This window comes from Astatotilapia calliptera, chromosome 20 (genome assembly GCF_900246225.1).
Source record: "Astatotilapia calliptera chromosome 20, fAstCal1.2, whole genome shotgun sequence".
NCBI lineage: Eukaryota > Metazoa > Chordata > Actinopteri > Cichliformes > Cichlidae > Astatotilapia > Astatotilapia calliptera.
The window spans coordinates 1,219,382-1,363,560 of NC_039321.1; the positions used below are offsets into that span (position 1 = coordinate 1,219,382).

The 144,179-nt window shown below is 42.2% G+C and overlaps 6 protein-coding genes and 1 long non-coding RNA gene across 7 annotated transcripts; 5 read left to right on the forward strand and 2 right to left on the reverse strand.

Annotated features, from left to right (window-relative positions):
• Nucleotides 1-1,894: 1,894 nt before the first annotated feature.
• LOC113013717 (lactose-binding lectin l-2-like) lies at nucleotides 1,895-17,585 on the forward strand. The gene is made up of 10 exons (XM_026154858.1): nucleotides 1,895-1,901; nucleotides 2,502-2,595; nucleotides 8,031-8,125; nucleotides 8,221-8,265; nucleotides 8,361-8,499; nucleotides 8,579-8,676; nucleotides 16,052-16,137; nucleotides 16,262-16,396; nucleotides 16,838-16,949; nucleotides 17,132-17,585. Exons 1-10 carry the CDS (start codon nucleotides 1,895-1,897, stop codon nucleotides 17,197-17,199), a joined length of 879 nt encoding a protein of 292 aa, XP_026010643.1. The 3' UTR covers nucleotides 17,200-17,585.
• Nucleotides 17,586-25,126: 7,541 nt separating this feature from the next.
• Nucleotides 25,127-35,045, reverse strand: LOC113013718 (uncharacterized). Its single transcript, XM_026154859.1, has 18 exons — nucleotides 34,960-35,045; nucleotides 34,407-34,439; nucleotides 34,269-34,328; nucleotides 31,776-31,911; nucleotides 31,385-31,494; nucleotides 30,549-30,593; nucleotides 30,141-30,273; nucleotides 29,928-30,031; nucleotides 29,123-29,216; nucleotides 28,775-28,863; nucleotides 28,500-28,532; nucleotides 26,842-27,021; nucleotides 26,311-26,446; nucleotides 26,118-26,227; nucleotides 25,984-26,028; nucleotides 25,766-25,898; nucleotides 25,582-25,685; nucleotides 25,127-25,395 (listed from the first exon to the last, which is right to left on the reverse strand). Exons 1-18 carry the CDS (start codon nucleotides 34,988-34,990, stop codon nucleotides 25,376-25,378), a joined length of 1,596 nt encoding a protein of 531 aa, XP_026010644.1. The 5' UTR covers nucleotides 34,991-35,045; the 3' UTR covers nucleotides 25,127-25,375.
• Nucleotides 35,046-52,305: 17,260 nt separating this feature from the next.
• On the reverse strand, nucleotides 52,306-74,924 carry LOC113013719 (L-rhamnose-binding lectin SML-like). The gene is made up of 12 exons (XM_026154860.1): nucleotides 74,582-74,924; nucleotides 74,086-74,118; nucleotides 65,253-65,354; nucleotides 64,719-64,812; nucleotides 64,487-64,581; nucleotides 64,347-64,391; nucleotides 64,119-64,257; nucleotides 63,929-64,026; nucleotides 53,379-53,464; nucleotides 53,120-53,254; nucleotides 52,718-52,829; nucleotides 52,306-52,545 (listed from the first exon to the last, which is right to left on the reverse strand). Exons 1-12 carry the CDS (start codon nucleotides 74,613-74,615, stop codon nucleotides 52,481-52,483), a joined length of 1,038 nt encoding a protein of 345 aa, XP_026010645.1. The 5' UTR covers nucleotides 74,616-74,924; the 3' UTR covers nucleotides 52,306-52,480.
• On the forward strand, nucleotides 67,207-73,296 carry LOC113013835 (uncharacterized). Its single transcript, XR_003270858.1, has 2 exons — nucleotides 67,207-67,866; nucleotides 70,963-73,296. It is a non-coding gene; the product is annotated as an uncharacterized LOC113013835 (long non-coding RNA).
• Nucleotides 74,925-93,253: 18,329 nt separating the features above from the next.
• LOC113013813 (L-rhamnose-binding lectin SML-like) lies at nucleotides 93,254-109,449 on the forward strand. The gene is made up of 14 exons (XM_026154994.1): nucleotides 93,254-93,461; nucleotides 93,879-94,023; nucleotides 98,389-98,550; nucleotides 99,014-99,046; nucleotides 100,309-100,410; nucleotides 100,850-100,943; nucleotides 101,108-101,202; nucleotides 101,298-101,342; nucleotides 101,432-101,567; nucleotides 101,660-101,757; nucleotides 108,031-108,116; nucleotides 108,507-108,641; nucleotides 108,932-109,043; nucleotides 109,219-109,449. Exons 3-14 carry the CDS (start codon nucleotides 98,517-98,519, stop codon nucleotides 109,281-109,283), a joined length of 1,035 nt encoding a protein of 344 aa, XP_026010779.1. The 5' UTR covers nucleotides 93,254-93,461; nucleotides 93,879-94,023; nucleotides 98,389-98,516; the 3' UTR covers nucleotides 109,284-109,449.
• An 8,124-nt stretch (nucleotides 109,450-117,573) lies between these two features.
• On the forward strand, nucleotides 117,574-118,819 carry LOC113013721 (L-rhamnose-binding lectin SML-like; the record flags this gene model as incomplete). The annotated part of the gene is made up of 5 exons (XM_026154862.1): nucleotides 117,574-117,613; nucleotides 118,168-118,261; nucleotides 118,426-118,520; nucleotides 118,616-118,660; nucleotides 118,749-118,819. Coding segments are annotated over exons 2-5 (297 nt in total), but the record flags the coding sequence as incomplete, so codon positions are not given.
• An 11,340-nt stretch (nucleotides 118,820-130,159) lies between these two features.
• Nucleotides 130,160-143,276, forward strand: LOC113013811 (rhamnose-binding lectin-like). Its single transcript, XM_026154991.1, has 12 exons — nucleotides 130,160-130,232; nucleotides 130,696-130,728; nucleotides 135,330-135,431; nucleotides 137,591-137,681; nucleotides 137,787-137,890; nucleotides 137,980-138,024; nucleotides 138,115-138,253; nucleotides 138,343-138,446; nucleotides 142,118-142,203; nucleotides 142,328-142,462; nucleotides 142,753-142,864; nucleotides 143,037-143,276. The coding sequence occupies exons 1-12, from the start codon at nucleotides 130,199-130,201 to the stop codon at nucleotides 143,099-143,101; spliced, it is 1,050 nt and encodes a 349-aa protein (XP_026010776.1). The 5' UTR covers nucleotides 130,160-130,198; the 3' UTR covers nucleotides 143,102-143,276.
• Nucleotides 143,277-144,179: the final 903 nt, after the last annotated feature.

Below are 144,179 nucleotides of genomic sequence, written 5' to 3' on the forward strand. Positions count from 1 at the left end.
ATTGAGCAGACAGATGGGTCTCCAATTATCACAAAAGTAAGTCTTTGGTTGGTTTTGGAATAAGTGTTATGAGACCTTGAGTAAGAGCAGGATGGAGGGTGTTATTCTTGATACTCTCTATGAAAGCAAGCAGTAAAAACGGAGGCAGGAGATTTGAGCAGCTGTGCTCCCGCCGACAGTGATCACGATCTCTGTCTGGCACAACAGCTGGAGCTCAGGGGGCAAAACAATCGCATGAGTGCTGCTGTTTGACTGAGGAAGAGTAAAGTAGTCGTGGTCAATCACATGACCACTTACAGACAAAGCAACAAGGTGACATATACCAGTTTATAAACTGATAGGCCAGTAAAACCAGAGTGATGATAAACAAGATATACGCGTGTTCTTCCTCAATAGTTTCGTCACGTCTGTCTAAGGATAGCAGCGACGCTCTCTGCTTATGAGCAAAAACAACAACACAGCTCCTAAAACAGTGGAAGTTTCAGGAGTTTTGAGATGTGAGAGATTTGTGACGTTCAGCGTGTTTGGAGTGTGTAGTTAATGTGTTGTGTAGTTAGTGTGTAGTGTTGTGGATAGTGTTGTGTTGTGTGTCAGAACAATGAGGCGACTGCTGTCTCCAGGTAGAAACAGGAGTGACACACCTGCTGCTGTCAGACCTGCAGGTATCAGGCTGTGATGTTTCCTTTATAGTGGACACAAATATTTGCAGTGGCACAAATAATTTGTGGCATCTTATTGAAGAACAGCTGATGGTTGTGTAAACAGTTTGAAATGGTTATTTAAAAGATCAAGGTCAAAGGTAAATGGCTGCAAATAACTTGTTTGCAAAACTTGTGCATAGGATTTTAAAATTGACAATTTATATTTACATTTAAGGTTATGACATATGATTCAATAAACATGTTTGTGGTTGTTACAGTAAAAATATAACATTATCTACTCTGATTTTATGTTTTTTGTCTGATTTTAGATCAGTTGTGTTACTACAGTAGTCAAAATGAAAGCATGACTGCAGATTCAGACACGTGAGGCTGTGCTGATGAGACCAAACAAGACAAAGTAAATCGTTTTTAAAGGTGAAATGTGGAGGAAACATCAGAAGTAGTTAAAAATGGCCGATTACACCCTGGACCCCAGAGGGTTAAAATGTTTTTTAAAGTAACGCAATAGTTACTTTTCAAGTAATTAATTACTTTTTGAATCTTGTAACTCAGTTACTAACTCAGTTACTTTTTTGAAGAAGTAACTAGTAACTATAATTAATTACTTTTTCAAAGTAACTTGGCCAACACTGCTTATTACCCACCAGTCCACATTGTTGGCTGCTGTTTTTTTTGTTTTTTACTTACTTCCGACAGAAAGCCTCATTTCTGCTGTTCGATACTGAACAAATTGAAACTTTTTACATTTTGCAAAACTGCAAAACGCTGAGCTTTGTCTCTAATCAAACCTCTGTAACTTTGCTCTGCTTCACTTCGTTTTTGACAATATTTTTAAGGTCATCTGCTATAAAAACACAGACCAGGAAAATCACCTTCATGTTTTTCTGTTTTATCCTCAGTTACTTTGACACAAAGGCGTCTGCTGTGCTGCTCACACCTTTGATTAAGTCTGGCAAGTGTCAGCTTTCTTTTTATAGATATAAAAATATAGATATGTACTGATAAGTGATCAAAGTTATAATATTTCTGACTGTCTGAGGCAAAATTTCCCCGATTCAAATCGAAACGAATCGTGGATCGAATCGATTCTAGAAATCAGTGACGATACCCGGCCCTAGTTCGTACATCACCTTCTTCGGAGCTGGTGATTTAAAAGGTGTAACAGGGAGAGGCGTGAGCTCATCCATTTCCTCTACAGCTAATGTGAGTGTCACCGCAGTAACTGCGTAGTTATGGCGGGTATCCATTAGCATGTACACCACCAACCTGTTCATGTGTCTAACTGTTTTCCCCAAACTCTGGTAATTGGTGATTCTGTTCTCAGACATGTGAAGCTAGAGACACCGGCAAGCATAGTCAAGTGTCTTCCAGGGGCCAGAGCAGGCGACACTGAGGGAAATTTAAAACTGCTGGCTAAGGGTAAACGTAAATACAGTAAAATCATAATTCACGTCGGCAGTAATGACACCCAGTTACAGGTCACTAAATCAAACTCGTTAAATCAACCTCAAGGTTTTAATCAGACAGTGATGATGTGATTACAGTTCTCAGGTTGAATTCAACAAACGTAACAAAAGTTTTGGATTAACTGTTTATAAATATGTGTCATTTTTGTACAGAATTACTCATTTTAGAAGTAAAAAACTGCACTTTAACTTTTTTGTTTGATGTCACATTTACTGTGGTGGTGTACAGAGGTAAAACTACAACAACTGTCATCGTCTAATTTTAATGGATCTGACTGCAGCATCTGAGTCTGAAATTGAATCCTTATACCTGGATTATTGCAATTATTGTGTTGAATTGTACCTTTTCTTTCATACTGTGTGTGTATAACAGTGCGTGGAATGATCATTGTGCAGTCAGCTGGGTACAGATGTGGAGATAAAGCAATCTGCCCTCAGAGTGACACTCTGGACAACGTCAGGAACAGGTGAGCACTGTTGGAGAACAAACAAACAAAAACCTGTCAACATCTTTAATTAAACTATCAGGAATTAAATGATTACCTGAAAGTAATTTGTTTCAGAATCAGAAATACTTTATTAATTCCAAAGGAAATTATGGGTTACAGCATACAGCATGCTGGTTGGTGCATGCACACTCATATCTGTCTGATATGAGTGTGCATGCACCAACTGATCTGATTTGTCTCATCCTGACACCTCCCATACGAACGCAAAAGGTAACCTTCCATGTCCTTATGATATGTGCCGGATTGTGGCTTCCAATGGAATGACGCTCCCGGCGGTAACACACGTTCCAGCCGTGTATTCCAGCCCTAACCATAACCACACTTTTAATCGTATTGAATAGTATTTTTTCAAAGCGATTAATGATGAGAAATTAAAGAAATGTACATTTGTAGATTGATTCCAAACGGTTTCCGAATGCATAACATACAGACTGGTTGGGTGGCTTACGCTTTGGGATGAGAACGTGTTGGAAATGATCAGCTGAAAACCAGCTGTTTCCCCTACGGTGGCCCTGAGGGGCAAAACAGACTGCACCTTAAGAAAACATGAGCAGCAGAAAAACACAACGGAAATAGAAAACAAAAACTGGATTGTTTCTGGGGGATATAATGACTTGAAGAACTAGATCCGGATGTGACAAGCTAATACTAAACAGCTGATAGCAAGCATCTATGTGATTAAAATACACATTGAATCGATTTCCCTCACAACAGTAATGAACCCTGTCTGTGAAGGTTCTCAGTCATCCAGGTCATCGTAGTCTAAGGAGCTTGGAAAGAAAAGCGTCTGGACTTCTTTAAGTTGCTTTTCAAGCAACTTAAAAAAGTCCACATAGGTGTGCCGTGAGAGATCGTCAGGTGTGCCGTGGGAAATTATTTTATCTTCATTCATTGGTCCAAAAAAATACAATTTAATAATTATAATAATAAAAGTAATAAAATCATTGTTGAGCATCTCTTTCTCTTTCATGTCAGTGGGTAGCGCAATATCACCTTGTTAAGTTAAGACATTAGCGTTAGTGATGCGCGCGGTACGTGGCAGCTGCAAGTCGTACAACAAAGATGGATAAATATTTGAAAAGAAAAACTGCGGCCTCCGAACTGGGCCCTGGACAAAATTCTAATCCAGAAGAGCCCTTTACGAGTGGTGGTCAAAAGAAATCAAAAACGGTGAGCTTTACTTTCACTGCACCGACTCTGTTATGTTTGGTGTGTGGAGAAAAATTCTCAAACAGTGCCATGGTCCCAAGCAAGCTTAAACGCCATCTCCACACAAACGTCCCTCACTTCAAAACAAGAACACAGACTATTTTGTTCGCCTGCGTGAACACGCTGAGAAACAGGTAACGTTAATGAGAAAAAACACAAAGGTGTCTAAAAGAGCTCTCAAAGCTAACTACTTAGTGGCTGAACTTATAGCCAAATCCAACAAAACCACACACTGTAGCAGAGACATTAATACTACCTGCCTGCAAAGCCGTTGTGAATAAGATGCTGGGCCCTGGCACGGTTAAAGAAACAGCCAAAGTCCTGCTCTGGTTTTGGAGAAGATTGCTTCAGTGGGAAGTTTGCATAGCAACTCGATGAGTCTACGGACATTAGATGACATTCCCCACTCTTGGCCAATGTGCGTTTTGTGGATGGAGACTCCATCAGAGAAAACTTTCTATTTTGCAAGGCACTGCCAGAAAAAAACAACAAGAGAAGAAATTTTTCGGGTTACATCCGAATATCTTGAACAAGGAGGACTTAAGTGGGAAAACTGCACAAGTGTCTGCAGTGACGGAGCAGCAGCCATGGTCGGGCGCACCAAAGGTTTCGTTAGCAGAGTGAAAGCGATACACCCCGATGATATTCTTACTCACTGTTTTCTGCACCATGAGGTGCTCGTTGCCAAGACTTTACCAGCAGACCTAGCTCCTGTGTTGGATGATGTCGTGCGCATGGTGAACTTTGTCAAGTCAAGACCTCTGAAAAGGCGCATATTTGCATCTCTGTGCGAGGAAATGGGAGCGGAGCATACAGCCTTATTGCTTCACACAGAGGTCCAATGGTCTGTGTATGAGCTGCGAGAAGAGCTAAAAGTGTTTTTGAGTGAGGGGAGGTACAATGATGCAAAGCTGTTTGCAAGTGATGAGTGGTGTCTAAGGCTGGCTTACATGGCAGATATATTTCTGCATTTGAATGAACTGAACACACGAATACAAGGCTGAGATGAAAACCTGCTCACAAGCACAGATAAAATAAATGGATTCCGTTCAAAGGTGCATCTCTGGCAACAACATCTGGAAAATGCCAACCTTGACACGTTCCCACTTGCTCAGAAATGGCAAGGCGACATCAAAGCTGCCACACTGTGTGAAATAATAGGTAAACATTTGAAAACGCTTGAGGAGAAGTTGTAAATTTATTTCCCCTCAGTCTCCACTGAATGCCTTGACTGGGTAAGGGACAGGACATTGGAAAGGATATGACTTTGCAGGAGCAGGAGGAACTAACTGAACTGAGACAAGACTGTGGTTTAAAGCTGAGCTTTGCTGATCTATCGTTCCCCACTCTGGCAAACAGAGCCATTTTGACATTGCTCCCATTTTCAAAAACATATCTATGTGAGCAAAGCTTTTTGAGCATGGCTGCTATAAAAACTAGAAACAGAGAGAGATTAAGAGCTATTGAGGAAGAGCTTCGTGTATGCCTTTATTCAATTCCTGCCAGAATATCATCTTTGTGTTCATCTAGACAGGCCCAGGTTTCACACTGAGTGAGTATAAACAAACTGAGAGACTAACTTGCCATTATATGTACTGTATTAGGCTACAATGTGTCATTTTGGAGCAAGTTTGGTTGGTGGTGTGCCACAGGATATTTTTAATCTATAAAATGTGCCGCGACTCAAAAAAGGTTGAAAAACACTGATCTAGCCCTCAATGCGCCGCCCAGTTTGCCTAGCAACAATGACATTATGCACTGGAAACATTTTAAACCGCATAGTTTGACAGAAATGAAGGCAAAAGTCTTGCTTTTATTTTATTTTTACTTTTGCTGTGTGGAGAGGCTAGAGATTAGCTAGTAACCAGTGAGCTAATATACTTCATGAGACCAATAACTACCAAAGTTTGGTAATATAATGTAAATATAATATGTCCAACATTACATTTATTGTATTAATAAATTAAATGTATTTAATTAGAAAATTACAACAGTGAAATGTAACTCTGTTTCAAATACTGAACTTCAGCAAACATTCAAGGTGCAACTATTTCATATCACTTTATATCTATTTTATCTCAAAGACGAATATGTGTGACACTGTATATAAGGATGCGTTATCTATGAAAGAGATATTGTTCTTTTAATATACAGTGGAACCTCAACTTACGAAATTAATTCGTTCCTGAGGGTCTTTCGTAAGTCGAAGCACCCATCGCGCGTTTTGAGTGAGGCGATGCTGAACGATAGGCTATAGGCTAATTGCTAACTAGAACAACAATATGTCATTCAAGGGGAACAGCGAAGCGCAATTAGGGTTTGTCACATTTGTCACAAGGCATTGTGGGCATTGTAGGCTCAGCCAATCAGAGCCAGCGGATTTCGTTACATGGGCATTTTGCAATATTTCCGTTCAGTGCCTTCGTAACTTAAATTTTTCGTTAAATGGGGTATTCGTAAGTCGGGGTTCCACTGTATTTGCACCACTACATTTGTCCGAAAGCTTACTTAAATGGGTAAAAAAAGAAAAATCACAAAATTTCATCAGTAGCATGTATCTATATAGTATATACATAGTACATACATGCATAGTATATGCATGTATAGAAATGCATATACTATTATATATTGTACATATATTTATTAGTTTCAGATGTAGCCATTCTTGTATTTTGCTTGTTTACATTATTGTATTTTGCACAACTCTGTTGCTTGTGAAGCTCGCACACAAGAATTTCACTCACATGTGCTGTACCAATGTACCTGCACATGTGATGTGACAATAAAAGTGATTTGATTTGATTTGATTTGGTAAAATAAGCACATTGATATATGAAATATTCCTTTATTGGGTGAGAAAATCAGACCATGTCATAACAGCTTTAAGTCACACAGAATAGATATCAGAGCCTTAAACAGGCTGACGTCTGCTAAATGGGTCAAACTGGGCAGAAAGTCTACAAACACATAACATCCTTATAGAATATGATGTAACACTATAGATCAACTTACTTTTTCTACATAATCCATCATACAAAATGTAATCAAATGGAAAAGTCTCTTTTTAAAACTTGTTTTATTAGTTTTAATCTTTTAACTTTATGCATCAAGCAAAAACTTAATTATATGCAACATTCTCTGACTGGAAGAAATTAGTTTAACATTTAAACCTATTTTCTGCACATTCCAGCTCATAAAATAAAATATTTTTTGTGTTTACACTCAGTCTTTCAAATAGATGCAAGTAAAACACAGCAGAAAATAAATAAAGTCAAAGACTCAGCGGTCCTGTTGCTCTATTTTCACCTGTAAAGCAGGAGTGGGGCAGGCGGAGGTTTACCCTGGTGCAGGTGTGCCACGGTCAGTGGAAGAATCCGCGAGTTTCTCTGTGAGTTTCCCATTACGTCGTAGCTACTCGGTGCTTGCTTGGAAGTTTAGGGGTGTTTTCGCTGTAAAAAGAAGTTTTCTTCCCACGCACAGCGGACACTAATGTTTTTGTCACTTTTTATGGAATCAAACTCAAAGTAAGGTCAGTACTTCCACGCTTTAAACGCTGCACGCTCATACTCTCTCTGCACTCGATATGTGATCCATTGTTGATCTGCACACAGCTGTTGTCGCGAACGTAGCACTCGCTTACGTCACTGTCATGAGACATTCTCGCAAAAAAATCACGGTTTTAGTAACGCAGTAACGCAGCGTTCCTACGGGAAGTAACGGTAATCTAATTACCGTTTTGGCAATAGTAATCCCTTACTTTACTCGTTACCTGAAAAAAGTAATCAGATTAACGCGTTACAAGTAACGCGTTACTGCCCATCTCTGCTCATCTCTGCTCACGACCACAGTGAGCTTCTCCAAGATGTGATCCAATTTACACTCAGAGGTCTTATTCTGAGTGTTCACGGCAGCCGCAAGCTTCTCCAAGATCTTATCTGTGCTGCAGTCAGTGAGCCCACGTAACTATCACGTAACTATCACGTAACTATCACGTAACTATCACGTAACTATCACGTAACTTTGCCGACAGTCAGCCAAATTTAACGTTTTCATGAACTTTTTTCTTTTTTTCCCTTCTGTGGTGTTTTGTGTGCTTTTGCTGCGTTTTTCTGTTTGCTGGTGTTTTCTTAAGTTGCAGTCCGTTTGACCCCTCAGGGCCACCATATGTTTCTGTCTCCCTGCAGCTGTGATGGAAAAACCAAGTGTGACATAAAGTCAAACATTACTTATGATCCTGGAGTCTGCAAATACCTGGAGACCACCTACACCTGCTTCACACGTAACGACTCTGTTAAACCTGTGATTAGAAATGACTGATGAACCCAATCTGTACATGAATGATTACAGTTTCTATGGGATCTGTGTCTGTTTCAGGCCACAGTGTAACATGTGAAGGATCTCAGTCAAACCTTCAGTGTGGTGAGAACACAGCTTCTATGTCTTTGTACGTTTGAGCATTCATGTAAAAAAAATATCACCATGGTTACAGTTTGACTCTATGAACTCTTCGTCAGGTGAAAGACAGGTTATAGTCGTCTCCTGGGCGAATTATGGTCGCCGTGACAAAACCACGTGCCCTGATGGACGTTCTGATTCTGAGCTCCAAAATGTTAAATGCTCCTGGTCCGCAAGCATGGAATATTTTACTAAAATGTACGGACGCTGACTCTCTTCCTTCAGCCCTCCATCTTCTCTCAGCTTCTGCTGACTCACCTTTTACCTGCATTCACAGGTGTAACTGGCAGAACAGCTGTACTGTTGAAGCACCAAGCTTAGTAGACCCATGTCATGGCACCTACGAGTACCTGGAGGTGTTTTTCACTTGTCAGGGTAAGTTACTCAAACAATAAACCTATAAAAATAATCTTTTAGGGTCTGTACATTCATATTTGTTTGAATGAAAATTATAATTGTTCCTCATTTTTGAAAGATTAACCTTTATGTGCTGAAAAGACTGAAATCACGCCAAAACATTGTCAGTTTTTTGCAGACCCTAAAAGATTGAAATCATTTTATATATTTATGAAAATTATCTCAAGAATATGTCAGCAACATCCCTTAGTTATGCTGGCAGCATCCAAGATGGCACCAGTGTGCACGGCGAGACGTCTCTTTGGGTTGTGTCTGCTGGTTGTTACCTTTCTTTTTCTATGTTGCCCTGATGGTTCTGCTTTACTTGTCTATGATCGCCAAACTCTTCTAAACCGTCGGCCACTAAAACACTGAATGCTTGATTTGGAAAGTGAGCCACAAAGTCTTCCTCCACTTTTGACGGACATACCTGACTGCCTACATCACTCACCATTTGCCCTGCCTCGCAGGAAGCGCTCTAGAAGACAGGGAAAGCGAGGTGGCATCCTTTTACGCTTCAAGGCTTACCTGAAATCACATGGAGTAAAGAAACCTCGTACTCTTACAGGTGTGCTACCATCTTTTCAAGCCCTCTGGGACCAGTCCAGTTACAGATTCAGCTGCCATCGCTGGATCCGGCCTGTCGGACTTCCTGCTCCCTCTGACCTGCCAGCGAAGCCTTTACCTGTCTGGCGATGGGTGTGGACCTACAGAGGTGGCATGAATCTCAGTAACCTTCGTCCGCTGGGAAGTGCTCCTGTTAGGAACGATCACTCTTCGGATGGGCACCAGGTCACTGTGGACTTTCATCCTAAATCCCTCAATTGTTCATTTTTCAGCTCTCCTCGGGCCAATGTTGCTCCACTAAGGACTAAACGCACCAAATCTACACGTCAACCTTGGCTTAATGATGCCACCTGTGCTCTCAGATGCGAATGTCGAGGTGCAGAGAGAAACTGGATAAAAAACAAGCTCCAGGTGTCTTTGCGCATCCTGCGTGACTGCTTAACAAACTAGAAAATGCATTTTCTAAAGAAACTGCAATGTGAATGCTGATAGCTGAATGTTTTGAGCTGAAATGACATAATTGTTGAATGTTAAGTTAAAAATGTTGAATGAGCTGAAATAGGCTGAAGGCTAAAGTGTAAAACTGTTTAAATCTAAAGTTCACACAGAAAAAGTTTCAAAGTTGGAAAGTAGCTGAACATCCTTAAAATGTACAAAAGCTGAGTAATGACTAAAGAAAATTTAGAATCACAAAACATCTGAATGAATATTAAAAGTTTATATTCTTTTAATCATCAAAATCGCTGAAATGTGGGAGAATCCACGACAGAAAGGTAAATGCTTTAAGTTTTAATCATCCAGTCAAAAAAGATGATTCTAAAAGTCATCAACTAACTCCAAACGCCCAGATCTGAACCACCTGTCTGCTGAAGAGAAATCCACCAATCGAACGGAAGCCTGAATTTCATGGGCCAATCAAAACGCTTTTAAATCTGCCTTGATGTACGTGTTAAAAAACTGCTTCTAAATCCAAGACCCTAACTCCTATCAAAATCATGTTCAAACCTTGAGGATCCGAAGGACTTGTTCTACACAACAGTGTGTTCTTTATGTTCTAGACCGTCCCATTTCACAGCCGTTTACTTCCGGCCTACCCGACCTTCTGAGGACCCGGCCCACATAGACCGCTAAGGCTGGGTCTTCAGGAGGATGCAGCCCATGAATTTGGACACGACCACGGACATTTGTATCACAGACATTAAGGACACTGGGATTTCAGATCACTTCCCGGTTTTGTTTAATACTGTAGTGAGCAATGTGGAATTGAACAGTGATGGTCCTGTGCGGCAAACATGCACGATTAACTCCCAGTCAATTGCTCACTTCACTGATGCTTTCCTTGACTCTCCCCTCTCTGATGCTAACTGTAATGGGGTTTTATCAGCGGATGAGCTTGCTAAACTATTTTATACTACATGCGCTGACATTCTTAACTCTGTTGCACCTCTGAGGATTAAACGTGCCAAATCCTCACGCCAACCCTGGCTAAATGATGCTACTCGTGCCCTTAGGCGTGAATATTGTTGCGCTGAGAGAAAATGGAGGAAAGACAAACTCCACGTCTCTCTGGATATCCTCCATAATTCTTTATCTAAGTATCAAAAGTCTGTTAAAGTATTCTTAAAGTATTTCTCTGAAAAAATCTCAGCTCTAAGGGCTTCTCATCCATCTCATTCATCGTCAGTTTTAGACCCAGTTCCAGCCTCTGAATGCTTGACTGTCTTTCAACAGTTTGAGCCAGTGTCTTATTCTGCTTTAAAAGATATAATTGATCATCTCAAAATCTCTGGTTCCCCGCACGATATTCTTCCTTCTCGTTTCTTTAAGGAAGCTTTACATGTCATTGGTCCTTGTATCTTACTTCTGCTGAATGCATCATTGTCATCAGGTTGTGTACCGTCTGTCTTTAAGCATGCTGTTGTGCAACCTACTATGAAAAAGTGTCTGTGAAGGTTCTCAGTCATCCAGGTCATCGTAGTCAAAGGAGTTTGCAAAGAAAAGCGTCTGGACTTCTTTAAGTTACTTGAAGACGTTTCACCTCTCATCCGAGAAGCTTCTTCAGTTCTAAGGTCAAATGGTGGAGAGTCCCAGATATAAACCTAGTGGGAGTGACCCCCCACAGAGGGACAAAAGGACCCCTGATGATCCTCTAATCGCCTGAGCCAAGGTGGGAAACTGGGACCCACACCCAGTTTCACACCTTGGCTCAGGCGATTAGAGGATTCAAGCAACTTAAAGAAGTCCAGACGCTTTTCTCTGCAAGCTCCTTTGACTACTATGAAAAAGAAAAATCTTTACCCTAATGGTCTCAGTAACTACAGGCTGATCTCCAAACTCCCTTTATTTCCAAAATATTGGAAAAGCTAGTTCTAAAACAACTTCAGGCCTTTTTAGATGCAAATGGTATTAACAGAAAGTTTCAGTCTGGTTTGAAACCTCGCCACAGCACAGAGACAGCCTTAGAGTTTTTAATGATCTTCTTTTAACCGTTGACTCTGGCTATTCCGTGGTTTCCGCTGCTTTGACACAGTTAACCACAACATTCTTCTATCAAGAGTGGAACATGTTGTTGGTCTCAAAGGTACGGTTTTATCCTGGTTTAAATCCTACCTCTCAGAGAGGTCGTTCTCTGTTGCTATGGGGCAACACTCCTCGGCCTCTGCCCCTATTTACTGTGGTGTGCCTCAAGGGTCCATGCTCGGTCCTGCTCTTTTCTTTGTACATGTTGCCGTTTGGATTAATTTTTAAAAAATATAGCATCTCCTTTCACTGTTATGCTGATGATATCCAGATTTATTCACCTTTGACATCTGATGTGTCTGCTTCTTTGCAAACTCTGTTAAACTGTCTGCATGAAGTTAAAATTTGGTTACCACATAATTTTCTTACACTGAATGAGAATAAGACTGAAATCATAGTTTTTGATAGTCATACTCCGCCAGACCAGTTAGCTGATGCCTTAGGCCAGGGGTGTCAAACTCAAATACACAGTGGGCCAAAATTCAAAACTGGAACAAAGTCGCGGGCTAACATTAATATTTATTGAAAAAAAAAACTTCCTCCAGATATAAGAATGAATCTTTTCTTATGGACTCAAGTTTTGCTGGAAAACTGAATATGGAACAAGCAAAGCTTAATACTAAACAATATATATATTAGCTGTATAATACCAGTAGGCCAGCTCTAATAGTAATTTGGTATGGCTTCGCGGGCCAAATGTAATTAGGCTGAGGGCCAAATTTGGCCCGCGGGCCAGAGTTTGACACCTATGCCTTAGGCCCTCTCGCCAGCCTCTCGCTCACTGTAAGGAACCTTGGAATGTAAATAAATTTTAATTTGATTTGCGCCTCTCTTCTGCTGCTTTAAATAAACAGAAAAGTGACCCCAAAACAAATGCTTCCCAAGAGAAAACTACAAGTCATATTGACAAAATTCTTTCACTGCGAGCGCCAGCAATGTCCAGTCTACCGAATTCTCACTTTTCATGGCTGTGGAGTTTATTAAATAGACATGTGACAGTGTAAAGACAGCCTGTACTTCTGAAACTCTGAAACTTAAACTGGAACTGAAGAAAAAGTATAATAGATATTGAAAAGATAAATACAAGTTGAATAGTTCAGTGTCTTGGCTTCGTTTTAAAGTTTGGTCACTCTAGGTCAGTGGTTCCCAATCTTTTCTTGCTAGGCCCCCCTTTGTTTTACATGAACCCCCCCGCACAAAAAAATTCTCCAACCACACACACATATTTTGTTATCAAACTCCATTGCGGTTTAATTCACACCTCAAACATTTAGTAAACAATTAAACAAATAAAAGTAAACTGCAATAAATTACAGGTAGTAATTTTACGCTGCGTCCACACCTACACGCAGCTGTTTCTATGCGTTTGGGCCTTTCGTCCACACATAAATAACATTATTGTTTACATGAGGTTCATTTCTACAATGGCTGATAGCAGAAACGGCCCTAACCAATCTGGCGCCCTAGGCAAGATTTTAGGTGGCGCCTCCCTACATCAGCAGTGTAGTGTAATGTTGTAACAAATAATATTTCTATTAAATAAGCTTTACTTTGCATTTTAATTAACGTGGGATTATTTTTTGTATTTAGAAATAATAGTACCAACTTTTTTTCATTTTTTTTCTTCAACATTTGTGGCACTGGCGTGGCGCCCCCTGATGGACGGCGCCCTTAGCATTTGCCTATACGGCCTATGCCACGGGCCAGCCCTGGCTGATAGAGACGAAATACTGTTAATCTGACTATCTTCAGGTTTTACATGCTTACATACACACACGCAGTAACTGTCCCTTCATTTACAAAGGCAGAGGTGTCACAGTGTGATTATTTTACATGTAGCTGTTTTTTTCCTGTGTAATAATATTCAACATTGCTATCAATTTATTTTTTTCAAAAAATGCCTCTCTGTGCATAACGGTGTTCAAAAACATAAACAGCTGTGGGATCCTGTTTGTCTGTGATTTGAACCGAGGGAACAAATCGTGGCAGGATCAGCCTGATGTTATTTGTATCCTGCTGTAACTTTACTGTATAAAGAGCAAACATCTCCAACATGTCAGGAGCAGTTAGTCATTACAACAAGTGTTTGAACTAAAGATCAAGAATGTGGGATCCTGTTTGTCCGTGATTTGAAGAGCCCAGCGCTGCTCCCGACGCAGGGAAAACCAGTTCTGCAGCGGAGACCTACCTCAGCACCTGTGCAGGTGAAGCCAAAGGGAAGATTTGCTTCACCATATTTTCTAGTCTTTGGCTTGGAAGGAAGTTGGTTTGGAAACATATTCAGCGATGCTTCATCTCCTGCTTTGCATTTGTGCGGGAGCCCCGTCAAAAACCTGTCCACGATGCTAGCAGTGTCCAAGCGTTCTTTTATTGTTTTTCTTTTCATACTGCGCCCCCTTCAACATTTTTAACTTAACAGCTTCATTTCAACTCAAAACATTCAACTATCAGCATCCAAGCTGCAGTTTCTTCAGAAAATGCATTTTCTAGTTTTAATTCTGTTATTAACCCCTGTGCCACTGTTACTATGCAGGCTTCCTTTCCACTTTGTGAAAACTGAATCGCTTCATTAAAAAATCTCAACCTTATGAACTCTGCATTCACAGGCAGTGTTAGAGTTCAGTATGAGTACAATCAGGCCTGTTTTATGTTTTTATATTTAATTCATTGTCTTCTTATTTATCTTTATTTGTTTCTCTACAGTTTTTTCTTGTTTTTAACTGATTGTGAAGCACTTTGGTCAACTCTGTTGTTCTTAAATGTGCCATACAAATAAATTTTGAATTTGAATTTTTTTTTCATAAGCTTATCAAGTAAGCTAATGAAAATGACATCGTAAATAAAAAATGTCTCTGTTTTATTCGCTGATGTTTCCTGAACATCGACAGAATGTGGAGAACAGAACATCTGTTGTGTTTACCAACTGAAGATAAGGCAGAGATACCGCTTTATACCACAAGATGGTGCAGTAAATCAGTGTAACAGTTCTTTAATAACAATCTGAAGTTGAGAGATGAACACATTTTGCAATAAAAGTACATTAAAAGGGAGAGTTTATAAAGTCCTCTGACCAAATTAAAGACACATACAAGTAAAAATCAAACAGACAGAATTAGGGCTGGTCGATATAACGATATATATCGGATGAAGATGTAAAAATGTCGATCGTTTCATTTTACGCTATCGTTTGTTTCCTGGTTACGGTTTACGGCAATATTTGTTCATGGTTTGATGGTCACTGTAGTGGCTATATTCATTTCTTAAAGTTCTCTCTTTCTCTTATATTTAATATAACCACACTACGGACGGACAAGCGCCTGTTTTTATGCGTTGTCGTTAGCAACAACGACGGTAACAGCATCGCGTGTCCGCTTGTTCCACATAAACCTTTCACAATAAAGCTCAAGATCCTGTTGAGACTTTTCAAAATAAACTGAATCACGTGAAAGATGCACATTATTTATGGATGAGAATTAAAAAAGAGTTGTGTAAAAATATGTTTTATATTTTAGATTCTTGGTAACAGCCACCCTTTGCTTTGATTTCTGCTTTGCACACTCTTGGCCTTGTCTCCATGAGCTCCATGAGGTCGTCTCCTGAAATGGTTTTCCAACAGTCTTGAAGGAGTTCCCAGAGATGCTGAGCGCTTGTTGGTCCTTTGCCTTCACTCTGCAGTGTGCAAAGCAAAAATGTGCTTGTATTTGCTAATTAAATGTGAAAACACTGAAGCATTCCTACAAAGTCCTATATTTGAGCGCACACTAATAAAATTCCTTCTGTGACCATCACTGCAAACAGCCAGCTGATCTACACAGCAACAGGGATCCTTGAATATCAGATGAACACAAGAACAGAAGCCTCAGTGGAGACGAAAACTAGAGGCAGAAAGGAGGGAAGTTACCCAACTATCAGAACTGCAGAGAAGTGTGATGGGACGCCTAACAAGTACAACAAGCTGTACAAACCTGAGGCCTTAGAAAGACCCAGGCAGTGTCGTACTGATGTAGTTAGTCAGTTACATAATTAACCAGCCGTTAATATGAAAGTCATTGTTCAAGCTCAGCTTCTTCTAACATGAGATGATCGACTGCTTTGCTTTGGCGTGTACTCAACTGACAGTTTATTAGGAACACATGAAAAATAATGAAACAGATGTCTGTTATGAAATTCTTCATCTTCTGTTCTGAAGTTTATGGGGAGAAATTACTTTCTTTTGAGGAACCATTAATCTGTTCACCGACCTTTTAACTTTGCAATCATTTTGAAGATGCTTCCTGCCCATCTGGTTGGACTTGGTTTGGAGGTCGCTGTTTCATCGTTAACAGCAGCATGAAGACCTGGACTGATGCTGAGGTACATCAGGAAATAACAGCAGCTGTCGCTGCATCACTGATGATATAAAGACTTTCTGTCTTTGACTGATTTTAAATGCATTCTCACACTTTTCATCTTCTGTGCACCTCATCTTCCTCCTCAGAGTTCCTGTCAGACACTCGGTGGAAATCTGGCCTCATTCCACAGCACAGCTGAGTACACCTTCATCAGAGAGCTCACTCGCACAGCAGCAGGGTCGTATTCAACAGCTTGGGTTGGAGGCAACGACAGAGAGACTGTAAGTGTTTCACAGATAAAGAGGATGAGCTGCAGCTGTTTCTGATATTTCATATGTTTCTCTTCATATTCATCAGTTTGATTCAAATTTTATAATTTTGTCAAATCCAGGTCTGTGTTTTGTATATAAGACTTAGTCGTGTTCTTCTTTGTGTTAACTGAGATTTGTCTTTGAGCTACTAGTGAGTATCTGCTGGCAGCAGACATGAAGTGTAGAGGTCTCTTGTCTGCACTCTCAGCATAAATGCACCAAAGTACATCAGAACAAAGTGAACCTCTAATTTTATTTCTGTGAGGGTTCTCAGTCATCCCGGTCATCGTAGTCTAAGGAGCTTGGAAAGAAAAGTGTTTGGACTTCTTTAAGTTGCTTTCTTTCAAGCATTTAAGCAACTTAAATGCTTTTCTTTCCAAACTCCCTAGACCTCAAACTTTATTCTTTCAGGAAACTATGTGGATGTGGAGTGATGGTTCCCAGTTTGACTTCCCAAACTGGGCCAAAGGAGAGCCAAATGATTATAAAGGAAGAGAAGATTGTATGACGATAAACAATGGAGGTACAAACTGAATCTGGGTTCATTTTTGAAATCCATTTTTATTTTAATTCAAATTAAAATCATGTAATCTTAGGTCTTTAACAGAACTGTTTTTTTCTTTTACATTAGAAAAGAAGAAAACATTTACTGCACAGACCTCTGATTTTATTTCTATTCTTCTTTATTTTGAACCGTTTTTACAGGACAGGATTATGTCAACGATGCATGGTGTAACACCAACACACCTTTTGTTTGTGTCAGAGATCCGTAACTGCTTCTTCGTGTGCTGACAGATCTGAATTGATGATGTCACTTCCATCACTGCTGGTGGATGTATTGACAAATATGGTTTCATATAACATGTCAAAGAGATTGACATCCCCCAGCTTATCTCCATCCAAGAGTGAAATAACGGACAACTATCCAGCCTTTTCATGGTTAAAGTAACACAGAGTGCTATAACAATATATCTCTATGCGATTCTGCTAATAGTTCATTATATATAAACTTCTAATCAAATATGAGTATAATCAATATAATATATGAGAAATGAAACTTCCGTAATGCTTGAACTTTGCCCTGGTTTGTGCTGCAGGGGCTGATCTAGAGAAATTTACTTAAGAAGGCAAAATCAAAGCCATTTCTTTTCACATATCCATCTGCATTCTGTAATATCTATTAAATATGTTTAAAATACATAAAATGGAGTAAGTATGAATTTGTTTTATATAAGCATACTCTTTAAATTTCTTATTTAACCCTATCTAACCCTATTTATCCCACATAATTAAATATTACAGTCAAATAAAACATTTTTCATGTGCTGTACAGCCTGTAAAATGAATAATTATGTGCCTTAAGTATAAAATCTAGGAAGCTACATACTAGCAACGTACAGTCTGCATTGTCATGAACACATTTTTCACCAAAAATTTAAACCTTACTTTTCATGATTTATTGGTAGAACTGGCTGTTTTTCACTACTTTGACTCCACCTGTATATGGTAAAATGGTAAATGGCCTGTATTAGTATGTATAGTGCTTTACTTAGTCCCTATGGACCCCAAACTGCTTTACACTACATTCACCCATTCACACACTCATTCACACACTGGTGATGGCAGCTACATTGTAGCCACAGCCACCCTGGGGCGCACTGACAGAGGCGAGGCTGCCGGACACTGGCTCCACCGGGCCCTCTGACCACCACCAGTAGGCAACGGGTGGTGGTCAGAGGTCAGCTCCATACATTGCGCCAAAAAACACAACAACACACTTTCTCGACACTGGGTGTGAGTGGAGCCCTCTGGTGGTCCACCACAATATGTCAGTGTACAGGAACATTCAGACGGATTACTGTAATTCAAGACTGTGGAAACAAATGTTTGCATGTTTGTTTGTTTTTTCAAGTACAAGTGGATTATTTTCAACTCCACAAGGACACATGTACAGCCTGACTACCAGCTAGTGCTTCCACGGTAATATCAGGAAATGATCAGACAGCAGAGGGTTTTCAGGAAACACTGTTAAATGTTCAGGTTCGATGCCATATGTTAAAACAAGATCTAGAGTGTGATTAAAGTGGTGGGTGGGTTCTTTTACATTTTGAGAGAAGCCAATTGAGTCTAATAACAGATTAAATGCCATGTTGAGGCTGTCATTTTTAGCATCTACATGGATGTTAAAATCACCCACAATAATTATTTTATCTGAGCTCAGAACTAAATTAGATAAAAAGTCTGAGAAATCAGACAGAAACTCTGTGTAAGGCCCAGGTGGACGATAGATGATAACAAGTAAGACTGGTTTCTGAGTTTCACAGCTGGGGTGGACGAGGCTAAGCATCAGGCTTTCAAATGAATTAAAAGTCTGTCTGGGTCTTTGGTTGATTAATAGGCTGGTGTGAAAAATTGCTGCCACACCTCCCCCTCGGCCTGTGCTTCGAGGTTTCTGGTAGTTAGAATGACTCGGGGGTGTTGATTCATTTAAACTAACATAATCATCCTGCTGCAACCAGGTTTCTGTAAGGCAGAGTAAATCAATTTGTTGATCAATTATTAAGTCATGTACTAACAGAGACTTGGAGGAGAGAGACCTAATATTTAATAATCCACATTTCACTGTTTTACTCTTTGGTTCAGATGTGGATACTGTATTGTTCTTTCTTTGTAATTGTTTATGTTTAAGTTGTTTGTTGCTGGTTTTTAGTTTGTTTTTTGTCTGTTTGGGAGCTGACACAGTCTCTATGGAGATGGGTTTTTGGGGGGGTAGCAGGAGAAGAGAAGCTGCAGAGAGGCGTGTAAGACTGCAACTCTGCTTCCTGGTCCCAACTCTGGATAGTCATATTTTGGGGGGTTTAATAAATTTGTCCATATTTCTAGAAATGAGAGCTGCTCCATCCAAAGTGGGATGGATGCCGTCTCTCCTAACAACACCAGGTTTCCTCCAGAAGGTTTGCCAATTATCTATGAAGCCCACATCGTTTCTGGGACACCACTCAGACAGCCAGCAATTTAAGGAGAACATGCAGCTAAACATGTCACTCCTGGTCTGATTTAATTTCAGTCTGGATTTAAAACCAGATTGAAACCTTTCAGAGATCTCGTTAAGATCAAGTTGGGCCTGCAACTGTAAATAGGCAGCTTTCTCCAGAACTTTGGAACGAAAGGGAAGCTTTGAGATTTCTTGTAATTGGACAGAACAGTTGGGTCCAGATTGTGTTTTTTAAGAAGAGGCTGAACTATAGCTTGTTTAAAACATGATGGGACACAGCCTGTAGCAAGCAAGTGTTAATTAATCTCAGGATAAAAAGCCCGACAGTATTAAAAGTATTTTTAAGCAGACTTGGGGGAAGACAGCCTGATGGGCAGTCTTGGACAGCATCACTGACAGCTGGGGAAGCTTGTGAGCTGAAATGTTAATAATTAGTTAAAAATACATGCTGTGGAAGAGTTCGGGTCTTAGGAGGTTAAATCACATTTTAGTAACTAAATATTATGATAAGCTAATAAAAGATGATGCTCAAGATCTTTTTTCATAAATGTGATTTCAATCTTTTAGGATCTGCAAAAAAACTCATTTCAACTTTGTGTCTGAGGATTTCAGTGTTTTCAGCAGAGACAGGTTAAACTTTCAAAAATGATGAACGATTATCATTTCTATTTACTTCAAAAATTAATCTGAATGTACACACCCTAAAATATTATTTTTATAACTTTATTGTTTGAGTTACTTACCCTGACAAGTGTAAAACACCTCCAGGTACTTGTAGGTGCCACCACAGGGGTCTCCAAACACTGTGTTTGATGCTCCAACAGTACAGTTGTTCTGCCAGTTACACCTGTGAATGCAGGTCAAAGGTGAGTCAGCAGAGGACTGAAGTACGCCGTGTCATCTGAGAGAAGATGGAAAGAGAGTCAGCATCTCTACCTGTTAGTTACATATTCTGTACTATTGGGACTCGAACAGAGAACATTTTTGACGTGATCAGGATTTCCATCAGGGCACGTTGTGTTGTCACGGCGACCATAATTCGCCCAGGAGACGACTATAACCTGTCCTTCACCTGAGGAAGAGTTCATGAACTGTAACCATGTTTGTAGTTCTATCAAATGAATCCACTAAAGTTACAATAAATGAGAAAAATAAATCTGACCACACTGAAGGTTCGCCTGAGATCCTTCACATGTTACACTGTGGACTGACAAAGAAACGCATCACATTAGAAACTGTAATGATTCATGTACAGATGTGACTGATTGTTAGCTGATAATCACAGATGTAACAGACTTGCAGGGACGCAGTTGAAGGTGATGTCCAGGTAGGTGCAGACGCCGGGATCAGAAGCACTGATGATGTTCATATTTATGTCACACACTTTTCTTCCATCACAGCTGCAGGGACACAGAAAGCAGCTCGTTTTCAGCTTTATTAAAGTGTTTCAGAGCTGCTGCTGTTTTTATTCAAACAGTCATTTGTTATTGAAGATCTTAAACTACCTGTTCTTCAATTCAATTCAATTCAATTCAATTTTATTTATGTAGCGCCAGAGCACAATAAAAGTCGCCTCAAGGCGCTTCATAGATACAGAGAAAACCCAACAATCACATGACCCCTTATGAGCAGCACTTTGGCAACAGTGGGAAGGAAAAACTCCCTTTTAACAGGAAGAAACCTCCGGCAGAACCAGGCTCAGGGAGGGGCGGAGCCATCTGCTGTGATTGGTTGGGGTGACAGAAGGAAGACAGGATAAAGACATGCTGTGGAAGAGAGACAGAGATTAATAACAGATATGATTCAATGCAGAGAGGTCTGTTAACACATAGTGAGTGAGAAAGGTGACTGGAAAGGAAAAACTCAATGCATCATGGGAATCCCCGGCAGCCTACGTCTATTGCAGCATAACTAAGGGAGGATTCAGGGTCACCTGGTCCAGCCCTAACTATATGCTTTAGCAAAAAGGAAAGTTTGAATCCAAACTGGAAGCTGGTTCCACAGAAGAGGGGCCTGAAAACTGAAGGCTCTGCCTCCCATTCTACTTTTAGAATAGAACAGAATAAACCCTTATTATGCCATGGATGAGAAATTTCGGTGTTACAGAGCTCTTACAGCAAAGGAAAATAAAATATAAAAGGAAGACACAGGGTGGTCCTATAAACATAAGCAACCAAAGTTCGTATATACCAGAGATGGCACGATACCACTTTTTAATGTCCGATTCCGATATCATAAATTTGGATATCTACGATACCGATATGAATCCAATATAGCGTATTTTGTAATCAATAAAACTGTTTTTTATAAATATCTTGCTGCATTTTGTATAAGTTCACACTTAAGTTTAAAAAAACAAGAGACTGAAGCTATTCTGTTGTACCTGTATGCAAAAAATACACTGCACCCAAAACATCTTATAGTTCAGCAACACTGATCAATCTAATAAATTTAAACCTACACCATCCTCCCTATTCTGGTATTTTAAAGAGTACTTACCTACCTAACTAATAAGGTTGCCAACTCCCAGCAAAAATATTAGGGAACCACCCCCACCCGTAATCGATGTAATCAACTTTAATTTAATGCAAGTGTAAAACAAATGAACAGAAATCAATTATTTTTCTACAATATTTAAATAGATTCAACATCTTTCTTCAACAGAATTGCAGACTGCACAGATGGTACTATAGCTTACTAGGGTATATATTAGACTTATTAGTTACTATATACAGTAATGGATTTCTATACATTTCATCAGGTGACCACTTTTGTTGTAAGATTCAGATAATTATTTATTCAACGTTTTTAAATGACATAACAAAGAAAAGTATTTCTTTGTGCCCCCCTCTCCCTGTTAATGCCCTACCTGGCCCCCTGGCATAACTTTGCTAGACCCGCCCCTGCACAGTTACCAGCTGTCAGCTACTTAGAAAAGGATCCTGGTGTTATTTATCTCTCAGAAACAGTTCATAACTTCAACTCATTCATGTCACCTAAAAGGTAAACCTGTTTCTCCATCACAGCTCTGATGATCCAGTAAGGACATCTCCTGGTTTCATTTTCATGTTTCCCTCTCACCACATATCCAAACCAACATCATGACCAGCAGCTTTACAGCTGTGGCTCCAGCAAACATCAGCTGATACTAGAAATTAATATTAAATACATTCTAACAACAGCTGATCAAGCTTAAACGTGCTGCTGTTGTTTAGCGCGACATCTGCTGGTTTCCTCTTTCTAGCGCAAAGTGGGCGATAAACAAACAAGAAATATGGACTTGTGGCAGAAAAGCCGATCAGCTGATCACTGATCAGTTTCATGTTTGAAGTAATGCTGGGCTCACACTGTGCAATTTTTGGCCCATTTTGAGCCGATTTTTGAGTCGTGCGACCGTTTTGGCGATCGGCCCAATTTTGGCCTTCATCGTGCGTCGTGCATCGTGTAGTATACGTGGGGTAACGAGAAGCGATTAACACCTCACGACCAGCTCCCGATCATCAATCGCTTGGTCGTGAGGGTGTCACCGCAGTTTGTCACACTGCGCACGCGCAAACACAAATGTCAGTGAAAAAGATGGAGCAGCACAGCAGTGCAGCGTGTGATCTGGACACAAGCGATGGAGGCACAACTTGTAGAACTTTGGCTCATCCGAGCCCTTTCGATGTGGCCTCACAAAATTATCACGACCACAACAACCGTGAAAACAGTTGGATCGACACTGCTGCTCAATCACAGCTGCCTGATCATGTTTTTCATTAGCAATTTAGCAAAGTTGATGGTGGTGGTGTGTGTGTGTGAGTGAAAGACAGAGAGGGAGAGCGACAGATTTTCTGTTATAACCTTAATTTTATGGACGCACAGTGTGAGCTCTCAGGTCGCATCAGAGCATCGGGTGGTATAGTGTGAGACCCTGCATCGTGACCTATGAACTTCTAACCCCTGCGAGTCAATTGTACAGTTTGAGCAGGAGCTGAATAACGTGACTGAAAAAAATCGCACAGTGTCTGCCCAGCATAATAAGAGGAGAGGGAGGGGGAGAGAATGAGAGAAGTAGATGCAACTGTGCAGCAAAGACAGAATAACTCCAGCTTTGTGTCTATTTTTTAACTCTAGCTGAAGTCCGGGACAAATCGCTTCCTTTTCACCTCAGTATGGAGTTCCAATGGCCAGTCCAGCTGTGGCTCAATATATCAGTTGTTAAGCTTAACGTGGAAATACTCTGCAAACATTCAGGGATGAACTTACACACTTGCTTTACTTCTCTGGGATAGTTTTCGCCGAGATGAAATGTCGCGGTTTGGAAGCATGTAGCGAGGCTCCAAATGCTCCGACAGACGCCGACAGGTCTCGCAGACAACAGCCGCTCTATCACGTGACACACACTGCGCCGAGCTGGGTTACGCCAAGTAGCGTTTTGAGAGGTGATTTTGTGATACTTCGGATTACATTTTTTATTTCTCTCCGATATCCGATCCAGTAATTTAGGTCAGTATCGGACCGATGCCGATACGTAACATCGGATTGGTCCATCTCTAGCTTCTAATAACATGATCAGACCGACTCTGTGGAAGAGTTAAAGATCTACGACATCAGTATGTGAAGTAAGTGTGACCTACACACACTTTCAGCAGCGAGCTTCCAGTACAAGTCTACGCTCAGAGGCCTGCTGTTACTGTAGGTTAGTACTTGCAGTTACTGCTCTTGCAGTACTGTACACTATACTATAACATTGCATAAATCTGGAGTGCATATGCTGTAAATACACTACTGGACATTGTGGACGTCCACAGTCACACTTCATGCATAATGCACTTTTTATATGTACGGACGTGTGCAGGTATATGTGTGTGTATATGTATAACAATGTATATTTAGTGTGTACGTGTGTGTGTACATGTCTGTACTTATAGATACTTGCAGATATTTGTTACTTACTTACTAATAGTGATGGTAGAATAGTTACATTTACGTCTTGCATATTTCCAAAACCCTCTGTCATAGTCACATGTGTGCTACTGTTGTAAAAGTGTATTACTTATTTGGTATTTGTTTGTATTTTTCTTCTGCTATCTGTTCCTGAGCTGAGGTAACGCACAGATTTCCCCGCCGTAGGATCAATACAGTCTTATCTTAATCTTACTTCATAAGTCTGTCTTTCTGAAAGACGCTGTGCAAAGTCCTACTGTTCTGTTGTAATGTGTTGTGGGGTCTTTCCCTCACAAAGCGCCTTGAGGCCATTGTTGTGTTTGCTGCTGTATAAATACAATTGAACTGAACAGAACTTCAAATTTCATGCAATGGGTGTTTTGGCAGCTGTGGCTACAACTGCAGCTGCCTCCACCAGTGTGTGAATGTGAGAGTGAATGAATAGTGGAATTGTACAGCGCTTTGAGGGCCCCGAAAAGCGCTGTACAAATGCAATCCATTATCATTATTATTATTTGTACTATCAAACTATGAGTACTGTTAGAGAAGTACCACAAGTCAATGACCTTGGTGTCCTTAATGATAAAAAGCTCCTCTTCACATCCGACCGTTTCAACAGAGTCACATCAGAAATTAGTCAGATCCCTGTCACATTTAACTCACACCATCCAGTTGATACGTTTCATTATTTTAATATTGAAGGCAAATTTAAGAGTGAAGCAGGCGTAAGAATACAAGGGAAAAAGAAGAAAACATTTAAGACAATCAGTGTTAAATCAGTTTTACATTTAGAATCATTTATTTTCTGAAACGTCTTAAAGGCCAAGTGTATATGGACACCACAGACCACAACTTAACAGGTCTGGAAAGAATCTGATATAAAATCAGTATCTTCGTATTTTTGACCAGACGTTGCACAGGATGTTGAATGATCTTTTTCTTTTTGATTCATAATTGATTCATCGCACATTTTCTTCAGAGAACATAGACGCTGATGCTATTTGGATGTCAGCGATTTCCTCCATTCAGTGATCTGGAAAACCAACTGAAAGAAAATTTATGTCAGAGAGTTTCATTACTGAACCCCAACGTCTTAGGAAACAGGATCAGTGCTGAACCACCTAAAAGCACAGTGTGTAAGGGCAGATTCACATTTCTCTCTAACTGTTACATGAGCTAAATTTTTTGTTGTTATAAATGCTCTAATTAAAGAGAAGTCTGAGGCACTTACAGTGACAGCTATAAGCCATCTCCAGGTACTTGTAGGTGCCAAAACACGGGTCTCCAAACACAGAGCTGCTCACTTTGACAGTACAGTTGCTTTTCCCGTTACAGCTGCAGATTCAGGTAAAGGTGAGTTGAAATATGTTGTGTGAGAAGACAAAAGGCTGAAGGAAGAGAGTCTGCATCTTTACCTGTCAGCTAAATTGCTTATGGGCTTTGAGCATTGGACATTTTGGAGCTGAGAGGCTGGAAGATTCAAAGAGCATGTGGTCGAGTCACGGCGCCCGTAATCAGCTCCGTGGATGAGTAAAACCTGTCCTTCACCTGAAGAAGAGCAAACGTTAACCTCATTTGTATTTTTACCGCATGAATCCAAAGACTCACAAAGAAGGAGGAACTGTGCTCTCACCGCACTGAAGGTTTGCCAGCGAATCGTCACAAGTTACACTGTGGACTGACAGAGAAATAAAGCACATTAGAGACATGCACATTCACAAATTTGAATACACTGAATATTAGTTTCTAATCACAGTTGTAATGTACTTGCTGGGAAGCAGGTGTATGTGGTGTCCAAGTATTTGTAAATGCCGGAGCACGGATCAGAAGTACGGAAGGAGTTTGTACTTATTTCACACACCTTCTTGCCATCACACCTGCAGGGAGACAAAGAGGAGCTCTCGTCTTTTCAGGTGAGTTAAAGTGATCGATTCATCCATGATTCCTCAGACTTGTTTACCTGCTCTTGACGTCTTTCAGAGTGTCTATCTGGAAACACTGTGTATTTGCAAGCTGATCTGCAGGAATGCCATCACTGCAGATTTCTGCATCTGTCCGCCCGTACATAGCTGCCTGCACGATGATCACTCCATTATCTGTTACACAGAGAACGATGACGTTCAAACGGAGGGAATCACAAGGAATGCATAAGGTGTGCAGCACAAGAGAAACAAACTGAGGCTTTTTATGTTTTCAATAATCAGAAAATGTCCTCCTGTAGTTCTGTGGTGTTACAGGAAGTCTGAAAGGTCACATCAGTCACAAGCATAAACTGTAGTTTCACTGAATAAAGCACAAAAAGAACCTAAACCTTAACAGGTTTTTTTGCTCCTCGGGTGAGACTGAGCTCAGTTTCTCATAAACACAGAGTCAGACTTCTATTTACAACCTGAGGAGTCGCCCCCTGCAGGACATTAGAAAGAATGCACATTACATCAGAACTTCACTTTTGAGTGAGAGCTAGGAGCTATAAAAAACATTTTTATGTTACCACAGCTCAGGCGTTGCACATTGTCAAGGCTGTCACAGGTGATCACCCTCGCTGTGGACATGAAGGTCGGCGGGAATGGGCCCATAGGTCCACTCTGGCCCAGAGGTCCACCTGGGGCCATAGGTCCACCTGGGCCCATAGGTCCACCTGGGCCCATAGGTCCACCTGGGGCCAAAAAGCCTGAAATGAAAAATGTAAAAAGTCCATAATTAGTGAGTCTTGGATAAATTTATTATGCTACAGCAGGGTCATCATAAACAAACATGAATGGATTTGAAATATAGAAAACACAGGACAAGTGGGAAATAATCCCAGTCGACTTAATGTCACCTTCATTATATGTATTTGTATTTTGTAACACTCCTCTGAACCGGCTGAGGAAGGATTTCCTCCACATCAGTCGCTGATGGTCTGTCACCCAGCAATTTTGTGTTATTTTGTGTTGTAGCTATGCCCGTGCTTTCGTCTCCCCTCTCTGTTCCCACGTGTCTGTCCTTGCGTTCTGTCTCTCCCCAGTCTGGCATGTGTCTCATGTCTGTGTGCACACGTTGTCAAGTCTGTGTTGTCATGTCTACGTTCCATTATGCTTCCTGTTTTACTTTGAAGGGTTCGATGTTTCCATGTTCAGTTTTACTTCCCCTGTGGCGTCATGTTCATTTGTGTCAGCTGTGTCTCTCCAGGTGTTTCCACTTCCTTCATTGCCCTTCGGTCGTCTTCGGTTCAGTGTCGGATCATCTGTTTACCTTGTGTCACGTCGCATCATAGAGTTTTTCTTCAACTGCTCAGGTTCATGTTTGGTTTATTTCATGGGTGCGTTTTGCATGTCCCCGTTCAGCGTTATGTTCTGGTTTTGTATCGTTGTTGTCATAGTTTAGTTTTTCCCAGCTTAGGTTAGTCCCACCCTTGTTTCACTTTGCTTTGTTTTTCTGTCGTGTCTGCTTTTGGGTCCACACCGCAAACACACCGGTCTCTCTGCCGCGACAGGTCTGACTGGTTTTCAGTCACTGAAGCCTCCTGCTGGGTGACTCATGCACAATAATGAAGTGATGCTATTCAGATAATGTAAGAATGTTGAACAGTGTCGTTCCTGGGGTCCGATATGTAACCTGACTGGCTGAGCATGATGGAAGCGAATCAGCCGTAAGTTCTGGTAGGGACAACGAAGGCCAGTCCCCATAATTCCAATGATCTAAAAGTGTTCCCACCACTAGTTTAACATCAGTTTCACAGGACACTGTTCTCTGTTACTGAACTGCTTTCAGTCAGTGCTTCAATGAGTCAGAGTTTACCTGAGGGATTTTTCCTTAGTGGTGGTGGGACTGAAAACTTATCGGAGGCTCTTGTAGTGAGTGGTGTAGTAAAATCAAATAGCACTATAGTGTACAGGCATGAAGCAAAACTGCTATGCAAATCTAGGCTATCTCTTTGAGTATGAAGGCGTGTTAGAGCCAGAAAAATATTGTTTATTCTGAGAGAAAAGAAGAAACTGGATAGGCTGACGTAAGGAAGGCGATGGTTACAGGCTCGTGCAGTAAAGAGGACGGATGTCGTATCACAGACACAATCAGAGCCGATCGTGTTTCACTAACTCATCTACGTGCTAGAGTAAGAGGTTAAAAGGACGTTAGCATAAAACGTATCAAACATTCAGTGATTACCTGAAGTCATGAGTACACACGTTGCTGCGAGCACTGAAACATAAAAAGAGAAACCTGGGTGTTAGCCGGCGTGCGACCTACAGCTGATTTACTCGTTTGTCTTCTGTGTTACTGTAAGTTAACAGTGTTCCACATGGACTTTAACACATGAAATGAAAATGAATAACAAACAGAGAAAAACTGGATACACAACTTACTGGTAAAAGACAACAAAGTCATGTAAATGACACATTAAAGGAGCAACTTTTAGTGTGCAAAGCCTTTCCTGTACTCACACAGTGTGCTGCTGAGTCCGGAGCACTGCATGCTGTTAGAGCAGAGCTGATGGTGGAGCACAGGAACCTGGTCTATTTGTACTGTTTCTCTAAGAATCTATCTGCACACCAGGCAAGCAGCCAATCAGAAACCTTCCCTCATGATGTGCAACAAACTGAAACAGACAATAGAATTTGACCTTAGATAAAGCCCGCAGGGCACACACACACAGACACACACCGAGAGAAACATATCTGATGGAAAGGTGTGTATCCTCGAGAGAAACCAGAAGATAAAAACAGACATGCAACTTGACCTGCTTGGAAGGTTTTGGATGTATGCTCAGCTTGATGTGGGGAATGTGTCACCTTGGTGGCTCCATGCAGGCACCAACCACGCTGCAGCTGCAGCTCAGTGCTGGAGGTGCAGAGCATAGTCCAGCCTCTGAGTGGTGAAGCTCTGCTGGAGGTGGGAGATGAAGACCTCACAGACCGAAGCCTCTGTCAGGTCCTCACGCCACATTTAGGTGTGCCAGCTCTGCCTATCATCATCCTCTCTTCACCCTAATGCCGACTGTAGGATAACGTTTTTAGTTTAAAATGATCATTTATCATATGTGAATGTTGCTGTTTTGCACAGTCCAGACAAGATTTGTCTTTGATGCCATGATCTGAAGGAACATCCTTTATTCAGTGATAATAAAACAGATGTTTGACACCAGGACGGAGCTTTAATGTCGCGGTCACATCAGCCAAAGCCAGACACTGGCAGGCAGGTTTATTTCCATTTCACATTACAAATACAGAGACCAATGTTGTTTTTTATAAATAAAAAAGCAAAAACATATAATTATTTGATAGATGTTTATTTTTGTAATTTTTAAAACAGTCAGATAATCTCCATCTAATCCTGGACAGGAAAAAAACAATCACAGGTGTTTGAAACTGACTCAGCTTCACTGATTTACTGCATCATAGGAAAAGTCATCAAAAGCACTGAAGCTACTGAGAGACCCATGAAATGGTTTTGCTGATCAACTCCCAATAAATTGTCATAAAACTGCATTTTAATCCGTTCATGTTAGATCTGCAAAAGAACAGACAACATCTCCACGTCAGATCATGTCAGTCTTTGTAGTGTGAGAACATCAACGTGATCATTTAGGCTGCTTACACTGGCAGATGTAAGCCACCTCGAGGTATTTGTATGTGCCAACACAGGGGTCTCCAAACACCGAGTTACTCGCTCTGATGGTGCAGCTGCTCTTCCCGTCGCAGCTGGAGATGCAGAGCAATGTGAGTGAGCGCAGGCATTGATGTGCACTGAGAAATATGAAAGTAATACCTGCAGCCACAGTTTAAAGCAGTAACAGGAGGAAAACGGTACCTCTCAGCGACTTTGCTGGTGGGACGGGAGCAGTAAACATTTTGGACCTCAGAGGCCAGAATTCTGTAGGAGCATGTGGTCTGATCGTGGCGTCCATAGTGAGCCCCGTACACGAGGATAGCCTGCCCTTCATCTGACGAGAGAAGACGAGCAGAAAACAACCCAGCAACGTTTTTTCAGTTTAATCAAATTTCAATTTGATTCAAGTCATATAAATCATTTAACACGGGTCGAATTCATGAACATAACAAAATAACACATTGACAGTAACAGATGGATTGACTTAATAAACACTAATAAGAAATTAAAATGTAAATAAAATAAAAACAAAAAGAACTGCAATAAAAGTAGAAAATCTTCACCTGAAAATGATCAGAGCTGAGACACAACAGAGATAATGACTCTTACCACAGTGCAGGTGTGCAAACGAGTGCTCGCATGTGACCAGGTGACCTGTGGAAGCAGGTCAGATTAGATATGAAAGCATTGAAGAACATTGGCTCTCAGCGACATGTTGAAGCTGCTGTTTGGCAGCCTCAATGTAAATGAAGCTGGAAGTTTAGAGATTCCTTGCTTTCCACCGTCCCTTCTTAACCCTCAGGGGGAAAATATCTTGGTGTCATGTTTGTACCTCTCTTCAGTCTGACTCACAGATCAAAGCAGTTGTTACCCACTTTTCTTCAGAAAGATGAACTCTTTCTTTCTGTTAATAACCTAAATGTTTGCTGCATGAATGAAAGGATCCTGAACGTCTGTGTGCACAGAAGTGTAATCATATTTGTGAAGTACCGGATCAGAAATATTGTTGCTCACATATACCCGCCTACATGAACTTCATGTTCTCTAGCAGATGTTCCACATGCTCTGTCTCCTGCTGCTCACTTGGGTTTGTTAATCAGGGTCTTCTCATGATTCATCTGATTGGTGCGTTCTCACTCACTGGCTCCCTCCTCAGATGACATCATCTACCTCAGGAACAGTGTTCACATCCCAGCTCAAAATGTTTTCATGAGCTTTCACATAATGTCATCAAAGCAGATTTTATGTTTTACTAAATTATAATGAAAAAGTCATTATTATCAACGTATTACTTGGTTTTGATGATTTGTTGAACATCTGCTGTGTTTAAATGTGTTGACTGACTTGACTTAGCGTTAGCATGCTCACATAAATCAGTCACAAACTCTCTGACCTTCTTTCTGAGCTCTGCTTCCTTCATAGTTTCATGGTCATGTGATACTGACTTGCAGGTAAGCAGGTGTAGCTGGTCTCCAGATATTTGTAGGTGTCGACACAAGGGTCAGGACTTTCGACGTCAGTCACGCTCAGTTCACACACTTTCTTCCCATCACACCTGAAGGAAACACATACATAAAAAAGCAGTGCTGGATGTTGGTTATTGTTTAACTGTGCTGCTTTTTCCAAAACATATTTACACATATTTCTTTACTTTCTTTGCTCATGTAGCGGCTGTAATTGAAAGATGAACAGCAAAGGCTCGGTTAGCCCATAGAGAATAATTATAGCTAGCTAATTATAGCTAGCTATAATTAGCTCAACCTCATGGACGCTCACATGTAGCTGACTGTAAGCTGCCACATTCACAACAGAAGTTTAGGATCCTTTCTCTTGTACCTCCTCCTGAGGACGTCCACGGTTCCCTGCTGAGAGCACTCAGTGTTGTTAAGCTGTTGTTGAGGTCTGCCCTCACTGCAGATCTCTCTGTCTGCACGTCCGTACAGAGCTGCTACCACACTGATCACTCCATTTTCTGTCACATCGAGTGGATCAGAAACGAGAGCATTTCATTTAAAAGCAGCATAAAAATCAGAGTTCACTGCGATTTTTATTCCTGCATCGTTGTCTCAAGGCGCTTTATTTTGTAAGTTAAAGACCCTACAGTAACACATCACTGCAAGCAGCTGAGAGGTTAGAACTTGAATAACAATAATAACAATAATAATCGTAGGTATTTTATTTTGCACTACATTTTCATTAACTGTAAAAGGTTTACTAAAATAATTACTACACTGTTATTTCATTTATGAGATACATCTAAGTATATTTATTGACTGAGTTGATGATGTAGTTTATACATGATCATATATAAACGAATGAATAAATTAAATTAAAGGAAAATTACAAAACTGTTTCTAACAAATACAGTGACGAACATTAAACCTTTCATGCATGAATTATGACTACCTCAATCCGGAGTTTCTTTCTTAAGTATTTTTATTCGTCTTTGGGCAGTAAAAGATGAATAAAAACACTTATACTCATAATTCATGGATGACAGGATTAAATAACAATAATTACAATGAAACATGTCATACATCTATAGTGACATTACACGACCTTTGGGTGGCAGGGTGTGGAGTGACACCAATGTAGTGGTTTATGTGCAAGTATACCATCAACACTGACACAAATACAAGAAAACAACCTATGAATAGCTGTAGTGACCACTGTGCATGAAAGAGTTCAAATACACTGTCAGTTACAGTCACTGTAATCCACTGTAACAGCAGTATGGCGAGGAAGGAGCGGCTAGCAGGTCGAGCGAGCGCGTGGTGTGGGGGTTAAAAACCCGAAGCCAGTCGGTTAAATCCAATAACAGACCTTTATTCACTGTCAGCAACATTACACCTTCTGAGCCAGGTCTCCACGGCTGTACTCGTCCATGCATACATGCGCACAGGTTGGTAACGCCGGCGCCAGGCCGTCACAACGGTAAGGTTTTCCTTTTCGAATGGAACACGAGCTAACAACACACACCCACTAGGAGACTCCCACAGCTATTACAATAGTAGGGCAACCCCCCCTAGTGGTGCTATAACCCAAAAGGTTTGTTACACCCAGAGGTGGGTCCCGGGCTTGGACCGGCAAAAGTGACCCGAAATTGGCACTCTGATGGATTTACTTTGTGTGTGTGTGTGTTTGGACGCATAGGTAGGTAGGAACGTCTCCTGCCCTTATAGCAGCCGGGGGAGGACTATCCTCCGCCTGTGAGCACTTTGGCACGGGTGAGGTGCCCACGGCAGCACTGCTGCTTGTTGAGAGTGATATGCGTTTTCATTTCATAAATAAGTCTCCAATAATACCAGAAAAAGGTGCCAGATTTGTCGCTAGTCGCTTTTTAGAAAAAAGTCGCTAAGGGGGTCAGTTTCAAACTGGTCATGTGACTGCATGGCCATATCTGATTGGTAAAAAAGTCACTGGAAACTCCACTGGTGGCATGTTATCTAATGTGTTAAACTAATTATTTTTTTTAAAGTAACGAGTCTAATTTTGCAAATGTAGCGGAGTAAAAGTACAGTTTTTCTTCACAAATGTACTCAAGTAAAAGTAAAAAGGTACTTTAAAAGTACATTTTTTTCATTAAATGTAACGGAGTAAATGTAACTCGTTACTACCCACCTCTGGTTACACCACACACAGATTAGCTGCTCTGTCCTGCCTACTGAGAAACAGTGTTGCCAACTCCTCAGTAAGAAAAATCACTATTGGCTGTCCTAAAAGTAGTGAGAAGTTGCTACTTTTAGAAGTTGTTTTAGATAAAAAGTAGTTAAGGGCGTCGGACAGCTTGCTAAATATAGCAACAAAGTCGCTAAATTGGCAACACTGCTGAGAAACCTGACACCGGATCATTTGCATACTTAAAGTGATTGGATGTTTAGCTGGGGGGAGGGTGAGTGTGTGAGCCTGCACACAAAGAGAACACAGAGGGAAAGCAAACAAGACTTAAACCCTATCATCTCATTTGTACATTTTCCAGCAGATCTTTTCAGCTACTGCAGTAAATCTTGTCCAAAATCAGTTTGTGGAGAATCTGTTTTTTTTTCTCAACTTCCAAAAGTTTGACTTAAGGGGGCAGGAAGTTTGTTTAAGGGGGCATTGCCCCCTCTTGCCCCAGTGTAGAACAGGCCCAATTTATGTATTTGTTTAAAAAATGTCTCCAATTTAGGACGATGAACCTTCAGATGAAAAAATGTAAAAATCAAACCAAAATATTTTTTCTCAATTCATGAATTCCAAGAGTTTCATTGGCTGAGTGAAATGTACAAGCCGATTTTTCACATCCCCGCCGAGTCGCTTTGGTTGTGCAGATGTAAACATGCATCGTACCACAGCTCAGCCTCTGGACACCGCCCATGTGACAGCTGACGGCTTTCTCCATGGAAGCATCTGAAGAACAGATATGAAAATGTGACATGAGGTGAGCTGTGTAATGATAAACTGGATCTTGCACTAGATGCTGTTTACCTGCTCCGCTGAGCAAACAGGTCGCTGCCAGCACTGAAAACAAACATCAGTGTTTTATTCATTGAGCAAGAGAAAAGATTTAAACGAAAATGATTTGATCATCTTTTTGAAAAAGCAGAACTTCTCAAACATGCGTGGTGTATATTAATATTAAGGCTTTGATGTTTTACCTATTTTCCTGCGTCTGTAACTGAAATAAAATTATTTTCACAATAATGTTGCTTCACCCTCACATTGTTATCTACTACCAGCTTTGAACATACTTTTCTGTGAGGTATCTAAGTCACACCTTTAGCAGCGAGTGTCACATGTGTCATAAAATCACAGCCTCATCCAAGTGTCTGTCGCCTTTCATGTTAACCACAAAATGTGCTCAGCATTTACATTCAGCTCAGAGATCGCTGCTTACAGCCTCGCAGAGCTGTCAACAAGTGATACATCTGGACTCATCCAACAGAAAACCCACATACATATAAAATAATATTCAGACGGAAACAAACATTTTAGAATTCAGTCATTAAACATAAATATAGAAAATCATTCGTGTACTCACACAGTGTGCAGCTGAGCCTTACACAGAGCATGGTGCCAGTGCTGGTGAGTACTGGTACTGTTGGTACCTGACTCAAACACACCTCTATTTATTCAGTTTGATAAGGAACTTTATTTTAAACAGTAGTTTGACCCTGTTGGATCCTACCCAGACGCATTAACTGGAAACTCAATTTAAAGCAAGAATCTTTGATTAGTGGGTGCAAAAGATGATAAAACAGAACAACGTCCAGTGTGTGCTCCAAGGCTCTCCAAAGGAAGGAGACCAGAATTCATCATACACTTAAAAGTTGTTTTCAAAGAATGTCGGTGTTCATGTGAGTGAGCTTTAAACGTGCTTGTAGACGGACTTTAGGACTTTGAGGACGCGCAGGAACAGACGCTATGCCAGTAAATGTTTACTTGGCAAACCGTCACATGCGGCCGCCCGTCCCTGAGCCTGGTTCTGCCAGAGATTTGTTTTTATTTCCAAACGTCTTAGGGCAGGGCTGTCAAACTCAAATACACAGTGGGCCAAAATTCAAAACTGGATCAAAGTCGCGGGCTAACATTAATATTCATTGAAAAAACATCTTCCTCCAAATATAACAAGGAATCTTTTCTTATGGACTCAAACAAGTTTTGCTGAAATCAAATAATTAATTAAATAACACATCAGTGGAATTCATTTCTTAAATAAAAAATGTATTTGCAGCCTTCTGAATTAAATTTGATCATTTATCAAATTTCCATCATATTCTCCCACCTGTCCAGAAAGCTCCTGTTTTCTGCCCTTCTTTTTTCCATTTTGGGATCGGTAGCATGGCAGTATTTGCATGGTTGCTATGACTATGGTCAACAGAGGAGAGGGTGCTAATGGTCCTGTCATGACTGACGTGCCAAAACACCAACAGAGCATTCTGGGAATTGTAGTATTAGCAGTACATGCACTGTATGATACTGGCAGGCCAGCTCTAATAGTAATTTTGTATGGCATTGCGGGCCAAATGTAGTTAGGCTGCGAGCCAAATTTGGCCCGTGGGCCAGAGTTTGACACCTATGTCTTAGGGGGTTAGTGTTGTGAAGTTTAGGATGTGATTAGGTTAGGGGTGGAGTTGGGGGTTAGGGTTTGGTGTGTTGTGTGATGATCAGATCATGCTGGTCTACATCCCTTACATTGTTGCAGGAGAAACCTCCTGCTACACAGCATGCCAACAGCAGTCCAGGCTCCACACGGACAGAACAGGTTTATATAGACCGGTCCTGCATATATTTACGCTCTCTGTGCCTGCATTCACTTCAGCAAATGTAAAAATGTTGCAGCTTTTTAGTTTAGAAACATTTTCTTTCATGTGCAGGTTTCCTTCAAACGCCTTCCTGCAGGCAGTATGTGTGTTACGTTTCATGTTCATTTGCTTTCCTCGCTATCCTCAGGCGGCACCACATTTTTGCTCTGTCTTTCTTTCTTTGATCGGTGACCTGTTGTTGGAGGCAGGCAATCTTTTACGTATTCTTGTCCTGTTACTGTCATGTTTCGGCTGTGTGCAGGCAGGAAGAGGACCCAAAGTGCAGAACTCACAACACACGGGAATAACTCAAAATGCAGCTTCATTGCTGACACACGGAAATGATACAGAACTAAAGTAAACTGGAAAATATAAACTAACCTTAACAAAGAAACACACAGCATGAGGGACGATGCGACATGGAGCAGAGGGAGACTCTGACATAAATACACAGCAGGTAATGAGGAAGTTGAAGCACACAAGGAACACAGCTGAGGACAATTACACTTGACAGCACGGGGAGGACACACAACTGCAGGAAGTGCAGTGAGACAGCCTGGAGAGAGAGAGGGAGAACATGAAGGGAAGAGGAAATCATGGAACACAAGGAGTGGGAGCAAAGCACAGTAACTCACATCACTATATAGACAGCCACACAGTGGGAGACACAGAAGGCAACAACACTGTACAGAACAACCTAGGAAACCTGGAGTCCTCAACATAATGCAAAATATGACAGAAAACACAGGGAACTTAAACGACCCAGGACCATGACAGTTACCCTTTGTAGGCTTCAATGATAAAACAATATTGGTCATTGTAAAAGTACAATTTCAAAAAACAAAAAACAAAAGATCAGTAAATAAAATGAGGCCACTTGGCTTCAGTTCTCTGACAGAAACAAAGCAGGATAGTCGGCAAACTGTGAACAAGATGTGTGCAACACCACAAAGTGTTGTGTTCTTTTTTTGATCATTTTATTTTAGATTATCAAAATATAAAACAAAAACAAACCCCCTCAATAAACAAAAACAAACAGGCTCAGATGCATTACAGGAAAAACAATTCATTCAAATAAACATTGTCACGGCCCAGCGGCACGAGGGAACAGAGATGGACACAGGTGCAGAAACCAACCCGGAAGCGAGACGATAAGGGAACAAAGGATTTATTTCCGCCCACAGGCAAACACAAGCAAAAAAACAAAACGACGCCACCGCACTAGTGGCGCGTAGGATAATCTAAGATAACGGAGGGTGACCTAGACACCTCTAGGAGACGGCTGAACAGCAGAGGCAGCGGGGAGGTGGAAACAGGACTAGGTAGGGGCCGGGGCACTGGCATAAGAGGAGATCACGGTCAGTGGGATCCAGCAGACAATCAACGATCCTCCACAGTTGAATTGAGTTGCCTTACTTGGTTTCAGGTGGAGGGGACAGGTGGGGCGGAAGGCCCGGAAGCGGTCGAGACGTGGGGAGGCAGGCAAGTGAGTGGTGGGCCGGCAGGCCACGTCGTATCAGCAGCAAGCGGCCCAGGTCCAGGAAGGCGGGAGTGAGGGAGACAAGACCTCCACTCCAGGTGCTACCTCTGAGGACAAGAAGAACAAGTAAGTAAATCCACGGATTCTGGACAGAGTTATGATGCTCCACTTGACTAACATGGAGATAGCAGATACTCAGGCGATGAATGGTTGAGAGCGCAGGTCTGATATACTGCCGGAATAATTGCTCACAGGTGGTCAGCCAGGGAGGAGCAACCGAACTCCGCCTAAGGAGGAGGGGCCGCTGTTGGAGACCTGCAGGTACCCACCCAGACCCTGACAAACATGCACTTCACAAAACACCACAGGGTAGAAAACCAAATGCTGGAGTCGATGAGAGTTTACAAATCTGGCCTTCGCAAATTGTTCCAAGAAGAGGTTCCACACATTCAGAGGAGAATCCTTTGAGTCTTTTCTGAACTTTTCCATTTGTATTATGGACATCATATCTGTTACCCTTAACTGAAAGGAAGGAGGAGTGGGCGACTTCCATCCCCTCAGGATTAGCCTGTTGGCGGCAATCAAACCTAATTCTAACGGCCACTGCACTGTAACCGGGAGTAGCTCTGATGTCTGAGAACATCCAAAAATTACAAGTTCAGGTTCACGCTGTAGGGGCTTCATTTATCCCTCAGAAGACCAGTCAAATATCTTAGACCAACGTCTGTTAATGAGGGACAAGACCAAAAGGCATGGAACAACGTAGCTTTGTCAGGGATCGCTGTGTGGCAAGCAGGAGGAGGACCCAAACGCAAAACTCACAGACACGGGGATGAACTTAAAGAACACAGCTTTAATGCTGGCACGGCAGAATACAGGAAATACAGAACTAACTGGGGAAAAGTAAACTAACATTCGCAGGAAGGCACAGGGAGATCCACACAACATGAGGGACGACGTCACACTGAACAGAGGGAGACGCAGACAGAAATACACAGAGGGTTAACGAGGGAAGTGGGAACACACGGGGAACACAGGTGACACTGATAATCATAACGAGACAGGGCGGGGTGAACTGAACATGACATGTACGGGCGTGAGAGTCACAAGGTAAACAGGAAGTGCACAGAGGTTCAGACAGGAGGAGAGAGAGCACGGGGAAAACACAGACATAACGGGCTGGGGAAACATGAAACAACCACAAAGGGAGACGAGGGCTCATAAATACATAGAGGGCACACAGGGGGAAGAGAGAGCACGGGGAGAACTTAGACATAATGGGCAGGGGAAGCATGGGATAAAACATAAGGAGAGACGAGGGCTCACAGATACACAGAGGGGCACACAGGGGGTAAAAGCCATGAAGGGAAAACACTTAGGGAACAACACAACAGGGCAACTCAGAAAACATGGCCTAAGCAAGGAACAAAATACAAACGTACAAGGAAACTAAGAACACTGTGCCAACATGGCCCAGGACCATGACAAGCTTCTGCCAATCTGCACCTGTCACACATTGGGAAGATAAAGGATAAATCTTGTGCAGTCTGACCTTAGAATAGTGTAACCGGTGGAGGGTTTTAAATTGAATTAACTGCTGTTTATAGAGCAAGAATGGATTTTAGACAGACACTTACTCCACATACATTCAGGCACCTTCCTCCCCAACTCTTTCTCCCAAGCCTGCCTAATCCCAGCAGTATACACCACCATAGAATCACCAAGAAAGTGTACAGTTTTTACATGGAATCAGATTGGCTCTTGAGTATTTCATAGAGGCCATGCTCCGACAGAAGAGTTGCAAGTCTTTAAACTGTGATTGGATGCAATGCCTGACCTGCAGATATCGATAAAAATGTGGATGCGCACTCCAAAAACTAAAACTGACATTTACTTAAAATGTTTGAGGCAACACTTTTACACTTAAAAATATTGAGTAGATTGGAAACCAGTCAAATCTGTTCAATATACTTAATCAATTGAATAACTAAAGCTTAAACATATTAAGCTGAAATAAATAACTGTAGTTTTACACAAACGTGAAAAAATTGAGTAAGTAACACTGACATGCTTGGTCATGTAACTGAAATATAGACGGTCAGGTAATCCAAAATGTTGTTCCATTTACTTAATATTGTAAACGGAACGCAATCAAAATTGTACTTAACATTATAAATGGCCTGTATTTTATGCTTACAACTTTTATGCTCGTTTTGAGCGAGGGAACCCCACAACCACAACCAAAGCAGACATGACGCCAGACCACCAACCTATGACTCTCTCCCCCACCGATGTAGGAGCGGTGCTGAGCAGGATCAATGTCCACAAGGCTGCAGGCCCTGATGGCATCCCCGGGCGTGTTCTCAGAGCGTGTTCTGGGGAGCTTGCAGGAGTGCTCACAGACATATTCAATCTGTCCTTGGCCCACGCTGTGGTACCGGCCTGCTTCAAATCCACCTCCATCGTCCCGATACCCAAAAACTCCAACCCATCTTGCCTCAATGATTACCGCCCAGTAGCACTCACCCCCATCATCACTAAGTGCTTAGAGCAGCTGGTCCTAGCACACTTCAAATCCTGTCTCCCCCCCACCCTGGACCCCCACCAATTCGCATACCGCCGGAACAGGAGCACAGAGGATGCAGTCTCCATCGCAATGCACTCTGTCCTCTCACACCTGGACAACAACAACACCTACGCCAGAATGCTGTTTATAGACTTCAGTTCAGCATTCAATACAATCCACCCCTCACAACTCATCAGGAAACTGACAGACCTGGGCATCAGTTCCCTCATCTGCAAATGGTTACTGGACTTCCTGACCAACCGCCCCCAACATGTCCGGCTGGATAACCGCTGCTCATCTACCATCACAATGAACACCGGTGTACCACAAGGCTGTGTGATGAGCCCTTTCCTCTACTCCCTCTTCACCCACGACTGCAGACCTGCTGATGGTTCCAACACCATCATTAAGTTTGCAGATGACACCACGGTGATTGGCCTCATCAGTGACAACGATGAGGCCGCCTACAGGGAGGAGGTGGATCGTCTGGCTGAGTGGTGCGACAGAAACAACCTGCTGCTTAACACCGAGAAGACCAAGGAGCTCATCGTGGACTACAGGAGGAATGCTGACCCACATCCACCCATCCACATTAAGGGGACGGCTGTGGAGCGTGTGAGCAGCTTCAAGTTCCTGGGAGTCCACATCTCCGAGGATCTCACCTGGACGACCAACTGCTTTTAAACCATCACAAGATTGGTTCAGATCTCTGGATTCATATATTTCCAAATTCCTTTGGAAAGATAAACCCCCGCGTATTAGCTTAAAAACGCTACAAAGAACCAAGGATAGAGGAGGATTAGATCTGCCTAATTTTCACCAATACTTCTTAGCCAACAGGCTTCAGTTCATCTCAGAATGGTTAAAACATACCTTCTTAGTTGAGCCCTGGCTAGATGTTGAACAGGCACTATGCAAGGATCTAGAGATTTCAGACCTACCATTTATTAGCTCAAACATCAAAAGACATGAATGCTTTAAAAGTATCAACATCAGCTCCTCTCTGACAGCATGGTGGGAGTTTCTAAAAATAACGGAGTCTTCATTAATCCCATGCAAACGTACACCTATCTGGAATAACCCTGACATATTACAAAACAATAATATGATTAATTTCCCAGAATGGAGTTGTAAAGGAATTAAATACTTAGAACATATATTAGAGGGAACAGAATTTATTCCATTTGACAGACTAGTTGAACAATATGGGATCAACAAGACAAGGTTTTTAGAATATCAACAAATTAAATCCATAGTAAAAAAGAAATTTAACCTCAGTCAAGTTGAATTACAAACACCACTAAGTGCGGCACATTTTCTTACTCTTAAATCCCCCAAATTATTATCTAAAATATACAGAACACTTTCTAAATTAGATGAATCAATATCCCTTCCTACTGCAAAGTGGGAAGCAGATTTATCAGTCAACCTAGACCAAAACTTCTGGTCTCAGATTTGCTTAAAAACTTTTAAATTAATTAAAAATCCAAGTCTGCAATTAATACAATACAAAATACTACATAGAGTGCACTATACAGGTCATCGGATGTTCAAGATGGGCTTTACATCTTCCAACAACTGCTCACACTGTCAAGGCAATACACCAGACAATTACATCCACGCTCTTTGGTTCTGTCCACCAGTGCAAAAGTTTTGGCGCGAGATATGTGAAGACTTATCAAAGTGTCTGAAATGTAACATTCCAACTTCCCCCTTAGTGTGTTTGTTGGGCAGCTTAGATAATATCACTACAGAAAAGAATATCGCCCATATGGTTTTCACTGCTCTATGCATAGCCAAGAAAACAGTCCTCATGAACTGGAAAAATAAAAATAATCTTAATTCTAACCAATATAGAAATTATCTATTAGATTACATTAGTCTTGATACAGCCTCTGCCACCACATTAGATCAATTGCTCTGGGCCCCTTTTATCAGCTCCATCACCTAGTGGGGGTGGGGGGTCATAGTTTGGTCCCGCCTTCACTGTTGTGATTGGTGTGGGGGTAGGGACAGGCTTAGGGCGTCGGGGGGTTCCCCGGAGGCATCTTCCTTGGGGGGCTCAACCCGGGGTAGCGGTCATGTCCGGTTAGGGGCTCTGTTGGCTCTCAGGTGACTGTTTCCTCGCGGCTGCGTGCAGCGGGGCTAGGGGAGGGTCTGTGCTGACGGACGTGGGTTACTGACCTGGTAGCCTGGCTGCCCCTGGGTGGGTCCGGGATGGGCGTGAGGTTCTGGGGGCGCTCCGTCTCTGGGCTGGGACCCGGACCGGGCCTCGGGGGCTTGGGTCCTGGTTGGTGTGTTGCCGGGGTTGTGGGCGGGTGGGTGCATGGGGGCCCAGCCCTGGAGCAGGGTGCCGCCGGTGCGTCGAGCCACCTGGGGGGCTCTTCAACTGGTGGGGGAGATTGTCACATCTTGCAGGAGCTTTCCTCTCCTCAGGAACTCTCTGCAGGAGGGGGAGATACAGGAGAGGTGGAGGAAGATCTCAGCCTGGGCGTTTACCGTCTTATGTAGTCTGGAAGATGAGTGGATGGTGGGGTGGGTGCAGTTTTCTCTGTGGTGGGGTTGGGTGGACTGTCCAGGGCTCTGTGGAGCCGGAGGGCGCTACTGCACTGGGCCCCGGTCTGATGGGCCTGGGCCCCCCTTCCCTGGTGGGTCGCGGAGGGTGGGAGTGCCTACTGGGGTCAGCGGGGGAGCTGGCCCCAGGGAGGGGTTACCTGCCCCTCCCTTCCTTCCCTCCCCATCTCCAGGTGCCTCCCTCTTCCCGCTCCTCCACAACCACCCACACATGCAGGGCCTTGGAGTGGGGGTATGTCACCAGGGTGCAGAGGAGGCTACCCCCCCCCCCCCCCCCGTCCCCTTCTGGCTGCCTCTGCCTCAATTTTATCCCACAACTTAGACATTCACATTATTCACACTCTCATTACACATACATATAGGATCTTGGGGGTGGGCACGATACACGGAGTCCAAAGTACCATCAGGGTGTACACCCCACCCCTGACGTCGTTGCCCACCTCTCAATTTTAAATACACTTAGTCATTGAGGGCTAGCAGGAGGGACCATGCGCTTACCTGCTGCTCCTTGGCAGGTAGCTCCATGCCCTCCTGGGTTTTAATTACACCTTAGAACACATATGCATCAACACTACAATGAGCGGGTGGAGGGAGGTTTGGAGTCTTCTCTCACCCCCATTCTCTGCGGCCTGCTGGAGCGGGAGGGCTAGTAGGAGGAGTTGGCCGTCCGACTGCGGTCTGGGGTGTGGGGCCTCCCTGCTGCTGCGGAGTCGGGGTGGTCTGCCTCTCCCCACCGCAGGGAAAAGGGTAACACCACCTGGGTCTGGGTGCAATTCCCCCCTCCAGGGGCAAGGGTACCTAGACCCGGTTTGTAGAGTACGCTTGGGGAGTGTGATTGTGTGTACAGCGTCTCTTTATGTCTGTCTCCACGTTGGTTGAGTGTGGAGTGAGTGCATATGAGAGCATGAGGGTGGGAATGGATGTTTGTGTCTGTGGGTGCCTGTATGTCTGTGTCTATATGTCAGGTTGGGTATCAGACGCCACCTCTCTGGGGACACCTCAGGCCCTCCAAGGTTTGGAGGCCTATCTCCACCCACCACCACTTCCCCTGCCGGTGGCGGACTCCCTCAGGTGTCGGTGTGTTGGTGGTTCTTTGTGTCTGGGGGTGGGCGTCCGGGTACACACCGGCTCACTCCTTGGCGGCCGCTTGTCGGGGCCTGGGGCCTGGGGCTCGCTCGGGCCCCTTTGGAGGTGGGGTGCCCCGGCCTCTCGGCCTGGGGCTCGGTCACTCAGGCACAGCTGGGGCGAGCTGGGCGAGCCCTCATCTGGGACTCTCCTCAGCTCTTACTGGAACAGTGGCGCGGCTGCCCCTCTGTTGGTCTTCCGTAGTCTCTTGTGTTCTGGGGGCTTTGGATGTCTGGAGTTTTGATCTCCTCCATACCCGCTTCACACCCTGGAGGACGGGGCTGTGGCCCCCCCACACTCCCTAGCAGATCATTACATGGAGAAACCTTTGGAATGCAAGCATGCTGATCCACACAGGTATGCACACATGGGTATTCACAGACGCGGACTAAAGCTTTCTTGGCTGCTGCCTCAAAGCACACTGTGCGCTGTCTGTCTTGCGTGCTGCACAATATCGTTTATTATTTAGTAAATACTGATATCTATGACTAGCTAGTTTATTGTGATGGTGCTTTGTTTTCTCTATTATTATGTTGCTCTTTGTTGTTTGCTGTCTCCTCTGTTTGTTTTTTGTTTTTTGTTTTTTTTTTTTCCATACAGGTGACCCAGGAGTTCTTTTTTTTTTTTTTCTCTCTCTTCCCCCCCCCTCTCACCGTCTCTTCTCCCCTTTGGTTTTCTTTCTTTCTCTCCCCCTCTTTCTCTCATTCATTCCCCCTGTCCTATTTATAAAAAAAAAAAAAAAAAAAATGACAAAGGATGAACTGAAGCTCTGCCATCACGTAATGTCGCATACTGCTGTTTCTGATGTCATTTAAAAAAAAAAAAAAAAAAAAAAAAAAAAAAAAAGGACGACCAACTGCTCCAAGCTGGTCAAGAAGGCTCACCAGCGCCTCTTCTTCTTGAGGACTCTGAGGAAGAACCACCTGTCCTCAGACATCCTGGTGAACTTCTATCGCTGCACCATCGAGAGCATCCTGACCAACTGTATAACAGTCTGGTACGGGAACTGCTCTGCCTCGGACCGGAAGGCGTTGCAGAGGGTTGTGAAAACTGCCCAGCGCATCGCCGGAGCACCACTTCCTGCCATAAAAGACATCTACAGGAAGCGGTGTCTGAAAAGGGCTGGGAAAATCATCAAAGACCCCAGTCACCCATCACATGGACTCTTCACCCTCCTGCCCTCTGGGAGGCGCCACAGGAGCCTTCGGACTAAGACCACCAGGTACCGGAACAGCTTCTTCCCCACAGCTGTCAGACTCCTGAACTCTGCCTCCTGACATCTGACCCACGTTAAACTCATGGACTGAACATACACACACCCACAATGGACAACTGTACCCTCAAACACAATAATAACATGGACTGAACCACCACTCACAACCACTAGCACTTTATATAGCCTCTGTAGAAACTATCTACACCCTCACTTATCTTAACTGCACTACTGTATAGCTCTGTGTAAATAATCATTCTGTACATTCGATAATCTTTAATCCTACAACTGTTTACAACTTGCATAGTTCACATTTCTGTATAGCTGTATATCTCAGATTCTGTAAAGTTATTTATTTCATATTCTGTATAGTTTTTCATATTTATATCCTGTTCATAGCTTGTACTCACTACAGCCTGTACATACTTATAGTTATAGAATATTCACAACATACTTCATACCGTGTACATTATAACATACCATAATAGACCCATTTCTGTAATATACTCACATATCTATATTATTGCTAATATATATTGTAATATATCTATATCACTAAAGCACTTCTGGATGGATGCAAACTGCATTTCGTTGCCCTGTACCTGTGCATGTGCAATGACAATAAAGTTGAATTCTATTCTATTCTATTTATATAGCACTTTACTCGTCCCTAAGGACCCCAAAGCGCTTTACATATCCAGTCATCCACCCATTCACACACTGGTGATGCTACATTGTAGCCACAGCCACCCTGGGGCACACTGACAGAGGCGAGGCTGCCGGACACTGGCGCCACCTCTGACCACCACCAGTAGGCAACCGAGACTGTCGGTGCCGGGGCTCGAACCGGCAACCTTCCGATTACAATACAAACTGCCAACTCTTGAGCCACTGGTAGTCTAAGTCTAAAAAAACAAACAAACTAGTATGTAGTTGTTGCGTATTTCATAATACATGTATGAAAAATGACCACATGTTAAACATTTTTCCAAATGAAAATGTAATTTTTATAAACATGGCAATAACTCAAAATAAACGAGCACTAAAAAGACAAGAGGGGAGCAAACCAGGAACCGCGACTAGAAAATGGCTGGAAACACAGAGGGTGTAAGACAACAACAGACAGAGGAAAACACAGGGCTTAAATACACCAGGGAGTAACAAGGCATTAGCATGATTAGCATGATGGAAGTATAAAGTTAACAGCAAGGCTGAGAAATATAAGAAGCAGTAAAACAGCATTTACCTGAAGTGATGAGTGAACAGGTTGCTGCCAGCACTGAAAGAGACAGAAAGAAAGCTCAGTGTCAGACTGTGTGTTTGATATCAAGTTGAATTCACCTCAAAACATGAAACAGAAATGAAAAGCAAACAGGAGAAAGCTGCTGCTTTCATTCACACCTGGATTCTTTGAAAACTCTAAACAGCAGATTTCAATGACACATTTATTCTCTTCATCTTTCCAACTTTTGTCAATAAACTTATTTGTGTTGACAGTTTGACTTCAACTCTTCAACCCCCCAGGGTGTGGGTGTGCATGACCAACATGACATTGATTATAAAACTCTGAGCATATATGAGAAGATATTTCTAAGCATAAATGACAATCCACTATATAAACCTGACATCAAGCTTCTTTCATCTGTGACAGCCAAAATAAAGCCCATCTTATCAAAGCAGCTTTTTGAGACTGTAATCCTGCCTTTGTTACATCTAGGCTGGATTACTGTAACGCACTTTACTGTGGGGTTAGTGATGCATCCATTAGATGTCTGCAGGTGGTGCAAACTGCTGCAGCGCGTCTTTTAACTGGGACAAAATAATCACATTACACCATTGGCTATGATGTTCACATCCTGGACAGGGAGGAACGCTGGTTTGAGGGCGGAGTCAAGGAGGCCATTTACGTGAAAAGGGAAAGACCATCTCTGAATGGAGGAGGGGCCTAAGGGTACATCTGTCACCATCTTACATGCTGTGATTGCAGCCATTCCTCAGCTCTCTGTGAATGGGACTTGTCATGATTCGAGTTTTGAGGAGAAGACAAACGACTGCATGGTCTCAGTAGATGTCAGAATAGTAATCTTTATTTACACACTCTGCGCAGAAGTGTGGGAAGAAAACTTGCAACAGATTCTCCAAAGAGTGGACAGCTCCCCATCCTTATATAACCCATGATGACATCACACAGTTAGACCTTACTGGAAATGATAACAGTCTCCCCATAGTCCAAAGTTCTCCTTATACAAACATCAGATGATACTTTAGAGAAAAACAAGTGTGTGACCTGTTGTGCATTTTGTGAAACTGTGAGTCCAACTAGAGGATAATGTTAATAAGTGTGTATGTGAGGGAACGTGCGTGTGTTACATAAGTCTGTATATATGTGCACGTTAGCAGAGGTGTGGACTCGAGTCACATGACTTGGACTCGAGTCAGACTCGAGTCATTAATTTTATGACTTTAGACTTGACTTGAAAAAATGTTCTAAGACTTGTGACTTGACTTGGACTTTTACACCAATGACTTGGGACTTGAATTGGACTTGAACCGGTTTACTTGAAAAGACTTGATATTTTACCCCAAATATAAAATTTAACATGCATATTATATGGAGATTGAAAATGTGACGTCATTCACGGGTAGAACCGCAAAGGATTCTGGGAACTCGTGGCAAGCGGTACTAGCGCACGCAGGCTTTCAATTAAAATCAGTCACACAGCGATAAAAAGAAACACAAAAATGTCAAGAAGCTGTTGTATTATTAACTGCAATAGCCGGTCGCATGACAGCCACGGGAAGCCGACGGGTAAAGAGATCGGTTGTTATCGGATTACGTCGTTGAAGAGAAACTGTTCGAGCCATGTTTCCGAAGTAACAAAGACGCGACTGGATTGCAGCCATTCAAAGATCAAATATAACGTCCCAGAACCCTCCAGCTCACAGGTTAGTCTGCTCCAAGCATTTACACGAAGGTCAGTCTGCTGTTGTAGTTAATGCGTCATTTTTCTTAACATAATTAGTGATATAGGTTACAAGCAAGTCTGGCGCTGAACAGAAATTCTCGCGCTATGCTCCTTTATTTATTGTGCATAAATAGTGAATTGTCCTGACAGAATATTGTGTTTCGCTTCTGTTATTATGGTACATTGACAAAAACATATACTTTTATTCACAGGATAAAACAGGTTTTTTGTATCACTAATTGCCCAGTACGATTACAGCATACAGTATTGTTGTCACTGCTACATTTCTGTGATGCTACCAGAAATTATTTCCACTACTAATTAATTACCGTTGAGCTCAAAGGTCCTATTAATAAACGGTTAATGAATGTGTATTTATGACGACGATTTGTGAGACTGGTAAACTTATGATACGTACGATGGTCTTTACTTTCTACACGGTGCATTTCAAGGTCCTGCACCCATCCGTCGGTAAACTGTACCTGGGCTTGTTGCAGTGACTGGAAGTTACTAAACTTCATGAGTGTATGCACTCACTCCAAGAACCGTATGATTATAAATATGCTACGATGAGATAGCTGACTTCATCTAACTAGCAAATGTTTTCCAGGCTACGTTGGTGATACAGTTTTTTTAATGTGTATGATATTTTTGTCATGCGATTTTAAAGCTGGTCCTACAACCGCATCCAAGAATAACATGCAGCTTATCTCAGAACTGTCGGTGAAAATTATTCTTGGAGCTAGGTTTAATTGAGCTGCATTTTAAAGAGGTGCAATTTCACAATTTGTGTATATTTTCTAAGTTCACTATTTTGTCATGTGTTGAGAAAAACACAGATTTTAAAATTACATGGTCTAATATTTACATTTAGCATAACTGCAACATTATTTTTTCGTTTGTTTTTTTTAAAGACTCGAAAGGACTTGAAATTCAAAGTTTCAGACTTGTGACTTGACTCGGACTTTTACACCAGTGACTTGAGACTCGACTCTGACTTGCCTGACATTACTTGAGACTTGACTTGAGACTTGAGGATAAAGACTTGAGACTTACTTGAGACTTGCAAAACAATGACTTGGTCCCACCTCTGCACGTTAGTGAGGCCTGACTACGTGCAAAACTGACAGTAACAGTCCAGCTCGAGTGGAGTGGTGATGTTGCAACAGTTTAAGCAGAGAGAAAGTAAGCTGGTGGAAAATTACCTTGTAGCCGATTTACTAAGAAACTAAGAAACTGATAAACTGATGCAGACTAATGAAGTAATAATGAACTTACAACAGTGCATGTAAATGATATCAGTGAGATTAAAATAACATCCATTATCCTAACAACTCCTTTGAAACAATGTAAGACATTCAACATAATACAGGTCAATCCAACAGATCTAATGATTTTCACACTCTTCTAAGTCAGAGGTCTAATGCAAACTAAAACTACATACCGTATTATAATGCAACTACTTTGATCTCATATATAAGGTAACATATGATAACAAATTAATCTCCACAGACTCATGGTTATTGATCAGTGGTCATGAGAATTTGCATAATTAAGATTAAGGAACTGACCCCCCAGCCCATTGTTCCTCAGTGGGCTGGTTTCAGTCAGTAGATGCAGACGTGAGCGTGCATGTAAGACAGGCCTCTTCTCTTTCTGAGTTTAAAACTCTTCTTAAGACACATTTATTTGCTCTTGTAAGGGGCTGACTCAATAGGACTTTTTAACATGTTGTATTATTTTATTTAATCATTTCATTTGTTGTTGTTGTTTGTATATGTGCAGCACTTTGTGATCTCTGGTTTTGTGTTAAAGTGCTTTATAAGTAAAGCTGGTAAAGTTGCAAAAAAAGATAAATATATAATTTTACACAAATACGATTAAGCTTATTCTTTTCTTCAGATTTAAACATAACTGCGTTATCAGCATCAGTTGATGAGATCCCAGCATCAGAAGTACTGATTGTCACGGTCCTGGGTCTTATGACCCAGTGTTTTGAGTTTTAGTTCATTTTGATGTTTATAGTATGTTTAAGCTCTTTAGGTCTCCTATGTTCATTTGCTTATTAGTTACCCCTTGTGTTTCCAACCCATGTTAAGTCTCCCCTGCTCTTCATGTGTTTCATGTCTGCGTCTCATTATGTTTCCTATTTTATTTTGAAGAGATCTCGTGTTTTTATATTATGGTTTATGTTTTGAGTCCTTTGTTGTACTGTTTCTTGTTTCCCTAGGTCTGAGTTATGGTTATCATAGGTTTAGCTCTTTGGCTTTGTAATATGGCTTCCCTGTGTTCCATGTTATGTCTACTGTGACGTTTTTGTACCATGTTTCAGGTTCCTATGTTCTGTCTCCCCAGTTGCTGTTAAGTTTACATGTCTAGAGTTCAGTCAGTGTGTTTCCTGTTTTACTTTGAAGGTCCGTGTCTCATGTCAGTGTTTCTAGTTTTGCTTCCCTTGTCTCGTCCAGCCTGATTACTCCCAGCTGTGCTCTCCTTCTGTGTCTCGTTCCCTCGTTATCCCTTTGTGTATTTGAGCTCTGTGTTTCTCTGTTGTCGTGTCCAAATTCATGGGCTGCATTCTCCTGAGGCCGCATTTGTAGACCGATTACGTCACAGCGACGCGCTGAAGGCTGTCCAAATTCGTAGACCCCTCCGAATGCAGCCGACAAATGCGTGCTCCTTTTTCCGAATTTGAAGGATGGGTCGGGTGTGTCCTTCGTGGCCCACCATATCCCAGAATTCATAGCGCGGCCAAGCCAAGCTCCAGTTTCCGGCTAATGGCGGCCGCTACTAAGTTTTAAAAATTACTCTTATTAATCTTTCTGGGTCACGAAATAAACTTTTAACATATTTTCAGGCGAGAAAGTAGCTGTGTAAACATCAAATATCTGCTCGGTTTATCAAGATATCGCATCTTTGCTAAAGTGCTTTGACGTTTTCGGAGACGTCTGCTACCCACCAGCTCGATAGCTAGCCGGGAGCTCGAGGGTTACTGATGCGGCCGAGAATGGCACAACTCCCGGCACATCATTTTCAGATCACCGCGGACTTTCGCTGCTCGGGTTAAACGTTGTCAGCCGGTGATCAGCTGTGATCAGCTGATCACGGGGCCGGGGTTAAAAGAGAGACGCCACCCACCTGTTCGCCGCTCAGACATCATTCTCTTCGTGTCAGGAGCTCCGAAACTCTGCCGACGTCAGTCTCCGCCTGATTCAGCAACCGTGAGTGATTATCCCTTCAGTCCTTTTTCTCTTCCCGGCTCCGCTCGCTCTCTGTCGGTAACGACCGTTCCGAAGCCACGCTTCGTGCACTGATCGTTACTAGAATAACTGCGTGCCTGCTCCAAACCCACCGCTAGCCTTCGCCGCGCTTGGGTCTAGCCAGCACGCCACACGGGCACGCCGAATTACTGTGTGTAACCCGCCCGGCCGTGACAAACGTAATATATAAGTCACTTAGACAACCTAAAAATGTTATTGTTGGGCTTTTTTCAGTGTTTTGTTTGTTCGTGAGTAAATCGGTTTGGCTGAGATTAAAGTTATTAGATTAGATAAAATAAAACTTTATTAATCCCCCGGGTGGGTTCCTCCTTGGTTTTTACACAGCTGACTAAACGTCAAACAGAAAACTGATTAAACAGAAGTGTGAGATGGCCGAGAGTTTACTCCAGTGTCCTGTTATATTTTAGACAGCAAGGAGCAGACGGCTGAGTTTATTAAACTCCACCGAGACAGCGGTGACGCTAATCAGAAGGCTAGACCGTCCAATTTCACGGCCGTTTACTTCCGGCCTACCCGATCTTCTGAGGACCCGGGCCACGTAGACCGCGAACGCCGGGTCCTCAGGAGAATGCAGCCCATGAATTTGGACACGACCCATGTCAGTGTTGTAGTCTCCCTCATGGCTGTGTTTCCTTGCGTTTCAGTTTAGTTTTCCACGCCATTCTGCAATAAAGCAGCTTTTTGAGTTTCATTTCGTTGTTGTGAGTTTTGCGTTTCGGTCTTTCTCCTGCCTGTACACAGCCGAAACATGACACTGATGGTGTATTTATGTCACACCTATTTTTCCATCACAGCTGCAGGGAGACAGAAAGCATTTTGAGGTTTATTAAAATGATCAGATGATGATTTGAAGCATGAATGACTCACTTTCAGGTCAACATTTCAGTTCCTTTAAATTTTATTGAATTTATTTTCTTGTTTATTGTGATATGAAATCATATTTATCAACAGAATCCAGCAGTGATGTCATCGAGGCTTGACATCCTGCTGGAAGTGACATCAGCAGTGAGGCTGTGACATCATCATGTCAGACGTGTCAGGACACGAAGGAGCAGTTATGGACCTCTGACACAAACAAACCCTCTCTGTGAGTTACATCTTTGGTCGTTGACATAATCTCCTGTAAAGAATCAAAACAAAGAAATAAAATCAGAGGTCTGTGCTGTAAATGTTTTCTTCTTCTCTAATGTAAAAAGAACAAACACAGTTCTTATAAAGACCTACGATCACATGACTTCAGTCAATATAAAAACCAAACACATTTCATCAACAGGCCCACTTTCAGTTTGTACCATTAAAGTTTATCTCCATACAATCTTCTCCTCCTCCAGAGTTGTCAGGTTGTCCATTACCCCAGTTTGTGAAGTCAAACTGGGAACCATCACTCCACTTCCACACAGTTTCCTGGAAGAATAAAGTTCAGTTTGTTCTGATGTACTTTGATGCATCTATGCTGAGAGTGCAGACATGAGACCTCTTACACCACTCGAACACAACGAAGGTTCATTTTGTTTGTGCAGGTAAAAAATGAAAAGAAAAGTCAAGTCAACAGCAACATCTGTCTCCAGGAACAAAGTCCTGATTAATCAGTCTGTCACATGTTGACCTTTGAATCAAACTGATGAATATGAAGAGAAACATATGAAATATCAGAAACAGCTGCAGCTCATCCTCTTTATCTGTGAAACACTTACAGTCTCTCTGTCGTTGCCTCCAACCCAAGCTCGTGTATACGACCCTGCTGCTGTGCGAGTGAGCTCTCTGATGAAGGTGTACTCAGCTGTGCTGTGGAATGAGGCCAGATTTCCACCGAGTGTCTGACAGGAACTCTGAGGAGGAAGATGAGGTGCACAGAAGATGAAAAGTGTGAGAATGCATTTAAAATCAGTCAAAGACAGAAAGTCTTTATGTCATCAGTGATGCAGCGACAGCTGCTGTTATTTCCTGATGTACCTCAGCATCAGTCCAGTTCTTCATGCTGCTTTTAAAGATGAAACAGCGACCTCCAAACCAAGTCCAACCAGCAGGGCAGGAAGGAGCTGCAAAATAATTGTAAAGGTAGAAGGTCGATAATCAGATTAATAATTCCTCAAAAGACAAAGAAAATACCTAGCCGTGTTCCACTACTGAGTCTATTTGAATTTAAGCTGATGAGGTTCATTTGACATTATTCCTTCTGCGATACCTGGTTACAGACTCAGCACTCTATGCCTTCATAGCCACCTTGGATGACTTCCACTACATCACTTTGAATGCTATACTTCCAACTTTCACACAGTATGTCGTCTGTTTTACCAGCTGAGAGAGAACTTGTTATGAGGCAACAGGCAGATACGTTGTGAGCCCCACAGGACACTGAGTGTATCAGTGATTACATAACCATCTGCTCAGACTCCATTATCTCAGCTCGGACTATACATTGTTATTCGGATAACAAGCCGTGGGTGAAAGAACATCACAGCTCTCCTCAACGATAAAAAGAGGGCCACAGAGAGGAGGTGGAAAGGGTTTCGTTTTTATTGAAGGGCACGATCAGAGAGGCTATGGACAGTTGCAGGAGAAAGCTGGAGTGGGAACTCCAGCAGAACAACATGAGAAAGCTCTGGAGTGGCATGAAGATATGTCTTTGTAGGTTCTCAGTCACCCAGGTCACGGTAGTCTAAGGAGCTTGAAAAGTCCTGAAAAGCGTCACTGGACTCACGCCATTCAAAAGCAGAGCTGAGGGCCAACAGGTTGAATTTGTTCTTCTACAGATTTGACACTGCAGCTAACGCTCACCCCCCGACTGACTTAACTGTAGTCAGCCTACAGTCCAAAGCCACACCACTCTCTCTCCCTCTTTCTCCTCATTGCACCTGAGCCACTTTAAACCCATAACCACTTTGAATTGTTGAGTTGAATCTATAATCTTAAATGCTTTTGAATGCTTGTTATAATCTTAAGTGTGTATGTGCTGATTCTGTTGAATTTGAGTACACCCTGTACAGAGTCAGAGTGACAGGAAACTGCAGGCTTGCAGAGCGTTTGCAGAAGTGAAACCGAAAGCAGAATCTAAGTGCAGGTTATTCTGAGGAGCTGGTTAGACGAGGCTATGTGAATAACTAGGGTATTCAAATTGTCTTTTATACTTTTATGTTCTTTTACTAAGCTTTTAGTAGAGGTTCTTGATTAATACATTTATTCAACATAGTACATGTAGTTTCAGTTAGGTTATTATTATTATATTAGGTTATCGTGTTCCAGACGAGACAGAGATAATGTTCTTTTAAACCGTGTTAAAAGTTATTGTGGTTTTGATTTGACGTATGTCTGTGTCTGTCTGTGACGTATGAAGGGGCGTCATTAATTCAAACCCTGATGCTATAAAAATCTGTGTATGCTTTGATTAAGTCGGAGATCAATCCCTGTCTGTGTACAGACTGGTCTTCCCACGCGTGTATTCATTAAAATCAATTGTTTGACCAAAATCTTCTGGACCTGGTGGTTTGTACTCTCCTTCCTCAATATTTGAACCTTAACAGTACACATTAAATAAACTAGACTGGGTACTCTACAGTAAGGCCAGAGATATCTGTATTTTCTGCGTCTTTTAGCGTGTTTTGGACAGTGCTCAGGATTTTCTATCAGTCTGTTGTGGCCAGTCCTGTCCTCTATGCTCTTGCATGCTGGGACAACAGGTTGAGGTTCACAGATGCTAACAGACTAAATAAACTGATCTGCAAGGCCAGTAATGTTGTGGGGATGGAGCCGGACTCCCTTAAGGTGGTGTCTGAGACGTGGATGTTGTCCAAGAGAAGGACGATGTTGGACGACACCTCCCACCCACTCCACGACATGCTGGCCAGTTAAAGAGCCAGCACGGAAGCCCACACGTAGAATAGGTGAGAACAATACCAGGAACTCAGGGAAACCGACTGGATGATGAGGATGATTAGAAACCGGTAAGAACACAGCTGAACTAACTAATGAGAAACTGTGAAGTAGAAATGAACAAAGTACACACAGACAAAAGGCTAACACAATAAAACAGGAAACCAACATGAAAACTAAACACTGACAGAAGACCAAACTGAAAACGCTGGGTCAGCGGCCCAGGAACCCTGACAGTGGCGCTGTAACATAGTAACTGGATGGCTCTGTTTTTTAATCAGCTTATAACAACACATTATAAATAAACTGTGACAACATTCCTCATAACACACCTGGTTATGAGGAATCCATAATCCAGTTATTTGAGCAGAACTTATTGAGATACGCCTGCACCAATCCATCGATGTGCGTCATTAAATGTAGAACATCCTGATGGTGTTACTTTACAGGGCGCACACAGCTGAAAACGTTAAACTGTGACTGTCACCAGTTAACATGGGCGTGTTTCTTAAATCAGCAGCAGGTGTTCAACAGCTGACGGAGTGAACATGTCACGTCCCCGTGTCTACCCAGCCGGCCCCGCAAGGCTACATGTGTATTGTTTCTCTCTCACTCTCTCCTCACCGCTCTGCCTGGGCGGAGCTCACTGTGGGCTCCCACCCTTGGCCCACACACCTGTTCGCAATTAAGCTGCCATTATCTTCCCACCATTTAAGGCCGGGACGCTGTGCTTCTGGTCGCTGGACGGTTGTGCGAGACACGTTAGTGATTCTCTCAGCTCCGTGAATTTGTGCTTGTTTTTCAGACTGTGAGTAATTTTCCTCTCCTGTGTGACAGTTGTGTGACTTCCAAAACCATGAAGTATGGTGAACAGCGTACACTGTACTCTATAGCACCCAGGAGTATTAGCTTATTATGTACACGTTGGTCAGTTGTCTTGTGGCAACTGACGAATTGAAACAAATGAGCGTGCTGTGCGTAACAATACGACAAACATTACCTGTCCTCTTATTAACTGCACAAGTAGTGCTGGTCCAAGGAATCAAAGCACCCCAAAGATGTCTTACTTTTTTTGACAATATTTGCTGTTTGTGTGACACACTACTAAAAATAGAAAAACCATACAGTACTTGGTTGAGATGTAATATTCTAAAGACAAACGTATGCAGTGGGGCAAAAAAGTATTTAGTCAGCCACCGATTGTGCAAGTTCCCCCACTTAAAATGATGACAGAGGTCAGTAATTTGCACCAGAGGTACACTTCAACTGTGAGAGACAGAATGTGAACAAAAAAATCCATGAATCCACATGATAGGATTTGTAAAGAATTTATTGGTAAATCAGGGTGGAAAATAAGTATTTGGTCACCTCAAACAAGGAAAATCTCTGGCTCTCACAGACCTGTAACGTCTTCTGTAAGAAGCTTTTCTGTCCCCCACTCGTTACCTGTATGAATGGCACCTGTTTGAACTCATCATCTGTATAAAAGACACCTGTCCACAGCCTCAAACAGTCAGACTCCAAACTCCGCCATGGCCAAGACCAAAGAGCTTTCGAAGGACACCAGGAAAAGTATTGTAGACCTGCACCAGACTGGGAAGAGTGAATCTACAATAGGCAAGCAGCTTGGTGTGAAAAAATCAACTGTGGGAGCAATCATCAGAAAATGGAAGACATACAAGACCACTGATAATCTCCCTCGATCTGGAGCTCCACGCAAGATCTCATCCCGTGGGGTCAAAATGATCATGAGAACGGTGAGCAAAGATCCCAGAACCACACGGGGGGACCTGGTGAATGACCTGCAGAGAGCTGGGACCAAAGTAACAAAGGTCACCATCAGTAACACACTACAACGGCAGGGAATCAAATCCCGCAGTGCCAGACGTGTTGCGCTGCTGAAGCCAGTGCATGTCCAGGCCCGTCTGAAGTTTGCCAGAGAGCACATGGATGATACAGCAGAGGATTGGGAGAATGTCATGTGGTCAGATGAAACCAAAGTAGAACTTTTTGGTATAAACTCAACTCGTCGTGTTTGGAGGAAGAAGAATACTGAGTTGCATCCCAAGAACACCATACCTACTGTGAAGCATGGGGGTGGAAACATCATGCTATGGGGCTGTTTTTCTGCCAAGGGGACAGGACGACTGATCCGTGTTAAGGACAGAATGCATGGGGCCATGTATCGTGAGATTTGGAGCCAAAACCTCCTTCCATCAGTGAGAACTTTGAAGAGGAAACGAGGCTGGGTCTTCCAACATGACAATGATCCAAAACACACCGCCCGGGCAACAAAGGAGTGGCTCCGTAAGAAGCATTTGAAAGTCCTGGAGTGGCCTAGCCAGTCTCCAGACCTCAACCCCATAGAAAATCTGTGGCGGGAGTTGAAAGTCCGTGTTGCTCGGCGACAGCCCCAAAACATCACTGCTCTCGAGAAGATCTGCATGGAGGAATGGGCCAAAATACCAGCTACTGTGTGTGCAAACCTGGTAAAGACCTATAGTAAACGTTTGACCTCTGTTATTGCCAACAAAGGTTATGTTACAAAGTATTGAGTTGTATTTTTGTTATTGACCAAATACTTATTTTCCACCCTGATTTACCAATAAATTCTTTACAAATCCTACCATGTGGATTCATGGATTTTTTTTCACATTCTGTCTCTCACAGTTGAAGTGTACCTCTGGTGCAAATTACTGACCTCTGTCATCATTTTAGGTGGGAGAACTTGCACAATCGGTGGCTGACTAAATACTTTTTTGCCCCACTGTAGATACCCCCCCCCAAAAGAAATGGTTTGTTCCAGCTTGCCTCTCCCCTGCTCTGCTCTAGCGCCCTTTCTGCCAGAGAGATGGTGGCTGAGACGCAGCAGAGCGGAGGTGTGAGCGCCTGGCTTAACCTTCAGTTACTCTTTATATAGTTAGATAGGAGTCAGACCATGTTTCAGTAAAGCATTACACCAGGTAACCTGCAGTGTTGAAAACGTGTTTTCCGACGATGTTTGCTACCCTACAATCAGAGCTGGACTGGCCATCCGGTATGCCCGATGGTGATTGTTCGTTTTTATGGGCCGATGGGGTTTTTTTTCTTTTTTTTTGTTGTTGTAACAGTATAAACAATGAAAGCTGGTGGATTGGCAGATTTGTAAAAATAACTCAGTTGTTTGGTGGTGGCTGTGGCAGAGCTTCCACCAGGTGGATGAGGGAAAGGTGAGGCAGGAGGAGCAGCGACCCGAGGAGGCCGCCGGTCCGAGTGTCAGGTGAACTGAACTTCAGGTAAGAAGTTATGACCTGCAGTCTATCTGGGTCAGATATAAACCAAGTTTAGGTGGAGTTTATTTTAGCTGTGCTGACTTTTTACAGTCAGTTACAATAACTTGTACTAGCTAGCATGACAGGGTTTCTATACAGCTGGGTGGGTGCTATGATGTTACTGATAGTGAACTTTATTTTGTTCATAAGGTTAGTTAGTAGAGTTGCCAATCGTCTCGCATTCAGAGGAAATATTACATGTTTCGTATTGAGGTGAAAAGGAACAGTTTGTCCCGGACTTCAGCTCGAAGGGAAAAAGACACAAAGCTGGAGTTATTCTGTTACACTGCACAGCTTCTCCTCTCATTCTCTCCTCTCCTGTTGCTACTTCAGTCATGAAACTGATCAATGATCAGCTGATCGGCTTTTCTCTCTTGTTTGTTTATCGCCCACTTTGCGCCAGAAAGAGGAAACCAGCGGATGTCGCGCTAAACAACAGCAGCACGTTTAAGCTTGATCAGCTGTTGTTAGAGTTTATTTAATATTAATTTCTAGTATCAGCTGATGTTTGCTGGAGCCACAGCTGTAAAGCTGCTGGTCATGATGTCGGTTTGTATATGTGGTGAGAGGGAAACATGAAGATGAAACCAGGAGATGTCCTTACTGGATCATCAGAGCTGAACAGGTGATGGAGAAACAGGTTTACCTTTTAGGTCACATGAATGAGTTGAAGTTATGAACTGTTTATGAGAGACAAATAACACCAGGATCCTTTTTTAGGTAGCTGACAGCTGGTAACTGTGCAGGGGCGGGTCTAGCAAAGTGTTGCCAGGGGGCCTGTAGGGCATTAACAGGGAGAGGGGGGCACAAAGAAATACTTTTCTTTCTTATTCTCATTTAAAATGTCTCACTGTTAATAAATAATTATCTGAATCTTACAACCAAAGTTTTTAGTATGACATAAAATGTATAGAAATCATACATATACCAACAAGACTGTACATCACTGTCACAACAGCGTTCATTTTCATTCAAAGGCTTTATGGCTTTAATACCTGGTGGGCCGGTCTCTAGTCAAAATGCCCGGGCTGATTTTTTTGTCCCAGTCCAGCCCTGCCTACAATCCGTCCTACGACATTTGACCGTCCTGCAGTGAAATGTATGCAGCCAATTTAAAACCTAAAACTTAAAATTGTCCGTAGCCTGCTGTTGTTACCACTGTCCTGTTTGAAATGGAACGAGAGAAGCTGCTTATTTTGTTATATGTGCATGTGCCCAAGGTACTAACTAGCTAACTGACCGGATCAGTGTTTCAATGTTTATATCTTTTATTAGATGTTCGTGTGGTTTGGTTATTTGCCTTTTGGTTGAAAGTACACTGAGAGAGGACCTTTTGTTATTGATCTTAATAGTATTTTTTTCATATTAATGTAATTTATCATCTAATTGAATCTATTTGTGTATGATTGTCAGTCCAAAGAGGGAACGTGAGGAGAAAGTACGAGGTCAGGAAGAAGCAGGTAAGCTAACAGACAGGGAGCAGTGACAGGCAGAAACTGTTAAACTGACAAAGAGAAAAACCTGATTTTACTCACAGTCTGGAAGTTGTGTCCTCCCTGTATTAAAGCTGCTAAACAGAATCTGCTAAACAAACTGGGCTGAAACATTTTGACCCTCTTTAACAACATCCCAACATAACATTATCATTGATCGGGGAGATTAAAATTAATGATATATTTGTATGTGGTTCAGCCACAGCTCTACTGAAACCTCAGCCAGTAACAGGTCGGCCAACCTTTGGACCGTCCAGTTGTCTGCATGACTGCCGCAGTACGTGCATCACATTTGCTCACTATCAGTGCCAAAGACTGTCCTGGTGGAGTGAGGAGCTGTAAAGAGAAGCAGATGCTCTGTTTCTAAAAGTGTTTTAAGCTTGTTTCAAAGATTCTGTACAGCAGCTTTAAATGTTTTCCAAAAGCACACACACACTTATCAGTGTTTCTCACACTTGTTACAGTGTGGACCACCTGAGAAAATGTCAAGCTGTCCCAAGCACCAAAGCATGAAAGTCATAAATCTTACAACACAAAATTATTATTATTAAATTAGTAAAATTAGCATCTGCAGTAAAGATTTTTTCATACATTCTACCACAGGCAAAGCTGCCTCCATCTTTATAATTTTTTTTATTAATATTTGTACATTTGTACATTTCAAGGACTCTTCTATGTTTGGAGTGTTTTTTATGTATCTGTATTATATTAAACACACATTAAAAGTGAATCTCTGTCCAAAAAATGCACTCAGTTTACTTTTTACTCACTATGAGCATCATTCATTATTCTCCCAGTAATTAAGGTTAATATATGTATTTTTCTATTCCAATCCATTCTTCTTTTGCAGCATTTAAATAACCTTTATCAGATTTGATGGTTTTGTTACAGACTTTTTTTTTTTTTAAGTGTTTTGCTTTTCTTTCACAAATGTGGGATTAAATTGTTAAAATGTACAAAACAGTGATGTCATGTTTTGTGACGAGGACCCAGGCACAGAGAGACTTGATGAATTTAATCTTATGATTTAATAAAGAAATTTGCAGACTTGCACAGAGATGGTAAAATTATGATGACTGATAACAGAGACGAGGACAACAGACGAGGAGGACAGGGAGGAACAGGTTTAAATGCACCAAGGAGACAGTCAGAGGGAACTCGGGACAAGTGGAGACATTTAACTCATTCACTGCCATTGACGGCTATAGCCGTCAATGGCAGTGAATGAGTCAATGGGTTTAACTCATTCACTGCCAATGGCTGGCAGTGAATGAGTTAAGGATGCAGGGACTGACAGAGACGGGGAAGAAGTCTCATCGTGACGAGTCAAGTCTATCTTGCCTGGCTGGGCAGCTCTCTGGGTGCTCAGCACCCCCAAAGCTCTGATCCTAGAATCGCCCCTGGTTTTAAAGTAGGTTACAGGGTTTTCCTGCCTTTCTGGGGGGCTTATATTTCACTAAAAACGATGTAATATGCATGTCCACATAATTCATGATTATTATAATTATGATATTTAAAAAACACACACTGTATTTTAAAGAACATGAATTAAGAAGCAGATTATATTAGATTTATATTTTAAATATGACAAAATGCTGATTTTACAGCAGTAAAATTATTGTATCTCTACAGTTTAAAAATGTAATAAACTTTCTGCCTGCACAGAGTGGATAGTCAAACAAATGGAATCATCATAAATACATTATTTCATATTTATTACTTTTTTCCTCATTGCTTTATTATTGTAGCTCTAGTAATAATAATAAGGGAAGGACTCTGGATCAGCACCGTGATGCCCATAGTATATACAGTATACTGAAGAAGGTCTAAAATGTCACTGTGTGTGCGTGTGTGTGTTTTATGTGTATAGATTTTTTAAATTATCACTCATGATATCGCATTGTGCAGACATGGCTGGTGAGGACACGAGGACGAAACAGTGACAGAAATAGCTGTGTGAGGCTACTAGAGGCAGTGGATCCCTCAGCAGCTGGATTACAAAGAGCACAGGTAACATTAACACATGTACCAGATGTTGGAGACGTATTCCAGGAATGTTTTGCTTCTATAACGTTTTTCTGTCATCATTTTACGATAGATTAAGTGCGAGAGTTGTTGAGTGTGGATAATTAAATACTCGTTTATTGCAATAGCAGTTTGTGCCTTGTTCTCAGATGGACAGCAAGTGGCGAGTGATAGATGAGATGAGGAGATGAAGGAGGAAGAGAAGCAGAGAGTGATTCACAGGCAGAGCCGAGTTTATTTCTCACAGTTTGTTGTTGGCTTATGGTTCCAAGCGCTGTCACCTATCTTTGCATTTTGTTATTATCTCATAACACTTGTTTAAATAGGTTCCCGTCTCTCCTGTGGACTGTTTACAGTCTGCAGTCTCAGATCAACACAGCCCCGCCCTCCAGCACCATCAGCAGCAGGAGCAGCAGAAACGCCTCAACAGCAACATTGTACCTATCAGGTAAAACATGGGCTACGTTTGCTTTGCCTTGTTGCCACCTCACAACAGTGACATAGTATGATGCGATGCCATATTAGATTCTTGATGAATGTGTGTTGTTGTTATTCAGCCTGGTGCCCCTTTTTAACTTTGAGCACCTGGCCCTTTAAACGTCTCTGCACGGCCCTGCCTTTCACTGGTGCTGTAAATAAACTCTGTGTTTAGAAACGTCAACCTGCTCTGCGCTTCGGTCCTTGCAATCGAACGTGACAGAACAGGTGTATGCAGGTGAACTCAAGACTCGGTCGGGCTGGTTGGTGGTGGCACGGGGAAAATATCAGCTCACATTTATGTTACACAAACACAGACGTTGGAGACGAGGAGAGAGGTTTTTGTCTTTTTTCCTTGTAATTAAAATCATTTTATTGTCTGGAGATAATTATGATCCGTATAGTCTATGAATTTGCACGAGCTGCAGATAAAGACTTTTTTAATCTTATTCAACTTTCAGACCCACTGGCAAACATCTGGAACACAGAGAGTGGAGCATGTAAACAAATCTAACCAGTTAAAGTAAAAACCAGTAAACCTGAAACTCCCCATTAAACTGACAGCATCGTCGCCACTGCTGCTGTTATCAGTGTTTTGTTCAAACCCTGATGCCGCGTGAGCTCAATGTCGTCATACGTTTTATTCAAACGCTGCTCCCAGTGAGGTTTCTGCTGCGGGCCTGTTTTTAGTGGCAAATCTGGGAGAAACAGTTGCATTTCTATCATGATGACAGAGCTGAGCGTTAAACGAAGCAATGAGGCACAAAACGTGTCAGGACTTTTTTATAATTGAGTTATTCACTCGATGAGTAATATTGTGGCGAGTACAAGCTCGTCCAGATGAACAGAATCGACTTTGTGATGTTTTCTTCGTCTTTGTTATTGTCATTTTCTGTTTTTCATCTAATCTTTTTCTTTCTGTCTCCACATTATAATGTTTTCTGTCCTGCTTGATTTTCTGTTCGACTTATGCAAAAGTACCTTTTGTTCGTTCAAATGACTTTGTAAACACTTTTTGAATTCTGTTTTTAAATGTCAGCTGATTTTCATTTTAAATGTCACTTTGACTGGTTTTATTTTTATTTTATCATTATTTTATAATATTTGTATTTATTTGATGATTAAATCACGAGGTGTTCACTCAGGATCTAAAACAAACTGACGAAATCTTCGTGACTGATGATTTTTCTGTTGATTCTTTTCAGCACAGAAAGGTTCATCTTTTAAAAATGATGAAGAATTTTCATTTTCATTCACTTCAAAAACAAGTCTGAATGTACCGACCCTAAAAGATTATCTTTATAAGTTTATTATTTGAGTTACTTACTCTGACAAGTGTAAAACACCTCCAGGTACTTATAAATGCCACCACACGGGTCTTGTGAGCTCTTTGCTTCAACAGTACAGCTGTTTGTCCCATTGCACCTGTGAACGCAGGTCAAAGGTGAATCAGCAAAAATTCACTGCGTCATCTGAGAGAAGATGGAGAGCTGAAGAAACAGAGTCAGCATCTGTACCTGGTAGTTACATAGTTCATGCTTCCTGACCAGAAGCAGTTAACATTGTTGAGATTTTCGATAGTATATTTGCCAGGGCACGTGGTCGTGTCACGGCGACCATAATTCGCCCAGGAGACGACTATAACCTGTCCTTCATCTGAGGAAGAGTTCATAGAGTCAAACTGTAACCATGGTGATATTTTTAACTGCATTAAATGTAGAAAGACATAGAAGCTGTGTTCTCACCACACTGAAGGTTTGCCTGAGATCCTTCACATATTACACTTTGGCCTGAAACAGACACAGATCCCATAGAAACTGTAATCATTCATGTACAGATTGGGTTCATCAGTCATTTCTAATCACAGGTTTAACAGAGTCGTTACGTGGGAAGCAGTCGTAGGTGGTCTCCAGGTATTTGCAGACTCCAGGATCATAAGTAATGTTTGACTTTATGTCACACTCGGTTTTTCCATCACAGCTGCAGGGAGACAGAAACAGCTGGTTTTCATTTACAATCATTTACTTCCTGTTAGTTTGAGTAAAGCTGTTCAACAGGTTTTAGTTTGTTTCTTCTTTTGAATCAAAGGCTCACTTCTACCATCCCACAGTGCTCACCTGTTCCTCACGTTGTTCACAGCGTCACTGTGAGACCAGGTTACTCCACCTCCACATCTGTACTCAGCTGACCTCACAATGATCATTCCACCCACTGTTATACAGACACAGTATGAGAGAAAAGGAACAACTCAACACAACATGCAATAATCCAGGTTTCAGGCTTCAGTTTCAGACTCAGATGCTGCAGATCCATAAATAATGAGGATTGTACCTCTGTACACCACCACAGTGGATATTACATTAACTCTGATCAAGGAGGAAACTTTAAGTCAGTGTTTTTGTTTCTAATCTACATCAAATGTTCCTGAACTTTTATACACAGTCCAACATCCTCAGAGCTTTTTTTAAAGAATAAATGCACTGTTGGTTTGTTGATCAGGAAAATACAATTTAAACTGAAAATAAGCAGCTGTGCATAAAAAGGCTGTAAACTATAAACAGTTCATCCAATACTTGTTAAGTTTGTTGAATTTAGCCTGAGAGTCTGAATTTGATCTGCAGTGAATTCTTGGACACTATTTTCCATCTTACCACAGCTCAGGCGATGAACACTGAGGCCGTTAGAGGTGACCACTCTCCCAGTGGATATGGGGGTCACCTTGGAAGGAAAGGAAACTTGAGCTCTGATAAAGCCTGAAATAAAAAATAAATGTATAATAATGTAATAATGTAAATGTATAATGTAAAATAAATGCTAGGTTTAAGCCCGGGTCATCTTTTCAGAAGCCCGGGGTCTTTTGGAGTGTAATTTGTTTCATAGTTAGAGGCCTGACTGACAACTGTATAAAACAAAAACTACACACAATATTCGAAGCACATAGCGCACAGTCGTAAATTCCCCCTAATTTTGGTATCAATCAATCAATCAATCAATCAATCAATCAATCAATCAATCAATCAATCAATCAAGGCTTTATTCGCCACGTGCAGGTTGCCCTTGTTAAGGTTCAAATATTGAGGAAGGAGAGTACAAACAACCATGGTCCAACAAGAGCTTGGTCAGACAATTGATTTTAATGAAATACACGCGTGGGAAGACCAGCTCCGTTCGCAGACAGGGCTGATCTCCGACTTAATCAAAGCATAAACAGATATTTCATACCATCAGGGCTTGTATCTCATGCGTCATCAGATACAATATATGCATACGTCAATTCAAAACCACAATGACTTTTAACACAGTTTGAAAAGGAACATTGTCTCTATCTTCATGGCAGCTGTTTCCTGTCAACCTGCATTTAGACTCTGCTTTCGGTTTCAGTTCTGCAAAAGGCACACTCTGCAAACCTGCAACTTCCTGTCAGCCTGCCACTTAGTCTTTCTGAAAGACACACACTGTTTAAACCTCTGAATGCAATATCAATACTGTAGATTATATTATTAATGCAATGGTAATGATGATGATTATTAACAATAGCAGCAAAATAATTTCCCTGATCTCCACACTCCCTCTTTTGACCCACTTTCCCTAAAAAGAGGGTCACTACACTTTACTTGTTTCATTTCTCTGACATCCATCCTCTGGCTCAGCAAATCAGACAACAACCTCATGTCATCTAGGTGGTCCAATAATAAAATGCCAGCTCCCACTTGAGAACACTCCATGCGTAAGATTAGGTTTTTTCTGCGTCCCTCTCTTGTGGTCCATCAGGCCTCGGGCCTCCAGCATCCTCACCCCCCTGTGGTCGCCGAGATCTTCTGCAAAGGAAACAAAACACCTTTTCCTGCACCTCCCTAACTTATCATGTTTGGGACTCTTTAATCAAAAGCATGATCCTAATTATGTCCTTGACTCATTGACTTGTATTTATATAAATTCTTCAACGTTACTCATCATTTTAAAACTCTTAAAGCGCTGCTTTCACGTCCCTGCATACGTTTCCTGTCGTCTTATCTGATCATCAACATCCTGTACACAAAACTGTCGCTGCTGCAAGTTCCTCCACTCTGATCTAAAGTCACCTTTCACAAGAAAATCATTATAAGAGCCTATTCTAATAAAAGATCCAAAAGAAAACAACCACTTTAATCAATTAAGTTTAAACATATAAGCAGTGAAATTTGAGCAGCTACCAAAGCAAATCATTGGCACTGTACAAATAATGTAAATATGACGGTGTATCACAAAAGATTGATATCAAACTGATCCCTTGACCCATTTTGACTCTATCCAGTCCTTTAAATCCAGATTGAAAGCATATCTATTTGATTTGGCTTTCCTGACCAGTTAATACCCTTTTAAATCTATTAAATTTTTTCTAGAATTTTATTAAACTTATGCTTTTATTATTAATGTTCCTGCTGTTTTTGTCTTCTTAGTGGATTTTGTATTTATCTAGCTCTTCTGGTCTGTTAGTGCCTGATTTGTACCCTGTTATTGACTTATGCTGACTCTCCATATTACTGTGAAGCACTTTGCTTTGGTTTTTAAATGTGCCATATAAATAAAACTGTACTATATTACTGTCAGAGTATTTTTGCTTTTAAAGGTTTTATTATTCATATAATAATCAGCTAAGAGTGTTTATATTTCTGTTCTGTACTCAACCAGCTGCATATTTTAATTGCTGGCTCCCTACTTTATAACGGAAACTGCTTGCCTTCACATTATCAGTCTTTGCCTTCACATTGTCACTGTTTGCCTTCACACTAGCAGGAAACCGCCACCCACGAGTAAGAAACAACCTTGTAGAGAACACGAAGTTTTTTGATAAACCACACCTGTTTTCTTGACAAGATAAGGATGATATTTCCTTTTTTGTATGCTTCATGATGTGTATAAATAAAGCCAGACTGCACCAAGGAGGTGTGTGAGTCTCTCCCTGAGTCTCTCACCCGTGCACGTTTAAAACTGCTCTAAGTGTCTGAGTGATATTTCATTGCATCTGAGTACTTGTTAAAATAGAATATCTTTAACATTTAATTGGTCCTTCTGAGCCGGAGTGGACATTGATATTTTTTCAATGCTCCAATAGGAAACCTTCATCAAGTCCTGACGTCGTGAGAAGCCCACGCTGTCAACTCCTCTCCAGGCAGAGGATAAAGTCCAGAGACGTGACGTTCGGGTTTTGGCCAGCGTTCTTATAAGAGGTCCACGACTTCAGGGGTTGATGAAGGAAACCAAAGCAACCACACAATAACTCAGGTGAATATTTAGCACTCACTCACATCTTGCGCAAAACGACTGAGGCAACCTGTGGTCTGTACATTAAATAGTTTCCCGTCAATGTATGACAGATTAATTAAGTAACATTCTCGTCTGAAAAAGGACTGGTAGAGGTTACAGCTCGCCTGAAAGAGGGCTTGGAGCAAGTTTAATGTCAAAATACGACAGGATAGTAACATTCTCGTCTGAAAAAGGACTCGTAGAGGTTACGAAGCAGCTCGCCTGAAAGAGGGCTTGGAGCAATGTAGAAAGACACAGTGTTGCCCAGAATAAAAAACTCATTACGCGTATGATCTGTTGTTTTACTGTTTTGTTGGTGGAGTAAGTTGATTTTACAGCACATTAAGGAGGCTGAACTACTCCACCGAATTGTTTACCGTTGGTTGCTCGAGTTCTGGTGGAACGGGAAAAGGTTGTGTTTCATCACATAAAATTGACACCGCTTTCAAGGCTAGCTTGAAAGTAGAAGGCCGTGTCAATAGCCTCTCCCATTCCTCGTGCCAGAGAAAGCATCACGGGTGTGTATGTGTGTGTGTAAACGTAAATATATCTATGAGCTAATAAAAATAATAAGAAAGAAAAATGGGTAATAAATCAACAAAACTCACTGCTGACGAGCAGAGGCTAGAGAAAAAAATGTCCAGGCGCCGGACAAACTGCAGTGACTGATAAAACCCTTATTAAGTGAAAACTAGAGATCAAAGTAGTTTAAAAAGGTTGGAAACAGACCTCAACGAATAGATATAAATATAAGAAGTACAAAAATAAAATAAATAAAGACAAAATTACATTAGAACTTATTTTTAATGTATTGAAACTAATAATAGGAAGGATAACAACCTGTAAACTTATATTAACAATGAAACATAGTTGGCAAGACGTTCATGCCCAGAATGTATAAAATAAATAAAAGGAAATAATTCACACGAAAACCTTTTAAATAAAATAGAGAGATGCATAAGGTACATTAAGGCTGTGTCATTGGTCAGCCAAGGAAAGTGTGTGAAAAGGTAAATGTCTCCAGCTTGGGAAAAGGTGAAGCTGCAGATCACCCGAAGCCCTTGATGGACACAAAATAAAATATAAAATATATAATAATAAATTGCTTGGTTAGACATGCAACAGAAAGAATGAAAGTGACCGAAGGTTGGATCTGAGATGAGGCAAACAGAAGACCAGTCTAAAAAGTAGGCACAAACCTGTTCAGAGAAGAAGCAAATTTGTACAGATTGGATGAATTCTAAGTTATCTGTTTGCTGAGTAAGATGATCCCAACTATTAAATTGGCTCAGTAGTAGTATAGTAATATACACTTTTATATACACTGATAAAATGTTGTAATATACTGTTGTTATTATATGGAAAGAAAAAGATGATAATAATAAGAAGTAACCTAGTCAGTATGATGTGAGATGGACAATTGTTATGAAGTAGTCTGCATCAAGCTTAAGGTTTGCTCAAACTCAGTATAATGACATAGGAGATGAAGAAAATAAAGGAAATATCTAAACTACTTAGGTGCATAGAGGCACTTGACATGCTTGAAAACCTGGATAAAATATTACTGAGATATAGAGCACATCTATAGTAACAACTAATAAGCCAAACCCTGTAGACAACAGCTAAAGTTACAGGATTGTGAAGCTGAATTAAATATGTGGACACCGCTAAGTTGATGAGCATGTTACACATTTTCTTTTATTTTTTATTTATTTGTTTTTAGAGCAGAAACTGCATAAAAGCCAACACATGCAGCTGTCTGTGAGCTCAGTTTTCCCTCACATGTCTGCTCTGTTTCAGTAGCAGCATTTTTCTTTTTGGGTCCTGACTCATGTATGTTTTCGGTTTTGTTTGATTATTTTATTTTGTTGATTTGGAAACAAATTTGTGACAATACTTGTTTAAAATATGTAAGATGTGTGAGATGTGTGAATTCTTTGAAAAACTAGAAATTATCTAAAAATGCCTCAAGTGAGAATGTAATGTTCCATCTATAGAGAAAAAAAAAAAAAATCTTGCTGGAAGTGATCACCTTGCCAAAACAATTGGCACTGTGCACATGTGGAGCACATCAAAAAGACAATTATATTGTCACAAAAGGAAATAATTTTGCAGAACAAGCAGCAAAACAGGCTGCAAACAATCGGCAGAGCTACTAGAAACCAACTACTGCCTACAAATACCACTTGATGTACTAAAAACCGAACAACAAGCTGCAACAATCACTGAACAAAACAAGTGGCTGAAATGTGGAGTAAACTGAAAGATGACTTAATGGTCTGTGATGGAAAACCTATATTAACAGAGTCATTACACAGGACAGCGGTTGTAGTGACACATGAGGTAAACACCTGTGTCAACAGGAGGGAGATATAGTATAGATAAACAATGCAATACACACTATAAATTTTGAAACTTTAGCGAATAATTTGTAAGAACATGCCTATTCTGTCAAAAAACAAAAAACAAAAAAAACCAACACAACTCACAAGGAAACCCACATGGATTTTATTGAACTTAACGAATGCCAAGCATCAAGATATGCTCTAGTAATTATAGATGTATTCTCAAAATGGCCAGAAATCTATCCAGTAAAAAGAGCAGATGCAATATCAGTGGCAAAGTGTTTATGCAATCACTTCATCCCCACATATGGCATTCCCAGTCTGATAAGGTCAGACAATGGAACACATTTTGTTAATGACATCATCAGCAAAGTCTCTGAAGCTCTAGGATTTAGCATCAAACATCACTGTGCATATCACCCACAAAGCGCAGGATTAGTGGAAAGAACTAACGGCACAATAAAACAGAGATTAAGAAAATGCATGGAAGAAACAGGAAGACCATGGCCTGAATGTCTAGGCCTAGTAAAGATGTGGATGAGAATAACACAAGGTTCTCAGAAACTTACACCTTTTGAAATCATCCACGGGAGAGCGTTTCCATTGCCAATTACCAGTGAACCTATTAATAAATCAATAAGGGAAACTACCCTAGCAGAATGGATGACTAAACTGTTTGAAAATAAAGAGATTGTGTTAAACAACCAACTGCCGAGTGATTTCTCTCCAGTGTCTTGCAGGTTACAACCAGGTGATTGGATCCTGATCAAAGTACTCCAGAGAAAGAATTGGAGTTCACCAAGGTGGGAGGGCCCATACCAAGTCCTACTTACCACACCCACCGCCTGCAAAATAGCAGAAAGACCATCTTGGATCCACCACAGCCACTGTAAAAAAGTGAGTGACAATCCAGACGCTTAGACGCCGGCTCCCCTGGCTTCTAGGTGATCTATTGGTGAAGGGAAGGGCTGATTGGGTATATCCCGCCCTTTTTTTACTTCTCGCCAATAGTCTACTCACCAGAAGTCTAGGTGTGCCTGGTCATCATGAAGACACTTGTCCTCCTAGTGGCCAGCATTGCGCTCCTAGTGAGCCTACTAACACTCACCCAGATGAGAGGAAATAAACAACACCACCTGCAAAAAAGATGGACACATGATAATTCGCATCTACGTGACCTGAACCAAGACCATAACCACCCATGGATGAACAACGCGTGGTATAGATATGTGTATGATAGAACACGCACCGACAACAGCACGGAATGCTATGTGTGTTCACATATGCCAACAACAGCCGTACACGCAACAATATATGGAAAGGCACCTGAACTTGACGAAGCGATGTGTGTGTTCAACAAAGCAACAACTGGCACACGCAGAGATTTGATGGCAACAGGACTGACCCTAAAAGGTCAAAGCACAAAGAAAGAAGACCTAATTCCATGGTGTAGTGACACAGACGTCAAACGTGTCACGAAACCACTTTCACAACGACGGATCCTAATTGAACAGACAACCCCTTGTGCCTACAATCTGACGAACTGGAACTACACCTGCAACGAAAAACATTGGGTAAACGTCAAAGCCAACAACACAAAAAACAAATCATTCGCCATAGTTTTGCCGCCGGACATACAGCACCCACCCAATGTGTTTCAACTTCTCTGATGGAAACAGGAAACTTGGACGAAACCGCAACTGCACACAGACACTTGACCTGACCCAATCCAAAGGAATAAACACCTTCAAAAATGGAACTTTCTGGGTCCAGGGAGCCGCTTGGGCCTGCGGGCCTAAAACCTACTTCATGCTCCCACCGAACTCCACCGGTCTGTGTGCACCAGTACTAATTTCAGACCACACCTTCAAGATCACAGCAGAGACACACACGTCAAGAGCAAAACGTGAAGTTGCTGAAGTCACTGAAGTAATGCCACATGACTCAATCTATGGATCAGATGTGCCCAAGAACTTCAAACTATGGACTGATGGTCAGAAAGTCCTCCACTCCTTGTTCCCTTGGGTAGGAGTTGGGAAAAACATGCTGAGGATCGAGACACTTGACTATCGATTTGGACTGTTCCTAAATGCTTCAATGAAAATCAACAAAGCGCAAAATGAAGAACTCGACGCAATACGCATTGTAGTGATGCAACACAGAGTCGCACTAGACATGATTCTAGCTGAAAAAGGAGGTTTGTGTGTATTGTTTGACACTACATGTTGTACATACATCCCAGACAACATACACTCACAAAACATGACCGACGCTTTGAACACCTTGAGAAAGATTAAAGATGCTGAACAACAAGACTATGTCACAAGCACTGATGATTGGTTGACATGGTTACTAGGTGGTTCATGGAAGTCCCTTCTGATTAAAGGACTTGTTGGAATAGCATTTTTGCTTTTACTGTTATGTGTTTTCACAACATGTGTAGTACCCTGTCTGAAGAAAATGGTATCAAACATGGTGACAACTTCTATCAATGCTTATGTGATGATGTCTCAAATGGAAGAAATTTTGAAAGATGATCCATACAGTAATGTTTAGTTTAATTGAACACAGGACTGTTTTATGACGTTCAAACCGAAAATGTTTAGACAAGAGGTTATGAACTGACAAAAATAACAGTACTGTCATGTGAGAAATCTAAACAACAGGAGGGAATGTCAGAGTATTTTTGCTTTTAAAGGTTTTATTATTCATATAATAATCAGCTAAGAGTGTTTATATTTCTGTTCTGTACTCAACCAGCTGCATATTTTAATTGCTGGCTCCCTACTTTATAACGGAAACTGCTTGCCTTCACATTATCAGTCTTTGCCTTCACATTGTCACTGTTTGCCTTCACACTAGCAGGAAACCGCCACCCACGAGTAAGAAACAACCTTGTAGAGAACACGAAGTTTTTTGATAAACCACACCTGTTTTCTTGACAAGATAAGGATGATATTTCCTTTTTTGTATGCTTCATGATGTGTATAAATAAAGCCAGACTGCACCAAGGAGGTGTGTGAGTCTCTCCCTGAGTCTCTCACCCGTGCACGTTTAAAACTGCTCTAAGTGTCTGAGTGATATTTCATTGCATCTGAGTACTTTGATAATAGAATATCTTTAACAATTACATTACTTGTTCTTCGAGTGAATCAACAAATGGCGAAATGAAAAGCCGAACAACAACAATGCTGTTTCTTTAGAGAGTCTCAGCTTACATGTGTTTATTTCATATTTGTGAGAACGCTCACAGGCATTCACACATTTCTGCTAAATCATAGTAATTCTGCTCAATGATAGAATTTCTGCTACGTTTGACTATTTTTGCTAGATTATAGTATTTCTGCTAAGTCAAACGAGTTCATGTAAATCATAGTATCTCTACCAAGTCACAGTGTTTCTGCTAAATCGTTGTATTTCTGCAGATTCATAGTATTTGACACTGCAAAGTATTTCTGGGTGTGGACGAGGACGAGGGGTGCTTTTCCTTCTGAGGTTGGAACCCCCCCTCCAGACCTGCTCCTTAAAGAAGTGGAGCCCCCCCACCAGGTTGCAATCCAAAGCCTCTATCCCTGATTTCCTCACATGTCAACAAGGAGCCCCACAACATCCAGAACCCCCCCCCCCCCCACCCACCCAGCAGCCACCAGACAGGTTTCATTTCATTTTCACTGGGAACAGAAGTAAGATTTTAAAAAGGTGTGTGTGAAGGATAGAGTTTAGATTTTAGATCACACAAATACAATATTTAGTAGTTACAGACAGAAGAAGAAGAGGTGAGCTCTAATAATGAGAAAGTTCACAGAAAGGCTCTTTGTGACCAGAATATAAGAAGCAGTAAAACAGCATTTACCTGAAGTGATGAGTGAACAGGTTGCTGCCAGCACTGAAAGAGACAGAAAGAAAGCTCAGTGTCAGACTGTGTGTTTGATATCAAGTTGAATTCACCTCAAAACATGAAACAGAAATGAAAAGCAAACAGGAGAAAGCTGCTGCTTTCATTCACACCTGGATTCTTTGGAAACTCTTTCTAAACAGCAGATTTCAATGACACATTTATTCTCTTCATCTTTCCAACTTTTGTCAATAAACTTATTTGTGTTGACAGTTTGACTTCAACTCTTCAAAGTAAATGATCAGCCATGAATTGCTCTCAGGACTCTGTGAAGCCTAACTGTCCTGCTGAGGTGATGCAAACATGTATTTAGGATGTTAGATGAACTGATCCAATAAAGCAGAAAGAAAAGCATGTCACAGTACAGCACAGTGGAAAGCTAGAAAAGGATTAGACTGAACATGTGCAGCTGATTTCATGTATAAATAAAGGATGATCAGTGTGTTGTACTCACACAGTGTGCTGCTGAGTCCGGAGCAGAGCATCATGTTAGGAGATCTGGATTACAGTGAAGAGCTGATGGAGGATCAAACACAGAGCTGCTGGATTCACTCTGTTTCAGTAACACCTGTGATGTACATGCAAAGCACAGCCAATGGAAAAGCAGAGTATCCTCCTTCTCACGTGCAGGATGTTGGATGTTTGGAATGGAAAAAGTATGAGAAAAAGAAAAAACCAGGATGTGAATAAACAACATGTAAAACAGGGTGCAGCAGGAACACAGCAGGAATATATTTGTATGGAAAATTTTCATATTTACATGGAACATCTCCACATGTCTCTCTGGTCAGAGACCACAAACGAGACAGTGTTTGTGATGCTGAGTCAACAGTATTATATTGTAAGTGTTTAAAGAGAGGTTTCCATTGACTGTGACTGTGTGAAGAACTGTTGAAAGTTCCTGAACAACACAACATGCCATTGTATGGCAGCTGCACCATTGTACACTATCTCTACTTTTAACTTTCCTTTTTGCTAAAGCATATAGTTGGGACCAAACACTCCAGGAACAACAAGTAGGCCTGCAGAGCGAGAGCGAAGTGCTCTAATAGGGTGATATGGTACCACAAGGTCATTAAGATAAGATGGGGCCTGATTATTTAAGACCTTGTATGTGAGGAGCAGGATTTTACATTCAATTCTGGATTTAACAGGGAGCCAATGAAGGGAAGCCAATACAGGAGAAATACAGCATTTTGGATTAACTGAAGGCTTTTCAGTTAATCTGCTTCATGCATGGAGAGGGAGACATAGTCTAAGAGTTCTTCTGTCTCCTACTACCTGAACTGGGTCGAGGAACATCCTGGGACAGAGCTTATCCACCCGCTTCCTCTCAGCTGTAGATAAGCTGCTGTTCCCACAAACAACAGCATAGAAGATGGCCGACAGCACCAGAGAGTCTAAAAAGGTCTTCAGGAGTTCCCCCTGCACTCCAAAAGATCTCAGTCTCCTCAGCAGGTAGAGTCTGTTCTGACTCCTGACTCAGTGTTGTCTTAAAGACATTCCTGCAATTTAATTGGCTACAAAGAGCTAGGTTGATCTGCATACCCAAGAAGTATGCGATGCCTTGTAACGATACCTTGAAGAAGCATTTAAAATATAAACAGAACTGGTCCCAGCGTGGAACCCTGAGGAACTCCATTATTAACCTGAGAATGTGAAGAAGGCAAATTGGAGTCTGTTAGACAGACATCACTGAAGTCACTGCGGTGCAGAAACTTTAATACCTACTGCATGCTCTGATCTCTGTAGTAAAAGTTCATGGTCATCAGTATTGGTATCAGTATTTTTTCACTCTAATAGTTAAGATTTTATTTGTGAAGAAATTCATGAATTCGTTAATAGCTGAGATTAAAGGAATGTTTGGAGCTCTGTTTGTCATCCTGGCTACAGACTCAAGTTTAGGGATGGGTATCGTTTAGGTTTTATCCGATACCAGTGCCAAACTGGTACTTTTGAAACGGTGCTGGTGCTTAAAGAATGGAGAACACAAACTTTGTCCTAAACCTCTCATGTTCAGCTGTTTCCCACTTTTTCTTTGGTCATTTTAGCCTTTTTGGCCAGGGTGAAGGGAGTATCTGCCATCAAACAAGAGGACAGCCGCATGTAGCTATGATGATGTTTGCTAGTTCACCTTACATGCATTAATGTAATAACGTGGTTAGCCTACTCAACGTAAATTACACACCAACAACATTAAGCTACTCACGCAGAGAAGAACGGCTGCTGCTGCATCATCATCCTCATCATTTCTGCTACACTGGCAGGGCTAGGGGCCAGGACTCTCCTCTTCGGGTTCTTGGGGGATGTTGCTAACTCCAGGTCCGATAACAGGCACCACACCTGCAGTAGATGTGCTCGGTGTGAGGTCTCGCAGCAAGCTATCAAATACGGTTCATTTCTCGGCTTTTAAAAAAAACGCTATGCGTCGCCAGGTGTTTCATCAGATTCGAGGTGTTACCTCCTTTGACAGTATCACAGTATCAGCTTAAAGCACTTGTTGCTGCTGAGTTTGCATCTTTTGCTGTGAAGTACAGCAGGACTTTGACCGCTTCGCCTTGGGCGTTTTTAATCTGTAGCTCTGCTCTAAAAGAACGTTCGTACCTGGGCCCGCCTACTACGCTCGCAAAGGTAAAATGATTGGCTAGAATCTAAAGTGTCTGACATCTCAGGGGGGAAAAAAGCACCGAAATGTGCGCTGCTTTTCGGTCTGGTTACTACCGTTTATGTCAGAACCGATACCGGGACCCATCCCAACTCAAGTTTGTTCTTATTTTCTTAAAAATCAGTGATGAATAGTGAAATGTTCTAGCTTTACTGAGAGCCTTTTTTAATAGAGTCACTTGGAGTGATTATTTTTCCAGGATAAATGATGATCATCTAAATTAGTAAGATGCCATTTCCTTTCACCATTAAAACCCAGAATCCAGGATGTCAGGCTTGAACTGAAGACTCATCTTCTGTTGTTGGAAACTCACATGTTAAGCATGACAATCACGTAACAGGGCAGGAGTGAAGCAAACCGAATACGAGGACTGTCTGAGACCACACAGAGGAGAGAACAGTATTGAGGGACAACACGGAATTAAGAAATGAAATGAAATTAGGCAATGTGTGTTGCAACCGTATCCTGTGCTGCTCAGCCTGAAGCAGAGCCTTACAGCAAACCAGAATATTTCACCAGAAATGAAATCAGGGACACGCCGGCCATGATGTGCCCACATCCCCCTTCACCAAACACACCCACGGTTGGATCACGTGACCCTGAATCCTCCCTTAGATAAGCTGCAATAGGGATTGCTTATCTAAGGGAGGATGATGCTGCACTGAATGTTTCTTCTTCAGTCACTATGTGTTTGTACACCTCTCTTTATTAGGTGTTATTAACCTCTGTCTCTCTTCCACAGCATGTCTTTATCCTGTCTTCCTTCTCTCACCCCAACCGGTCGCAGCAGATGGCCCCGCCCCTCCCTGAGCCTGGCTCTGTGTCAAGAGATGTATTCTAAAACACTTCTTGTTGCTTAGCAAGGGCAGCTCTGAGTTCTCGCACGAGAGTGAGCGCTCAGGGACTCGCAGCTCTGAGACTGCCCTGGTCTTTATTTATACATCAGTGGGTGTTTGTTCCTTACATTGGAATGTGGATGTTTATGTGTGTGTGTGTGTGTGTGTAGGTGTGGAGTCAGAGTGTGACCCCATAACCGACTTCCCTAAATCTGCTGGTCTGGAAGTCCAACAGTTCATCTAAGCACTTAGACTAAAACTTGACATAGCTACGTTTATCCTACCATAAAACAATAAGACAAGGTACGACCTCTCCCATACTCCCAGGGTGTGGGTGTGAATGCCAGAGCACTCTGGAATGCACATAGGGCCTTTGCAGACTATTAAGGATCGCACATCCTATCACTACCATATGCAAACTTATATAATTAAAAGATTATACTGACTACTAAGTACAATTTTGTATTGACACTCTGCCAGAGGTTTCTTCCTGTTAAAAGGGAGTTTTTCCTTCCCACTGTCGCCAATGTGCTTGCTCATAGGGGGTCATATGATTCTTGGGATTTTCTCTTTTTACCATAGGATCTACTTTACAATATAAATTGCCTTGAGACGACTGCTGTTGTGATTTGGCGCTGTATAAATAAAATGTATTCGAACTCAACTGAATTGAAAGCTGAAGGCTCTGCTTCCCATTGTATGGAGCAATCACATGTGAACCAGCAGTCTGAGAGCGAAGTGCTCTATTTGTCATACGGCACTGTAAGGTCATTAGGATAAGATGGGGCCAGATTATTCAGGACCCACAAAGTCACTTGGAGGGATTATTTTTCCTGGTTAAATGATGATCTTCTAAATGAGTGAGATGCCATTTCCTGTGCAGCTTTTTCCAAGACTCTTTTTAGTTGTCGTGCAATGTTTAAATCCTGTGATCTACATGCAAACCCATTGCCAGCTGACGGTAATAGACAGGGTGCGGCAGGAGTACAGCTGGGAACACATTTATATGGAAAATATTCTGATTTGCATTGAAAATCTTTGTTCTAACTCACAAAGGTGAAAGTGTTTCGGTCCATGGGTCGAAAGGTGACCTTCCTGAGTGCAAACATATGCAAACATCTGTTAAAGAGTGGACTCATGCACGGAGCTCAGAAATGAAGACAGTGCGTTTATTTACAGTGCAGCAAGGTGACAACAGTTCAAATGTGCAACAATGGTGATAGTGCGTCCTTCCTTCCGTGTAAGCCCGTGCGTGGTAGTGAGTGCTTCCTTTGTGTCCGTGAATCCTCCGTCAATCCCTGGGTGAACACACACACGACAGCAGAATGAGTACGTAGCTCAGACACGCTAGCGGCTCGAAAACACTACCAGGCTTAGTGCAATACTCCAGCGCTGTCTGTCGCTCAGCCACACCATCAAGTAGCCCTGCCGAAGGTGGTAGTAGATTGGCAACAGCCGGTGGATTGATTGCAGGTGCGGCAGCTCCGGGCGACAGCACTTCCGGGTCGGAGGTAGCCTGTTGCTAGGTTACCTCCTAACACATAAGAGCGGAGAGACACATACACACGCACACAAATATACACACTGGCAGGTCCACCGGTCAGGGCGCCGTCAGAGCCTGACAACATCAGTAACCAAAGCTGGGTTCCAAGAAAAATTTGAAGTGTTTAGAAAAAGTTATCAGTCATCAGCTGTGACTGATTTGAATAGTTTTAATCAAACCCTTGATCTGATATGCAAAACACATAAAATTCGAAAAGCAGAATATCTTCCTTATATGGTGCAACTAAAACTACTATAAATGAAAGGTTACGTAAACCTGGCTCAGCTGATCTTGACATGATGCAAATTACTGCAAGAACAAAGCAGCGCCACAGGAAATCAGAATATTTAATAAGAAATAAAATTGGGAAACACACTCACCATGAGCTGCCCGGACCCATCCCATTCCTCAACATACCCCTGGTTAAATGAAGCAGTCACCTTTTTAGTGATAGAGTTCACATTTTTCAATGATCAAACAATAAGAACAAAAAACAGGTTGAAAAGATGAATAGTCATAAACAGGGTCCAGCTGGGAAAAGAATTGTTATGGAAAATATTCTGATTTGCATAGAAAATCTCCTCATGTCTCACTGGTTAGAGACCACAGAGGAGACAGTGTTTGGGACTGTGGCTCAAAATGTGGAATGAAATTTATTCACGGGGATCAGTAATACTCAGTAAAGCTCAGTTTCGAACGACACTGGAAGAGTTTAGAAGGAGGTTTCCATCAAACTGAACTGTGTGAAAGACTGTTGAAGAGATTTTTGAGAAACACAACATGCCACTGTACAGCAGCTACACCATCATGCAAATGATTTTACCCACACACAGGGCAGGGCCTGTCATAAACACCCAAATCATCATACAGGAAACCTGAAGCTGAAAAAGGCTTTACACCAATGTTTGAGTGTTTTGTGAATAAGGTGGCTGTAGCTCAGGTGGTAGAGCAGGTCACCTGATGCTAACCCTCATGCTAAGATGCTAACCCTAAGTTGCTCTCTGACGTGGATGAATGATGGTTAGGGTTGCCAACCGTCCCTTAAAAAACGGAATCGTCCCGTATTTAGAAACAAAAGTACACGTCCCGTATTGAGCTAATAAGGGACGCACTTTGTCCCGTAATACAGTGAGAATCAAAAGTAGTCTATAACTTTTAATGGAATTAACGCTTTGTTTGAAAACATAATTCCCAGCCCCTGTCCTGCTTTGTGACCAATGAGCTGACAGCACACATTGGACCACAGGTTCTCAATGGGGTTCAGATCAGGTGAACAAGGAGGCCATGTCATTAGTTTTTCTTCTTTTATACCCTTTCTTGCCAGCCACGCTGTGGAGTACTTGGACGCGTGTGATGGAGCATTGTCCTGCATGAAAATCATGTTTTTCTTGAAGGATGCAGACTTCTTCCTGTACCACTGCTTGAAGAAGGTGTCTTCCAGAAACTGGCAGTAGGACTGGGAGTTGAGCTTGACTCCATCCTCAACCCGAAAAGGCCCCACAAGCTCATCTTTGATGATACCAGCCCAAACCAGTACTCCACCTCCACCTTGCTGGCATCTGAGTGGGACTGGAGCTCTCTGCCCTTTACCAATCCAGCCACGGGCCCATCCATCTGGCCCATCAAGACTCACTCTCATTTCATCAGTCCATAAAACCTTAGAAAAACCAGTCTTGAGATATTTCTTGGCCCAGTCTTGACGTTTCAGCTTGTGTGTCTTGTTCAGTGGTGGTCGTCTTTCAGCCTTTCTTACCTTGGCCATGTCTCTGAGTATTGCACACCTTGTGCTTTTGGGCACTCCAGTGATGTTGCAGCTCTGAAATATGGCCAAACTGGTGGCAAGTGGCGTCTTGGCAGCTGCACGCTTGACTTTTCTCAGTTCATGGGCAGTTATTTTGCGCCTTGGTTTTTCCACACGCTTCTTGCGACCCTGTTGACTATTTTGAATGAAACGCTTGATTGTTCGATGATCACGCTTCAGAAGCTTTGCAATTTTGAGACTGCTGCATCCCTCTGCAAGATAGCTCACTATTTTTGACTTTTCTGAGCTGTCAAGTCCTTCTTTTGACCCATTTTGCCAAAGGAAAGGACGTTGCCTAATAATTATGCACACCTGATATAGGGTGTTGATGTCATTAGACCACACCCCTTCTCATTACAGAGATGCACATCACCTAATATGCTTAATTGGTAGTAGGCTTTCGAGCCTATACAGCTTGGAGTAAGACAACATGCATGAAGAGGATGATGTGGACAAAATACTCATTTGCCTAATAATTCTGCACTCCCTGTATCAGATCACAGGTTTGATTAAAACTATTCAAATCAGTCACAGCTGATGACTGATAACTTTTTCTAAACACTTCAAATTTTTCTTGGAACCCAGCTTTGGTTACTGATGTTGTCAGGCTCTGACGGCGCCCTGACCGGTGGACCTGCCAGTGTGTATATTTGTGTGCGTGTGTATGTGTCTCTCCGCTCTTATGTGTTAGGAGGTAACCTAGCAACAGGCTACCTCCGACCCGGAAGTGCTGTCGCCCGGAGCTGCCGCACCTGCAATCAATCCACCGGCTGTTGCCAATCTACTACCACCTTCGGCAGGGCTACTTGATGGTGTGGCTGAGCGACAGACAGCGCTGGAGTATTGCACTAAGCCTGGTAGTGTTTTCGAGCCGCTAGCGTGTCTGAGCTACGTACTCATTCTGCTGTCGTGTGTGTGTTCACCCAGGGATTGACGGAGGATTCACGGACACAAAGGAAGCACTCACTACCACGCACGGGCTTACACGGAAGGAAGGACGCACTATCACCATTGTTGCACATTTGAACTGTTGTCACCTTGCTGCACTGTAAATAAACGCACTGTCTTTATTTCTGAGCTCCGCGCCTGAGTCCACTCTTTAACAGATGTTTGCATATGTTTGCACTCAGGAAGGTCACCTTTCGACCCATGGACCGAAACACTTTCACCTTTGTGAGTTAGAACAAAGATTTTCAATGCAAATCAGAATATTTTCCATATAAATGTGTTCCCAGCTGTACTCCTGCCGCACCCTGTCTATTACCGTCAGCTGGCAATGGGTTTGCATGTAGATCACAGGATTTAAACATTGCACGACAACTAAAAAGGAGTCTTGGAAAAAGCTGCACAGGAAATGGCATCTCACTCATTTAGAAGATCATCATTTAACCAGGAAAAATAATCCCTCCAAGTGACTTTGTGGGTCCTGAATAATCAGGCCCCATCTTATCCTAATGACCTTACAGTGCCGTATGACAAATAGAGCACTTCGCTCTCAGACTGCTGGTTTACATGTGATTACTCCATACAATGGGAAGCAGAGCCTTCAGCTTTCAATTCAGTTGAGTTTGAATACATTTTATTTATACAGCGCCAAATCACAACAGCAGTCGTCTCAAGGCAATTTATATTGTAAAGTAGATCCTATGGTAAAAAGAGAAAATCCCAAGAATCATATGACCCCCTATGAGCAAGCACATTGGCGACAGTGGGAAGGAAAAACTCCCTTTTAACAGGAAGAAACCTCTGGAGGAGCCAGGCTCAGGGAGGGGCGGGGCCATCTGCTGCAACCGGTTGGGGTGAGAGAAGGAAGACAGGATAAAGACATGCTGTGGAAGAGAGACAGAGGTTAATAACACCTAATATTGCAGCTTATCTAAGGGAGGATTCAGGGTCTCGTGATCCAACCGTGGGTGTGTTTGGTGAAGGGGGATGTGGGCACATCATGGCCGGCGTGTCCCTGATTTCATTTCTGGTGAAATATTCTGGTTTCCTGTAAGGCTCTGCTCCTTTGTTCTTCAGGTAATTTGCATCATGTTAAAGTGAGCAGAGCCAAGTTTATGTAACCTTTCATTTAGTGCTGTTAACTCTATGTTTGGTCTGCAAAGGAAAATGTTCTCATTGTTGTGTTTTACATGTTTTTAAAATAAATTACAGCTTTAATCCAAACAGTGTAAACAGAGTCCTCCTCACTGGAATCCAGATATTCTAACATGCTGCTCTGCTTCAGGCTGAGCAGCACAGGATACGGTTGCAACACACATGAAATTTCATTTCATTTCTTAATTCCGTGTTGTCCCTCAATACTGTTCTCTCCTCTGTGTGGTCTCAGACAATCCTCGTATTCGATTTGCTTCACTCCTGCCCTGTTATGTGATTGTCATGCTTAACATGTGAGTTTCCAACAATAGAAGATGAGTCTTCAGTTCAAGCCTGACATCCTGGATTCTGGGTTTTAATGGTGAAAGGAAATAGAATAGAATAGAATAGAATTCAACTTTATTGTCATTGCACATGCACAGGTACAGGGCAATGAAATGCCGTTTGCATCCATCCAGAAGTGCTTTAGTGATATAGATATATTACAATATATATTAGCAATAATATAGATATGTGAGTATATTACAGAAATGGGTCTATTATGGTATGTTATAATGTACACGGTATGAAGTATGTTATGAATATGGGATTCATGTGGGATTAGAGCTCTGGGTAGCTCCCCAACTGGGTCTAGAGAGTATTTTAAATTCAGGGAATTTAAAATAGAAAGTAGCTCGTCCACAGAAGGACTGGTAGCTCCCCTTACGATAAGGGTTCAGATCGCGCGAACAGGTGTGAAATGTGTGTGTTTAGTTAGTTTGTTTGTTTGCTTGTTTTAATCAATTTTAAATCATGCTTTTTATTTGTTTTTGTTTCTAATGTCTCTGTAAAGCACTTTGAATCACCTTGTTGTTGAATTGTGCTATACAAATAAATTTGCCTTGCCTTGCCTATAACTATAAGTATGTACAGGCTGTAGTGAGTACAGGCTATGAACAGGATATAAATATGAAATAAAAAACTATACAGAAATCTGAGATATACAGCTATACAGAAATGGGAACTATGCAAGTTGTAAACAGTTGTAGGATTAAAAATTATCGTATGTACAGAATGATTATTTACACAGAGCTATACAGTAGTGCAGTTAAGATAAGTGAGGGTGTAGATAGTTTCTACAGAGGTATATAAAGTGCTGGTGGTTGTGAGTGGTGGTTCAGTCCATGTTATTATTGTGTTTGAGGGTACAGTTGTCCATTGTGGGTGTGTGTATGTTCAGTCCATGAGTTTAACGTGGGTCAGATGTCAGGAGGCAGAGTTCAGGAGTCTGACAGCTGTGGGGAAGAAGCTGTTCCGGTACCTGGTGGTCTTAGTCCGGAGGCTCCTGTAGCGCCTCCCAGAGGGCAGGGGGGGTGAAGAGTCCATGTGAGTCCATGTCACATGGGTGACTGGGGTCTTTGATGATTTTCCCAGCCCTTTTCAGACACCGCTTCCTGTAGATGTCTTTTATGGCAGGAAGTGGTGCTCCGGCGATGCGCTGGGCAGTTTTCACGACCCTCTGCAACGCCTTCCGGTCCGAGGCAGAGCAGTTCCCGTACCAGACTGTTATACAGTTGGTCAGGATGCTCTCGATGGTGCAACGATAGAAGTTCACCAGGATGTCTGAGGACAGGTGGTTCTTCCTCAGAGTCCTCAAGAAGAAGAGGCGCTGGTGAGCCTTCTTGACCAGCTTGGAGCAGTTGGTCATCCAGATGAGATCCTCGGAGATGTGGACTCCCAGGAACTTGAAGCTGCTCACACGCTCCACAGCTGTCCCCTTAATGTGGATGGGTGGATGTGGGTCAGCATTCCTCCTGTAGTCCACGATGAGCTCCTTGGTCTCCTTGGCAGCAGGTTGTTTCTGTCGGACCACTCAGCCAGACGATCCACCTCCTCCCTGTAGGCGGCCTCATCGTTGTCACTGATGAGGCCAATCACCGTGGTGTCATCTGCAAACTTAATGATGGTGTTGGAACCATCAGCAGGTCTGCAGTCGTGGGTGAAGAGGGAGTAGAGGAAAGGGCTCATCACACAGCCTTGTGGTACACCGGTGTTCATCGTGATTGTAGATGAGCAGCGGTTATCCAGCCGGACATGTTGGGGGTGGTTCAATTCAATTCAATTCAATTTTATTTATGTAGCGCCAAATCACAACATAAGTCGCCTCAAGGCGCTTCATAGATACAGAGAAAAAACCCCAACAATCATATGACCCCCTATGAGCAGCACTTTGGCAACAGTGGGAAGGAAAAACTCCCTTTTAACAGGAAGAAACCTCCGGCAGAACCAGGCTCAGGGAGGGGCGGGGCCATCTGCTGTGATTGGTTGGGGTGAGAGAAGGAAGACAGGATAAAGACATGCTGTGGAAGAGAGACAGAGGTTAATAACAGATATGATTCAATGCAGAGAGGTCTGTTAATACATAGTGAGTGAGAAAGGTGACTGGAAAGGAAAAACTCAATGCATCATGGGAATCCCCGGCAGCCTACGTCTATTGCAGCATAACTAAGGGAGGATTCAGGGTCACCTGGTCCAGCCCTAACTGTATTGTAACCCAGTAGAGAAAACTACCTTTTGTTATTTTTTTCTTGTTTTCGTTTTGATTGTATAAATGTATTTTCATTATTTTATTTTGAAAAGAAACATTTATTTTGAAAAAAGGAAGTGTGATCCTCTAGCAAACTTTATTTTCTGTTGCTGGATCACAAGGGATAAATGCCTTTTTCATTGGTTGAAGGTGGTTTTAGCCCCGTCTTCCGAAACACCAGACCATCATTTCACATGAGCTAGATCTTTTCGCACGTGGAAATAGATGAGACAGGTCACGGATAGCTCGTGCGGAATTTTCTAACATTTTGGTGAGTTTAGCCCATGGGTTTGAAAAGTTAATAATGTGTTAGTCTGTTGCTAAAAGTTGTTTCTTCTGTTCATACCGATTCGCGAGTGGTAATTTGCTGTTTAAAAACGGTTGAAATGCTGTTGTGGTAGGATTTGTTTAGCATACTTGAAGGATGATTGGAAAAATGTATTATCTTGCTGGTTATACCTATTAATCATAATTTCATGGTTAAAAAGAGAACAAGAAATTCATTTGTTGTTTACATGGTTAAAATAATTTCATGTATAACGAGAGATATATTCAAAGCATGCATGTAATGTATTACTGTGGTAATGTGAAAGAAATGTGAAAAGAGATAAAGAACTAAAGCTATAGCTGTGATACAAGAGAAGAAACGGAGCTGGCTGTGTACAATAATGTTAATATTGTTGTGCAGGCTAGGTTTTTTCCCCTTGTCCGTGTGGAAGGAACTAAGATTTTGGATTCCAATGGATTCTCTCCGGATGGAGATGGCGAGCCTGAGCCCAGACTGAACTTTGCAGAGGAACTTACTCTTCTTCCTCGACGGAGACTCCCAAGTGGTAACACACAAACCACAAACGAAAGAGAACAAGAACTAGACTAAGAATTTTTGACTTGACAAATGACCAAAGACAAAAAGACAATTGAATATTGAGCTCAAACGACTATTTCTGGGGTTATTTTTGTTTTGCCGGCTTCTTCCTCTTATTGTTATGGTTATTATCACTACTACTGTCAATGTGGAATTTGTGTCTTGTTTATTTCATTTTTGTGCAAAATAATAACTGTTGCTGCTCAAATTCCTGTCTCCAGCCATTTCATTCTGCATTCGCCTCGCTTTCTATTGTAGCCCTGCCGAACCTAGCAACTGGTCCGTAGTTTGGCTGTCCTAAACTATTTAAAATGAGTCAGTGGTTACAGTAAGTCTTGGCGAGCCAGCCAGGAGGCTTTTTCTCATGTGATTACAAGTATATAACGCACCCCAAATGGACCGTCTTGTTGAACGTGAATCTGTTAAAGTCCCAAATTCGGTGATCGTGAGCGAAATAGCTGGAGATGAGCAAATTGATGAGGTGACTGAATTCCTAAAACAGTATGGGTCAATCTCAAGAGTCTTAAAGGTAGATGATGGTAAATCTGAGTTTATCTCGAGTGTTGTTGTTGAGTACAATTCAGGTACTGCTGTTGATGCTCTTGAGCCGTTACCTTACAACCACATATCCGATAGCGGGGTTAAGTATAGAATACAGTCTCTTGCAAGCGTATACACGCGATGTGTGGGGAATGATACAACCAAGTCATATCTCACTGAGTTAAAAAACCTAGCCAAAATGAGCGGCCGAGGGTTTGCAGATGTTCTGAAAGACATGATGTCACAGATAGCTGAATCAATCAAAGAGCCTGAACATGATCAATCAGAGCAAATTGACTTACCTGAATCTCCCTTGGCTGAGTTTCAGCCTTCAGCTGTTGAACCCCGTGTTGATGGTGCACAACAATCGAACCAGTTAAATCACGCTACAAGAAACCCAGCTCATAGTGTACCCACCATACCTGCACCTGATTTAAACCCTCCTGAGGTACAGCGTGTAGTAGTTGAGCACATTGTGAGAAGAGATGACCATTCAGTGCAACATTTTCCCAAAAACTCAGAGCTTTTTCTGGCAAGGACCCCCGGCCAACCTATGAGCCAGATTATGATACTTGGCGTTCCAGTGCTGAACTAATCTTGAGTGACACTTCCATGTCGCAACTGCAACAATCGCGAAAGATTCTTGAGTCTCTCTTACCCCCGGCAGCTGACGTAGTTAAGCACTTGAACCCAGACAGCTCACCTGCAGACTACCTTCAAATGTTGGATTCTGCCTATGGGACAGTTCAAGATGGTGGAGAGCTTTACGCCAAATTTCTTGACACCTTCCAAAATCCAGGTGAGAAACCGTCGTCATACGTACAACGCCTTCAGGTAGCTTTAACTCACACTGTAAAACGGGGTGGTGCTTTAAGCAATGATGTTGACAGACTCCTTGTCACGCAGTTCTGTCGTGGTTGCTGGGATGATTCCCTTTTAAACGCACTTCAACTAAAACAAAAACGGATAAACCCCCCATCTTTTCCTGAGTTGCTTCTCTTATTACGCACAGAAGAAGACCAAAATGCTACCAAAACAATGCGAATGAAGCAACATTTGAACATCACGAAACAAAAAGCGACATACCACCTCCAAACAGTCAAAGGCTGCTTAGACGAAAATGAAGACACAACCACCTTAAGCTCAATTAAAGAACTCTCAAAGCAAGTTGCAGAGCTCCAGGCCCAACTGGTGCAGCTGACCGCGAAATCAAAAGCGCAGAATTCCAGATATGCCTCCCATACCAAGTCTAAAGAAAACCGAAAGCCAGACAAAGTGAGCAAGGAGCCCTCAGAACGAACAGTTAAAACTCAAAGTACCCCACCCAAACCGTGGTACTGTTTCCAATGTGGAGAAGATGGCCACATCAAGCCAAACTGCGAAAATGAACCAAACCCAGCCCTAGTTGCTGAAAAGCGCAAACTGTTTAAAGAAAAACAGAGGAAATGGGAGGTTGAGAACCCTCCAGCTACTAAGGAACAGTTAAACTGAAAACAGTCTCTATTGCGGGGCAAATGGAGACTGCAGCCAGGCGATCATGTCCCACTAAGTACATGCAACATGCTAACTGTAAGCAATCCGTCACTAAGCCACAGAAGTATAGTCTGCCAAAAGGGTTGGTTGGCTCTAAATGCACAGCAGTAGTTAGCATTTCTGGCGTTAATGTAAATTGTCTCCTGGACTCAGGGTCACAAGTGACCACAGTCGCTGAGTCGTTCTACAAACAGAACTTTCCAGATCAAAATCTTAACCCACTCTATGATCTTTTGTAAGTGGAGGGTGCTGCAGGTCAGCCCGTCCCCTATTTGGGTTATATAGAGACATGCATTACTTTTCCAAAAGACTTCTTAGATGCAGAGATGGACATACCAACCTTAGCTCTTGTTGTTCCAGACACTCATCCAAACAGTCAGACCCCAGTGTTGGTGGGAACAAACACGCTTGATGTCCTTTATGAAAAATTTTTGGACCTTAAGACTTCTGACTACTTACCTAGTCCTTGCGGGTTTAGAGCCCTGTTGAAAACTCTAGAACTAAGACATACACAGAACAAAGATGGGAGCATTGGGTTAGTTACCCTGTCAGGCAAGGCTACAGTTGTAGTTCCAGCAGGCCAAACAGTAGTTTTAGAGGGATCTGCTAACGTTCATTGTACTGCAGCAGACACGTGTGCCATAGTTGAACACCCCTCTCAGTCTTCCTTGCCTGGTGGCCTTTGTGTTAAAACTTGCTTGATAACACTTCCTTCCCGAGCTCCACACAAAGTGCCTGTTATGATTACAAATGAAACAGAACAAGATGTTACTATCCCGTCTACTTGTGTCATTGCAGAGCTGGGAGCTTTCCATTGTATCATGTCCCAGCATAATGTCACCAGTGTTAATGAGTCAGCCACAAGTAAGACACCGCTGAATTTCAATTTTGGTGACTCTCCGATTCCACATGAATGGAAAGAGAGGATAACCAAGCAACTCAATGACATTCCGGAAGTATTCGCTTTTCATGATCTTGACTTTGGGTGTACGAACAAGGTGAAACATTCCATCAAGCTTAATGATCCGACTCCCTTCAAGCACCGTGCACGCCCTATACACCCTCAAGATCTTGAGGCTGTCCGGAAACACCTGCAGGAGCTGCTTGCTGCAGGTGTGATAAGAGAGTCTCAATCACCTTTCTCGTCTCCCATTGTTGTGGTGAGAAAGCGGAACAATGATGTGCGTCTATGTATAGACTTTCGCAAGCTGAACTTGCAAACAATAAAAGACTCTTACGCACTTCCAAATCTGGAAGAGACATTCTCTGCCCTTTCAGGATCCAGGTGGTTCACGGTCCTCGATCTGAAATCTGGGTATTACCAGATAGAAGTTGAGGAGGCAGACAAAGAAAAGACCGCGTTTGTGACACCGCTTGGGTTCTGGGAGTTTAACCGCATGCCGCAGGGCATAACCAACGCCCCAAGCACCTTCCAGCGGCTGATGGAGCGCTGTGTTGGTGATATGAACTTACATGAAGTGCTCGTCTTTTTAGATGATCTCATCATCTTCTCAGATAGTTTGGAAGAACACGAACGCCGACTTATGCGGGTACTCCATCGCCTTAAAGAGTATGGCCTGAAGTTATCGCTGGAAAAATGTAAATTTTTCCAAACCACAGTTCGGTATCTTGGGCATGTAATCTCTGAAAGCGGAGTTGAGACGGATCCCGAAAAGATTCAGGCCCTAAAGACCTGGCCACGGCCCAAGAATCTCAAAGAACTAAGATCTTTCCTGGGGTTCTCGGGGTACTACAGACGTTTTGTAAAAGGGTACTCGTCCATAGTACGCCCACTCAATGACCTCACTCGTGGTTACCCACCACTACGTAAGAAATCAAAGTCCAAAGAACCCAACCAGACCTACTTTGATCCCAAACTGCCATTTGAGGACCGATGGACCGCAGAGTGTCAAAAAGCTTTTGACTCCATCATTGAAAAGCTAACGTCAGCCCCCGTCTTAGGCTTTGCAGACTCGAAGCTGCCTTATGTGCTCCATACCGATGCCAGTACTACTGGCTTAGGTGCAGCACTCTACCAGGAGCAGGAGGGTCAGCTCAGAGCCATAGCTTTTGCCAGTCGTGGGTTATCAAGAAGTGAAGCACGATATCCAGCCCACAAGTTGGAATTTTTAGCACTCAAATGGGCAGTGACTGAAAAGTTTCACGATTATTTGTATGGTGGTCAGTTCACTGTGGTTACAGATAGTAACCCACTCACATACATATTGACCTCTGCTAAGTTAGATGCCACTGGCTATAGGTGGCTTGCCACTTTATCTAACTACAACTTTAAGTTACAGTATAGAGCGGGCAAGCACAACCTAGACGCAGATGGGTTGTCTAGACGTCCTCATGGAGAACTCGTAAATGATGTCCAGTCCAGGAAAGAGCAGGAGCGTGTAAGCCAATTTGTAGAGCGTCACCTAGCTGACACTGACACCACTGACACCATAAAGCTTGTAGATAGTGATGTTGTCCAAGCAATCTGTCAAAATCACCTTGTAAAAGTCAGTGATGATTGTCAGGATAGTGGTGTTACACTTGTAGAATCGCTTACCCTCTCAGCTGACGCGATTCCAGACATCTATGTTTCAGAAGAACATCATGGCTTACCAACCATCCCTGCCTTGTCCCAATCAGAAATTAAGGATAAGCAGAGAGCAGACTCGACAATCAGCCAAGTTATCAAACAAATCGAACATGGTCAGACACCTCCACCGACTGTTAGAAAAGAACTCCCAGATCTCCCTCTTTTGCTTAGGGAACTCAATCGGTTGGAAATGCACAATGAGGTGTTATACAGAAAAAGACAAGATGGAGACCAGGTGACCCACCAGCTTGTTCTTCCTGAGGAGCTCAGAGCTTCAGTGCTCCAAAGTTTGCATGATGACATGGGCCACTTAGGTATCGACAGAACCCTTGATCTGGTCAGAACCCGATTCTATTGGCCACGCATGGCGACACAGGTTGAGCAGAAAGTGAAAACATGTGATCGTTGTATACGGAGAAAGAGTCCCCCTGAAAAAGCAGCTAGACTGGTCAACATAACAACAACCAGACCTTTAGAACTCGTCTGTATGGATTTTCTCAGTCTAGAACCAGACAGTAGCAACACACGGGATATCCTTGTGATAACCGATCATTTCACTAAGTTTGCCCTCGCGTTGCCCACCTCTAATCAAAAGTCACGAACGGTCGCCAGGTGCCTGTGGGACCAGTTCATTGTCCACTACGGCATACCTGAGCGCCTGCACAGCGATCAGGGTCCTGATTTCGAGGCAAAACTGATAAAAGATCTGTGTGAGATCTCTGGGATAAAGAAAATAAGAACTACCCCATACCACCCACGTGGTAACCCTACTGAACGATTTAATAGAACACTACTTAGTATGTTAGGAACACTGGAATCCAAACAAAAGTCTCACTGGAAAGACTATGTTATGCCATTAGTACATGCGTACAATTGCACCCGTAGTGATGCAACAGGGTTTACACCCTACGAGTTGATGTTTGGCAGAAAACCCAGATTAGCTGTTGATCTTGCATATGGACTTCCTCTCAGCAAAGATCAAAAAGTGACACATTCGCAATATGCTGAAAGTCTCAAGAAACGGCTAGAGGAAAGCTATAGGTTAGCTTCTCAAACCGCACAAAAAGTGGCAGACAAGAATAAGGCCAGATTTGATCGCAAAATAACTGTTTCAGAACTTGAACCTGGGGACCGGGTTTTAGTTAGAAACGTGCGGCTGCGTGGCAAGCATAAACTTGCTGATAAATGGGAGGCAGACATCCATGTGGTAGTCAAACGTGCAGGCGACCTACCCGTTTATACTGTTAAACCCGAGTCCAAGCAAGGTCCCTCCCGAACTTTACACAGAGACCTGTTGCTTCCCTGCAGTTTCCTCCCGGTTGCCACCGCAGACACATCTGAGCCACAGCAGGTTCACCGTCCTAAAACGCGTCAAACTGTTGTCACAGAAAGCAATGAGGATGAAGAATCAATGGAACTTGACAATGAACTTTTCATTCAATGGGTTGATGATTCCCCATGTGAAGAAATAACCAGATTTACTACTGTACATGAATATCCGAAACCTTCTCATGAACCAGACATTACAAACTTACCTGATTGTGACCTTTCTGAAATTGCTAGCAACAAGGAGCTGAATATGGATAAAGATGCAAGCAAAGACGAACTTACCAATCATGTGCTTGTTGAAAACTTACCAGATGGAGATGAGATTGGAATTGACGATCCTGTGGACAATGGAACGGGAACCGTATTGGATGAATCACCTGAGGATTTGGTTAAAGAACCAGGAAACCAGCCTGTTAACTCACCTGATGAGATGGACAGTTGTGATCCCATTACAACTCAACCAGTAAGACAGTCAACAAGAATCAGACATCCACCTAAAAGACTTGATTATCCTGATTTAGGAAACCCTCTAGTTACTGTTGTGAAATCACTTTTCCAGGGTTTGAGCATAGCCTTTTCTGAGTCCCTAAACAGTACAGAGGGACAGTACTGGCTACACATGCAACGAGACGTGCATGACATTTAGCTGGGGAGAGTGTAACCCAGTAGAGAAAACTACCTTTTGTTATTTTTTTCTTGTTTTCGTTTTGATTGTATAAATGTATTTTCATTATTTTATTTTGAAAAGAAACATTTATTTTGAAAAAAGGAAGTGTGATCCTCTAGCAAACTTTATTTTCTGTTGCTGGATCACAAGGGATAAATGCCTTTTTCATTGGTTGAAGGTGGTTTTAGCCCCGTCTTCCGAAACACCAGACCATCATTTCACATGAGCTAGATCTTTTCGCACGTGGAAATAGATGAGACAGGTCACGGATAGCTCGTGCGGAATTTTCTAACATTTTGGTGAGTTTAGCCCATGGGTTTGAAAAGTTAATAATGTGTTAGTCTGTTGCTAAAAGTTGTTTCTTCTGTTCATACCGATTCGCGAGTGGTAATTTGCTGTTTAAAAACGGTTGAAATGCTGTTGTGGTAGGATTTGTTTAGCATACTTGAAGGATGATTGGAAAAATGTATTATCTTGCTGGTTATACCTATTAATCATAATTTCATGGTTAAAAAGAGAACAAGAAATTCATTTGTTGTTTACATGGTTAAAATAATTTCATGTATAACGAGAGATATATTCAAAGCATGCATGTAATGTATTACTGTGGTAATGTGAAAGAAATGTGAAAAGAGATAAAGAACTAAAGCTATAGCTGTGATACAAGAGAAGAAACGGAGCTGGCTGTGTACAATAATGTTAATATTGTTGTGCAGGCTAGGTTTTTTCCCCTTGTCCGTGTGGAAGGAACTAAGATTTTGGATTCCAATGGATTCTCTCCGGATGGAGATGGCGAGCCTGAGCCCAGACTGAACTTTGCAGAGGAACTTACTCTTCTTCCTCGACGGAGACTCCCAAGTGGTAACACACAAACCACAAACGAAAGAGAACAAGAACTAGACTAAGAATTTTTGACTTGACAAATGACCAAAGACAAAAAGACAATTGAATATTGAGCTCAAACGACTATTTCTGGGGTTATTTTTGTTTTGCCGGCTTCTTCCTCTTATTGTTATGGTTATTATCACTACTACTGTCAATGTGGAATTTGTGTCTTGTTTATTTCATTTTTGTGCAAAATAATAACTGTTGCTGCTCAAATTCCTGTCTCCAGCCATTTCATTCTGCATTCGCCTCGCTTTCTATTGTAGCCCTGCCGAACCTAGCAACTGGTCCGTAGTTTGGCTGTCCTAAACTATTTAAAATGAGTCAGTGGTTACAGTATGCTTTAGCAAAAAGGAAAGTTTGAAGCCTAATCTTGAAAGTAGAGATAGTGTCTGTCTCCTGAATCCAAACTGGAAGCTGGTTCCACAGAAGAGGGGCCTGAAAACTGAAGGCTCTGCCTCCCATTCTACTTTTAAATACTCTAGGAACAACAAGTAGGCCTGCAGAGCGAGAGCGAAGTGCTCTAATAGGGTGATATGGTACTACAAGGTCATTGAGATAAGATGGGGCCTGATTATTTAAGAGCTTGTATGTGAGGAGCAGGATTTTGAATTCAATTCTGGATTTAACAGGAAGCCAATGAAGGGAAGCCAAAACAGGAGAAATCTGCTCTCTCTTTCTAGTCCCTGTCAGGACTCTTGCTGCAGCATTTTGGATTAGCTGAAGGCTTTTCAGGGAGTTTTTAGGACTTCCTGATACTAATGAATTACAGTCGTCCAGCCTGGAAGTAATAAATGCATGAACTAGTTTTTCAGCGTCACTCTGAGACAGGATATTTCTAACTTTAGAGATGTTGCACAAATGGAAGAAAGCAGTCTTACATATTTGTTTAATATGTGCGTTGAAGCACATGTCCTGGTCAAACATGACTCCAAGGTTCCTCACAGCGTTACTGGAGGCCAAGGTAATGCCATCCAGAGGAAGAATCTGGTTAGATACCATATTTCTAAGATTTTCAGGGCCGAGTACAATAACCTCAGTTTGATCTGAATTAAGAAGCAGAAAGTTAGCGGCCATCCAGGTCTTTATGTCTTTAAGACATTCCTGCAGTTTAACTCATTGGTGTGTGTTATCTGGCTTCATGGACAGATAGAGCTGGGTGTCATCTGCATAGCAGTGTAAATGTATGCTATGTCTTCTAATGATACTGCCTAAGGGAAGCATGTATAATGTAAACAGAATTGGTCCTAGCACTGAACCCTGTGGAACTCCATAACTAACCTCAGTGTGTGAAGAGGACTCTCCATTTACATGCACAAACTGGAGTCTATTAGATAGATATGATACAAACCACTGCAGTGCAGTACCTGTAATACCTACAGCATGTTCTAATCGCTCTAATAGGATATTATGGTCGACAGTATCGAACGCTGCACTGAGGTCTAGCAGGACAAGCACAGAGATGAGTCCACTGTCAGAGGCCATAAGAAGATCATTTGTAACCTTCACTAAAGCTGTTTCTGTGCTGTGATGAGCTCTGAAACCTGACTGAAACTCTTCAAATAAACCTCTGCAGATGATCTGTTAGCTGTTTGACAACTACTCTTTCAAGGATGTTTGATATGAAAGGAAGGTTGGAGATTGGCCTGTAATTAGCTAAGACTGCTGGGTCTAGAGATGCTTTTTGAGTAAAGGTTTAACTACAGCCAGCTTGAAGGCCTGTGGTACATAGCTGATTATTAGAGATAGGTTGATCATATTTAAGATCGAAGAATTAATTAATGGCAGGACTTCTTTGAGCAGTTTTGTAGGAATGGGGTCTAAAAGACACGTTGATGGTTTGGAGGAAGTAATTATTGAAGTTAACTCAGAAAGATCAATTGGAGAAAAAGAGTCTAACTTAACATCAATGGTACTAAGAGTAGCTGTAGATAATATTACATCTGTGGGATGATTACTGGTAATTTTTTCTCTAATGATAAAAATTTTATTTGTGAAGAAGTTCATGAAGTCATTACTAGTTAACGTTAAAGGGATGGTTGGTCAGGAAGTCCAGAAATGGCATCTTACTAATTTAGAAGATCATCATTTAGCTGGAAAAATAATCACTCCAAGTGACTCTATTAAAAAAGGCTCTCAGTAAAGCTAGAACATTTCACTATTCATCACTGATTTTTAAGAAAATAAGAACAAACTTGAGTTGGGATGGGTCCCGGTATCGGTTCTGACATAAACGGTAGTAACCAGACCGAAAAGCAGCGCACATTTCGGTGCTTTTTTCCCCCCTGAGATGTCAGACACTTTAGATTCTAGCCAATCATTTTACCTTTGCGAGCGTAGTAGGCGGGCCCAGGTACGAACGTTCTTTTAGAGCAGAGCTACAGATTAAAAACGCCCAAGGCGAAGCGGTCAAAGTCCTGCTGTACTTCACAGCAAAAGATGCAAACTCAGCAGCAACAAGTGCTTTAAGCTGATACTGTGATACTGTCAAAGGAGGTAACACCTCGAATCTGATGAAACACCTGGCGACGCATAGCGGTTTTTTTAAAAGCCGAGAAATGAACCGTATTTGATAGCTTGCTGCGAGACCTCACACCGAGCACATCTACTGCAGGTGTGGTGCCTGTTATCGGACCTGGAGTTAGCAACATCCCCCAAGAACCCGAAGAGGAGAGTCCTGGCCCCTAGCCCTGCCAGTGTAGCAGAAATGATGAGGATGATGATGCAGCAGCAGCCGTTCTTCTCTGCGTGAGTAGCTTAATGTTGTTGGTGTGTAATTTACGTTGAGTAGGCTAACCACGTTATTACATTAATGCATGTAAGGTGAACTAGCAAACATCATCATAGCTACATGCGGCTGTCCTCTTGTTTGATGGCAGATACTCCCTTCACCCTGGCCAAAAAGGCTAAAATGACCAAAGAAAAAGTGGGAAACAGCTGAACATGAGAGGTTTAGGACAAAGTTTGTGTTCTCCATTCTTTAAGCACCAGCACCGTTTCAAAAGTACCAGTTTGGCACTGGTATCGGATAAAACCTAAACGATACCCATCCCTAAACTTGAGTCTGTAGCCAGGATGACAAACAGAGCTCCAAACATTCCTTTAATCTCAGCTATTAACGAATTCATGAATTTCTTCACAAATAAAATCTTAACTATTAGAGTGAAAAAATACTGATACCAATACTGATGACCATGAACTTTTACTACAGAGATCAGAGCATGCAGTAGGTATTAAAGTTTCTGCACCGCAGTGACTTCAGTGATGTCTGTCTAACAGACTCCAATTTGCCTTCTTCACATTCTCAGGTTAATAATGGAGTTCCTCAGGGTTCCACGCTGGGACCAGTTCTGTTTATATTTTAAATGCTTCTTCAAGGTATCGTTACAAGGCATCGCATACTTCTTGGGTATGCAGATCAACCTAGCTCTTTGTAGCCAATTAAATTGCAGGAATGTCTTTAAGACAACACTGAGTCAGGAGTCAGAACAGACTCTACCTGCTGAGGAGACTGAGATCTTTTGGAGTGCAGGGGGAACTCCTGAAGACCTTTTTAGACTCTCTGGTGCTGTCGGCCATCTTCTATGTTGTTGTTTGTGGGAACAGCAGCTTATCTACAGCTGAGAGGAAGCGGGTGGATAAGCTCTGTCCCAGGATGTTCCTCGACCCAGTTCAGGTAGTAGGAGACAGAAGAACTCTTAGACTATGTCTCCCTCTCCATGCACGAAGCAGATTAACTGAAAAGCCTTCAGTTAATCCAAAATGCTGTATTTCTCCTGTATTGGCTTCCCTTCATTGGCTCCCTGTTAAATCCAGAATTGAATGTAAAATCCTGCTCCTCACATACAAGGTCTTAAATAATCAGGCCCCATCTTATCTTAATGACCTTGTAGTACCATATCACCCTATTAGAGCACTTCGCTCTCGCTCTGCAGGCCTACTTGTTGTTCCTGGAGTGTTTGGTCCCAACTATGTGCTTTAGCAAAAAGGAAAGTTAAAAGTAGAGATAGTGTACAATGGTGCAGCTGCCATACAATGGCATGTTGTGTTGTTCAGGAACTTTCAACAGTTCTTCACACAGTCACAGTCAATGGAAACCTCTCTTTAAACACTTACAATATAATACTGTTGACTCAGCATCACAAACACTGTCTCGTTTGTGGTCTCTGACCAGAGAGACATGTGGAGATGTTCCATGTAAATATGAAAATTTTCCATACAAATATATTCCTGCTGTGTTCCTGCTGCACCCTGTTTTACATGTTGTTTATTCACATCCTGGTTTTTTCTTTTTCTCATACTTTTTCCATTCCAAACATCCAACATCCTGCACGTGAGAAGGAGGATACTCTGCTTTTCCATTGGCTGTGCTTTGCATGTACATCACAGGTGTTACTGAAACAGAGTGAATCCAGCAGCTCTGTGTTTGATCCTCCATCAGCTCTTCACTGTAATCCAGATCTCCTAACATGATGCTCTGCTCCGGACTCAGCAGCACACTGTGTGAGTACAACACACTGATCATCCTTTATTTATACATGAAATCAGCTGCACATGTTCAGTCTAATCCTTTTCTAGCTTTCCACTGTGCTGTACTGTGACATGCTTTTCTTTCTGCTTTATTGGATCAGTTCATCTAACATCCTAAATACATGTTTGCATCACCTCAGCAGGACAGTTAGGCTTCACAGAGTCCTGAGAGCAATTCATGGCTGATCATTTACTTTGAAGAGTTGAAGTCAAACTGTCAACACAAATAAGTTTATTGACAAAAGTTGGAAAGATGAAGAGAATAAATGTGTCATTGAAATCTGCTGTTTAGAAAGAGTTTCCAAAGAATCCAGGTGTGAATGAAAGCAGCAGCTTTCTCCTGTTTGCTTTTCATTTCTGTTTCATGTTTTGAGGTGAATTCAACTTGATATCAAACACACAGTCTGACACTGAGCTTTCTTTCTGTCTCTTTCAGTGCTGGCAGCAACCTGTTCACTCATCACTTCAGGTAAATGCTGTTTTACTGCTTCTTATATTCTGGTCACAAAGAGCCTTTCTGTGAACTTTCTCATTATTAGAGCTCACCTCTTCTTCTTCTGTCTGTAACTACTAAATATTGTATTTGTGTGATCTAAAATCTAAACTCTATCCTTCACACACACCTTTTTAAAATCTTATTTCTGTTTCCAGTGAAAATGAAATGAAACCTGTCTGGTGGCTGCTGGGCGGGTGGGGGTGGGGGGGGGGGGGGGGGGGGTTCTGGATGTTGTGGGGCTCCTTGTTGACATGTGGGAGGAAATCAGGGATAGAGGCTTTGGATTGCAACCTGGGGGGGGGGGGGGGGTGGGTTCTGGATGTTGTGGGGCTCCTTGTTGACATGTGAGGAAATCAGGGATAGAGGCTTTGGATTGCAATCCTTTAAATCAATCTTGATTTAAAGCAGACCTTCTCAAAGTGTGGGGTCCGCCCCCTAGGGGGGCGCAGAGCCATTGCAGGGGGGTATGAAAAGGGGGGGGGGGGACGGGGACGGGGACAAAACCACTGCTAGCACGGGGCGGCCACAGAAACGCAAAGCAGGAGATGAAGCGTCGCTGAATAAGTTTCCAAACCAACTTCATTCTGAGCCAAAGACGAGAAAATATGGTGAAGCAAATCTGCCCTTTGGCTTCACCTGCACAGGTGCTGAGGTCGGTCTCCCTGCAGAACTGGTTTCCCTGCGTCGGGAGCAGCGCTGGGCTGTTCAAATCACGGACAAACAGGATCCCACATTCTTGATCTTTAGTTCAAACACTTGTTGTAATGACTAACTGCTCCTGACATGTTGGAGATGTTTGCTCTTTATACAGTAAAGTTACAGCAGGATACAAATAACATCAGGCTGATCCTGCCACGATTTGTTCCCCGGTTCAAATCACTGACTAACAGGATCCCACAGCTGTTTATGTTTTTGAACACATTTTGCTCAGAGAGACATTTTTTGACAAATGTATTGATGCAATGTTGAATATAGATATATAATAACATGATAGATATTATGTCTCTGCACTCTTTACAAAATGTGATCTTTGTTGTCCACCCTGGAGCTAAATCAGCCAGCAGCTTCAGCAGACAGAGGTTACTGTAAGCTTCGCTGACACTAACCGTGTTTCACATCCATCAGGGAAAACTAAAGTAAGATGAGGGACCAGCTGTAGCTTCACCTTCAGCAAGAAAATGATCAACACATTCCCCATTAATTTATCAGAAATGTACAATTTATTTTTATTTCAGGCTTTATCAGAGCTCAAGTTTCCGTTCCTCCTCCTGTGACCCCCATATCCACAGGGAGAGTGGTCACCTCTAACGGCCTCAGTGTTCCTCGCCTGAGCTGTGGTAAGATGGAAAATAGTGTCCAAGAATTCACTGCAGATCAAATTCAGACTCTCAGGCTAAATTCAACAAACTTAACAAGTATTGGATGAACTGTTTATAGTTTACAGCCTTTTTATGCACAGCTGCTTCTTTTCAGTTTAAATTGTATTTTCCTGATCAACAAACCAACAGTGCATTTATTCTTTAAAAAAGCTCTGAGGATGTTGGACTGTGTATAAAAGTTCAGAAACATTTGATGTAGATTAGAAACAAAAACACTGACTTAAAGTTTCCTCCTTGATCAGAGTTAATGTAATATCCACTGTGGTGGTGTACAGAGGTACAATCCTCATTATTTATGGATCTGCAGCATCTGAGTCTGAAACTGAAGCCTGAAACCTGGATTATTGCATGTTGTGTTGAGTTGTTCCTTTTCTCTCATACTGTGTCTGTATAACAGTGGGTGGAATGATCATTGTGAGGTCAGCTGAGTACAGATGTGGAGGTGAAGTAATCTGCTCTCACGGTGACGCTGTGAACAACGTGAGGAACAGGTGAGCACTGTGGGATGGTAGAAGTGAGCCTTTGATTCAAAAGAAGAAACAAACTAAAACCTGTTGAACAGCTTTACTCAAACTAACAGGAAGTAAATGATTACCTGAAAGTAACTTGTTTCATATCTTTGAGCTGAAAACCAGCTGTTTCTGTCTCCCTGCAGCTGTGATGGAAAAACCGAGTGTGACATAAAGTCAAACATTACTTATGATCCTGGAGTCTGCAAATACCTGGAGACCACCTACGACTGCTTCCCACGTAACGACTCTGTTAAACCTGTGATTAGAAATGACTGATGAACCCAATCTGTACATGAATGATTACAGTTTCTATGGGATCTGTGTCTGTTTCAGGCCAAAGTGTAATATGTCAAAACTTCCAGTCAAACCTTCAGTGTGGTGAGAACACAGCTTCTATGTCTTTGTACGTTTAATGCAGTTAAAAATATCACCATGGTTACAGTTTGACTCTATGAACTCTTCCTCAGATGAAGGACAGGTTATAGTCGTCTCCTGGGCGAATTATGGTCGCCGTGACACGACCACGTGCTCTGATGGATATGCTAATCACGTCAACAACGTTAACTGCGCCTGGTCAGAAAGCATGAACTATGTAACTACCAGGTACAGATGCTGACTCTGATTCTTCAGCTCTCCATCTTCTCTCAGATGATGCAGTGAATTTTTGCTGATTCACCTTTGACCTGCATTCACAGGTGCAATGGGACAAACAGCTGTACTGTTGATGCAAAGATCTCAGACGACCCGTGTGTAAACATTTATAAGTACCTGGAGGTGTTTTACACTTGTCAGGGTAAGTAACTCAAATAATAAACTTCTAAAGATAATCTTTTAGGGTCGGTACATTCAGACTTGTTTTTGAAGTGAATGAAAATGAAAATTCTTCATCATTTTTAAAAGATGAACCTTTCTGTGCTGAAAAGAATCATCAGAAAATCATCAGTCACGAAGATTTCGTCAGTTTGTTTTAGATCCTGAGTGAACACCTCGTGATTTTATCATCAAATAAATACAAATATTATAAAATAATGATAAAATAAAAATAAAACCAGTCAAAGTGACATTTAAAATTAAAATCAGCTGACATTTAAAAACAGAATTCAAAAAGTGTTTACAAAGTCATTTGAACGAACAAAAGGTACTTTTGCATAAGTCGAACAGAAAATCAAGCAGGACAGAAAACATTATAATGTGGAGACAGAAAGAAAAAGATTAGATGAAAAACAAAAAATGACAATAACAAAGACGAAGAAAACATCAAAAAGTTGATTCTGTTCATCTGGACGAGCTTGTACTCGCCACAATATTACTCATCGAGTGAATAACTCAATTATAAAAAAGTCCTGACACGTTTTGTGCCTCATTGCTTCGTTTAACGCTCAGCTCTGTCATCACGATAGAAATGCAACTGTTTCTCCCAGATTTGCCACTAAAAACAGGCCCGCAGCAGAAACCTCACTGGGAGCAGCGTTTGAATAAAACGTATGACGACATTATGTCAGGGCTCTGTGTGCGGGCAGGCGGAGAGGAGGATCCAAGCGCAGGACTCGAACACAGAATTGTGAATCAGAACCTCAGCTTTATTGCTGACATGAAAACCAAACGTGAAGTGACTACTGAAACCGGAGACCAGGAACACACAGGCATAACCTGAAGGTACGACGCGACACCGAGCATGGGAAAACACAGGGCTTAAATACACAGGGTAGTAATGAGGGAATGGGCCACAGAAGGGGGACACAGCTGGGGGAGATCAGGGCTAACGAGACGGGGGAAACAAAGCTGCACACACTAACATAAGACAGACTTTCACAATAAAACAGGAAACATGAATCACAACTCAGAGACACGGACTCAACACAGAGAGACAGAAAATGACACATGGAACTGAACTATACATGAAACCACAATTCCTAAAAAAATGGATAACAGAAACATGAAACTCTAATAATAATAATAATCATCACAACCACAAGAGAACAAGAAAACAATCCATGATGCAAAATTACACCAAAACATAATAAACTCAAAATACTGGGTCCAACGGACCCAGAACCGTGACAGTACCCCCCCCCCTCCAAGGGCTGGCTCCCGACAGCCCAAACAAAAAAAGCACAAAGCACCAGGCCAGGATAGAGGGACAGAGACCAAACAAAAAACAAGGAGCACCAGAGTCCAAAAACGCAGGAAAGCACATCAAAAACAAAAACCAGAGCTCAACAAGAGTCCACAAAAAGTTCAGGGGGCCGACCGTGCACACGGCAACGGCGGCGACGGGCAAACAGTTCGGGAGGCCGACCGTGCACATGGCAACGGAGGCAAAACCAATCAGGAGGCCGACCACTTTGAAGGTAGTGGCGGCCACTGAGCAGGTCCGGAGGTCGGCCGCGATGCCAGCGGCGGCGACGAACGCTTTCCGGAGGCCGTCCCCGAAGGCCATGATGCCAACTTAGAGGCCCGGAAAACGGCCGGCAGAGGCGAGGCGGAACGGGTCGAGCTGGCTCTGACGGCAGTGTGGTAACCGCAGGACCAGACGAGGCCGGACCAGGCGAGGCCGGACCAGGCGTGGATGAAGACACGGAGGCCGGACCTGACGGCAGCGGGACGGCTGCAGGCAGTGATGCGAATGGTGATGATGTAGAAGTCGCGGGGGATGACTCAGCAGACGACAGCTGAACAGACTTCCCCGGACCATCAGCAGATGTGAGGATGTGCTGGCTGGGTCCTCCAGGACCCTCAGTTAACGAGGCGTGGTGCTGGATGGGCTCCTCGGACCCTCCAGCTGACGACACTTGAGGCTGGACGGGCTCCTCGGGCCCATGACCAGCAGCTTTACAGCTGTGGCTCCAGCAAACATCAGCTGATACTAGAAATTAATATTAAATAAACTCTAACAACAGCTGATCAAGCTTAAACGTGCTGCTGTTGTTTAGCGCGACATCCGCTGGTTTCCTCTTTCTGGCGCAAAGTGGGCGATAAACAAACAAGAGAGAAAAGCCGATCAGCTGATCATTGATCAGTTTCATGACTGAAGTAGCAACAGGAGAGAGAGGGAGAATGAGAGGAGAAGCTGTGCAGTGTAACAGAATAACTCCAGCTTTGTGTCTTTTTCCATTCGAGCTGAAGTCCGGGACAAACTGTTCCTTTTCACCTCAATACGAAACATGTAATATTTCCTCTGAATGCGAGACGATTGGCAACTCTACTAACTAACCTTATGAACAAAATAAAGTTCACTATCAGTAACATCATAGCACCCACCCAGCTGTATAGAAACCCCGTCATGCTAGCTAGTACGAGTTATTGTAACTGACTGTAAAAAGTCAGCACAGCTAAAATAAACTCCACCTAAACTTGGTTTATATCTGACCCAGATAGACTGCAGGTCATAACTTCTTACCTGAAGTTCAGTTCACCTGACACTCGGACCGGCGGCCTCCTCGGGTCTCTCCTCCTCCTGCCTCACCTTCCCTCATCCACCTGGTGGAAGCTCTGCCACAGCCACCACCAAACAACTGAGTTATTTTTACAAATCTGCCAATCCACCAGCTTTCATTGTTTATACTGTTACAACAACAAAAAAAAAGAAAAAAAACCCCATCGGCCCATAAAAACGAAAAATCACCATCGGGCATACCGGATGGCCAGCCCAGCTCTGATTGTAGGGTAGCAAACATCGTCGGAAAACACGTTTTCAACACTGCAGGTTACCTGGTGTAATGCTTTACTGAAACATGGTCTGACTCCTATCTAACTATATAAAGAGTAACTGAAGGTTAAGCCAGGCGCTCACACCTCCGCTCTGCTGCGTCTCAGCCACCATCTCTCTGGCAGAAAGGGCGCTAGAGCAGAGCAGGGGAGAGGCGAGCTGGAACAAACTATTTCTTTTGGGGGGGGGGATTTATACGTTTGTCTTTAGAATATTACGTCTCAACCAAGTACTGTATGGTTTTTCTATTTTTAGTAGTGTGTCACACAAACAGCAAATATTGTCAAAAAAAGTAAGACATCTTTGGGGTGCTTTGATTCCTTTGGGCTATATATGAGCTAAAAACGCCCGTGTTTAAAACTAAATATGTTCCCTAAAACGGTGACAGAGCTACAGACCCATGACAGCCTTACCCAGTCAGCCAGTAGCTATGACCAGCACTACTTGTGCAGTTAATAAGAGGACAGGTAATGTTTGTCGCATTGTTACGCACAGCACGCTCATTTGTTTCAATTCGTCAGTTGCCACAAGACAACTGACCAACGTGTACATAATAAGCTAATACTCCTGGGTGCTATAGAGTACAGTGTACGCTGTTCACCATACTTCATGGTTTTGGAAGTCACACAACTGTCACACAGGAGAGGAAAATTACTCACAGTCTGAAAAACAAGCACAAATTCACGGAGCTGAGAGAATCGCTAACGTGTCTCGCACAACCGTCCAGCGACCAGAAGCACAGCGTCCCGGCCTTAAATGGTGGGAAGATAATGGCAGCTTAATTGCGAACAGGTGTGTGGGCCAAGGGTGGGAGCCCACAGTGAGCTCCGCCCAGGCAGAGCGGTGAGGAGAGAGTGAGAGAGAAACAATACACATGTAGCCTTGCGGGGCCGGCTGGGTAGACACGGGGACGTGACATGTTCACTCCGTCAGCTGTTGAACACCTGCTGCTGATTTAAGAAACACGCCCATGTTAACTGGTGACAGTCACAGTTTAACGTTTTCAGCTGTGTGCGCCCTGTAAAGTAACACCATCAGGATGTTCTACATTTAATGACGCACATCGATGGATTGGTGCAGGCGTATCTCAATAAGTTCTGCTCAAATAACTGGATTATGGATTCCTCATAACCAGGTGTGTTATGAGGAATGTTGTCACAGTTTATTTATAATGTGTTGTTATAAGCTGATTAAAAAACAGAGCCATCCAGTTACTATGTTACAGCGCCACTGTCAGGGTTCCTGGGCCGCTGACCCAGCGTTTTCAGTTTGGTCTTCTGTCAGTGTTTAGTTTTCATGTTGGTTTCCTGTTTTATTGTGTTAGCCTTTTGTCTGTGTGTACTTTGTTCATTTCTACTTCCCAGTTTCTCATTAGTTAGTTCAGCTGTGTTCTTACCAGTTTCTAATCATCCTCATCATCCAGTCGGTTTCCCTGAGTTCCTGGTATTGTTCTCACCTATTCTGCGTGTGGGCTTCTGTGCTGGCTCTTTAACTGGCCAGCATGTCGTGGAGTGGGTGGGAGGTGTCGTCCAACATCGTCCTTCTCTTGGACAACATCCACGTCTCAGACACCACCTTAAGGGAGTCCGACTCCATCCCCACAACATTACTGGCCTTGCAGATCAGTTTATTTAGTCTGTTAGCATCTGTGAACCTCAACCTGTTGTCCCAGCATGCAAGAGCATAGAGGACAGGACTGGCCACAACAGACTGATAGAAAATCCTGAGCACTGTCCAAAACACGCTAAAAGACGCAGAAAATACAGATATCTCTGGCCTTACTGTAGAGTACCCAGTCTAGTTTATTTAATGTGTACTCTGAGGTATTTATAGTCCTTCACCGTGTCCACGTTGACCCCCTGGTTTGAAACACAGGTCGCAGCTTTCCTGGTCCTCCTAAAGTCCACAATCAGGGCTTTTGTCACACTGAGCTGCAGATGATTCTGCTCGCACCATGTGACAGAGGAGTCGACCACAGCCTGGTACTCCATCTCATCACTCTCACTGATGCATCCAACCGCTGCAGAGTCATCAGCAACCTTCTGAAGATGGAGGTCTCTGTGCAGTGGCTGAAGTCTGTGGCGTAGAAAGTGAAGAGGGGAGAGCATGGTCCCTTGTGTTGCCTCTGTGTTCCTGATCACATTGTCAGACACAAAGTGTTGAAGACGCACATATTGTGGTCTTCCTGTCAGGTAATCAACAATCCAGGACACCGCAGAGGCATCTACCTGCATCACTATCAGTTTATCACCCAGGAGGGTCGGCCTGATGGTGTTGAATGCACTGGATAGTCAAAAAACACGACCCTCCCAGTGCTCACCGGTTGGTCCAGGTGGGCGTAGACACGACTGAGCGTGTTTGGTACAGGAAAGAGGGATGACGTCTTCCACAGCACTGGTGCACAGGCCTCGAGGACACCGGGACTCGCCCTGTCTGGTCTTTCAGGCTTTTTTAGTGGAGTCGTTCATTTGTCTCTGAACCTGGTCCTAGGTAAAAGTTACAGGTGGAGCAGGAGTGTCAGGACTTTCACAGTATGCTCAGGTGCAATGAGGAGAAAGAGGGAGAGAGAGTGGTGTGGCTTTGGACTGTAGGCTGACTACAGTTAAGTCAGTCGGGGGGTGAGCGTTAGCTGCAGTGTCAAATCTGTAGAAGAACAAATTCAACCTGTTGGCCCTCAGCTCTGCTTTTGAATGGCGTGAGTCCAGTGACGCTTTTCAGGACTTTTCAAGCTCCTTAGACTACCGTGACCTGGGTGACTGAGAACCTACAAAGACATATCTTCATGCCACTCCAGAGCTTTCTCATGTTGTTCTGCTGGAGTTCCCACTCCAGCTTTCTCCTGCAACTGTCCATAGCCTCTCTGATCGTGCCCTTCAATAAAAACGAAACCCTTTCCACCTCCTCTCTGTGGCCCTCTTTTTATCGTTGAGGAGAGCTGTGATGTTCTTTCACCCACGGCTTGTTATCCGAATAACAATGTATAGTCCGAGCTGAGATAATGGAGTCTGAGCAGATGGTTATGTAATCACTGATACACTCAGTGTCCTGTGGGGCTCACAACGTATCTGCCTGTTGCCTCATAACAAGTTCTCTCTCAGCTGGTAAAACAGACGACATACTGTGTGAAAGTTGGAAGTATAGCATTCAAAGTGATGTAGTGGAAGTCATCCAAGGTGGCTATGAAGGCATAGAGTGCTGAGTCTGTAACCAGGTATCGCAGAAGGAATAATGTCAAATGAACCTCATCAGCTTAAATTCAAATAGACTCAGTAGTGGAACACGGCTAGGTATTTTCTTTGTCTTTTGAGGAATTATTAATCTGATTATCGACCTTCTACCTTTACAATTATTTTGCAGCTCCTTCCTGCCCTGCTGGTTGGACTTGGTTTGGAGATCGCTGTTTCCTCTTTGATAGCAGTCAGAAGAACTGGACTGATGCTGAGGTACATCAGAAATAACAGCAGCTGTATGTGTACATGTTATATGTGGGACATATAAAAAGCTTCCTGCTGTGAGAATCATTCAGTGAAAGAAGACTTGCTTTATATTCATATTCACACACAGTTGGAAGTGCATGAGTAAATACACAGGACTTCTGTTCTTAGCTGATTATTGCTGCGGCGTCACAGCCCTGCACTAACAGCTTCATGCTGATACATGCAGTGCAGTAATGTTCATGCAGTGATGTTCAGAATTCAGAGCAAACATTCCCTCCTCGTGTCTCTTCTATTCATCAGCTCTCTCTTTGCTGCCTTCATCAAACTCACTTTATCTTTGATTTTAAATGCATTCTCACACTTTTCATCTTCTGTGCACCTCATCTTCCTCCTCAGAGTTCCTGTCAGACACTCGGTGGAAATCTGGCCTCATTCCACAGCACAGCTGAGTACACCTTCATCAGAAAGCTCATTTACACAGCAGCAGGGTCGTATACACGAGCTTGGGTTGGAGGCAACGACAGAGAGACTGTAAGTGTTTCACAGATAAAGAGGATGAGCTGCAGCTGTTTCTGATATTTCATATGTTTCTCTTCATATTCATCAGTTTGATTCAAAGGTCAACATGTGACAGACTGATTAATCAGGACTTTGTTCCTGGAGACAGATGTTGCTGTTGACTTGACTTTTCTTTTCATTTTTTACCTGCACAAACAAAATGAACCTTCGTTGTGTTCGAGTGGTGTAAGAGGTCTCATGTCTGCACTCTCAGCATAGATGCATCAAAGTACATCAGAACAAACTGAACTTTATTCTTCCAGGAAACTGTGTGGAAGTGGAGTGATGGTTCCCAGTTTGACTTCAAAAACTGGGGTAATGGACAACCTGACAACTCTGGAGGAGGAGAAGATTGTATGGAGATAAACTTTGGAGGTACAAACTGAAAGTGGGCCTATTGATGAAATGTGTTTGGTTTTTATATTGACTGAAGTCATGTGATCTTAGGTCTTTATAAGAACTGTGTTTGTTCTTTTTACATTAGAGAAGAAGAAAACATTTACTGCACAGACCTCTGATTTTATTTCTTTGTTTTGATTCTTTACAGGACGAGATTATGTCAATGATGTGGGATGTCGAGGGAACAGCTCTTCTGTTTGTGTCAGAGGTCCATAACTGTTGCTTCATGTTCTGACACATCTGACATGATGATGTCACAGCCTCACTGCTGATGTCACTTCCAGCAGGATGTCAAGCCTCGATGACATCACTGCTGGAGGGTATTGATCAATATGATTTCCTATCACAATAAACATGAATAAATAGATATCCTGAGCAGCAATCAGTCTCACCTGTTTTCCTAATTTCATTCTCACTTTGTGTAATATACTGAAAATAATTTAGTAAAGCCACACACACAGGTTTGTGTAAGTGACACAATATAGAATATAATTTAGAAAATTCAAACAGTCTAGCTGGTTTCACTTCCTAGCTGTAAAAGCACGCTTCTGCAAAAGCATGCAGTTTCCTGTCAGCACTTTTTTGGCACAGAGTGTACTCAGAGTTAGGCCTTTCTCATATGAAGCAATATAATCAGCATATAAACATTTAAGATAATAAATTTAAACCTCAACACCTCCCAGCCCATTGTTTATTCAGTGGGCTGGTTTCACTCATTATGCAAATGTATGTTTATAAGAATGGGGAAACCTGCAGTCAGCTGAGACTGAAGAAGTCACTTGGATGCAGTGGCGGTCCTAGCCTGTTTGGTGCCCTGGGCGAACACCCCCTCTGGTGCCTCCCCACCCCGTCCCCTGTACTCTCTACCCCACCCCACACCCACACATAAAATATATTAAGGATTGTACATTAACATATTTTCCTGTAAAAACTGTTATTTTAACAAATAAACAACTGACAATGGCTAATTAACCTCTGGGGTCGACGGACGCGCCGGTGCATCAAAATCACATGACCAATTTAAGACAACACAGCTACAAGATGCAGCGACTCAGAGTCTCCATTTCAACTTGGGTCGAAACTGCGGTCTTCAAACTATACGCCAGTTTTTGAATTGTGTCGATGGGCCACGTAAAACCAGAGTTATGCTAAAAAATACACACAATGTTTTTTTCTGAACAAAACAGTGGTGTTTACAGCGGGAACAACAGTAAAAATGACGTTTTCTACGGACAGCGCTAGCAAACACTCTCCGCTTGCGAGTGAAAATGTCACGACTGGGGCTGCAGCCGTGTGAAGTTCGGAGAAGGAGGACTTTGCAGCACTTACTTGAGAAGCAGGGAGGTTTATTAGAGAAGACAGAACACAAAGTGGGGATGGCAAAACAGAACTGAGGATAACCTAAACTGGGAAAACTAAACTATAGAATGGCAAACCTGAAACACGAGAGGAGAACTGCAGGGAGAGCACATAGTGGAGACACAGAGAGGTTCACGGAGCAACGCAGAAACACAGGGTGACACAGAGGATGAACACAGACGACGCGACGAGGAACAGAGGCAGACACACACTATAAATACACAGAGACACACTGGGAAATCACACACAGGTGGGAGACACAGCTGGGCCTGATTAACCTGACGAGACAGGGGAACACTAACACCAGGGACCAACAGGGGGAGCACAAACCCAGGAACCCAGCATCCAAAACCCCAAAACACAAAACAGACCATAAATAATAATAATAATAATAACATCAATAAATACACTAAACACAAAATCACTGAGTAAGGACTCAGGACCATGACAGAAAAAAGAAAAAGAAATAACACCCCTTCCCTATTTGTGCTAGATTTTAACATGTCAGCCAATCAAAAAAATGATATGGCAACATGTGTCACTTGTTGTTTAGGCAGAAGGGGAAGTTTTTAGGAGTGACACCCACAACGGAAAGCGGGTGAGCGAAAAAAAGAGAGAGAGCAAGTTTTCATATGTGAGACATTAGTGACGTTTAGCGTGTTTGAAGGCTGTAGTTAGTGTGTTGTGTAGTTATTGTTTTGTATTGTGTGTCAGTGAGACTGCTGAAATTCATATTTGCCCCAAAAAAGCCATAAAAGGCAGATTCCAGTGTAAACGCTGTTCCCACATGGAAAACTGGACTGATGCACCTCCTGCTGTCAGACCTGCAGGGTTTAGGCCTGTGCTGTTATCTTCTGTCTTATACTGAACACAAACTATTTTTTTGGACTGGCACAAATAATTTGTGTGCCTTCTTATTTGATGCAGCACAGCTGATTGTTCTGTAAATAGATTTAAATGGTTATATAAAAAAACGCCTGAGGACATGGCTGCATTTTTAAATGGTAAATGGCCTGTATTTATATAGCGCTTTACTAGTCCCTAAGGACCCCAAAGCGCTCTACATATCCAGTCATCCACCCATTCACACATTTTTAGGTAAATAGTACCATATAACTTTGTTGTTTGCAAAATTTGTGCATATCTTTAGAAGTGTACAATTTCTATTTGCATTTCAAGTTATGAAAATGATTTGTTAAACATGTTTGTGGGTTTTACAGTAAAAAATACAACCTTTTTCTACTCGGATTTTGAATTTTTTTGTCTGAATTTAGATCAATTGTGTATATATAATAATATAATATAATATAATATAATATAGTATGCCAAAATGAAAAAATAACTCAAATTTCAGATATTTGAGGTTGTGCTGAAAATAATGATACCAAACAAGGCAAGAAAAACATATTTTAAAGGTGAAATATAGAGGTAAAATCAAAAGTAGTCAAAAACAGCCAATTATACCCTGGACTCCAGAGGGTGAATATTGTGCTGAACACAGTCCAAAAGATTCAGTAAGCTACATCAGTTTCTACGGTTTACTATCATAGCCAAGTGGCTAACAAACAAAGTTTAGTCTGTTACTGTTACTATTTTTAGAATTTCTTCTTGGACCAACTGTAACCCACATAATTTCCTTAGGGATTAATAAAGTGTTCTGATTCTGATTGTTCCAGGATAACCTGCCATTATCCAATCACACATCTGCTTACCTGTATCTTTTGCTCGTTTCCCCTCCTCTTTTTTTCTTGTTTTTCTAAACTGAAGACCTGATGGCTTTAAACTTGTCTTGTCCACCTTCCATTGGTTTTAATTTTGCACCCATCCCCCAACCCGAGGATCACCACAACATAACCTAACCCAGGATTCAAATCAGGAATACATAATGGGCTTGGATTTAAAACATTATGAATGAAATGTGCTCTATTTGGAAGCAGCTGACCCCTCCCCTTTTGACAGGTTGTGTGTGAGACTTTAAATCATCAAAATGTAAATTTTAAATTGTTATTGATCCCTTTACCCCGAGTCCTAAAGTGTATATTTATTTTCTTACTCTTCTTATATTTATTGTTTGTTTACTTGCACTACTGTAACTGGTCGTCTCATCTCTCTATAAACTGGACTGAATGTAGCGGAGATGACAATAGTGTTTACTTTGACTTCACCACAGCAGCGAGCAGGCGCACCGAGGGCTCTCGCGCTCACTTTATAGAATTAAAAAAAAACATTGGTGCAAATCATAACTCTGTATCATAACATCTGGTGGTTTCGTGATTGTTGGTTTGTTTTTATTTTGTTTTATTTTGCGAGTTGGTTATTAGCTGCTGCTCCAGCCAGAGAATCCCCCGTCGCCCCACCCTCTCCTCCCTGTGCCGCAAGCAGCAGGCGCACCTCGCAAACGGAGGGCGCCCTTACACCCAGCAAATGGGCGGCAGAAAACCGACCGGTGCCTATGCCAACTTCAAAATGCGCTGGCTGATGTTGGGGCAGCATGAGTACGAGCAACTTCTTTTTGGAGATGCCCGTGATACCACCCTCACCGCGATGCCGCCCTGGGCAACCGCCCATGTCGCCACTATCAAAAACCGCTACTGCTTGGATGAGTGACAAAGCGACCCACTGAAAACGCTACGTCCAGATGAACAGAATCAACATTTGGGGATCAAGGACGTCATTCCTGTTGGTCTGGACAGACATCAGTTTGCACACATGTGGAACCGTTCAACAGAGGATGTGGTCGCATTAGCCCTGCATTAAGCCCTGACCCACCCTGAACACAACTCTCATTTTAGGATGCTATTTGTTGACTTAAGCTTGGCTTTCATCATGGTGAGCCCAGTTCAGCTGGCTGTAAAGCTTCGTAACCTGGGTTTGTCGACACAGTTGTGCCACTGGATCAGAGACTTTCTCTTCAACAGGCTTTAGGTGGTGAGAATGGGGAGCTGGACATCTTCCACACGGATCCTGAACATGGCCACGCCACAGGGCTGTGTGCTCAACTTGGCTCTTATGCTCTTATGTGATCAGTGAGATGCTGGGGTATAAGTTGAACAGCCACAAGGAGCAATACCCTCAATGGAGAAGGAGAAAGGTGCAACAAAGAAGGTACCTAAGAAATACAGCAAGCTGTCCATACCTGAGGCCTTGGAAACTGCCAAGCAAAGACTCACAGCCTTGGCTAGATGCTTGAGGAGGTACACCAGAGAGATAGAATGCAGGAGAATAAACGAACGGTTCTCCACAGAACCAGCCAAGGTGTACTCTCAGTGGCAGGTGAACAATATGAGAACAGCACCACTGAGGCTGGAGACAGAGCAATACTGGAAGAGCATATGGGAGAAGGATGCAACCCATAACGGCAATGCTCACTGGCTAGAGGATCTGAGGGCTGACCACAGCGACCTCCCTGAACAGGGTCCAGTAACCATCACAGTGGCAGATATCCAAGAAAGGGTCTCCAGTATGAAGAGTTGGACAGCACCAGGGCCCGACATGGTTCCCGCCTACTGGCTGAAGAAGCTGACTGCACTCCACGAGCGTCTGGCAGCACAAATGAACCAGCTGCTAGTTAACGAGAGACACCCGGAATGGCTAACTGAAGGTCGCACGGTCCTGATCCCCAAGGACCCCAAGAAGGGACCGGTCCCCTTCAACTACCGACCAATAACCTGCCTCAGTACTACATGGAAGCTCCTGTCAGGCATCATATCGGCTAAGATGAACAGGCACATGGGTCAATACATGAGCGGGACACAGAAAGGAATTGGCAAGAATACCAGAGGCGCAAAACACCAGCTACTGGTAGACAGAACAATCAGCCGAGACTGCAAGACCAGACTGACCAACCTGTGCACTGCCTGGATTGATTACAAGAAGGCCTATGACTCAATGCCCCACAGCTGGATACTGGAATGCCTAGAATTGTACAACATCAAGGGGACCCTAAGAGCCTTCATCAGGAACTCAATGGGGATGTGGCGTACAACACTAGAGGCCAACTCCAAGCCCATAGCACAAGTCACCATCAAGTGCGGGATCTACCAAGGAGATGCTCTGTCCCCACTGCTGTTCTGCATAGGCCTGAACCCCCTCAGTGAGATCATTAACAAGACTGGCTACGGATACCGACTACGGAACGGAGCAGTTGTCAGCCACCTCCTGTACATGGATGACATCAAGCTGTATGCCAAGAGTGAACGAGACATCGATTCACTGATCCACACTACCAGGCTATACAGCAATGACATTGGAATGTCGTTCGGACTGGAGAAGTGTAGCCGGATGGTAACAAAGAGAGGGAAGGTAGTCAGAACTGAGGGGATTGAACTACCAGAAGGCAACATTGCAGACATAGAGGACAGTTACAAGTACTTGGGGATCCCGCAGGCAAATGGGAAGCATGAAGAGGCCGCTAGAAAAGCTGCAACCACCAAGTACCTGCAGAGGGTCAGGCAAGTCCTTAGGAGTCAGCTGAATGGTAAGAACAAGATCCGGGCCATCAACACGTACTCCCTGCCCGTGATCAGGTACCCTGCTGGGGTAATAGGCTGGCCAAAGGAGGAGATAGAAGCCACTGACATAAAGACAAGAAAGCTCCTTACCATGCATGGAGGGTTTCACCCCAAGTCCAGCACCCTGAGGCTGTACGCTAAGCGGAAGGAAGGGGGCCGGGGACTGGTGAGTGTCAGCACCACAGTCCAGGATGAGACAAGGAACATCCAAGAATACATTGGGAAGATGGCCCCAACTGACCGAGTGCTCAGTGAATACCTCAGGCAGCAGAAACCCAAGAAAGAGGAGGGAGACGAGGAACCATCATGGAAGGACAGGCCCCTGCACGGTATGTACCACCGGCAGATAGAGGAGGTGGCTGATATCCAGAAATCCTACCAGTGGCTGGACAAAGCTGGACTGAAAGACAGCACAGAGGCACTAATCATGGCAGCACAAGAACAAGCTCTGAGCACAAGATCCATAGAGGCTGGGGTCTATCACACCAGGCAAGACCCCAGGTGCAGGCTGTGTAAAGATGCCCCAGAGACAATCCAGCACATAACAGCAGGGTGCAAGATGCTAGCAGGCAAGGCATACATGGAACGCCATAACCAAGTGGCCGGCATAGTGTACAGGAACATCTGTGCCGAGTATAACCTGGAAGTCCCGAGGTCAAAATGGGAGATGCCCCCAAGGGTGGTGGAGAATGACCGAGCTAAGATCCTGTGGGACTTCCAGATACAGACGGACAAAATGGTGGTGGCTAACCAACCGGACATAGTGGTGGTAGACAAACAGAAGAAGACGGCCGTAGTGATCGATGTAGCGGTTCCGAATGACAGCAATATCAGGAAGAAGGAACACGAGAAGCTGGAGAAATACCAAGGGCTCAGAGAAGAGCTCGAGAGGATGTGGAGGGTGAAGGTAACGGTGGTCCCCGTGGTAATCAGAGCACTAGGTGCGGTGACTCCCAAGCTAGGCGAGTGGCTCCAGCAGATCCCGGGAACAACATCGGAGATCTCTGTCCAGAAGAGCGCAGTCCTGGGAACAGCTAAGATACTGCGCAGGACCCTCAAGCTCCCAGGCCTCTGGTAGAGGACCCGAGCTTGAAGGATCAACCGCCCGCAGGGGCGTGCTGGGTGTTTATATATATATATATAATGTTCTTCCTCTACACCCCCCCCCCCCCCCCCCCCATTTTTGCACATGTCGAGGAGCGTGTCAGGCTACATTTCACTGTGTGTTATACTTGTATAACTATGCATGTGACAAATAAAGAACCTTGAACCTTTAGATGAACTGCTGGACTTCTTCACTGTGTCATCTAGGGTGAACCATCTAGGGTGAGGGGTCTTCCTGACCAAGGATGTACCTTTTGTGCTTTCATGTTATATGACCCTTTGATCAGCAGGAACACACACACACACACACACACACACACACACACACACACACACACACACACACACACACACACACACACACACACACGCACCCACTGAAGTATAAATAAAGACCGGGCAGTTTCTCAGTGCGAGTCTCAGTCTGGAGGCTGCCCTTGCTAGCAAGAAGTTCTGTGTGTTTCTCTTCTCTGAGTCTTTACTGAAGAAGTGTTTAGAGTATATTTCTTAACATAACCCATAAAAATACATTTCACAATCGTATAAAACAAAATAACAGGATAACAGAAGTATCACCGGCTAAACATTTCCCTCTAGTGGACAAATTAATGGTAGCGCATTACATTTTCACTTGCTTGTGCTTTACAGACAAATTGTCATGGTCCGGAGTCTGCGACTCCGTGTTTATGTTTAGTTTATTAGTATTCTGTGGTTTTGGTTACCTTGGGTGTTTGTACTCTTCTGTTTCATGGTTCATGTTCCTATGTTCTGTGTCCCCCAGTCTGTGTTAAGTTGGTGGGTTATGTCATTGCGTGTATGTGTTTCCTGTTTTATTGTGAAGGTCTGCGTCTTATGTGAGTGTTTTCAGTTTGCCTCCCTAGTCTCGTCAAAAAAACAAACAAAACAAACAAAACACCTGGGTCACCTGTATGAAGAAAAAAAAACAGAAGAGAAAGCAAACAACAAAGAGCAACATAATAAAAAAAAACAGCACCATCACAATAAACTAGCTAGCAGTAGATATCAGTAGATACTAAATAATAAACGATATTGTGCAGCACGCAAGATTGACAGCGCACAATGTGCTTTGAGGCAGCAGCCAAGAAAGCTGTAGTCCGCGTCTGTGAATACCCGTGTGTACACCTGTGTGCATACCTGTGTGGATCAGCATGCTTGCATTCCAAAGGTTTCTCCATGTAACGATCTGCTAGAGAGTGTGGGGAGCCACAGCCCCGTCCTCCAGGGTATGAAGCAGGTATGGAGGAGATCAAAACTCCAGACACCCAGAGGCCCCCAGAACACAAGAGACCAAGGAAGACCAACAGAGGGGCAGCCGCGCCACTGTCCCAGAAAGAGCTGAGGAGAGTCCCAGATGAGGGCTCACTCAGCAGCCGTGGAGCAGAAGCCAGGGGGAGTTGCAGTGACGTGCCCGTGAGCTCCGCCGGCAGCCAGCTGTGCCTGAGTGACCGAGCCCCAGGCCGAGAGTGAGCCGGTGTGTACCTGGACGCCCATCCCCGGACACAAAGAGAGTGGTCACCTCTAACGGCCTCAGTGTTCATCGCCTGAGCTGTGGTCAGATGGAAAATAGAGTCCAAGAATTCACTGTGTTGAGTTCAAACTATGTGTCAGGGCTCCTGGGTCTTTGAACCAGTCTTTTTAGTTTATTCATGTTCTCTCTTTAGTTTCCACATGTTCACATTTCCAGTTGTACTATTTTAGTCCTTTGCTGGTGCATTATGTTCTAGTTCTACTTCCAGTGTGTCATCAGTTAGATTAAGCTCAGCTGTGTACTCACACAAAAAAAGCTGGAGTTGAAATTGTATTTTCCTAATAAAAAATAAAATAAAATAAAGAAATCTGAAAAAAACGCTCCAAAAATGTGGGTCTGTGTAAAAAAACTTCAAAACAGTTAATGCATTTCAGAAGAAAACCTTATATTAAAGCTGAAATTTGCACTTTAAAAACATTTTTATTTGATGTCAAAACCACTGTGGTGGTGTACAGAGGTACAATCCTCATTATTTATGGATCTGCAGCATCTGAGTCTGAAACTGAAGCCTGAAACCTGGATTATTGCATGTTGTGTTGAGTTGTTCCTTTTCTCTCATACTGTGTCTGTATAACAGTGGGTGGAATGATCATTGTGAGGTCAGCTGAGTACAGATGTGGAGGTGAAGTAATCTGCTCTCACGGTGACGCTGTGAACAACGTGAGGAACAGGTGAGCACTGTGGGATGGTAGAAGTGAGCCTTTGATTCAAAAGAAGAAACAAACTAAAACCTGTTGAACAGCTTTACTCAAACTAACAGGAAGTAAATGATTACCTGAAAGTAACTTGTTTCATATCTTTGAGCTGAAAACCAGCTGTTTCTGTCTCCCTGCAGCTGTGATGGAAAAACCGAGTGTGACATAAAGTCAAACATTACTTATGATCCTGGAGTCTGCAAATACCTGGAGACCACCTACGACTGCTTCCCACGTAACGACTCTGTTAAACCTGTGATTAGAAATGACTGATGAACCCAATCTGTACATGAATGATTACAGTTTCTATGGGATCTGTGTCTGTTTCAGGCCGCAATGTAACATGTGAAGCATCTCAGGCAAACCTTCAGTGTGGTGAGAACACAGCTTCTATGTCTTTGTACGTTTCCTGCAGTAAAAATATCACCATGGTTACAGTTTGACTCTATGAACTCTTCCTCAGATGAAGGACAGGTTATAGTCGTCTCCTGGGCGAATTATGGTCGCCGTGACAAGACCACGTGCTCTCATGGATATGCTAATCACGTCAACAACGTTAACTGCGCCTGGCCAGGAAGCATGAACTATGTAACTACCAGGTACAGATGCTGACTCTGTTTCTTCAGCTCTCCATCTTCTCTCAGATGATGCAGTGAATTTTTGCTGATTCACCTTTGACCTGCATTCACAGGTGCAATGGGACAAACAGCTGTACTGTTGATGCAAAGATCTCAGAAGACCCGTGTGTAAACATTTATAAGTACCTGGAGGTGTTTTACACTTGTCAGGGTAAGTAACTCAAATAATAAACTTCTAAAGATAATCTTTTAGGGTCGGTACATTCAGACTTGTTTTTGAAGTGAATGAAAATGAAAATTCTTCATCATTTTTAAAAGATGAGCCTTTCTGTGCTGAAAAGAATCATCAGAAAATCATCAGTCACGAAGATTTCGTCAGTTTGTTTTAGATCCTGAGTGAACGCGCACATCATTATCACAATACTTAATAACAGAAATGTGATTTAGTCATCAAAAAAATACAAATATAATAAAATAATAATAATAAAAAATTAATTAAACCAATTTGACATTTATAGCTGCAGCAGCAGTCATGTGGGGTTTGTGTGAAAGAACCCAAAATTCAGGCACTTGCTGTGATGCAAGGAAGCTTTAGTTGGAAATGACAAAAGCAAGGACAGAACTAAACATAAACTTAAACTAAATAACAAACAAAACCTGAAACCATATGTGGCAAGGAAGACGCATGACGGGTCCAGAGGTCTGATTTGAGAGCGAACTTCATTCACACAGAGTGACTACAGCTCTCAGCTGCAGGCCACACATACTCCTTGCCACCACACACACACCAACAACCCTGAATCCCCGTGTCTTTAACTCGTTGGGCGTGATTGCGGACGCCATGCAGGTGCATCCGCATGGCATCCGCAGACCACGCCCCACCACAAACCCGGACCTATTGACAGGAAACGCTGTTGACATCCTTCCATCTTACATTATTAAAGATGGGTTTAACGTTATCGGGCCCTGTATTTTATCTCTAATGCATCTGTCATTGTTATTGGGCTATGTTCCAGCTACTTTTAAACGCTGTAGTGCAACCTATACTCAAAAAGAGCTGCCTCAGTCCACTCACTAACTTTCTGTCTAAAGTCCTAGAGAAGATTGTTCATTACCAACTTATTTGGATGCAAATAATATCGGGGAAAATTTCATTCAGGGTTTAAGCCACGCCATAGCACGGAAACTGCATTACTGAGAATCTTAATGACTTTCTCTCAATTGCTGACTCAGGGCGCCCTGTGGTCTTAGTTTTGCTTGATTTGTCCTTTTGATTAGGTGGACTGTAATGTCCTTTTAATGAAGCTTGAGCATCATGGGCAGTGCCCTTAGCTGATTTAAATCCTATCTATCAGAAAGGTCCTTTTCTGTCACCATGGGTACCTACACCTCCTCCATTGCCCCTCTTACCTCTGGTGTCCCCCAGGGGTCTGTGCCGGGTCCTATGCTGTTCTCTCTGTACTTGTTACCCTTGGGCCAAATCTTTGATAAATACGACTTTTCTTTTCACTTTTATGCGGATGACATTCTAATCTATTTTAAACTGGCTGGTGATGTCACATCGTCATTGCAACACTTCTTTAAATGTATGAGTGAAGTTAAAAACTGGCTACTGAGCAATTCCCTCATTTTAAATGATAAGAAGACAGAAATTGTAATCTTTGATTCTCCCTCCTCTCGGGCTGAAGTAACTGGTATATTTGGGCTCTTTGCTGACTCCCTTTCTGACACTGTGAGGAACTTGGGTGTTGTCTTGGACAGTTCCTTCAAGCTGGACAAACATGTGTCCTCTGTAGTTAAATCTGGTTTCTATCAATTGCATCTAATCTTTAAGGCCAAGCCCTGCTTACCACGTAAAGACCTGGAAAAACTTATCCATGCCTTTGTTACATCAAGATTAGATTACTCTAATTCCCTCTATACTGGTCTCCATTCTGCCCTTGTTTACAGACTGCAGCTCGTTCAAAATGCTGCTGCACGTCTCTTAACCGGAACTGGTAGGTTTGAGTCTATTACTCCAGTTCTCTGCGACCTGCACTGGCTTTACATTTAATATTGCATTGATTTTAAAATCTTATAGCTCACTTTTAAAATCATAAATAACACCACGCCCAGCTTTCTTACGGATGTCCTCAGCTTTTAATACCCGTGGGAGAGCAGAGGTGACCACGTATTCGCCTCTATTGCATCCTACCTCTAGAATAATCTCCATCAAGCTCTTCACACGTCTGATTCAATTCAATCTTTTAAATCTTGATTAAAAACGTAGTTATTTAGCCTTGCCTTCCCTGCCTCCTAGAGCTCGCATTTTTAAGTGAACTGTAACTTATCTTTTTTGCTTTTATTATTGTATTTATGATTATGCCTGCTGTATGATTGGTTAGTTATGTCTCCCACCTGTTAGTATATAGTACATTTTTTTTGTACATATTTTATTTTTTCATTTTATTTACTTGTATTTATCATTGCTCTTATTTGGTTTCTGTGAAGCCCTTTGGCATACATCTGGTTTTTAGATGTGCAATATAAATAAAATTGTATTGTATTGAAATGACACGTATGGGGTGAACACAGTTGAAACTAATGGGCATAATGAGACAGGACCTTCAAAGTAAAACAGGAAGATCACAGGCTGTTTTACAAACACAAACTCAGATACACAAACAGAACACCTGGGGGGAGGACAGCACACTAAGCACAAGAACCAAAACCCTAGGAGCTAAGAAAACAAGAATAAACCCTAAGCATACGATGACACCAATATAACACAAAATGCTGGGTGTAACGACCCAGGACCATGACAAACTGTTTACAAAGTAATTTTAACAAGCAAAATGTAGTTTTGTATAATTCAAACAGAAAATCAAAAAGGACAGAAAAAGTTATGATGTGGACACAGAAACAAAAAGATTAGATGAAAAACAAAAAATAATAATAACAAAGACAAAGAAAACATTTTTTTTCACATTTCAGTGGAAGTTTGGTGTCGTCCAGATTGGAGGGAAGATCTAATTAAGTCCTACACGATTAAAAGACTTTTAACCCCAGTTGCTCCAAGACAGTAAGAACACCTTGAGGGTAAACACAAGCTGCAGCAGAGGAAACGAGCTACATTTGCTTATTTTGTGCAGGCTATTGTGACGTTACATTAAACTGTGACCATCACCAGTGAATATGGGTGTGTTTTCTAAATCAGCAGTAGGTGTTCAAAAGGCAACGAAGTGAACAGGATGTGTGCAGGATGTAAACAAGTTGTACAGATCATGTATGTTGATTCTAACTTTATTTTACACTTCATGCCTAAACTTTGTGGTTTTTATGGTTTTTAACAACAATTTGTTAAACTCACAGCCAAACTCTGAACATCACGCTGCTGCAATAAAATCTATGTAGTTATATATTAACTGATCAAAGGTTCTGTGTAATCAGTGTTCATTAGTAATGTTCTTTGTTGTATTACAGGCTTTAGGATTCATGTTTAGTTCAGTACAGGTCAGCTGGGATCAGTGATGATGGAGGGAATTTTACTGCAATCACAGAATTCCTTAAAGATGAAGAGGAAAGGAGCTAAACTGGGTCACAGCAGGAAAAATAAGAAAACCAGAATCTTATCCAACCTCAGGTTTCACACAATAAATTCTCTCTGAAAACAGCCATGCAGCTACTACTGCGACGTGTGTGAAACATGCATCGCTTCTTGGCTTTAATAGCACATCGCAGCATTCAGCCATTATTCTAACATTTTTAGTTTCTTATAGATAGTTGTTCGCTCTGTGCACACTGCTGGCAAACGATGCTTATTTTACTTCATTTCTGCTTTGATTCATGAAAGCGGTTATAAATGGCTTTCACCTCTGAACACAGCGCGGATCATGACTGTGTGAAGTTTTAGGACAAACAACGTTTTGGCACTGCGATAACAGCTTTGAGCATCCATGCAAGTGAATATTGAGCAAACTATAATATATTACGCTACTGAAAATAAACCTATCAGCAGCTATCACAACCACAACAGGCAGAGGACAGGATTTTCATGATTACATTTCATCCAATTTACATTAAATTGTGTTCCACAGACTATTAATTCACATTTTTATGACTCGTTTAAATATTGTCCTCCTGAAACAGAAACAAGTACATTTGCCATCAGTTGCAAAAAAACACATAACGTTCAGTCACAAAACTGACACTGAGGCTCTTCAGTAAATTCAGCACATTAAGATTTGTCCTGCTGCACATGTTTGTTAATGTCGCCTCCTTTAAAATTTAACTTTGATCTATGTAATCTCATTTGATGTTTAAATCAAGTAGCTCACTGAGGTACATGTAGCAAGCAGGGGCACATATTCACTAGATTATTTATTTTTTGTAAGTTTTTTGGAACATTTTTTTCATATTTAAAGAGAAACAATATATTATATTAATAAACTGTATTAAATTTTACATTTTGTAAAACCTTTTTTTTCCCTCAGCAGGCCAATAAAGTTGGACATGGGACCGTAAAACGTCTACACCATCAAATGAAGTCATGAAAGCACAGGACAACATCAGAATGCTGACATGCTCACATTTCTTCTCTGCAGCCACCACATAGTCCTTTAGAGGCTTACAGTCACAAACTCACTCACTGCACATATAAACTATTAAAAAACACTATAACCTACGTCACCCAGGAGTTACAACACTGTAAAACATTTAATGCATTATTTCAGGTACATGTAAACCTTGTTTTATTTGACATTGCTGTACTTGATTATTATTATTGTTTATTCATTTTTGCATCTAAGCTTTCTTTCATTTTAATATCGTGTGTGAAATGAAATAATTTAGGTATGCATGGTTATATGTATGCAGTACAACTATTAAAACACATTTCTAAAACGGAAACCACTGACCAGTTTATTTTGAAAGACCTTTTCTTCCTCTTTTGAATATTAATTATTGCTATTTGATTCTTCAATCGATGGAACAATTGATAGACTAGAATTATTGATAGGTGAAGCCCTGAATAAAATGCAATAGCTCTAATATATCACAGTCCCTGATATATTACACAAAAGTAAGAAAACATTAAGCTGAAATTAAGGTGCCCCTCTTATCATAGTAGTAGTTTTTGTCTCTGTAGAGAGATGCAGATAGTAGGCTGTCCACCTACTACACTTCACTGTGCATTCAATGGAGGAGCTGTGCAGAGAGATCCACAGGTAGGATTGATTTCTGTGCTGTTCAGCGGTGCATTATGGGTAATCTCAGTCTCTCACTGAGCATGTTCCTGTGATTGGCCAGCACGTCATGGAGTGGGTGGGAGGTATTGTCCTTATCCTGGACAGCATCCGCCTCTGTGACACCACCTTAAGGGAGCCCAGCTCTGTCCCCAGAACATTACTGGTCTTGGACTTTGTTCCTGGAGACAGATGTTGCTGTTGACTTGACTTTTCTTTTCATTTTTTACCTGCACAAACAAAATGAACCTTCGTTGTGTTCGAGTGGTGTAAGAGGTCTCATGTCTGCACTCTCAGCAGAGATGCATCAAAGTACATCAGAACAAACTGAACTTTATTCTTCCAGGAAACTGTGTGGAAGTGGAGTGATGGTTCCCAGTTTGACTTCACAAACTGGGCCAGTGGAGAACCAAACAATCCACCAGTATATTGTATACAGATAGACCGTGATGGTACAAACTAAATGTGAGCCTGTTGATGAAATGAGTTTGGTTTATACATTGCCTGAAGTCATGTGATCTTAGGTCTTTATAAGAACTGTGTTTGTTCTTTTTACATTAGAAAAGCAGAAAACATTTACTGCACAGACCTCTGATTTTATTTCTGTTCTTCTTCATTTTGATTCTTCTTTACGGGACGAGATTGAGCAGTGCATATACAGAACAGATGACAATCCAAAATTCCCTCTGCTGTTAAAAATGTCTTAAAGAAAATCACAGCAGTTCAATGTCAGAAATCCATACAGTCTCTCTGAGCCATTCATCGTTTTTTTAATTTTTTTTATTAAATTCTTCTCAATCTTTTGTTTTTATATACTGATGTTTCATTCTCTTGTATTTATTTATTTACCAGAAATTACCAACAAGGTAACAGCAGTGGCGTGTCTAGAAAATTTTTGTTGGGGGGGCCAGGTAGGGGCACAGATTTGGAGAAGGGTGGCAGATGTAATTGGCAGATGTTTAAAAAAAAATTCTACCAACCGTTAACCATAACTCAATAATCCTGTAAACCTAATAACCGAATGCGCTTTTAACTCTTATTAGAATGAGATTTTAACCACTACGGTGCAAAGTTTTTAGATACTGCGTTGATAAAGTACAAGAGATACAATCAGTGTTTTGTCAGTGTTTACTCAGCATTCAAGGACATCAATATTTGCATAGCATTTTTACTGACATGTAGTGCACATATGTTTTGGGCAAAAACATTTTTGAATATTAAAATACGAACATTTGTAACAAACAATTGACAAATTAGCCAATGCAAAACTTTATCTGCCTGTTAAAAAAAGAAGATAATCTTCTCACAAACTGGTGTTTGATTTTGAAACAGGTAAAAAATGGGGAAACAAATGAAAAGACTAACATTTGAATAAAACCTGAAAGCAAGTAAATACTTTCTATGCTGCCTTATGGTAAACTTTGGTAATATTGATAAAGAACAGCACTGGCTGATGATGAAATACAGTCAGCTGGCATGGTGACACTGCCAGTATAACCTGCAGGGCTGGACTGGGACAGAAAATCGGGCATTTTGACTACAGACTGACCCACCAGGTAGTAAAGCCATAAAGACTTTGACTGAAAACAAACCCTGTTGTGACAGTGATGTACAGTCTTGTTGGTATATGTATGATTTCTATACATTTTACGTCAGATAAAAACTTTGGTTGTAAGATTTAGATAATTATTTAATAAAAGCTAGACATTTTAAATGAGAATAAGAAAGAAAAGTATTTCTTTGTGCCCCCCTCTCCCTGTTAATGCCCTACCTGGCCCCCTGGCAACACTTTGCTAGACCCGCCCCTGCACAGTTACCAGCTGTCAGCTGCTTAGAAAAGGATCCTGGTGTTATTTGTCTCTCAGAAACAGTTCATAACTTCAACTCATTCATGTCACCTAAAAGGTAAACCTGTTTCTCCATCACCTGTTCAGCTCTGATGATTCAGTAAGGACATCTCCTGGTTTCATCTTCATGTTTCCCTCTCACCACATATCCAAACTGACATCATGACCAGCAGCTTTACAGCTGTGGCTCCAGCAAACATCAGCTGATACTAGAAATTAATATTAAATAAATTCTAACAACAGCTGATCAAGCTTAAACGTGCTGCTGTTGTTTAACGCGACATCCGCTGGTTTCTTCTTTCTGGTGCAAAGTGGACAATAAACAAAGAAGAGAGAAAAGCCGATCAGCTGATCACTGATCAGTTTCATGATTGAAGTAGCAACAGGAGAGGGAGGGGGAGAGAACGAGAGAAGAAGAGGCAGCTGTGCAACGTAAACACAGAATAAATCCAGCTTTGTGTCTTTTTCCATTCTAACTAAAATCCGGGACAAACTGCGTCTCTTCTCAGCTCAATATGAAACGTGTAATTCCATTTTTTTTAAGGAGCTGTTGGCAACTCTACTAACTAAACGTATGAATAAAATAAAGTTCACTATCAGTAACATCATAGCACCCACCCAGCTGTATAGAAACTCCATCAAGCTGGCTAGAACGCAGTACGAGTTATTGCAACTGAGGGTAAAAAGTCAGCACGACGAAAATAAACTCCACCTAAACTTGGTTTATATCTGACCCAGATAGACTGCAGGTCATAACTTCTTACCTGAAGTTCAGTTCACCTGACACTCGGACTGGCGGCTGCCTCGGGTCTCTCCTACTGCCTCCCCTTCCCTCATCCACCTGCTGGGCCTCTGTGGAAGCCCCGCCATAGCCACCACCAAACAACTGAGTTATTTTTACACATCGACCTGCATCTGGCCAATCCACCACCTCTCATTGTCAAAGGAGCTTGCAAAGAAAAGCGTCTGGACTTCTTTAAGTTGCTTGAAGACGTTTCACCTCTCATCCGAGAAGCTTCTTCAGTTCTAAGGTCAAATGGTGGAGAGTCCCAGATATAAACCTAGTGGGAGTTTCCCCCCACAGAGGGACAAAAGGACCCCCTGATGATCCTCTAATCGCCTGAGCCAAGGTGGGAAACTGGTATTTTCTGGAATACCAGAAAATACCAGATTATCACGCATGCTACGAGCTTGTAGATCGATAACTGTTTCTTTTATTTTTTTATTTTCTCTATTGAGCTGGGTAACATTTTCTGTGAGACATTTCACCGACTCCCTTAGCGTGGCATTTTCAGCAGCGAGCGTTTCCACCTGCTGCTGGCTGAACTCCAGGGATTCTCGCAAGCATTTAAATTCCCAGTGAAGAATCTCCACCAAGGACAGCCTTGCATCGAAACTGGACAATCATTTGTCGATTGACTCCAGTATGTCGACAATATCTTTGCCGGCTGGCCGGGGGAATCTGCCGGGCGTTGTCTTTTCGACGACGGCGTCTCAGATTTGGCCGGGGAAGCTGCACTCTGGGCCTTCTTCATTACGAGATCCTGGCAGCACTGATCAATGTAATCTTGGAGAGCCTCTAAACTCTCCCCGTTGTTCTCCAGAGTGTTGGAGATGATTTAGACAAATGTTGTTGTTATAAGACAATTGATAAGTGTATTTGGTAATACTGAAGCTTAAATGAATTTGTTCAAATCTAAACTACCATTCGCTTTAATTTTCCGCCAAAATCTCCGGCGTCTGACGTCAGTTACAACATGAGTCGCTTACCTTGTCCGTCACTTCCGTCACTTACCTGCCTGAGGAATGTAACTTCGATTGCTCTGTTGAGGGCGGGGCTCGATGGCGAACCTTTGGCTGCTCTGGTGGGGGGTTTATGGGGGACAAAAAGGGATTGGGCCAGGGGGTAGATGTGAGCCCAGCATAGACCAGCTCCATCATCTCATCAGTGAATTTCAATCAGTTTCACCCCTGACTTGTTAAAATTAAATCCATTTTCTTTAAACAGATGCCTGCGTTCCCAGTACACACCGCTGTGCACAGTGCATGCACACGCAAAGTCAGCTGATCTCATGGCACGAGTGGCGTACGATCAGCACCTCAGCTAACGATAACGGCACGCCGATTGCAGATGTCCTGTCACGTGCGGTGGGCGTGTGACCTTGGCCAAAGCCACTGCACTGCCACATTATGAAGTTGCCGAACAAACACACAGGGCCGGTCGCTGACATTTACTACTGTATGTTGTGATTCCTCATGGAGCCCAGCCTGTGCAGGATGGCTCTGCACAGGCTGGGCTCCATGAGGCTCCCTTTAAACAGCTCAGTTTAAACAGTGCTGCCATCTGTGCCTTCCCTGACAACAGCGGCCACAGCCATGACACGCCTCTGCTGTGGCCTGCAACAGATTGGCAGATTTTTTTTCATCAATTTAAAAAAAAATATATCTTGTATCAAGCGAAAAATCTGCCAATGCAACAAGTGAAAATTCTCCAGATCCAAGATGCACTGTCTAAAAACAAGTTCCTATATCTCACTGAATTGTTACTTTGTAGCTGATTGTGTCTTATTTTAAGTGTAATGAGATATTTTGACTAGAAATTAGACAAATATCCTTGGTAAGATTTTGAGTTTTTGCAGTGTGTAGTTCCTGGAGATCAGCAACATTCAGTTCTGACTTTCTGCTGCTGCTATTTTTGTAGCCACATTTTGCATTTTGTGTAAAACTTGGTGTGTGTGTTGCTGGTGTGCGTCACATTTACAAACTGCTCATTGTTTCGAATAGCATCCAGCAACCCAGAGAAACTCGATTCCTGGAATTTCCAGTAGTGTTTCATGCAAATCAGGCACGAGGAAGCAAAGTTCCCTTACTGTGGCAACACAATCCTGGCACTGTCCACCTGCTGTGTGAAGAACAGCAGCAGGGCTAAGAGCTGTACAGTGACGTTAGGATGGTCTCTGTACTGTCCTACAAAGGCTGAAGAGGCCAAAAGTAAAATGAAAGACCGGCAACATTTAAAATTTTAAAACCTAAAGATAGTATTTTCTTCTCTTATTAAACTATCATATTTTGATGGGCAGCACGGTGGCACGGTGGTTAGCTCTGTTGCCGCCCAGCAAGAAGGTCCTGAGTTCAATTCCAACATCAGGCCGGGGTCTTTCTGTGTGGAGTTTGCATGTTCTCCCCGTGTTTGTGTGGGTTCCCTCCGGGTACTCCGGCTTCCTCCCACCGTCCAAAGACATGCAGCTTGTGGGGATAGGTTAATTGGATAATCCAAATTGCCACTAGGTGTGAATGTGAGTGCGAATGGTTGTCTGTCTCTGTGTGTGTTAGCCCTGCGACAGACTGGCGACCTGTCCAGGGTGTACCCCGCCTCTCGCCCCATGACAGCTGGTTGCCCCCTGCGACCCTGAAAAGGATAAGCAGAAGCGAATGGATGGATGGATGTTTATTTCAGCTTGAAACTCGATTCCCATCCATTCATTTCTTAACTACTTTTCTAATTCAGGATAAAGGGCAGATCTGGTCACAGCTGTCCCCAACTGAGCTGAGCCGCGCACCTATAATCTTTGTCCCACACGCCATCAGACTGTTTAACTCCTCTCTGGAGGGGAGAGGGAGGGGAAACAGGAGGACAAAGGAGGGGGGAACAACTAAGCTGTAGTGCCTCTTCACCTCACCATGCAATACCTTTTGTGCAATACTTTTGTAAATAGTCAACAGTGCAATAGACTCAATACTTGAAATGTGCAATTCACTTGTATTTTTATTTTTTATTCCTATTTATTCTATTTATACCCTTCGTATATTTTATTTATATTGTCTCTGTATTTATATATATGTGTGTGCGTGTGTGTGTGTGTGTGTGTGTGTGTGTGTGTGTGTGTGTGTATATATATAATATTCTGTAACTCTGTAACTTCTGTCGGTGCTGTGCTATTTTGGAAATCGAATTTCCCAGAGGAACCCACCCGAGGGATTAATAAAGTTCTATCTATCTATCTATCTATCTATCTATCTATCTATCTATCTATCTATCTATCTATCTATCTATCTATCTATCTATCTATCTATCTATCTATCTATCTATCTATCTATCTATCTATCTATCTATCTATCTATCTATAAAGTAGGTTTGCTTCCTTGTTTGGTCTGTGGAGACATTCCCATTTTTCCATTGGCTACAGTTTTGCATACACAGTTTTATTCTGGACAGCAGCTGTTTGATCCTCCATCAGCTCTTCACTGTAATCCAGATCTCCTAACATGATGCTCTGCTCCGGACTCAGCAGCACACTGTGTGAGTACAACACACTGATCATCCTTTATTTATACATGAAATCAGCTGCACATGTTCAGTCTAATCCTTTTCTAGCTTTCCACTGTGCTGTACTGTGACATGCTTTTCTTTCTGCTTTATTGGATCAGTTCATCTAACATCCTAAATACATGTTTGCATCACCTCAGCAGGACAGTTAGGCTTCACAGAGTCCTGAGAGCAATTCATGGCTGATCATTTACTTTGAAGAGTTGAAGTCAAACTGTCAACACAAATAAGTTTATTGACAAAAGTTGGAAAGATGAAGAGAATAAATGTGTCATTGAAATCTGCTGTTTAGAAAGAGTTTCCAAAGAATCCAGGTGTGAATGAAAGCAGCAGCTTTCTCCTGTTTGCTTTTCATTTCTGTTTCATGTTTTGAGGTGAATTCAACTTGATATCAAACACACAGTCTGACACTGAGCTTTCTTTCTGTCTCTTTCAGTGCTGGCAGCAACCTGTTCACTCATCACTTCAGGTAAATGCTGTTTTACTGCTTCTTATATTTCTCAGCCTTGCTGTTAACTTTATACTTCCATCATGCTAATCATTGAACCTGAGCTCTTCTTCTGCTTGTGCAACTACTGAACAACCTTCACATATCACTAGTTTTTATTTCTCTCCACCAGAGAGGTTTTTATAAAGCAAAAACAACTTTTCCAGGCTGGTGATCTTTTATATCAGAGGAGCCATGTCCTCTCCAGCTTGCGAGTTATCTAGATGCACGTTTGAGCGACAGCAAGGAGTCAAGTCCTTCCTCTGATTTGAGGTTTTCTTTTGAGAGATGCTACAGTGTCTACAGTCGTACACAGTGAAGACGTAATATTATTAACAAGATGATCGACCTCTGTTGGAGCAGCGTTCAGATAGCTGCTCTGCTCTGTGTTGGTACAGGGCATTGGAGATGATAACAGTGGGTGGATTATATTCTTAAACTTAGTTACAGCGCTTTCAGAAAGACATCTACTGTGATAAAGTCTACTCTTCACTGCTGTGTAAATGTAAATGTTATCAGGAAATGATCAGACAGCAGAGGGTTTTCAGGAAACTCTGTTACGTGTTCAGTTTCTCTGCCATATGTTAACACAAGATCTAGAGTGTGATTAAAGTGGGTTCTTTTACAGTTTGACAGAAGCCCACTGAGACTAATATTGTCACGGCACTGAGTCTGGTGACCCCGTGTTTGTGTTTTTGGTTGAAGTTAAACTCTTTGAATTATGGTTTCCTGTTTGTATATTATTTGTAGTTCCTGGTTTCTAGGTGTCTCTTCTGTTTCTGTGCCTCCTCCATGTTCTTGATGAACGTTTAATTCTGTTCTCCGTGTGTTGTATGTGTAGTCTTATTTTTCTCTCTTCCCTGTGTCCCACATCTTGGTACTTTTGTTTCTGTGTTTCTTGTTGTCTCTGTTCCAGAGTCTGTCGTGTTTCCACGTCTCTGTCTAGTCTGCGTCTTTGTGGATGCCTCGTACTTCCTGTTTTACTTTGACAGTCTGTGTCCTATGTCAGTGTGTTCTGCTTTGCTTCCTTTATCTCTTTATTTCAGATTAGTCCCGGCTGTGCTTCCCTCCTTCTTTCCATTCCCTCGTTACTCCCTGGTGTATTTAAGCCCTGTGTTTTCCTCTGTCTGTTGTTGTCTTACACCCTCTGTGTTTCCAGCCATTTTCTAGTCACAGTTCCTGGTTTGTTTTCTCTTTTCTAGTTAAGTTTTGTATTTGAAGTGAGTTATTTGCCACTAGAGTAAAGCTGCCTCTTTTAGTTAACCCTTTTGCTTATGAGTCCTGCTTTTTGGTCCAACATGCTGCCTGCCACACAGCAAATCCATGACCTATAATGTAGTGATGGGCAGATGAAGCTTCATGAAGCACTGAAGCTTTTCATCCAATTGGTTCATCCCAGCGCAAAGCTTCTTGAAGCTTCATTTGCTCTAGCAGGACACCTACTGGACGTAAAAATAATAGCTGGCATGAATTTGAAGAGTGTGGCCTTTTGCACACAGCCTGTAAATGTCAACAACAAAAGGAGTGTGTAAAACATGTATATTGTAGTGATGGCAGTATACTGTGTATATTTATACTGGCAGTATGGGAAATGATTATTTGGAAATGCTTGAAATGGAAATGATCATTTACTGTGAGGTGAGGTGTGGTTGGGGTGTGGACAGTAGTTGTGCTTTTGTAACGTTGAGGTATGGACAGCTACACACTCCTGCCTGTTCACATTTTATTCTGTAAAAACTAAATTTTCACTGCTTTTATGACCTTTTAGTGGGGAGAACATAGCTGGGATTTAATGATTTAACAAATCTTTTGAATCCTTTGTCCTCCACAATGCTAAATGGCTGGGAGTCCTCAATCACCATGCTAACCAGGTCTTCATCTATTTGAGATTGTTCTCCTGAGGAAAGACAATAAAGACAAAGCACAAATATAAATATCACACACGTAACTTATTACAGTTGTATAATATTGTTATATCATTTAGTAACATTACTGCATGCTATATTATCATGGCATTTGATGGCTCACCTGGTCTTGCTCCACAATCGGTGTTCCTCTTATTCTCATGCAAAGCTCTGTAGTGCCTAAGCATGGATGAGGTGTTGTTGTTATATCCCAGCTCCCTGGCACATAGCAAACATTTCACCTTGTACAAAAGTCAAGACAGCTCAACATAAATTGTATTGCACCATCAGTATCATGACAATACATCTTCTGTAGAAATTTACATACCTTGTTGGGAGGAATAAGATCAAAATGTTCCCACACAGGGGAGGACATCCTCCTCTTCTTAGCTGGCTCCATTCTCTCCTGACTTTCTCTCCTCACTCTCATAAACCTCCAAACTGTCTCCAAACTCTCACTAACAACTCTCCATCAAACACCCACATTTTGAATGAAGTCTGAGGGGTTTATATCGCTGTCATATCTCGCGGCAAAGTTCGAACCACTTCATGAACCAGTCACATGGTACAGCCGGGCAGCGAGGCTTCGGACGTCATCATTTTCAGCTCCTCCCATAAATGAAGCAAGCCTCGATACGCGCTTCGCGGAAACGCCCCCTCCATTACTCGACACACGCTCCGAAGCCTCGATACAGAACGTCACATCACTACTATAATGGACCAAATGCATTGTGAGCACTAAATCAGAACCAGTTAAATGAAAACTGGAAAATGTAACATAACAAATAAAAACCCCACATGTTCTCAATAAATCAACAGGTTAACACATAAGAATGTTTTTATTTCAAAGTTTAAGTTTAAAATAAAAAAATATTTATATTCACGTGTATCATGTTGATAACAGCAATGTTATTTGTAAATAAAAATATATATATTACATCTTTTAATCATGTAAATTCCCTGCTCCTGTCATAGACGTGCACATGATGTCCAAAAAAATTACCAAGTCCAAAGTTCAAATGTTAAACGTCATATTGACGTCCAGGTTGGGTCATGGTTGGACGTCCAAATTGTAGATTAAGTTCAGATGATGGACCGGCAGACCAAATATTGAGAAGATCTTAACATCTATCCAACGTTCAATGTTTAGTGAATGTGCTTTAGCAAAAAGGAAAGTTTGAAGCCTGATCTTGAAAGTAGAGATAGTGTCTGTGTCCTGAATCCAAACTGGAAGCTGGTTCCACAGAAGAGGGGCCTGAAAACTGAAGGCTCTGCCTCCCATTCTACTTTTAAATACTCCAGGAACAACAAGTAAGCCTGCAGAGCGAGAGCGAAGTGCTCTAATAGGGTGATATGGTACTACAAGGTCATTAAGATAAGATGGGGCCTGATTATTTAAGACCTTGTATGTGAGGAGCAGGATTTTGAATTCTGGATTTAACAGGAAGCCAAAACAGGAGAAACCTGCTCTCTTTCTAGTCCCTGTCAGGACTCTTGCTGCAGCATTTTGGATTAACTGAAGGCTTTTCAGGGAGTTTTTAGGACTTCCTGATAATAATGAATTACAGTCGTCCAGCCTGGAAGTAATAAATGCATGAACTAGTTTTTCAGCGTCACTCTGAGACAGGATGTTTCTAACTTTAGAGATGTTGCACAAATGGAAGAAAGCAGTCTTACATATTTGTTTAATATGTGTTATGAGCGGCTGTGTGCAGACAGGAATAGGACCCAAGGTGCAGACTCCAGAGACAGATGTGAACTCAAAACAGCTTTAATGTTAAACTCAAATATAACATAACGGGGGGGGGGGGGATCAAAATAAACTTACACCAGAGGACTGACAGAACACACAGCTAGAAAAACAGTAGATCACGACACAGACAGAGAAACACAAGGCTTAAATACACAGAGGGAGCAATCAGGGAATGGGTAACAGGAGGGAAACACAGCTGGGGCAAATCAGGCCTAACGAGACCAGGGGAAGCGAAACCAGATACATTAACCTCAGACAAGGACCTTCAAAATAAAACAGGAAACATGACACAGTCTGAACTAAAGACACAGACTCGCAGGCACTGCAACAGAGGGAACAGAGACGTGGGACCAGGGCAGACACACTGGACACGGGGATATAGCATCTAAGGATACACAGAGACGCCAACTAGACAAGGGGATACAGCTGACAGGGGAGACAGAGCAACTAGAGAAGACAGACATAAACCATAAGACAGAACTCAAAGAAACCAAAGACTAGAAATTCTAAATAATATAATAAACTCAAAAACCCCGGGTCAACGACCCAGGCATCCTAACAATATGTGCGTTGAAGGACGTGTCCTGGTCAAAAATGACTCCAAGGTTCCTCACAGCGTTACTGGAGGCCGAGGTAATGCCATCCAGAGTAAGAATCTGGTTAGAGACCATATTTGAATAAACTTACAGCTCAATGCAGTTTCTGTGTTTCTGTAATCTTTTACTGACTTTAATCACTTAAAAAAATGCACACAGCGTGTTCCTGCCTGTTAGCAGTTAAACAGCTACGTTAGCTAACCAAATAGCCTTTTCACTACATCATCAAACCTTTTGAGAAAAAAAGACGGCCGGCCTTCTCTGTGTTACTTTTACATTTCCCTCCATTGCTTTACCCTCATATTACGTTTTTTAATATTTTGATTTCAGGCTTTATCAGAGCACAACTTCCCGTTCCTCCTGCTGTGACGGCCATATCCAGAGGAAGAGTGATCACCTTTAGCAGCCTCAGTGTTCAACGCCTGAGCTGTGGTAAGATGGAAAATAGTCTCCAAAAACCAGCAGCCTAAGCAGAGAAGCCCAGACCTCCTCCTCCCCAGCCAGCTCCTTTAGCTTGTCTGGGGGACACCAAAGCGTTACCAGGCCAGCTGAGAGTTAATAAAATTACATTTACTAAATAATAAAGTGTTTAAAACATTAATACCTAAAAAGAGATAAACGTGTGCAAGTTGCTACAGATTAGTCAATAAACAGCAGCAGCCTGGACAAAGCTGTTTCTCTAATGCTGTTAGAGAAACAGTCTAAGGCAGCTTCCTTAAGTAAAACAAACACGGAGACAGTCTTGAATCAACAATCGTCTCGAGATATTTATAGGGTTGCACATATTCCACCTTAATGTTTGTGGCATCAGACATGTTGGGAGCTTTTCTGAAGTCCACAGTTGGTTCCTTGGTTTTTGATATGTTGAGGTTACAGATTGTTCAATAACAGCTCCATGGTTGGTTTTCTTGCCCCTCAAAAAACTCACGTTTGCTCAAAGCTGCCTCACAGACTTTTTCTGCTTGTGTGTCAGGTGGGTAGTTAGCACGGAGGCTTGTGTGACATGCACTGAAGTGTGTCTCCACTGTGTCACTTTCTCGTCGCCACAGTCGTCCCACAAGTGAGACACGCTCACGTTTCTTTAGCTGTTGTAGAAAAGAGCTCTGCCTCCCACTCACTGTGAAAACAGAACATTTTTCTGCCATGTTTTTCTGTCGGGGTAAAAACTGCATCTAGATCCTCCTTCGGGCTGCGCCTGCTTTCTTATCTCAGCGGAGAAAAATGGCAGTTTATCTTCATGATGCTGAACTTTGACCTCAGACAGGTCTGAGTGCATACACAGAAAATCAGTTTTACCATTCAAATCTCTAGTAATCCAGATGTTACTGATTAAAAAAGTACAGCCACACATTTAAATTCAGTTTTTATTTCCATGGTAACCTGCAGTATTTTCAGAGCATGCCCTGTGGGTGACTCTCACGGTCCCTTCAGGCGACCAGGTGGGCACGTGTTGCTGCCTCTGTTATACACAGTCGCTCCTTTTGCTCAGCAGGAATCAGATAGTTGACTGACAGCAGTTTCATGGCCAGGTGAGGCCTGTTTGTCACGGCCGAGCTGACTGGAGGGTTCAGATGCAGAACTCCACGTAACACCACGAAAACATGAACAAGGATTTATTCTCAAAAGCAAAAACGTCAAGATGTGATTTGCAACGTACTATGAACTAACGTTGTCTTCTAAGCATATAAACCTAACATGAAACAAGGGCTTGACTGCTACTATGAATCAGCGTAATTGAAATCTTCATGGAAACAAAAACACTCTGTTCGAGAGCACAGAGGGGAGACGCTGGAAATGCACCGGGAGTCTCAGTGCGCTGTAACGGGAGGAGAGTGGATTTAGTGCCTAGGCCTGGGGGAAAGTGTCCAGGAAAACATCACCGAATTTTGCCGGGCGGAGGGCGGACACAAAGGGAGTACTAGGTCCGGGTGAGGGGGCAGATTCACTCCTATTTAGTGCATGGGGATCTGCCCGGCCCGGGAGCCGTCGCCAGTCCCCTTCCAGGCCTTCCCAAAACCGCAGCACAATTAATGTCCAAGCATTCAACTTTCAATACTAAACGCTGTCAAACCTAACATGAGGACGTGGGCCCAGATAGTGAGCTATGGGCAAAACACAGTGAGTCTCAGTCTGCACAATCACCTGTTAATTGTCTGAAGCAACACTGACTAGGTGAAGCAGAACTTGTGGCGAAGAGTGAAGTGAGCGCTGGTCCATAAATGTTGACAGCTCAGTTGCTCACAGCTGAGGAGACGCCACTGTACAGTAACTCCACCCCAAGGTGGAGACAGCAGCTCAGAGGCAAAACAGCTGTACTCACCCGGACCATGACACTGTTCCCTCAGTTCATTCAAACTTTAGCACATAAAACATCTTAGTTTGTACTTGGATGTTCACTGGAACTCTTAACATGACAAATAAATCAACCAATCAGAGAAGGTTTGATGTAACATCCACGGTGGTGGTGTACAGAGGTCAGACTAACATTTATGGATGTGACTGCAGCTGCTGGGTCTAAAACACAAAGTGCATCAAACCTGCTTTACTACATGTCGTTTCTCCTTTTCTCTGATACTGTGTGTGTATAACAGAGAGGGGAGTGATCACTGTGCAGTCAGCTGTGTACAGATGTGCAGATACACAAACCTGCTCTCAGACTGGCACTCAGCACATCAAGAACAGGTAGTTTAAGATCTTCAATAACAAATGACTGTTTGAATAAAAACAGCAGCAGCTCTGAAACACTTTAACAAAGCTGAAAACGAGCTGCTTTCTGTGTCCCTGCAGCTGTGATGGAAGAAAAGTGTGTGACATAAATATGAACATCATCAGTGCTTCTGATCCCGGCGTCTGCACCTACCTGGACACCACCTACACCTGCGTCCCTGCAAGTCTGTTACATCTGTGATTATCAGCTAACAATCAGTCACATCTGTACATGAATCATTACAGTTTCTAATGTGATGCGTTTCTTTGTCAGTCCACAGTGTAACATGTGAAGGATCTCAGGCGAACCTTCAGTGTGGTCAGATTTATTTTTCTCATTTATTGTAACTTTAGTGGATTCATTTGATAGAACTACAAACATGGTTACAGTTCATGAACTCTTCCTCAGGTGAAGGACAGGTTATAGTCGTCTCCTGGGCGAATTATGGTCGCCGTGACAACACCACATGCTCTCATGGACGTCCTGACCCTCAGCTCCAAAATGTTCACTGTTCGAGTCCCAGTAGTGCAGAATATGTAACTAACAGGTAGAGATGCTGACTCTCTTTCCATCTTCTCTCAGATGACACGACGTACTTCAGTCCTCTGCTGACTCACCTTTGACCTGCATTCACAGGTGTAACTGGCAGAACAACTGTACTGTTGGCGCATCAAACACAGTGTTTGGAGACCCCTGTAGTGGCACCTACAAGTACCTGGAGGTGTTTTACACTTGTCAGGGTAAGAACCTGAAACCTTTAGACTGCATTCATTCCTGTGCTCATAAAAAGGTCATTGCTGAAAAAGACTCAATAATCTGACATGAATATCTTGTCAGCTTATTTTTACAGATCCTGAGTGAACAAATTGAAATGATGTTTATGAAAGTCTTAAAAAACAGAATCCTGTGATTTTTATAGAATTTAATTATGGAAAAATGTAATTTGATGAAGAAATCAGTGATGCTGATCACAATATATAGATACTCCAAAACAAAATGTAAAAATCTATTAGTCTGTTTTCTCCTAAATGCTGCAGTGTTAGACCTGCTTTAAAAAATACTGCAACAGCTGATGTTTTTCCTTTGATGTGTGAAAAGTCCTCTGAGTTTTAAAAGTGCTGCAATTCAGTTTTATTTATACAGCACCAAATCCAAATAACAGATTGCCTCAAGTTGCTTTGTATAAAAAAAAGTAGAGACCTTAGAATAATAGAAACAAAACAGAGAAAATCTCAACAATCATATGACTCCCTGTGATGATGTCACATGGAAAACCTCTATACACAAAGTGAAGAGGGTCCAGGCTCTCACACATGACAGGCCTGACTCTGTATGGACTTTTGGAAGACTGGGCACCATGGATTGGCTAATTCATGTGAACTGAGCTTCATCCCACATTTTATTATTCATGTGGCTTAAACTTTGTTCAGTTGTTGTTACTAACGTCTTTAGTAAGTAAGTAAAAGTTTATTTATAAAACACCTTTCAAGACAGAGATCAAAAAGTGCTTCACCAAAAAATAACAGAGCATAAAAAAAAGTTATCCAAACACATGCCTAAATACTGAGTTTTTATTGGTTCTTGAAAGACACGACTGAGATCTCAGGCTCAGAGGGAGAGAGTTTCAGAGTCTGGGAACCACTGTGGTCAAAACTCGGTCTCCTTTAGTTTTCAACCTCCTGTCATGTTCAATAAGTAGCTCTTGATCACATGACCTCAGGGACCTGCTGATGGCTGTAAAGGCTCACTGATCGTCCACTAAGAGCTCTGAAAGTCAAACCAGAATCTCGAAGAATGTTTCGTTTAGACTGGTGAGCAATGAATTAGAGTGACGTAAGGTTTATATTTGTGAGGCGAATAGTCTTTCATTGTTACATTGTCAACAATTCATATCATAACATATCAAATTTATTTGTATACCACATTTAAAGACCAAAGTGCGCGCACACACACACACACACACACACACACACACACACACACACACACACACACACACACACACACACACACACACACACACACATATGTGTATATTTGTTTCTCTACAGTTTTTTCTTGTTTTTAACTGATTGTGAAGCACTTTGGTCAACTCTGTTGTTCTTAAATGTGCCATACAAATAAATTTTGAATTTGAATTTTTTTTCATAAGCTTATCAAGTAAGCTAATGAAAATGACATCGTAAATAAAAAACGTCTCTGTTTTATTCACTGATGTTTCCTGAACATTGACAGAATGTGGAGAATTCACAGCTGTGAGTTTATGTCCAGAACATCTTTATGTTGTGTTTACCAACTGAAGATTAGATAAGTCCAAGCTACCGCTTTATACCACAAGATGGTGCAGTAAATCAGTGTAACAGTTCTTGAACAACCATCTGAAGTTAAGAGATGAACACATTTTGCAATAAAAGTACATTAAAAGGGAGAGTTTATGAAGTCCTCTGACCAAATTAAAGACACATACAAGTAAAAATCAAACAGACAGAATTAGGGCTGTTCGATATAACGATATATATCGGATGACGATGTAAAAACGTCGATCGTTTCATTTTACGCTGTCGTTTGTTTCCTGGTTACGGTTTACGGCAATATTTGTTCATGGTTTGATGGTCACTGTAGTGGCTATATTCATTTCTTAAAGTTCTCTCTTTCTCTTATATTTAATATCACCACACTACGGACGGACAAGCGCCTGTTTTTATGCGTTGTCGTTAGCAACAACGACGGTAACAGCACCGTGTGTCCGCTTGTTCCACATAAACCTTTCACAATAAAGCTCAAGATCCTGTTGAGACTTTTCAAAATAAACTGAATCACGTGAAAGATGCAGATTATTTACGGATGAGAATTAAAAAAGAGCCGCCAGGTGCTAAAAAATAAACCTTAGACTCAAACGTTAGAACAGGCTTCTCCCCGCAGCACGCCGTGTAATAAATACAAAGAAAACGGCGCCGTTACAACTTGTGTCTAAAAATCTATCGTTTCATGCATCGGTTAAAACACTCGACTCCAGCTACACGACGCCCAGCTGGAAACACTTCAGGCAAGTCGAGCTGCCCGAGATTCACAGAATTTACAGAAAACGTTACATTTATGTGATTTATATCGTTATCGGACGATAGATGTTTTATATCGGGATATGAGATTTTGGTCATATCACACAGCCCTAGACAGAATTAAAAGAAAAAGGTTAAATGCAAAACAGAAAATGACAGGAGCTCCGATCAACACAATATTAAAATTAGGTAGTCAGAAAAAAGAGACTAGATAAGCACAAAGACACAGGTTATATCATGTCAAATCATCCAAGCCTTCTGCTTGGATGATTTAAAAATATATTTAATTAGAAAATTTATGCGTATTTAATTGAAAATACACATGAATTTGAATGTCTTTCCCAAAATACAGTTTGAGAAACAACAATGTTTTTTGTTTTTGTAATACTTGTATATATTTTACAAAAACATAAAAATATGTAAAACTTGTTACATTTGCTCATTTCAGCATGAAAGATTTATCAACATAGTCAGGACACACCTTATTCATTTATTTTTTTATTTTCATGACTATTTACATTGTAGATTCTCACTGAAGGGATCAAAACTATGAATGAACATGTAGAATTATAACTCAAAATATGTTTCATATTTTAGATTCTTGGTAACAGCCACCCTTTGCTTTGATTTCTGCTTTGCACACTCTTGGCCTTGTCTCCATGAGCTCCATGAGGTCGTCTCCTGAAATGGTTTTCCAACAGTCTTGAAGGAGTTCCCAGAGATGCTGAGCGCTTGTTGGTCCTTTGCCTTCACTCTGCGGTGTGCAAAGCAAAAATGTGCTTGTATTTGCTAATTAAATGTGAAAACATTGAAGCATTCCTACAAAGTCCTATATTTGAGCGCACACTAATAAAATCCCTTCTGTGACCATCACTGCAAACAGCCAGCTGATCTACACAGCAACAGGGATCCTTGAATATCAGATGAACACAAGAACAGAAGCCTCAGTGGAGACGAAAACTAGAGGCAGAAAGGAGGGAAGTTACCCAACTATCAGAACTGCAGAGAAGTGTGATGGGACGCCTAACAAGTACAACAAGCTGTACAAACCTGAGGCCTTAGAAAGACCCAGGCAGTGTCGTACTGATCTAGTTAGTCAGTTACATAATTAACCAGCCGTTAATATGAAAGTCATTGTTCAAGCTCAGCTTCTTCTAACATGAGATGATCGACTGCTTTGCTTTGGCGTGTACTCAACTGACAGTTTATTAGGAACACATGAAAAATAATGAAACAGATGTCTGTTATGAAATTCTTCATCTTCTGTTCTGAAGTTTATGGGGTGAAATTACTTTCTTTTGAGGAACCATTAATCTGTTCACCGACCTTTTAACTTTGCAATCATTTTGAAGATGCTTCCTGCCCATCTGGTTGGACTTGGTTTGGAGGTCGCTGTTTCATCGTTAACAGCAGCTTGAAGAACTGGACTGATGCTGAGGTACATCAGGAAATAACAGCAGCTGTTGCTGCATCACTGATGACATAAAGACTTTCTGTCTTTGACTGATTTTAAATGCATTCTCACACTTTTCATCTTCTGTGCACCTCATCTTCCTCCTCAGAGTTCCTGTCAGACACTCGGTGGAAATCTGGCCTCATACCACAGCACAGCTGAGTACACCTTCATCAGAGAGCTCACTCGCACAGCAGCAGGGTCGTATCCGACAGCTTGGGTTGGAGGCAACGACAGAGAGACTGTAAGTGTTTCACAGATAAAGAGGATGAGCTGCAGCTGTTTCTGATATTTCATATGTTTCTCTTCATATTCATCAGTTTGATTCAAAGGTCAACATGTGACAGACTGATTAATCAGGACTTTGTTCCTGGAGACAGATGTTGCTGTTGACTTGACTTTTCTTTTCATTTTTTACCTGCACAAACAAAATGAACCTTCGTTGTGTTCGAGTGGTGTAAGAGGTCTCATGTCTGCACTCTCAGCATAGATGCATCAAAGTACATCAGAACAAACTGAACTTTATTCTTCCAGGAAACTGTGTGGAAGTGGAGTGATGGTTCCCAGTTTGACTTCACAAACTGGGGTAATGGACAACCTGACAACTCTGGAGGAGGAGAAGATTGTATGGAGATAAACCGTGGAGGTACAAACTGAAAGTGGGCCTGTTGATGAAATGTGTTTGGTTTTTATATTGACTGAAGTCATGTGATCGTAGGTCTTTATAAGAACTGTGTTTGTTCTTTTTACATTAGAGAAGAAGAAAACATTTACAGCACAGACCTCTGATTTTATTTCTTTGTTTTGATTCTTTACAGGAGATTATGTCAACGACAAAGGATGTGACTCACAGAGAGGGTTTGTTTGTGTCAGAGGTCCATAACTGCTCCTTCGTGTCCTGACACGTCTGACATGATGATGTCACAGCCTCACTGCTGATGTCACTTCCAGCAGGATGTCAAGCCTCGATGACATCACTGCTGGATTCTGTTGATAAATATGATTTCATATCACAATAAACAGGAAAATAAATTCAATAAAATTTAAAGGAACTGAAATGTTGACCTGAAAGTGAGTCATTCATGCTTCAAATCATCATCTGATCATTTTAATAAACCTCAAAATGCTTTCTGTCTCCCTGCAGCTGTGATGGAAAAACATGTGTGACATAAATACACCATCAGTACTTCTGATCCAAACAGACAACAACAAATGAAATGATTAAATAAAATAATACAACATGTTAAAAAGTCCTATTGAGTCAGCCCCTTACAAGAGCAAATAAATGTGTCTTAAGAAGAGTTTTAAACTCAGAAAGAGAAGAGGCCTGTCTTACATGCACGCTCACGTCTGCATCTACTGACTGAAACCAGCCCACTGAGGAACAATGGGCTGGGGGGTCAGTTCCTTAATCTTAATTATGCAAATTCTCATGACCACTGATCAATAACCATGAGTCCCATTCACAGAGAGCTGAGGAATGGCTGCAATCACAGCATGTAAGATGGTGACAGATGTACCCTTAGGCCCCTCCTCCATTCAGAGATAGTCTTTCCCTTTTCACGTAAATGGCCTCCTTGACTCCGCCCTCAAACCAGCGTTCCTCCCTGTCCAGGATGTGAACATCATAGCCAGTGGTGTAATGTGATTATTTTGTCCCAGTTAAAAGACGCGCTGCAGCAGTTTGCACCACCTGCAGACATCTAATGGATGCATCACTAACCCCACAGTAAAGTGCGTTACAGTAATCCAGCCTAGATGTAACAAAGGCAGGATTACAGTCTCAAAAAGCTGCTTTGATAAGATGGGCTTTATTTTGGCTGTCACAGATGAAAGAAGCTTGATGTCAGGTTTATATAGTGGATTGTCATTTATGCTTAGAAATATCTTCTCATATATGCTCAGAGTTTTATAATCAATGTCATGTTGGTCATGCACACCCACACCCTGGGGGCATGGGA

Excerpts from the sequence above, each read along its gene's own strand:
- LOC113013717 (XM_026154858.1), top strand. Across the intron at positions 2,596-8,030 it reads CTGGACAACGTCAGGAACAG|CTGTGATGGAAAAACCAAGT; the intron begins GTGAGCACTGTT and ends GTCTCCCTGCAG. Across the intron at positions 8,266-8,360 it reads TCAGTCAAACCTTCAGTGTG|GTGAAAGACAGGTTATAGTC; the intron begins GTGAGAACACAG and ends ACTCTTCGTCAG.
- LOC113013811 (XM_026154991.1), top strand. The coding sequence starts at position 130,199 with ATGATGCTCTGCTCCGGACTCAGCAGCACACTGT. Across the intron at positions 137,891-137,979 it reads CTACACCTGCGTCCCTGCAA|TCCACAGTGTAACATGTGAA; the intron begins GTCTGTTACATC and ends TTTCTTTGTCAG. Across the intron at positions 142,865-143,036 it reads TATGGAGATAAACCGTGGAG|GAGATTATGTCAACGACAAA; the intron begins GTACAAACTGAA and ends GATTCTTTACAG.
- LOC113013718 (XM_026154859.1), bottom strand. The coding sequence starts at position 34,990 with ATGCTCTGTGTAAGGCTCAGCTGCACACTGT. Across the intron at positions 27,022-28,499 it reads GTGTGTACTCATGACTTCAG|GCTTTTTGGCCCCAGGTGGA; the intron begins GTAATCACTGAA and ends TTTTCATTTCAG. Across the intron at positions 26,029-26,117 it reads ATACACCTGCTTCCCAGCAA|TCCACAGTGTAACTTGTGAC; the intron begins GTACATTACAAC and ends TTTCTCTGTCAG.
- LOC113013719 (XM_026154860.1), bottom strand. The coding sequence starts at position 74,615 with ATGATGCTCTGCTCCGGACTCAGCAGCACACTGT. Across the intron at positions 64,392-64,486 it reads CACCTACGACTGCTTCCCAC|GCCAAAGTGTAATATGTGAA; the intron begins GTAACGACTCTG and ends TGTCTGTTTCAG. Across the intron at positions 53,465-63,928 it reads GGTGTTTTACACTTGTCAGA|CTCCTTCCTGCCCTGCTGGT; the intron begins GTAAGTAACTCA and ends ATTATTTTGCAG.
- LOC113013813 (XM_026154994.1), top strand. The coding sequence starts at position 98,517 with ATGATGCTCTGCTCCGGACTCAGCAGCACACTGT. Across the intron at positions 101,203-101,297 it reads CACCTACGACTGCTTCCCAC|GCCAAAGTGTAATATGTCAA; the intron begins GTAACGACTCTG and ends TGTCTGTTTCAG. Across the intron at positions 101,758-108,030 it reads GGTGTTTTACACTTGTCAGG|CTCCTTCCTGCCCTGCTGGT; the intron begins GTAAGTAACTCA and ends ATTATTTTGCAG.